Here is a 144,179-nt window from a genome sequence, read left to right on the forward strand (position 1 = left end):
CACGTGGGAAAGAAAAACTGTATCATTGCTGGGATAAATCCTCACCTTACAGGCTGGGAGTGGTGTGGCTGGCGACCATCTCTGCTGAAAAGGCCCTAGGGGTTATGATGGGCAGCATGAGCCTGCAGTATGCCCTGATAGCAAAAGAGGCCAGCAGCATCCTGGGCTGTATGAACAGAAGCACAGTCAGTACATTGAAGGAAGTGATTATCCCACTGTACTTAGCATTCATTAAACCAGTGAGTCCAGTTTTGGCTCCCCAGTACAAGAAAGAAGCTGACAAACTGAAGAAAGTTCATTGGAGGCCACCAAGATTGTGGGGTTGGAGCACTTGCCCTGTGAGGAGAGGCTGAGGGACTCCAGGCTTGTTCAGCTTAGAGAAGAAATAGATGGGGGGAACCAGCACCTATATGGAGGTTATCAACCAGACAAAACCAGGCTTTTCACCAGGTGGTGTATGTCTGGAGGATGAGAAACAACAGGAATAAAAGAAAAGAAGAGACGTTCTGACTCAATTTGAGGAAAAACTTTTTTCACCATGAGAACAGTCAAGCAGTGGAGCAGGTTACCCAAAGATCTTGTGCAGGCTCCATCTTTGGAGATTTTCAAGACCCGAATGGACAAAGCCCTGAAAAACTTGGTCTGGCCTCGTAGCTGACCCTGTTTTGAGCAGTAGGTTGGACTAGAGAGCTCCTGAGGTCCCTTCCAACCTGAATTATCCTATGATGGTCTATCTTCAAAACTCTGCTTTAAGAGGTCTCCAGACCTCTCTGTGGCTTACTCAGACATATATCTGAAAGAACAAGTCTATTATTGTTTACCATATAAGTTTTCAGAAATTGATTGTGAGAATAAATCTGGAAAGTAGTAAATCTGTTCTTCTTCAGGATGGCTTGCTCTGAGCAACTCTCGAAATCTGCATTTTCCAGCTTCTTTTATAGAAACTCTTCCAGGAAATGAATTTTCCTTCTTTTCTTTTTGTCCTTCATTGCTTGCTTGTTTCCTTTCTTCCTGCATTTTCTTATTGGATTTCTTTTTTTTTTTTTAAATATCCTTCCTGGTTCTTGTTCCAAGAGTAAAATAAGTTTTGGACTTTCACCAATCATGATAAGAATGATTCTGTTTTTCCAGCTCAAGTCCTCCTGGATGTGAAAACAGATAAAATAATAAGTATAGATTTTAATTATTTTTTTTTTTTTTAGGTAAGAGGGCAAATTAATGACTTTTTTTCCTAATTATAGTAGTAATTAGATAGAGGATCAGAATTTCTTCAGTCATAAACACTTGGGCAGACATAAACATTCTGTAAAAGACTTTAATTTACACAAAGGAAGGAAATAAATTCCGGATTAAGGCATTGTTGTGGTTTAACCCCAGGCAGCAACTAAGCACCATGCAGCCGCTCACTCACTTCTCCCCCACCCAGTGGGTTGGGGGAGAGAATCGGAAAAAAAGAGTAAAACTCATGCATTGAGATAAGAACAGTTTAATAGAACAGAAAGGAAGACAGTAATAATGATTATAGTAACAATAATAAAATGTTAATAACAATAGAAGGATTGGAATATACAAAACAAGTGATGCACAATGCAATTGCTCACCACTCGCCAAACAATGCCCAGTCAGTTCCCAAGCAGCAATCCCTCCCAGGCCAAGTCCCCCCAGTTTATATACTGGGCATGATGTCATCTGGTATGGAATACCCCTTTGGCCAGTTTGGGTCAGCTTTCCTGGCTGTGTCCCCTCCCAACTTCTTGTGCCCCTCCAGCCTTCTTGCTGGCTGGGCATAAGAAGCTGAAAAAAATCCTTGACTTAGTCTAAACACTACTTAGCAACAACTGGAAACATCAGTGTTATCAACATTATTTCATACTGAATCCAAAACTTAACACTGTACCAGCTACTAGAAAGAAAATTAACTCTATTCCAGCTGAAACAATGACAAGCATCTCAGTGTAGGTGTCTAGAGGAGATTTAGGTGTCTAGGCTCCCGTTACAATCAATACATTCAGTGGAGTCTGGAGAGCTGTTTGGTTAACCAGTACTAGATATCTGTTTTAGAATAAGCTGAGGCACTTAGATGCTATTGACTGTATTGTCTAGATATTCCCAGACCATAAGTGGTGCTGAGATGCCTACGTCACATGTGGACACCTGCACTGAATCTCACCTGAACCGACCCACTTCTGAAGACATTACAGTAACAGGAAACCTGGTTCTTCCCTGGAAGATAAGGTAATGATATCAGTACAATTTTATAGTTAACTCACTGATTTTACTTCTAAATTATTAACCTATTGTCTATCTGCTCCATCATATATAAGATGACATATCTGCATAGATATGGCCAGTTACCATCCAAAGGAATATAATTTCATTTTATGTACTCCTATTTTACACATTTCCTTATACACTGTTTTACACTATTTTCTTACGAATAAGATACATGTACTTGTACGAACTTTTGTTTTCTTATGTAGGTGCTTGATCACTGCACACTAGTGTTATCAAAGGGTATTTTGCACATGAACTTTATATAATTTGGCACTTTAAATTCATTACAACCCGTTCGAATAGAGATCTCTGAACTAGGACAGACTATAGACTTTCTGGAAAGGAATAGTGTTAAGCAGTATTAATATGTGTGCTTAAGAGGTGTGGTTGTGTGGACAGCAGCTTCATGGAGGTGATTCAGCTAGTTTTGGTATTACTTACAATTAAGGGATGATTTAAATTAGGAAACATGCAGCAATGTAAACATGGGTTAAGTATATCATTACCTGGAGCACTTACAGCTGTCTGTGGCATCTCAGACAGAAAATGGAATCTAAGTAAGCCAAAACTACTGACCTAAAGATGATATATAAGATAATTTAAGAAAGGGACACAGTCCTATTAGATTATAAATTAGCTGTGGGAGGGAAGAGGTATCATCTTTTAATGATACCATAAACAAAGGATTTCATTCCTTGAGTGCTGTGCAGTAAGGTTCCAACCTTACGATCAATTTTAGAAGGATCTACTGTTTAGCCTTAGAAATTATTTTTCATAAAAGCTGAAAAGATATAAATTGTCCGTCAGGGGGAGAAAATCATGCAATGATGACAGAGAGGACAAAGGGAGTGAAGGATAGGCTTTATTATTTATATATAGCATGCCATTTTAAAATATTAATTAGGATTCCTATACTTTTCTGAAGTAAAAGAGAGGTTTGGGAATTTTTTTAAATAGGTGAAGTGACTGAGGAAGAGTCAGTATTTGACCTTTTACTTAGGGCTATAAAAGTTCTTTATATTTATGTTTCTCTGTTGAGCTCTGTGTTAGGCTTTCTCAAAACCTTTAAGAGTTACATAATTTATTTATCCTACCAATTTATTGACTTAGCTATTAACAAAAAAATCTTTTGCGAAAAGGTATGCTAGTTAGATGTTGCCCTATCATTAGATTGTAGGTATTCCAAGATTCCAAGGTAAGTAAAGTGCTTAGTAAACTTATTTACTATTACCTGCAGTAATTTTAATTTAATATTACCTGCAAAAAGGGTAGATTCAGACTAGATACAAGGAATAAATTTTTTTATTATGAGGGTGGTGAAACACTGGAACAGGTTGCCCAGAGAGGCTGCAGATGCCCCATCCCTGGAAACATTCAAGGTTATGTTGGACAGGGCTCTGAGTAACCTGATCTAGTTGAAGATGTTGCAAGGCGGTTGGACTAGATGACCTTTAAAGGTCCCTACCAACACAAACCATTCTATGATTCTGTGAGTTGTTGCAAAATTGTGCTTTATTGACTGATTGATCTTACCTCTTCTAGTTTTTTCTTTAAACTTACATGTTAATTTGATATGAAGAAAAGCATCTCCTTCTATCACTGAAGTGTATATGAGATTTGCAATGTAATAAAATAGGCAGTCGTCTTAAAAACTGTATATCTCTGGTTAAAACAGTACTTAATGGGTGCATGTCCAACTTCTCAGGCCAAGTGACTTCAAATTCATTATCTTCTAAAACTGCCTGATGGAAGCCATGAAAAGTGAGGCTTGATAAAGTCATCAAGAGTCACGGATGGCTGTCTGCTATCATCTTGACTGATCGACAAACTACACTCTCTAATGTGACAAACAGTCAAGTAATAACTAAACTGATACTAAGCTTATGTACTAAACCGTTATAGTTTTGAAGCATATCTGTAAATGAAAGACTGCTGCCTGTTTCAAATTCATAAACTACTATATATGGCTAGCATGTATGTCTGCAGACATGTTTTGTCCTTAGTATATCTCTTTGCATTAATGAACTGTTTTTTCCAGGACAAGCTTTCTAGTTAACTGAAAATTCTTTAGTGTCAGAAGTAAAACATTAACTTCTACGTAGAAAACAAATCCTGACTGTTATACGTATTATGATTTAAACTTCAAATAAGAATTGTTGTTATTCTTAGAACTGACAAAAAATAAAGAGACAAAACTCTACAGTGTCTTAAGCGATTAATATAGAAATAGACTTCATCTAAACCCATCAGGATGTTAAGGAGATGGTTACAGAAAGCAAGGAAACAAAGAAACTCTGATAGTTAACACTGATCTTGGTGGAGAGAATAATGATTTGGGTTGTATCTCACAGTGTGAGGTAGGATTTGTTCTAGTCAGCACAAGAGCAGATTCTCTGGGAGTGCAAATTGCAAATTGAATTTGAATTTATCAAAGGAAAATATTAACTAAAACCAGGTGGATGGGTGCAGGAATGAGGGTTAGGGTTGTTTTTCTTCCTTTCAGTATGCAACCTATGAAACTGTGGCTCTGTGTCCAAAGGCATGCCCAAAAGCATCACTTGAGACATTTAAGAGAGCGCTATAGCAATTCCTTCAGAACATGGTGGAAAGACAAGACAAATGAGAGGGCTTTTACCTCTCACAGCCCTGAAAGCAAACTGTAAATTAAAAAAAAACCCTACAAAATTACTAGCACAGTGTGGTGACAAAATATGATCTTCCAATTAACCAGCCTGTTTTTGTCCCTTGTCCTTGATAATTTGCCAGAACCCCTACCTGCTCTATAACTAAATGCATTTAACCATAATAGCACTGGTCTTCATCTTACCTGCACAGGGTAAACAAGGTCCATTAATGAAGGTGGGTTTTTTAGCATATGTAACCTGGAACCTAAACCTAACTAATTTTAATGCTAGCCTGATGAGTCCTATTGTCCATAGGGTAATCATGAACCATTCATTCCCGCTTTCTTCCTACCTTTTGTCTTTATAGACCACTAATAAACAATTTTTTTTCCAGAAAATTGTCTTTAATCTCCACTTAAATTATTTCCAGCCAGTCACTGTGCCCACTGAAGTAAACAGATTCCATATAACCCCTCCATTACATGAATCCTCACCCTACCCTGTAGATATTCTAACAGTAAATCAAACACTTTGTCACCAAGATTGCCTAACATAGCCTGCAATCAGAAAATACATTAACCTGTAATCCTTGCTTTATCACATATCAATATTTTTTACCTCAGATGCCGTTCTTCTCTACTAACCGCAAAATATAAGATCCAGTAATGAATTTATCTTCCTGCTGTCTGAAATCCTGCAAGAATGACTGTGAAACATTAAAGACTACCAAACATATGTTTTCCTAAACCATTTTAAATTAGATCACTTTATGCACAGGTATTTTAATTGTAATATACCTTTCATTTCTATAACTACCTAGTCATATAATATTTTTCCATAGGTGTTTTGGTTCATTTAGTGCAAAAGATAAACCTGTTCTGGAGATTAATAAGGTTTGTGTAGTAAAAGAGATTGTTGTCTATCAGTTTACTAACTCATTCATTACAGAAGTTAAAAACTGAGGGAAATTAAGGAGGAACTGATTTCAGGAAAATGAAATTAGGAGCATCCAATTAACACCTCTAATCTGAGCAATTGAAAAGCATCCTGGAAAGCTACTTTCTATTTCTTTGGTTGGCATGGATCACTGAAATGGAACCTTTCCTTGGTGTTTTTTACCAGAATTGGGTTCCTCATTTCTGCAGTAGAGCACTTGGAGGTCTGATTTGCTGCAGAGACAAGCTGTTCATGCCACAGTTGAAAAACACTGTGCTCTGGACACTTTGTATGCTGTAAATTGTTAAGTACACAGGCACGGAATGTCTAAACATCTCTACCTAAACTTTTGTTGACTACAATCTCTCTGTGCATCAAATTCTTTTTCAGAAAATAAACAACATTTTTTCTCTATTGTTTCACATGCATAATAAATGCATAAGGTAAAAAGAAATATTGAAGGACTACAGGGTTCTATAAAGGAAACTATAGCCCCATAGAAAACTTAATAAAGAAATTAAGAGGGCTGTAATGAGTAAAGCATTGAATAGCGTGCAGTAAATGAGACATAAGGCCTTATACCAACAAAATCTAAATGGCTTTGAATCAGTTAAAGGTTGTGTATACTGTGCATAGAGGAAGTCTTAGGCACTTTGAATCAGAAATTCTGTTGTACTGTGCATACACAAGGAAAACAGAATAAGGTGTTACAATCAATCTTAATTATTGTACTTTCCAGTTCTGGGGTGCCTGAAATATTGTATTCTTTATCACATAGACTTACTTATGCTGTAGTTCAAAAGTAATCGATAGTTGTCAAGTCCCTGTTTGTAATTCCTGTTACAAATACAAGAACCTAAGCCTACATCAAAGTCTTAATTCAGAAAGAAAAGAATAAAACCCCCACCTTTGTTCAGAAAATGGTGCCCACTGATTTGCAATCAAAGCTATTAAGTATAAACATGTCAGTACTTATGTTAAATGGCACATGTAAGTGACACCTGGGAAGTAGAGTATATAGTCCCTAGGTATCTATGCTAAACTTTTGTCTAAAGATCAAACTAATTTTTTTTTCAGTACTCAAAGTCCTTCTGAATGCTTCTATTCACATTTGTGTGATACATTTAAACTAGCATATAGTAAGCAGTGTGGAACTGGCTTTTCCAAGTCCAAAAATCTGTGACAATATCTAAACTGCCAGTGCTAGAGCTGTTGACTTTCATTTTGAGTCTGCTTTCCCTCATCTATTTTAGAAACAACAGACACATATTTTAATAGAATTTATTCATTTCAGCTTTTAATGGATACCAGATTTGTCACCTTTCAAGAACAGGGACCCCAGTAATTCTCAAATTAGAATGTCATAGAATAAATATCATGTACGACTAAGACATGATTGCAGAAGGTTTGGATATTTTGCTTTCTATCTTCAGCACACAAGAGGGACATATTAGTCAGACACTGATATGATAAATCTCACAACAGAATGAAAATTGAAGGGTTTATCCCTCATGCAATCTCCTGTACCAGTAGGAATAATTTTGAACTTTAGGAAAGGAAAAAAATATTTAAGATTATAAGGATGAGGAACACAAATAACATCTGATTAGGGTAGTGGCGAACAGTCCATTTTATTTTAAGGTTTTGATAAATGATTTTTATTAAGAGCAGGCATAGTTCATGCAAAGGTTTTAAACAGTTGAAGGGTTCCAGGCGAATACAATGGTATCCATTTATCTGCAATGTAGGCTTCTACAATACTCTTCTATAAAGAGTATCTGGAATACTATTGTTTTTTATGAGGAAAACAGAAAACTTAATTAAATTGTTTGCAAACTGACATCTCTGGGAATTAAATAATGTAAATTTGGATTAACAGTACCTCAAGTCTACTGAGATATGTTAGGTTAGTTCTTGCCATATTTCTGGTTTATGCATTGTAACATACCTGCAGTTGTGGAGACCTTCAAATTTGTCAAGAAAGAGAAAACTGGGATTCTCCAGCAGTCAAACCAAAAGCTTTTAAACTTGGGATAAATTAGATATTCCACTGTCTCTTGATAATATGGATTTATGGAACAATTGAAAAGCAGTAATTCCATTTAGTAAAGGTCAGCTAGATACCTATGTCCTAACCAGTACATTACAATATTTCTAAGGAGCATCACTAGCAGAACTAAGAATCTTTGATTCTCATTTTGAAGGTTGTCAGGTGATATATGTTTACCCTTTTACAATGCTGAGCAAATCCCTCTAAAGGTTGGCATATGTACTTTTTTTATCTTAACATTAGTAGATTCTTTTAAATGTAGGAGAAAAAAAGGGAGAAAAAGGTCTTATGTCTCAGAAAAAGAATCTTTTTTTTTTCCCCTTGCATTTCCTGCTTCTGTAACTTTTATATTTCCTAAATAGAAGGCTGCCTTGTAGGAGGGCCTATCCACAGCTTGGAATTAATCAGCCTATGCAGAGAGCAGGCATTGAAGTACTTTGAAATGCATAGTGGCATGTGTTTTATATTTATATTGAGGCAATTTTCATTATTTCTGTTCATCTTCTTAAACTCTGCTACTTCATTAAAATCTGTGTATTCATTCCCTAAGCAGCCTAAAATGTAGGCCCTAGACAGTATTCATGAACTTTTCAAGAGCAGCAATGTAACTGATATATCAAGGCCAGCCAGATGGTATACATTAACTATTGTTCCATAGACTCCCTCCAGATTAAGAAACATGTGCACACCTCACTCTGTTCCTGGTCTCCCCCATGCTGATCCTGGTGATGGATGTGAACACTTTGTGATTCTCTTCTAGCTTGCAACTTATATCTTCTTCATGTAGAAACACATGACTCGATGGATGGGAGGGTGATGAGAGGAGTTAAGTGCATATTTGGGTGAATAGTCAGGTCTCATCACAATGTGGGTTCATGATGCAATTGGGATATAGGTTAATGCTGGGAAATCCAGAATTGCTCCAGGTACACAATTTTAGAAAGAACAAGGACGGCTTGAACGATATTGGTAGACTTTCTGAGAAGGCAAAGTCAGGTTCTGTGAGGTCTGTGACTTACCTACCTTTCTTTCTTTCTTTTTCTTTCTCTTCATTTCTTTCTCTGTCTTTCTATCTTTCCTTCTTTCTATCAATCAGAACTGTTGGGATCTCTCTTGTTCCTCCCAAGTCTATGTTTCCATCTGAAGAGAAATGTCTGAATCAATTCAGAAGAGAGCTGGGGGTTATTTAGTATTATGGACAACCAGTGAACTAGGGCACAGGAGAAAAGCAAAGTAAGCCATTACAGAGAAATTAATTGAAGGCCTTACAGGATAATGTTTCTGCAGCATCCTGCTGTCGGACATGCAGGTATGAGTGTGTTTTCATGCAGAAACCCATTTTATTTTCACAAGCACAAGAGTTTTCCTTCACTAAATTGAAGCCAATGGTATTAAATCTTTGGAAGTTTATCCATGACTAACAAAGTCTCAGTTAGTAACAGTGGTTCATAAGTGAACAATTTAAGTTACCACTCCAAACTTCATCACTGTATCAAACTCTATCCTTTCCCCACATCTTAGATCAGCTAATACAGGTTCTTTATCTCCATTTTGAATTCTCTGTGTCTTGCCTCTGCCTCTAGTTATCTCCGCGTCACCATAGTTGATGATATTCTCTGGCTTCTGGTATCAGCAATCATTTAAGGTTCAAGAATATATAATGGGAAGTGCCAAGGAACCTTAATAGTACACTATGCTGTTGGCTTATAATGCAATTTAAGGTTGCCCAGTCTTCTACGCTCTGAATTATATATCATGTTTAAGTCTGAAATTTAGTTCTTATGCTATCCCTACTACTACTCAGATTGTATGGACCAATATAGAAGGTGTGTCTGGCCTGTTTATAAGCTGAAGGAAACAGAAGGACCATATTATAACTCCTCTGGTATAATATTTTCTGCCTTTGGTTTGCTTGGAGCAGATCACGACACTTTTTTAAAAGCTCTCTTGACTTCCATACATTTTATGGTGTTTTTCTTGCCACACTTTCAGAATTTTTGATTTCATCTCACTTACACAGCTCCTTTGTTCTACCAGTCCCTTTGATTTTACATTGCATTTCTCATTCCTAGCTTTGTTTTATATCCAGTGGTTGGTTGGTTGGTTTTTTTTTCTTAACACCTACTTTAAACTATCTCTGTGCTCAGTGTTGATGAGAATTTGCCAGTTCAATTAAAACCAAGAGGAGACACAGCTCAGCCCTGCCTGAAATTCTACTCTATATTCTTCAAACTGAGTACTGAAGAACTAACTAAAAAAATTCCCTGAAACCCACAACGCCCTCCAAACATGGCCAAATTATGAAAAGTCAGGTCTTGGTTATTCCTATATTGAACATCTAGCTAAAGTTTGGAGATAAAGGTCATATTAAAGGATTTTTTTTTTTAAATGAATGGTAATATTTAAATAAAACCTTCATAATTGGGATTATTATTGAACTTCTATCAGAAAGCCAGACTCAGCAACACTCTTGATCTGTGGGCATTATCCATACAGTGATTTTTGTATGTGCTTTGACTTTTGGACAGAAGTGAGTTGAGGCTTGTACCCTTACAAGTACACTGAAATCATTGTATCTGGTCAAGAACTGAGATGCTATCTCCAAAACTAACGAAGGTTGTTTCTGATTTTGTATAAGCATACAAAAGTGTTTGCTCTTAAAAGAACATGCTGACAATAAAAATAAACTTTCTGTCTTTCTTTGGGATTTATACAAGAACAGGAAATATTAGGGTGATAGAGTTAGTATGTGTTAAATATGATGTGTCATGTGCTTAGAAAAACTTTTTCCTTCTTTGGAATTGCTGCTAAGATGACAGCTATGTACAAACGTCCATGCTGACTTTCACATTGAATTGGAACAAAAAGAAAGGGGAAAAAAAAAAAAATCTGCTTGCATACCTGTTCTGTTCTAGTCTAGTTTAGTTTGAATGGCCTCTAGCCTTTTCCACACTTCTGAGAGTCTTATCCTTTATAAAGTCACCCTAAATCATGCTTTATTTGAGCTGAAGAAGAACAGAACTATCTGAATGGTCGAATGGGAAAATTGTTGAACAGTTTATTTTCAAAATGGTTATATTATTAGCAGTAGTGGTAGTATTAGACAGTGTGGTCATTTAGTGCCACTTGTCAAAATATACCTTAAGACTGTAGAAATGTGTAAACCACCAAGAGGCTAGAGTCAAAACAGCCTGTTCAACTGAAATTACCTAAATTAAACTTGTTGCATTCCAGGAAGACACAGAACTCTTCACATGTAGCTCCAATTAGACAGTCTGAATGACATTGGTTTGTGCCAAGTCATTCAAACTTACCTTGCTTAACACCAAAAAAGTATATTTATTTTAGTATGGTAGTATTTGGCAAGTGTGAAATATGTTTGCACCTAGCCTAAGGATCAACAGTCCTTGTGTTTTGTGAGTATATTTACAAAGTCTATGCTGCATTTATGCATTTCTCTACTGACAACAAGAAGAGTTTTCTATATTTAAAGAAGTTTGTGCTGTGTGCATTTGAGGCTATGATAGTGTCGTGGTTTAACCCTGGTCAGCAACTAAGCACCACACAGCTGCTTGCTCACTCCTCCCCCACCCAGTGGGATGGAGGACAGAATGGCAAAAAAAAGTAAAACTTGTGGGTTGCGATAAAGACAGTTTAGTAGGACAGAAAAGGAATAAAATAATAATATTGGTAATAATAGTAATAGTAGTAGTAGTAATTATTAATATTATTAATATTAATATTAATATTCATAATAGTAAAAAATTAAATTATACAAAACAAGTGATGCACAATGCAATTGCTCACCACTCGCCAAACAATGCCCAGTCAGTTCCTGAACAGCATCGCCCAACCAGCTTTCCCTCCAGTTTATATACTGGGCATGATGTCATATGGTATGGAATACCCCTTTGGCCAGTTTGGGTCAGCTGTCCTGGCTCTGGCTGTGTCCCCTCCCAACTTCTTGTGCCCCTCCAGCCTTCTTGCTGCCTGGGCATGAGAAGCTGAAAAATCCCTGACTTAGTATAAACACTACTCAGCAACAACTGAAAACATCAGTCTATTATCAACATTCTTCTCATGCTCAATCCAAAACATAACACTATACCAGCTACTAGGAAGAAAATTAACTCTATCCCAGCTGAAACCAGGACAGTATACCCACCCCTTATTCTATATCATTTACATCATGCCCAGGTCCCACACTTTCCAATACATCCCAGTTAATCACCATCACCTTTCCTGTCTTTTGATATATACACACAGATATCATTCCCTTAGTCTATGGGCCATCCCTATAAAATGTCCATAGAGTTCATTTAGTCCATGACTTTGGGCTCCATCTGTCATAACAGTCTTTCAGGGCAGGAAAGATGGTGTATGGTGTTGGATTGTTGCATGCTGAAGGCAGTTCTGGTTCCATCACCTCTGTGCTTGTCTGGTTCTATCATTGCTGCACTTTGCTTGGTTTCATCAAAGTTCATTCTTCTATAATCTGGGTGACTTTTACTGTAAAACCCTTGATATGGCATACAGCCACCATAGAAGCGATGATATACAGTGTTATATAGCAATTAACATCATACAATTTAATTAATTGGCTATTCTCACCCAAAATCAAATCCCTTTGAGGTACACATTAGTCTTCTCCATGCTCCTGTGTTACCCACCAAGCGCGCCCAGGTCCCTGAGCAAAACCCATGAATGGGTTTGCCTTTGCCTGAGGCCGGAATAACCCAGACTGTTTTCCCTAGCATAATTTTTATGTGCACAGTGGGGACTTTATGCCTTCCTACAGAACGTAAAAGTTCTGACTGGGCAGGGCCAGCCCGATTGGCAGATCCTCTAGTGTTGACTAACCAGGGGGCTTCTGCTAAACATGTATCCCAATGTTTGAATGTTCCACCCCCCATTGCTCTCAATGTAGTCTTTAACAGTCCATTGTATCATTTTATTTTCCCGGAGGCTGGTGCATGATAGGGGATGTGGTATATCCATTCAATACCATGCTCTTTGGCCCAGATGTCTATGAAGTTGTGTCAGAAATGAGTCTCGTTGTCCGACTCAATTCTTTCTGCAGTGCCATGTCACCATAAGACTTGTTTTTCAAGGCCCAGGATAGTGTTCTGGGCCATGGCATGGGGCACAGGATATGTTTCCAGCCATCCAGTGGTTGCTTCCACCATTGTAAGCGCATGGCACTTGCCTTGGTGGGTTTGTGGGAGTGTGATATAGTCAATCTGCCAGGCCTCCCCATATTCATATTTCAGCCATCGTCCTCCATACCACAGAGGCTTTAACTTCTTAGCTTGCTCAATTGCAGCACGTTTCACATTCATGGATAACTTGGTGACAGTATCTATGGTCAAGTCCACCCCTCAATCACAAGCCCATCTATATGTTGCATCTCTTCCCTGATGGCTGAGGTGTTATGGGCCCACCGAGCCATAAATAATTCACCCTTATGTTGCCAATACAGATCCACCTGAACAACTTCAATCTTAGCAGCCTGATCTACCTGTTGGTTGTTCTGATGTTCTTCAGTGGCCTGACTCTTAGGTATATGAGTATCTACGAGATGTACTTTCACAACCAGGTTCTCTATCCAGGCAGCAAGATCTTGCCACAGTGCAGCAGCCCAGATGGGTTTATCTCTGCGCTGCCAGTTGTTCTGCTTCCATTGCTGCAACCACAACCACAGGGCATTTACCACCATCCAGGAGTCAGTACAGAGATAAAGTGTTGGCCATTTTTCTCATTCAGCAATATCTAAAGCTAGCTAGATGCCTTTCACCTCTGCAAACTGACTCAATTCTCCTTCAGCAGTTTCTGAAACTTGCCATAGGGGACTCTATATAGCTGCCTTCTACCTCTGATGCTTTCCTAAAACAGGGTAGGACCTATCAGTAAACAGGGCATATTGCTTCTCATTTTCTGGTAATTTATTATACAGTGGGGCCTCTTCAGCATGTGTCACCTCCTCCTTTGGTGACATTCTGAAATCTTTGCCTTCTGGCTAGTCCATGCTTACTTCAACCTCCAATATAGATAGCTGTTGAGATCTCCCTATCACTCCAGAAATACAAATGGGTTCTGGCCCTTTATAGTTTGATGGCAGTACGGTACACTCTGCACTGGTACCTACCAGAGCCTTATACTCCTGTGGGTCTGATGTGCCAGGCCGTCAGATCTACACAGTCCAATAAACCCAGTTGTCCCTTTCCTACACCTGGCTGGAGGCAGGGCCCCTCTAGCAGTGGTCATAGGATTCTCTATTAACTTCTTGTAAAAATGGAATAGAATGTCTTTCCATAGGATCAGGAGTAAGTAAGATCAGCCCTTCCACTCTGTCTGGGGAACTGTCCACTGGAAAGTGGAGCAGCAATTTTCCTGGAAGAAGCTCCATTTGCGATTGGTTTTCCTTGCAATTCATGTACCCGTTCCTCTAAGGTCGAGGCAGATTTTCCATCCCACTTCCTCATGTCCTCTCTGTGGTCCACAGGTAAAACCACAGGATGGCTTGTGGCATGTACCCTCTATATCCTCTCTCTCGTGCAGAACTTTTACTCTTAATAGCCGAGTTACTGGTCCATACAGGTGGGGAGTAGGACCTATCCTCTTTGAGTTGCTGGAACTCCTGGAGGTTTTTTAAATAGGTTTTCATTCTTTCCAATCAGTTTTTCAGACTTTTCAGACAGTTTTTCCACAGCCGAGACGCAGGCCTGTAGGGAGGAAGAGAGATTTTCTTCATATTGCCAGAGTTGACAAGCCATTTCATGCACCTTCGGTGCCTCTTCATCTTTCCAGACCAGTACTGCCAATGAGTTGGCATACAGTGATGGTGTGCTCCATACAAATTTCCACCACATGGGTTGTGTGCGTTGGACTTCATCTAGTTCTGTGGGTAATTGTGTGTTGTCCGGGTCATAATAAATCATATCTAGTACAGCTGATTCCTTCAGGTACTGGATACCTCTCACCATGGTGGTCCACTTGCCTCGGTGACATATAATGTCTTCCTTGAAAGGACACCTTTCCTTCGTGCTTGACAGAAGTTGCCTCCAGAAACTGAGGGCTTGTGTCCCTTTTCCAATTGCCTTATCAATGCCCCCTTCCCTAGAAAGTGTTCCCAGCTGCTTGGCTTCCCTTCCCTTTAATTCCAGGCTACTAACCCCATTATCCCAGCATTGGAGCAGCCAGGTGATAATTTGCTCACCTGGATGATGGCTGAAATCTTTTCGCTTGTACCGCAGCTCACTCAGGAATAAGGATCGAGTGGTTACCTCTTGTTCTGCCTCCTCATCCTGTTCTTGTGATGGCCCTGCTTCATCCTCTTTTACTAAATGAGCTGACTTTCGTGTCCATTTCTTCTTGTGTATAGGGGTGACTGACACTGGCACTGGTTGATTCTCTGGTTCAGCTGCAGTGCCTGTCGCCAGGATTGAAGTAACTGCAGTGCCTGTTGCGGGGTTTGGAGTAGCCGCAGTGTCAAGCTTTATGTTATTTACACTTTTTGAAAGTAGAACATATTAGAATTTTGAATTTTTTTTTTTAATTTAAAACTCAAATTCTAATTAATAACAATTTTTTAAAATCTCTATTTAAAATCATTAGAAATCTTTAATTTTGCATGTAGCTATGAATGTTAAAAAGTTGCAATAAAAACATGACAAAATCACACACTTTCATCCAATTAAAATCAAACCAATTAAAAGATAATAAAGTCAGAAATATCTCATTTTTAGGCAGAAAGTTGAAAAATATCTAAAAAGCTTTGATATACTTATCTATGAGGTGACAAGTGAATTACGAAAAGAGGTTTAGGTTTTTTTTGTTTTCTCTGTCTAAAACAAAGATTATGATTGACAGTGACTAAGAACCTTTCTCTGTGTGTTTTCTGTTTTTTAGTTCATACCTTGTGTGGAAAGAGATTAGGACTGAAAACAGGTTTTTATTTTCCCATATAATAGCTTTGAGTAAGAGACCACATAAACATTTAACCTATGCACTTTCATCATATTCTCTAAGCAAATACTCATAATTGTGCATTACACCCTGAAATATTTTTTAATAGCTATTTATCTCTATATTGTTTCTTTGCCATGTTTAGTTATCACCAATGGTATTATTTTATTGGCCGTGGTCATTTTAAGTTCTTCTCTCCTTTTTTAAACCTTCTTTGGTTTTGCCTTTTCTATTGCTAACTCCCTCTCACCTTCCTTCCCCCCCTCGAGTACAATTCCTCCCTATCATCCCCCTGTCTTTTTGCTGCCATCGATAATGAACCTGTACTCCCGTCTGTTCAGAAAGAACAGAGGCCAGACCAGATGTGACCTGTGATTTACCAAATGGGACGCAAACACAAGGAATGCTGTCTGCCATCTGTTGATGCAGAAACCAGTAGAGCTGGACTAGCATTTCGGCAGAGCTCTCCCACTGGGAAACTGCAAAGGAAACTCATCTGTTTCATTTTTTTTCTCCTCTTCTGACCTGACAGTTCCTCTGCACAAAGAGTGTCTTGCAATGAAGCTGTAAGAGTTTACATCTAAATGGCTGTGCTCTAGGGAATATAAAGGAAGGCTTTTTACAGCTTATACTTTATATTACTGCCAGAAACAGCAGTACAGAGATGATACTTCTCTCTACAGCAAACTGATACATGAAGCTGTTCTCTGAAATGGATAGGGCAAACAAAGCCTTTGGTTTTCCTCCCTCTCCTCTCCCCTTCTTTTCAGTGTACATGAAAGGGTCCTGAGAGTGCTGAAGGAAATGAAGCAGGTGTTAGTAACAGTTACAAAAAAAGATCCTTGTCTCCGTTCTACTTCCAAATTACCCCACCAAGGAACATCTGGTTTCTATTCTAAAAGAGGAAATGCATAACATAGGGAGTGACCCTGGTGTGTGATCGAAGAGGATCTTTGGTATATTCTTATGCACTGATGCAATCTTTTAACATAAGAGTTGAAAACACAAGCATGGTTTGAAATGATAGTTCAAGGCCCAGCGATTCAAAATGTACTTGATGGTAAATTGGGATGCAGAGCCATTCATATCTAGGGACTTTTTTTTTATTATTTTTTAATTTAGTCAGCATACTCATGACTTCAACTGGATAGCACCTTAAAACATTTTGAAGGCCAATAGCACTTTCAGTGCTTTTGAGATCTCTTTTCTGTGTTTTATGTAAACTGAAACACTATAGAACCAGAAGAGATCTCTGTCCACTTCTTTTCACATAGCTTGAGCACAGGAACAGTGGAGTGAGTAATCTACTTCCAGAAACCAGTTTTCCACTTCCAAGAATTGTATACAGGCAGTTTTATTACAATGGCATGGATTCCAAATAAGACATTCTCCGCCTGTGCTGCTACCTGCTATTTTTGGCTTAATATCTATTTTTTTAAATGCTGCAGCCAGAGGAGTCTTAGACTTTAAGTTCCTTGAAGATATCTTTTTAAACCTGTGTGCAGACTAAATGTAGCATTTCACCCTGATATGGCTATTCCTTTATCACTATATTAGCAATTTTATAGATAGCAACTCCTGAACATTGCATTTGTTTAAATTAACAAGAGAAAGCATATTCAGAACAGACAGAAAGATCTGTGGTAACCATGTTTACAGCTTGCTTTTCTTTTTTTTTTTTTTCATGTTACTTCAATGTCCTAAATGATTAGGAGGTCTACAGTAAGTTCAGATTTGATACTCAATTATTCATCCACCCTGTTCAGGAGACATGCATCAAAATGACTGAGTCCCTCTTTGTACAGTGTAGAAGGAGATGTCAGGTGGGTGTGAGGGGGAAGCTAAGCAGCTTTCCTCAAAAGTGACGAGCCAATTTCTAAGTACATAAAAAGATGCCGTTTTAAACTACTCACCTGCACAATCTCCAGGGATCTGTCTTGTGGCTTCTTTTGGATCTCTTTGGTTTCTCTTTTTTTTTTCCCTCTCAGACACTGAGAGCAGAATACGTGAAATGCTGTGTCAGAGAGGGATACTTTTGCCAAAAGATAAATCTACTTGTTTCTGCCCTACTTCTGTGTTGAAAGGCAGTGATCAGTCATTAGCAAGCAGACTGCCAAAGCAACTTTAGCAAAAGCAAAAGCCTTTCCAAATGGGAATGGGGAAAAGAAAATGATCTTTTCATATTCTCAGCTCTCATAATGTATGGCAATCTGTCTCTAGGAGGGGTTGGGAATCAATTAAGCATGAATGATGTATAGGAAGGTGGAATGTGACCTTAACAAGTTGTCTTGTCTCCTGTCTTGATGTTTCCATCTGTTTTGTGCAAAGAATGTTCTGATAATGTGGTAAGGAGGTAGATATGATTTCCGAGGGAACAGTCATTATGGGCCACTATCTTCCCAGGCTTGATAAGTTTAATCCAAGTTGCCTGGGAGGTAAGAAGTCATAAAATATTTTATCTGAGGCAAGTGCAAAAATACTCATAAACTCAAAGGTTAATCACTGCACCAAAAGAACAGATGAAGGAGACAGGGCAGTTTTATGTGTCTCAGTGTGATGTTCTTATTAATCATGATGCCCGTTTGCTTTAAGTATGCCTCATGTATTTTCTTTTGAAAGCCAAATGGATAGACAGAGAAAGAAATAGAAGACTAGTACTATCATACGCTAAACAGTTCTGCCTTTCTTGTATCTTATGTTCAGGGGATTGCATTACAGCAAGGATGTATTCTAATTCATTCAGTGACTGACCAACTATTCCTTTCAGACACAACCCCAAACTTCCTCCTGTGCAAGTTGTCATGGATAAGAAAAGAAATTTGAAAGATTACAGGTTAAGAGACACAGGTGTGCCTAAACTGAAGAGGCATGGTCTGGATGGTTAGACTATAAGTTGGGGGGGAAATGTCTGGACCATAACACTCAAAGGATAGGGGTTAAGGGTTCAAATTTGGACAGGTGGCCAGTTACAAGGACATTTCTCATGGGGGTGATGGCGGTGCCAATACTATTTAAAATCAACATTAGCAGCCTGGACAGTGGGATAGACTACATCCTCAGCAAGTTCATGGTTGACATTAAAATGCCATTCAGGAGACAGCCTGGAGAAATGGGCTAACAGAAACCTCACAGAGCTCAGCAAAAACAAATGCATTGTTTCACCAGAGGCAGAGTAACTCCACACAGCAGTACAGGCTTGGGGTTGACTGGCAGGAAAGTAGCTTTACATGAAAGACATAGCAGTCCTGGTGGACAAAAATTGTGCATAGATCAGCAATGCACCCTTGCACCAGTGAAAGCTAACCTCAAGAGTGCAGCCAGTAGATCAAGAGGAGTGATTATTTCTCCTTCTTTGGCACTTAGAGACCAAATTTGGAGTATTGTATAAAATTTTAGGGTTGTCAGTATGAGTAAGACATTGACAGCCTGGAACAAGTCAGTGGAAGGCCATCAAGGTGTTAAGTGGGCCAGAGCACCTGATATATAAGCTGAGTTTGTTCAGGCTGAAGAAGAGAGGATTAAGAGGAGATCTAATGTCTGTCTTTACCTGACTAATTGAAGGATAAAGAAAAGACTATCCTTTGTGATGCACATCAAAAAGACAAGAAGCAATAACCACATGATGTAATAAAGGAAACTCAGATTTGATAAAAGGAAACATTTCTTCCTTGTGAGAGCGGTAAAGCACTGGAACAGGTTGCTTAGAGAGACTTTGAAGTCTCCGTGCTTGGAGGTCTTCAGAACTTTACTTGAAAAGGCCCCATGCAGCCTGATCTAACTTCAAATGAATATTCAACTCAGCAGATAGTCCTGCTCTGAACAGGTAGTAGACTGGATGATTTCCAAAGGTCCAACCTAAACTGGGCCAGAATTCCATTATTCAAGGACCCCTTTCCATTCCCATTCTTCCTGTAAGATCACCTTCACAGCAGATGATTAAATCCCTCTTCTACTGAAGTGCAAGACTTATTCTTTCTGATGATAATAATAAATTTAATAAAAACAGCATTTTATGCTGTCATGCTAATAGTAGATTGTGCAATGTCAAAGGCTACCTGCACGTCTAAGGTCAATGTAAATAAAATACAGGAAAAAACAAAACAAAGGATTATTTGGTCTTACAGTGCTCTGAATTTTTCAAGAAGCAGATAGTATTTTCAATACAAATTAAAACAACAACTACTGTGTTAAATATCATTCTTAAATATAGCTCTGAATTGCAAGACTATTCCTGAATTTGAGACCTATTCTGCTTCACCTTGAAATGGGGACTTTGCTTGGATGTATCTTAACAATAAGATCTAACTAAAAAGTTGTGTCATGATTCTGAATTTCTACTTTTTGGTGTACGGTTAAAAAAAAGGTCCAACTACCTGTTTTTGCTCTTTTGCATCTCAGTGGAAATAATTCTGAAAAAAATTCAGTATCCATACTCTGTAGCATTCATGATGTATCTAACCTAAGTTTGGGCTGTTTTCTGTGAAAGAGCACAATTTGCACTTTTGTGTGATGCAGTTACTGTGAACAGCCATAGGCCATTTCAAAGGAAAGACATTCAGGATGATTTTGTATTTTAATATAACCATTACAAATAGCTCTATTCTTTTTTTTTTTTCTCTTCTTTTGAATTTAGTAATATTTTGCTCATGTGCTAGAAAACAATTTCATTTATTTCCCCCAATATAAGGAAAACGTGAGACTAGGTCTCATTTTCAGCACTGGCCTGGAACAGGATTTGAGTTACAGCAGTTCATAAATGACTTCATTTATATTTTATGCTGCTACATTGAATGGATCCAGCAACCTCTTTGGGGAAAGACTAGAAAACAGTCTCAGATGCATTACCTAGCTTATTACATTATTGACTTTGTGGTTCAATATCGTAACAAGAAATTGAAAATACCCAATCAGAATGCTTTCATTTGCTTTATTTTTAAAGAAATAATCTGCATTGTAGATTTCAAGAGTCCAAGAATTATTTCTGGAGCTAAGAATGTGTAGAAAATGGTTCTCATAGAAACAGAAATTGGAAAATGAATTGAATGAAATGGAATTTGAGAGGTTTACTGAATATAACTGCCTGTTCCCATATTCTGTGGATTGAAAAGAAACTGCTTCTTGGCACTTTCAACGTGCGAGCCTATGCAGTTCTGATACTGTTAGAAAGTACAGATCTTCTTTTCATATTAACAGTAAATATCAGAAAACAAATTTGAATAATTGTACAATTTTTTCTCTAAAAATAATAACAAAAATTTTATTTTAACTTACTTAAGGATAGAAACCTTCGAGGAATAAGAGCACCCTTTTCCAGATTTGATTAAAAGGGGGAAAAAAATTATATAATTCCTTCTTTGGGAGGAAAAAAAAGCAAGAATTACTAAGCCAAGTCTAAGGAGAGATGGAAAATATACTTAATCTCATATTCCAAATTGATTATTTATAACAATATATGAAGTACAGTTAGACAGTGTAGTAGTGGGTTCTCATCAGGAACCATCTAAAAGTGGATTTGCAAAGGAAATCATCAAATATGTTTCTGTTCTAAACTAACCACATCAAGTAAGTGCCTTTCTAGTAAACTGAGGGTGTCTCCAAGGGGCAATTACTCTGGTCAGTCTTGGAATTCATTCAAGATAATCCTAACCCATACTTCAGACTTGACTGAATTTCCCTTTTGAGATTCATTTCTGTTTTTCTCTCTGTTGACTGTAAAGTAACCTGGGTGACTGTATCAGGCTGGACAGCCTAAATTAGGTGAATGGGAACATATCTCAAGTGCTGTTTGCTGTGTTTTTAATTTACTTCCATTTCTATTTAAACTTCTTGCGTGATCCAATCAGGAAACAATTTTGAGGTAGTATGACCTTATCCATACTCTGGGATAATGTGGATATTTAATGTGCATTAATGGTGCTACCAACAATTTTTGAACTGTTCTAGCCCTTAAGAGGAGTTTGTTCTTAAGTTTAAGGCACTAAATTCAGACTCAGAAGATCTGAGTGTAAATTGTCAGCTATGCAATATCTTGGTTTTAAACCTTCAAAAGCCTGTTTACCTTCAATTCAAGGATATGACCTTTGAGATAGGAATATTACCCATCCATCTCCTTAAAATTTAGACTCTGAGTTCAACAGTATATGAGTATCCAGATCCTATGAACCTAGTGTTCTTGATTCTGATTTTGGTTGAAACTTCTTGTTGCTAACAGAATACAGATAATGCAGTCATTATAAATACAAAAATACAAATACTGCAAACAATAACACTTTTTAATAAAAAACTATGACCACTTTAAATAAACAGATAAGTGAAAATTACTATGTAACATAAGAATTATAAATTTCTGAGCCAGGGAGGTTTTCTAGATTTTATTTTTCCTTTTTTTTTTTTTTCCTTGCCAAAGATATTTCCTTTTATTCTAAAACATCACTCTGTCCTTATTATCCTCAAGCAAGGAAACATGGAGTTGTAAATTCTTGTCTCAAAAATTTGCCCTGCAAATGTCAACGATGTTTATCCATAGAATGAAGAATTGATAATGTAATCATATTTTGTTTTACACAGATACACAGACCATTAATGCAACCCTGCAGCTGAAGTTCAGTTCAGTAAACAGTGTTTTCTTTTAGTAATGATATTATTTGTGAGTTTTTCATTTAATTGTTCATCAGTTCCCTCCTTTTTCCTTTTTTTTTTTTTTTTAATTTGTTGGGCAATACTTATCTGTTAGTGCAAACTTCCAGTTAATCTCTTCCTGCTATCTAATCACAAAGATTATTAAATTACTGCCCTGCTGCCTGTCACAAATATCTGTCTCATGCATGCCATTAATACTGTATAAACCTGTCTCTAACCTCCCTGGCTTTTAGAAGTAAAAAAAGATAGAGGAAGCCTGGGCCTACATTGGCAGTGTGGGGTACTACTATGTCTTCATTCCTTTTAATTTTTATTTAATATTAACTCTTAAATTACAGACTAAATCACAGAATCATAGAAAGGTTTGCTTTGGAAGGGACCTTTAAAGGTCATCTAGTCCAACCCACCCTGCAATGAACAGGGACGTCTTCAACCAGATTAGGTTGCTCAGAGCCCCATCCAACCTGACCTTGAATGTTTCCAGGGATGGGGCATCTACCACCTCTCTGGGAAACCTCTTCCAGTGTTTCACCACCCTCGTAAAAAAATTCTTCCTTATATCTAGTCTGAATCTACCCTCTTTTAGTTCAAAACCATTACTCCTTGTCCTGTCACTACAGGCCTTGGTAAAAAGTCTCTCTCTTACAAGTCTTTCTTATAAGCCCCTTTTATACATGGAAAGGATGCAATAAGGTCTCCCCGGAACCTTCTCTTCTCCAGGCTGAACAACCCCAACTCTCTCAGCCTTTCTTCACAGGAGAGGTGTTCCAGCTCTTTGATCATTTTCATGGCCCTCCTCTGGAGCTGCTCCAACAGGTCCATATCTTTCCTGTATTGGGAACCCTTGGGCTGCATGCAGTACTGCAGGTGGGATCTTAGTATTTATGACAACCATCTTATGGACATATGGTGAGACACTTACTGGCAGTAATATATGCTATTATTCCAGCTCTAACAACAGTATTATCCAGTGAGAAACTGAGTTATGGCTGGCTGCCTCTGTGGACAGGTGATATTCCTACAGCCTCACATTTTACTTCTGCACCCATTATAAACATGATTTTCATAACGCTAGCCCTGTCTGAAGTGACTAAAACCCAGACTACTTGCCAAAACTGTCACCTCAAATTTCAGCAATTCTCAAGCAAGTCACTGAGGCAGCTGTCACTGCTCTGCCAAAGGGAGCTTTCTTTTATTTCAAATGGGAATGGCAGTTCTCTTGATAAATGATGATATGGCCAATATACTTTGGGGGTCCATCCCGATGAATATACATATCTCACCTACCACCTCATTCCACCTCTTTTCTACACCCTCTATTCTTCCGTTCCTGGCTGTTTCATTTGCAGCCTTCACACAGTCCAGATTTTGCACCTTCTATCATGACACAGATGATGTTTGGAACAATTGTTGAGTTAATTTCCATAAAACTCCAGCTTCTCCATCATTTCAAAATCTCCAGAATACCCATCTGCTCAATGAAACATCCAGCCATAAGGTGGATTTTCTGGGTTTTTTTCCTACCTTACAACACCATTCTTTTTTTTTGTACAAGTTTGATTTGCACTAGTTGATAATCAAATCTATGATATTAAAGCCTTTAAAGTAAGACCTGTTGCTTGCATTCAATAAGAACATTGAATTGTTGATAATGGGACAGAATTTCAGACACTGGACATTAACAGTCTTAAATTACAGGCGTCAGAAGTCATGTTTGCAATTTACAACATTGGTGTTTGCTCCCATTTAAGCAGCAAAATGAGGAATGGAGACAAGAACCAACTATGTCTGAAATTCTTTGCATGTGTAGTTTCTAATATTCGGGACACAAAATTCATAACCTAAATAAGTTTCATATCGAAATATAATATAGCACTCATATCAGCTATTTCAAAGTTCAGCTGAATTAGTAAGTCACACTTTTAATAATGATAAACCAAATAAAGGTCTTCTATTAGTTGCCTTTAAGATTTTGAAGCAATGTACAGCAGACCACATAACACCTGGACTTAATTCTCAAGTACTGGGATGCCGAGTGATGCTTCCTACATCTTTCAAGCTGTAGTCACCCTACTTCCCATATCCCAACACCTTGTTACCACATTTCTCTTAACATAGAATTGATCACAACTTGAGATGTTAAACAGACATTCTTTTTGACCTCTGACCAGAAATACAAAACTACCTACAGGGAGTTAGAGTACTTTATTTCTCCACAGCACACTACCCAAGGCTTTCCAGGATTTAGATATTTGCAAGGCTTGTCAGCAATAAAACCACCTCCAGTGCTACATTTCATTTCATAAGAAATAATATTTTCAAAATGTCTGCAAGTTGAAGATCTAAGTGCTCACTCATACACATTAGGTGGTAAATTCTTTTAGTGTGTTTTGTTGTCTTTGTCTTGAAAGTCCATTTGCCTGGTGGTAAAGAATGTGAACTGGTTATAGAGCAACATAGGTGTGAACTGTGACCATGACTGTGAATGATGCCAAGTACCACAGCTATTCTTTTTTTCAATGAATTAAAAGCAGTCATTTTTTGTGGCCCACTCCATAATCCTCAAGGATGTCAAGCAAAGGCAGATGCTGAAGAAATATGGATTTAAGGGCTATCTGTAGCTTACTTTCAAAGTGTTACTGTAACTCTTTCTTTAGGCTCTGTTGTGCCATTAACCAAAATGGCTTGGTGATCAAGCAGCTATGAAAGTTTTGTTCTTGTGTTCTGGCTAGCCCATAACTATTTATACATGCACCTACAGTACAGAAGACTGAAGTACATATAAAATCTACAGAGTTGTTTTCCTCAATCACTCATGACTTTATACATCATTTAGAAGAATTTCTTAGGTTTCATGCTTCTCAAGTACTCTTTCTTGTCCATTTCTTCTATAAAAAATTTTTTCTTATTCAACTTTCCTACCCAGGCAGTACTGTTTTATTCCTATATTAGAGATGAATTATCAGCAATGAACTGAAGCAAGGCATTGTGATTCCTCAGACAGATAGTCAAATCCTCCTTCTTACTCCTTGGGAGATGTCTCTACTGAGTGCAATCCAGACAGAACATATCTTGCTTGAAAGCATGAGACAGATCTCGTCTTTGGATTGGATTAAGAACATGGAAGCCTTATTTGGCATCCCCCTTTATTTTCCTTTCTGAATGTACAGTTTAATGTGCAAGCATTAATTTATGGTATACTCTAGGTATCAAATAAGGAATATTATTTTCCTATATTGCTCATAATAAACCACATCTCCTTCTTATCCTTCCAAGACATGGAGTTCTAACAATTTAGAATTTTCTATCACAGCTGAGAATTTGTCTGTCACAACACATCCACATTTCTAAAACCACTAGTTCAGGCTTTATAACATTTCTATGCAACAAACACCAGTCCTGGCGTATTTTCCATACTAAAATTTCCTAAGTAAGATATCTTTAAATATCTTTAATTGCATGAAAGTCTAATATACATGTGTGGACACACACACACACAGAGGTTCATTTTCATGTGTGTATTTCAGGTTTTATAGGGTGTATTTTTTTCTTGGAAATAACCAATGCCCATATCTGGAGTGGTGAAATCGAGTCTACCACCATTTATAATTCATAAATATTTGTACTTAAAGTCTGGAGTAGTTTTAAGACAGTGTTATTTTATCAGAATATAATGTGGGGCAAATCATGGCTTCTGCTTTAGTTTAGGCTTTTACTTTCCAGTGAAGACAGCAGCTAAATCACTGAAATGCAGACATCTCTGTAACAACTTCCACAAGTGATGGAAGTATTTCCTTGCAGTTGAAACCAATGACAGTAAAGTCTCCTAAAAAATCCTGCCCAGAGAATCACAGGATAAGCCCCTGCGCAGACAGAAAGGAGGACAGCAACAAAAAGGACAAAAGGATTCAGGTAGGACTTTTTTGTTGTAATATTCACGCATTAGGCTGGCTGTTCTAGTTCATGCATATGTATTAATAATCTACAATAGCAGGGTGTTTTGGGTTTGTGTGGCAGAGTTTTTGGTAGCGGGGGAGGGGCTACAGGGGTGGCTCCTGTGAGAAGCTGCTAGAAGCTCCCCTGGCTCCAAGTCAGACCCGCCTCTGGCCAAGGCTGAGCCCATCAGCAATGGTGGTAGCACTTCTGGGAGAACAGATTTAAGAAGTGGAAACTGCAGCGGAGAGGGGAGTGGGATGTGAGAGGAACCCCTCTGCAGATACCGAGGTCAGTGAAGAAGGAGGGGAGGAGGAGCGGGGGAGGAGGGGATGCCCCTGCAGCCCGTGGTGAGACAGCAGGCTGTCCCCCCCCAGCCCATGGAGGGACCGGGGGAGCAGATGCCCACCTGCAGCCCAGGGAGGAGCCCACGCAGGAGCAGGGGGATGCCCCCGAAGATGGCCGTGACTCTGTGGGAAAGCCCGCGCTGGAGCAGTCTGTGCCTGAAGGACTGCAGCCTGTGGAAAGGACCCATACCAGAGCAGTTCATGAAGAACTGCAGCCTGTGGGAAGGACTTGCGTTGGAGAACTTCGTGAAGGACTGTCTCCTGTGGGAGGGACCCCACGGTGGAGCAGGGGATGAGTGAGGAGTCCTCCCCCTGAGGAGGAAGGAGTGTCAGAGACAACGTGTGGTGAGCTGACCCCAACTCCCATCCCCTGTTCCTCTGCGCGCCACCGGGGGGAGGAGGGAGAGAGAACCGGGAGTAGAGTTGAGCCGAGAAGGAAGGAGGGGTGGGAGGAAGGTGTTCTAAGGTTTGGTTTTACTTCTCATTATCCTTGTTTTGTTTTGATTTGTAGTAAACTAAATTGATTTTGTTTCTTCCCCAAGTTGAGTCTGGTTTTTGCCCATGACCATAAGTGGTGAGTGATCCCTCCCTGTCCTTGTCTCGACCCACGAGCTTTTCTTTATATTTTCTCCTCATCCACGAGGGCCGGGGGGGAGGAGTGAGTGAGCTGCTTTGTGGTGCTTTCTTGCCGGCTGGGCTTAAACCACGACACAGGGCAACAAATTCCAACATGCAGTCTCAGTTTCAGCAATCTAAGGCAGCTGAATAAAGCTACAAGATAAACTGCCTGTGAAACAGTAAAATTTTATGCAGTGTAGAGATGTTATACAGGCAGATTCTTGTGAAAAGAAAAAGATGATTTTGGGGTCTGGCTTTGTTTCTTTTAGTTTGGGGGTTGTTTCTATCGTGAAATTCAAATGTGTTAGGAGCCATTGCAAGTACATTTAAACCTCCATATCAAGCAGATTTAGGTATTTAGTTTTCCAAGGAAGCTCTGGTTAGGGCATATTGCATCCAAGAACACTGTGTAATGTAGGTATACAACAGCAATGGAAACAGCCAGAATATCTGCCTCAGTAGTGAAATTCTTCCAAAATAACACACCCAACACTGTGAAAGCCTGCATAAATAAAATGTCACTAGCTATATTTCCTGTTATCTGTAACAATGTTCTTGCTCATTCTGTCAATGTGCAAAAACACTTGATACACCCACAAATACTACCAAGTCCTTGCTCACATTGTACTATTCATTTTTTCTCACAACAGTGTCATTGCTGCAAAACATGTAGGAAGTGGAAAGCATTCACCTTCCAGCAAGCATTGCCCTCCTGTCCCAGAACTCTTTTAAATTACATGGTATAGCTCACACCTTGGGAACTATGGATAAGGTAGTCCTGTGCTCACTAAAATGGTCACAGGTTTCTGATCTATAAATTGTGACATCAGATTCCCACCTCATGAGAGTATGTTAGGCTGTCAGTAAACAGCTTAACTGTGGTGGCTATTTTATGAACATTGGAATGGTGCTAATTGGTAACTTTCTTAGCAGCCTCACTGAGGAAGCCAAGGGAAAGGAACTCACCATTCAGATGCAGGATGAGATCTAGGGTTACACCAAGGGAAATATACTGAGAAATCCTTGGAATTGTACTTTAATAGGAATTATGCTATTTTAGAGTTTAGCCTTTATTTTACAATTTAAAGCCTACCCGTGTTAGAAATAAGACTTTCTAGATAAAGCTGCATAAAACACTTTAAAAAGTGGTAAGTATATTGATAACAAGACTCCTAAAAAGCTTTAAATACTTACCACTATATGACTTTTGTTAATGTTACTGCTGTAGATGTATATATCTTCCTTTTAATCTTGTCAGCAAAAAAAGTCTATGGGTTTTAGTACATGCAACTTTCTAAAAGGAAAATGTAGGAATGACATTTTCAAACCCCTTGTCCTATTGTTTAGATATGATCATGATCATGATCTTCATATGTGTTGAGCACTCAAATATTTCATCAACATGTATCACAAATGCTCTGCTACTTTCAAATCTAATCATTCATTCAGCATTCCACCTAATAATTTGCAAACCAACATTAAAAATTTGGAAGTCTTTTTTTTTTTTTCTGCTACCTATAGATAACATTTTGATAAGAGGCAAAACTAACAACAGCATTACACTGTCATGAAAACAACAGTAAAGTGTTCTATGGAGACACTGGGAATCCTCTGAACAAGAGCAAAGAGTGTGGCAATACACAAAACTAAACACCTGAAACCTCTTTCCTTACCTATAGAGTTGGAGACCTCCATCTCCCCACCAGAAACCAGTGAAGGTTTAGAGATAAAATCCTTTTTTTGAAGAAAGTTTTTTAAGAATAAAACCTATTTCCTAATCAACTATTGTTTTAAACATAATTTCTCTGAAAATATTTCTTTGCTATTATATACAAATATTACATGAAAATGCTAATAACTTCTAAAACTTGAGGAATGAAATTATAGGAGTAAGTAGATTCATGATACAATAGTTCTGATCTCCCTGCATACCATCATGGCACATGCTAGTTACAGAAGCATGTGCCCTTATTTTTCCTGGGCCCGCCCTTTGTCCACTCTGTAAAGTGGAAGCTGGAGAAATACATGTACATATTTGACATTTTCTAATTTTCAAGTGCTTGTTTTACAGCCTAGGATTTTTTTTAGGTAATAAATGTATATAAATGAAAACCCCAGTGTTTTTACAAAATGCGGTAATGTATTTGCTAAGAAAAATAAAGCTGGAAAATTGCCACTTTCCTGAGTAGTAAGTAGATGCTTAATATCCTTCAGAATCAGGATCGTACGACTCTGCAGCAAAATCTTGTAATTCACTGAAATTATTTAAACATGACCAACATATGATGACTGTTTTAGTGACCCTTACCAGTTCCCCCAAATCCTAAAATATCCCCCACACCTTACTGTAAAGAGTGGTTTTGTCCTAAAAAATTGTTTTCTTCTCTAGAAGAACTTTAGGAAGAATGCAAAATTCCTCCCAGTTATGTAAAATATTTGTAAATTTTACTTACCTTAATGTGTTATCTTCTCCTTTAATTGGAAGAAATAACAGTACAGATATTTTAATGTACTTTTTCCCTATTCAGTCATATTACCCTGAATTTTCACAATCCCCTTGGTAGTTTTACTGCAAAAGTCCCTTTTTAGTAGACTTATTTCTGTATTAATTAGCTTCAGCACAGTTTGACTGTGAAACAGTTTGCCTTTTGCTTCATCTAGGCAAAGTCACAAATAGTACATTCGCAACTCTTTTCCCCTTGTTTTTTTGCCTTGAAAATATAAATATTGACGTTCACTAATAATTTTTTCCTATCTATTTTTTCGTATTTTAGAATAACTTTTTTTTTTCTATTAAGGCTGATAACTAGGCTTCTATTTATTGGTCACACAGGGAGGAAAATCAGGGAACTACATGACTGCTTCAAAGAGAAAGATGTGAAATCCGAGTTTTTATAATGCTAGTCGATCTAAAAGATATTCCAGGTAGTACTCTGACAATTTTAATATCTTTGTGTTCCCCTCCCAGAATTACTTTTTTAAAAATCCCTTCCCCTCTTAGAAATGCTTTAATCAGCGAGATATAGAAACATACTTCTTTTTCTTTCTTTCTTCTGTTAAGTAAATCTCATCCTTTTTATTTCCAAACAGTTTAAGGGAGGGATTTTCTCATAGAAGGCAAGGTAGCTAGTAAGAAGGACTGTGGAAGGAAATTAAAATCAACAGGAACAAGGGAATATCAGAAGACAGTGGCAAAAGAAAATATGGTGTTTCCAGATCTAAATAACCAAACACTAATCAGAAAATCAAGAAACACCAATTTTAATGGTATCTCCAGCATTGACAAAGCTGGGATTATTTTGCTCAGTCTGTCAGTTTTTCCAATATTTTGATTCTTATCAACATGTAGAAAGTTCTCCAGATGAATGCTGTAAGAATCTAATAGAGGTAATTGCCAAAAAGCATATAAAAGCATGAAATTTGCCTATAATCAAAATTTTAAATGAAGAGCAAACATATTTCCTAAAGATACTGGTGGATGGTGGTTTCAATGTGTATTGTTTGTGTATTGTTTCCATAGCAAGCAAATCTTACTTGAATCTTTGTGGATGAGCCTAGGACACAAAGAGTACTACTAGCCAGAGAGTGTAATAGTTTTGTTTATAGCTGAAGTGTATCTTTCTTGGGATAATTTTGTTTTAAAGCATCCTTTCCCATAGTGAGCCCACCTTACCTAGAGAGGAGGTAAAGTCCTCTTCTACTGCTCAAAATTTAAACTGGTTTTCTAGAGAACTTTATAACAAACATTGTTGAAGATTTCTGATGTTCTATGGTGTTCACAGATAACTTAGATTTTGGGATTGTGAAGCTTCGGCTTTTGCTTGAAGAGTTATACAGTTAAAAATCTCCAGTCCACCCGAGATCAAGGGACTGTTTATTTTTCTATTAAGACTTCATTATTGAAACCACTTTTCATAAATGCCTAGCATGAGGTCCTAAAATGATTTCGAAAACATCATGTATACTTCTTTAGACAAAAGGAGAAAAATTATTTTCTTTGTTTAAATGGCCCAAACACTGTGTACTTGTGATACATTTTTTTAAGGAGAGTGGAAAAGCAGTTAAAAAATATTAGTAAAGCATTCTGAAGTACTAGAGGGATACATAAGTGTTAAGTATTTTATACAGCATTCAAGTGCTAAACTAGCCATGTGTAGATCACTGTGTAGATTGTCCAGCTTTTTCCAGCTTGTTAGATTACAAAGGAAAACTAATGCCATCCAAGGTTCTGGGGCAAAACAGTACTGGACAGAACAGAAAAAATTGCAGTCAAACTTAGAGGTAGCAGTGGCAGCCTGTTGGGCAGTACACTGCAATTAGCATGTTTCATCTGAAAACTTGTTCAAGAAGGAAATGTTTTAAGCTACCTAATAGGCATGTAGGAAAAAAGTATCAATTTTCCTTTTGACTAAAATAAAACACATGAAAGCTAAGACCAGCATTCTGTAATGTCAACACAGACTCCTTCAGTTTCCTATTCTAAGTTAGCTGGAGATTCTGATGGATGGATACCGGTAGCATTAAGAAGCTTTTTGGAATTTGTAAACAGTAAAACTGCCAGTGTATCTATAGCCGCTGTTGCACATTTTGCTCCGTCCATACTAAAATCTAGCTACAAAGAACTTATAGCTAGCTATTGTAAAATTTTCACTGTGTCAGTCTTGGATAGGTCACTTTTTGGTTGCACCATGCTAGGGAGCTTTTGAAGCAGCAACAGAACCAAGCTTTGGTCCCAGCTGAATGTCTGGAGACTTCAGAAGGGCCAGGGTACTTTTTTCTGAGTAACAGCTTTTCTTATTTCAGTTGCTTATTGCCAAAATACTAGTGATACTGACCTTGCTATATTCCTTATCTGGTCAGGGATCAAGAAATACCATACACCTCACAAGAAACTATGATGAGCTTTCAGACAGGAGATTAATGTAAGCAACAAAAAGTTGATTTTACCCCAAACTAAATTTGAAGTTCATCCCATAGCAGTGTAAGTCTGGTGTACAGCAGTGACAGTGAGCAAAGGATCCTTGTAATCATTGAGAAGAAGCTAGGCTTCAAAAATATGGGACATAGAGACTGAGATAAATGGAGCCTGCCAGTTATGATATATTTTCCAGGCTCTGAGCAATTTAGCAGTAGCATCTATAAAATGTTGTTCAATCTTCTAATTATTTTTTAAGGGATGACTGGTATCAGCTTAGCTTGTGTAGAAACTATGGCCAGAGGGAGATTGTTAGGATTATTATTATACATGAAACTAGTCTTCTACACACTATGATGTTTTGTTCTTTCTGCTTTCTTATTTGATTCATTATCGTTTGATTATTTTGGGAGCAGAGATATATTAACTATCAGACATAATAATGTTTAATTATAAAATATAATTAGCCTTCTGCTAACTTGAAGATTGAAAAATGTATAACTTTTTTGCCTGTCATAATCACGTATTTAAAAACAAGAGCCTTGCCCCCCTCCAAAAAACATGGCCTATTACTTGAGCACAGTCTCTAACTGTAACAATATGAGGCCTGTGACAGGTTGTGTGATGTTTTATCTTTTACTGAAGTCGCTTCAGATGGGGGAAAAACATACTGTTCAAAGGAATTTTTATTCAAATTACTGCTGGATTTCATTGCTTTGTGACCTTTAAATAGGTTTTCTTCCAATTAGGCTTTCATTACATTACAATTTTACAACTGCACGGTGAAGAATGCTACCAGATCAATATTTTCCTGTTTCATGATGGAGCTTGTGTTGCATGGGTCCAAACTGAACATCCTGTGCAGCTGCTTAGCTCTCCTGAATCATGTTTTCAGACTAAACGACTTGAGTCTTACTAATTCCACCTCAGCTATATAATTCCCACTCAGGTCGACAGTCTTTCCAATAAAGAAAAATTGAAAACGATTGTCTTGGGAAGTGTACAAAGCATATGTTTACAGTATTCTTGCCTGTTTACTCAAATTAAGAGACCCAAAGGGCACAGAAAGCTGAAATTGAAGAAAAATTGTTTTAGCTATGCAAGGTTAGAAGCCGAGTACCCAGTTCGTCAATTTACTAACTGGAGTATGCAAAATTCATTTCAATCATACCTTTAATGCCAGGAGAACTCTGTGTCACTTGCCTCTTGCTTCATTTACTGCTGCAATGCTATTGTTAATCTGCCCTATGCCAAGGAAGTTTATTTTAATAATTTGTGCAGGCTCCATAATATGGATTTTATAGGTAAGCAAAATTTGGACTGGATGATGGAGATGACAATGTATTTTTATTACAAATATAAATTCTGTTAGAGGTTGCTGGATCTAGTGGACTTCAGGACACGAGAGATTTTTCCTCCCCAGTCTGCTCTCACTGACTGGTAGGCTCTAAGACCCAGTGATGCCTCAGTCCCACAGATGGGAAGCTGCTTCAGTTCTGTGTCCCCAGCTCTACCCAGTAGCAACGGTGAGAAGCTACTCTCCATACACGCACACTGACACACACACATGCGCACAAGCAATCATGCACACGCCCATGCGCGCGCACACACACACACACACACACAGAGTATTCGCAGCCAGCCACACAGATCCACCCAGATGAAGATTGGTGCATGTCCCACATGAACACAAACAGCACTCACATAAAAGTGCACAACACAGATGGCCCAATCCTGCTCTTCATCTCCAGCTGGTCAGGATTAAGAATAAATGGAATAAGCGGAATATACACACATAAACAACACCGGTGCCTTTGGTAGCTGGTTCCCTCAACCTTGGTTTCCTCCAGTTGCTGGTCCACAGACCTTTATGCCCCTCATAATAATGGTCTCACTCTAGTAGCTGGCATGCAGACCACTTGTTGTACAAGGGCTGTTGAGGCAAGTTCATATTCACAAAGATTTATTAGAAGAATCTGTATAGCTGGTGGCATACATCAACTCTAATAGTGAAAGTTATGTTTGTGAAAGAACAAAATAAAGATGAGAGAAGAGAAGGAGACAGAAAGACGGAAGGAAGGAGGAAAAGGGAAAATTCTACAAGTGGCTAGACAGGAGTCCCAGACATGTCCTCCTCGGGGGGCGGTTTTCTACAGTGTAACAGGTGGTGGTGGTGAAGAAGATGATCGTCAGTTTTTCCATGATTTTCCAGTGGTACTATATAGTTCTCACTGGAACCTGCTCAAATTCCCTATTGGTTGGTCCTGCTTCTGGCACTAGTTGCAACATGCTAACCGGTGTTGCACATTGATTGGCAGTTAAGTGTCTGCACAGGTGTATTATTGGATATTATTTATCAGTCATTTAAATTACTATCATCTACTTTGTTGTGCATGAGACTTGATTTTTCCTACTGTAAAACTAAATTTGGCAGAACAAGAAACAAAGGAAAGGTGGAAAGAGATGTGATTCTGATGCCAGTGGTAGTCATGAAACCATGAGAACCTACCGTAACCACAATTTCAGGGTTTTGCAGGTGCAAGGCCCTGAGACTAACAGCCCCAGAATAGCAGCAAGGGAATGCAAGGGAAAACTTCCACAGCAGCTTGGATGAAAGGTTACAGAGCAGCAAATAACTTGCCCTTAATATTATTGAGGCTTAGGCACTAAGGCACCTCAGCTACTATGAGCTGGGACTCTGCTGGCACACACACATACACAATGTGTCTCTCCAGTAGCTGGTTATAGAGCAGAGCCAGAGCAAACAGAACCCAAACTGGCCTGAAATTCTCTAGCAGATCATTAAAGACACACTTATGTGGAGCAGAGAAGGCACTGATATGGAAAATTGTCAGTAATAGAGTTTAATAAGAAGGTAGGACAGATTGAGGTGATCAGGCCCAGGGATCAGTCAGACAAACATAATGACCAGCAACCTGCCTACACACCACTGTCCATTTTTAGCCCCTTTTCCCTCTGTTTTCCCACACTTGTTCCTCCCTGATCTACCTTGATGTCTTCCTGCCCTGCCCTCAGTCCTTCCCCTAAACTTACTGTAAGTTTTATACAGTACTAAAATTCTCTTCCTCCTGGATCTCATAATAAATCCTATACACATTCAAGCAATAAACTTGCTTTGGTTTGCATGGCCTTTTGACTCAAGTTTATCTCATTGACACTTCTTGGTGGATTTTACACTAGGGACAATTGGTCTCTTTTGACGACCATCTTTGAGTAGCTGGTTCAGCCTTCTCTGTTTCACTGATTCCTGCACCTATCATTGTTTTTTTTCTGATTCTCACAAAGCTCTGTGAGTTTAATGTGGTTACCTTTTAGTCAGATAACCTACCAAATTCTAAGGAAGATTTGATCAAAAGTTAGTCACAAAAGTTCATACGCACGATAATAAATTATTTGTGTGGGCACGCTATAATATGTGGAATAAAAGAAGAAAAAAAAAAGGTATATTTGGAAGTAAATATCTCTTGCAGAGAACACCAAGTTTGTAGAAGTGCTAGTGCTTATATATTCTTTATATTCAGGAGCAGCCTCACTGCAAAAACTTGCTGACAATACAAATTATTGATCTACCAGATGTGTGATAATCCAGCTTGGTGAAATGATTGTTGGAAGCTTGAGCACCAAGGCAGAGTTGAAAGCAACCGCGTATGGGCGTTGAATGGGCCCTGGCTCTTTGTTAGACCAGATGTCTCCTTTTATGTCATCTCCTGTTCACCCTTTCATCCATGTCATATGATCCATACGGGAAAGAAAACCACTCAGAATCCTCCTTAAAAGTTCATCTTGTGCATGAATTCAGTGTCACTACCAGTGACAGCCTGTTTAATGCACCTCTGTGGTTCCACCACCTTCCTATACTGTTTTTCCAATAATATCGTATAAGTAGCAACAGAAGAGAGGAAAAGTTCTAGAAAATTGACAGGTATACATATGTGCAGAACTAAAACATAGAAGAGCATGTGTGGGCTTCAGCAAGTACTAAACTTGACAACTGCTATGGTAAATATAAATTCAAAGCATTAAAAGTGAAAATATTACCTAAAAAATCCCAAGATTTTAAAAGCAGAATTTGATTTCACTTCTGTTTTCACATAATTTAGGATTAATATTATCAGCCTTTTTCTCTGAAAACATTTTTCTTTTGAGAATAAATGAATAAGCAAACAAATGAAATATGAGCTTTTCACTTAATTTGAAAACCTCAGTTAAAGTGCTAGAGCAGATATTAATGTATTTCCAATTGACTCATAGTGATTGGGAATATCGTGGAGAAATAAATATTTAATGTCATCCCTTTCACAAACAGTCTGTTTCATGGACACTGTTGAAATGGGCAGGTAACACATGAACAACACTGCTTTTGGATTTGTAGATTAGGTCTTCAGAAATCAACAGAGTGGGTCCACGTAATACTGAAAATGTTGTAATTTCCATTTCTTTGCTTTTTTTGTCTAGAAACACCATTCATAACAAAGGGTATTTTCTTCACCTGCACTTATAAATATGGTTTAAGCTCCAGTGAAAACCTACATGGTCAGACTTAAACACAGTGTTTGAAAGCTCCACAACATACAGTACACCACTGTGAAGTTGTGTGCAGCAAGAATCCTCTGGCTGCTGTGACTAGAGAAAAGCAAACTCCTGAGACCTACTGGTAATGGCAGAGGTTCTAATTCTGAGAAGTAGTCTGAGAAAATGTTTTACACCTAAAACTTTATTTGGCTAATTTTACTCAGGCGTTTCTTTCTTTTTTTTTTTGCTTTTTTTGCTTTTTTTCTTTCAGTTCCTGCTGCTTTGAAGGTCATGATGTCCAATAATCTAAAATTCATCAAAGTTCTACACTAGATCAACAGTGTGGACATTACTAGTGGTAAAGATATATGTGTATGTGTATATATATAATTTTTAAAAAAAAAAAATATATATATATATACTCAGTTCGGTGATTACTTTCCAATGCAATAATTAGGCAATTTGTAAGATATTGTGCTTCCAAAGCAATTTCAACCACTCTGGAGAGCTGAATAAATTAAACTAGATCTTCTAGTATTTAGCAACTGCATCATAGTACAGAAACAGCTTTCAAAGAGTCTCTAACTGTAGTCTTATGTTCCATGAAATGCAGCCAAAGTTGTACCCCTTAGCATAGCAAGGTTTAGGAACATTACTGGTGGTAACATTAAGGTTAAATATCATAATCCAGAATGTTACATTCTGGACACCTACATGTTATCATGCAGTTTATATAACTACTGTCTATGCAGTCTGAATTTGAGCACAATGATGTCACTTCTTAGATACCTGACTCACCATTATATTCATCACTGCAAACTCTGTGGCAAGTTCATCTGCATCCCATCACAAATGATATAATAATGGAAATAAGGGACTAATACAGAGGAGGGAGTTAGAATCTGGAATGAAGATGAATAAACCTTTTCATCCAATCAAGAAATGTATTTCTTATTTGTACTCAGAAAAGAAAGGAGGATCTCGTGCTATTTCAGACACCTTTGTCATTGAGTTGATCAATATAGTTTATTATTCTAAACAATTTTTTTATGTCTACCCACAATCATAAAGATATCATTATGTATTAAATTTATGAAAGTCTGGATTCCTTTCTAAGCTCTATATTGTTTCCATGTGCAGTGAAAGAGAGGATAAATGTTTCTGTAGCCAAGCCATGAGATTGTTAAATATTGTTTCATTGTTAGATAGTTTCATTATACAAGTTGTAAAAATGTGTGCCATCAGTTTTGCAAACACTATCCTATTAAAGTGAAAGTTTGTAGAGGAATAGAAGACTAGAAGAGATTCGGTGTGTATTCAAATAAGTTGAAAAGTCTGTTTTGTGAGAAGTTTTTCTTTAAGTGTCTTATCTTTATTCTTTTCTGAAACAGTGACAAAATTGTTCAGTTACATGTTTAAATCTCCCTTGGTTGTCAAGCCCTGGTTCTACCATCAGTTCTGAACCTTATAGATATTTTGCAAAGAACCATTAAAAACAATCCACAATATAAGAAAGTTTAACTGTGCTTGAGCAACAGATTTCATTAACAAAAGTAATATTGCAGATGTTCAGTCACTGAGTACTTAGATGATTCATTTCATCTGACAGTTAAGAGGGGACTCTTAAACATTTAACCAGTATTACATTTTCCTCCTTTCTGAAATAGTTAATTAACTCACAAACATGTAATAAGGGCTACAAGTGTTCTTTCTGATGTACTGGATTTCATCTATACATTCTGGCCTATTATTGGATATAACAGGAACAACTGAGTAAGAGGTTTGAATAAAAAAAAAATCACAAAGTAATTTTTGGTAGATTTTATTTTTTAAAATCTCATCTTAAGCATCCCAACAAAATCTATGACATTGACAATTTCTTTCCTGTGTCTGCTCAGCTGGAATCAGATGAGAGAGAGCTCAAAAGCTCACAAAAAATGTGTTCTAATAAGGCTTTCAACCTTGTAGTTCAGAGCTAGGTTTGGCTAAGCTTCCAGTGGAGCACAAAGTGTAAACCTTTTAATGTTTATAATTTTAATCTACACTACTTACAAGTTGTGTCCCCTCTTTGAATTTGCCATCCCAAGGGGATGCCATAATTCTATCCCTATTTAAAACCATCTTATGTTGTAAAACTCTCTCAGTAGGCCATGCGTTTCTTCATTAGCTATTAATTTGAGTGTGCTTACAAACTGATACTGAGATAAACTGGCATTGGCAGGTATTCCTGTTTTGTGACAGGTATATGAGGATCAGGCTTACTCACTGCACAGGTTAGATAATAATTATATTTTATCTTTTGGCAATCTGGGTCTGCAGATATTCAACACTATTGTACTTTTTTCATCAGGTTAGTCTACGAACTGTGCCTTTTCCTGACCTAACTGATCCATTGAGGTTTGTATATTTCTACACCAAAACCAAATGAAGTTGCAAACGTGCCTTGTCTCCCATCAGACATTAATTCTAAAGGATTTCAAAGATTTGGAGTGGATTTGTATAAATCAGATATCGACAAATGTTAGTTCATTTAGAAGATTTATTCCCTCAGCTGGCCTGTTAGTTTGGTTTCAGCTTTAACCTCCTTGGTGTCTTGTATAAGGAAATCTGATTGGTGACATAAAGCATGCAGAAGGCAGTGACAACCCAGCCTGAAGGGAGCAGGGATGCTCCCACAGGACTCTGCACTGTGCTTGGCATGGAAACAAAAAGGAATTACAGAAGTCATAGCACTTCAGTGCTTTTCCACATGGTTAAATATACGTGCTCTATTAATCTTTAGGGAAGTGCTTGATAGTCTTAAAACACACATTAGTGGCTCTTAAACGTCCCAGAAAATGTTACCTTTTGAACCCCAGGAGACTACTAGGGCTCTACAGTAGCTCAGCTGTCGATTCTCTGCTGCTGAACTCTGTTGAGTCTCAAGTTTTTCCAAGACTCTGCACATGTATGTTGTTCAACACTGGATTGTGGGGGGCAGGCAGGAGGGACACAAATATCCCTGTGAATCTATGAAGTGCTAGCTCTAGGGTTTTGTTTTGTTTTTTCTTTTCAGACACTCAGCCATATGCAGCAACTCTGCTTTGTTAAAACTGCCATGCCATTGCATTGAGATTTAACTTTTGATGGTAGAACCCAAAGTGTGGTCTCAAGAATGATATCCTATCCAGAGTAAAATTGAAAATGTGCTGTACTTATCATACCTGTGAAAGTGTCACAGTAAAAAACTCCAGAACTGATCACTGGCAAGAGAAGTGCATATAATTAGAGAAACTGTATTTTAAGGATCATATTTATATTTAGTTATTAAATGTTTAGTGGCAGCAGATTTATATTTTTGAGTTGTACTTTTTGGTGTTGAGCTTACTAGATGTCTCAGACTATACCAAGTTTCAGATTTTACTGCAGAGTAAATAATGGTAATGATGCTGATAGCAACAACACTGAACAAAACCTAGAGTTTCAATTTCTAGTCTGTAGGAAAATCTTCTAGTTCAAAATTCCCTTTATATAAAGTGAGAGAAAAAGGTCAGCATTTTAGGACTGAAAGTAAATTTTTGAGTTTCAAAATGTTTTGAAAAAACACCATGGTCAAGATCAAAATAAGTTAACATTATAAGAGCTGAAACGACAACACTAGGAAACTTGTCTACAAAAAATATTTTAGCAATCCATATATTCTCATTACCTCTTTCAGTTTTGTTAAAGTAATATTTTCAGGAAATCATAGTTTTATCACTCCTGTTTATTTACTCTTAACTTCTCTCTTAACTGCTCTTAAGGACCAATTCCTTATCATTATTTCCATGCCAGTCAACTAGACTCCTGTTACTAATAGTAATTTTATTATAATACTGAACATGCTTTGAAAACCTTGAATGAGGTGTGTTATTGAAATAATGTGGTTCCACCATTTGTAGTACATTAAATGACAACTTACGTATAGCCCCTGCTGGAGCATCTCTTTATGTAAAAAGCTCAAACATGATTTAGTGTGTAAAGAAGTAATGTTACATTATATTCAACGAGACATACACCGTGTTATATTTTCTACTGATAGCAGAGTACATAAAAATGAAAGACCACACATTAACTCATAATTGCAATGGGACTCACATACCTTGGCTACATACTTAAGTGTACTTACTTTTATAACTGTCTTAACTTTCTGTGTATTGTATTTTTAAATCTCTTATGAATCTGCACAGATGAAAATTGGTTTGAGTTCACTGCAGATTATTAGAGGAGAAAAAGCGTTATTGTGTGCATTTTTACAGAGATGTTATTTTTGTTCTCAAATATTGGTACCTTTCCTAACCTAAAAACACTGAGATTGGATGTATACTATATTTGCATTTGGAGGGAAAATGTGAAATCTATGTCATAGGACTCCTTTATACAGAATGTGTGGAAAGACATGTAACCAATCCACAAGTGCAAACCAATCCTACTCTAGCTGGTCTACAAAGTATAGCAGTTGTTTCAGGCTGTAACTACAATCTTGGATTTGTGGCTGACAAATAATCTCTCTAAAAACTATTCAACAACTATTGTGAATAAGAGTTTGCCAACACAGGCTCTGTGGAGTCACTTTGGAAAGTCTTTCTTAAATGAGTGGCTCCACTGAATATTTTGAGAAATTAGTAATACTAAACTGTGCTTGACATTCTCGCAATACTGTGAGCTATACAAGTTTTTGTACTTCTGACTCGTGATGGAAAATATTTTTATTTCAGCTTTTCTGTTTTGCACACAAATTACATAAAATTGATATCCTGTACAGGTACTTTCAAGTTCAGTGGCCTTTGGATCTGGCCTGCTTGTTTTAGCAGGTATTTTACTAAAATTTTTCTTTCTTTTTTTGGATCTGGGAGGGCCATGGTTTTGTTCTGGTTCTCTTGATTTTCTATCAAAAGTGTACCAGGTAGTTCAGGCTCCATTATGCATCTCCAGTAACAGACTGAGGCAAAAAAAAATGGTGTAAGGTATTTTATGTTCTATTCATCCTGTTGTGAACAATAATTTAGTCTCCAGCTGTATCCAGTAAAGAAATTGTATTAAAAGGGAAAATATATAGTGCCCACTTCTTTAGAGACTGCTAAATGTCCTTAAAATAATGTAGTATTATTAAACTGGCATATACTCAAGAAGGTGTAGTCTGCAGAAGTGGAGAACAACATTATACACAGCTGTGGTGATTTGTGTTCTGACTTTCACCATCTGTAGAATGGTGCTTCATATTTAAAATCTTTTTTTTATTGCAATGGAAATAAAATTCACTTATATGTTTATATTCTTGTACTTGACTGAGAAATGTTGTGTTATTTCTTTTTTCTTTAAAAAAAAAACAACAAACAAGCCAAAACAAAACAAAAACCCCACAAAACCCAATGAATTCTGAAGTCTTTTTTTATTGAAGGTCTAACAATGGGGATGATAAGAAGTTAGCAGCCAGGTGTTGACCAGCACGAGAATAAATTAGTCAGGAATGAACTAACTATATTATATATAGTGGTATAAAATGGAGAACTATTGCATTCAAAATAAAATGAGTGGTGAAGAGATAGATATATTTGCACAATCATCTGGAAAAAGTTAACAAATTCAAATATTTAATTTTCTCGCACTCTTAAATATGTGTTAAGATTTTTGCATATGCAGTATACTTGGTGAAATGTTACTGAAGTATAAATACCAGTCTCATTTTCTCAGCTGTGACCATTTTTAAAACATTTTTTAATTTTAGTGCCTCATTGTGAGATGGATTCTTCTGAAATTAGTTGATGGTGCAGGCATCTGAAAAACTGGCTCCAAAGGCGCAAAATATGTTATCACTTAAATTAGAGCTGTTTTAAATTAGTATGATTTGCCAGCTCCACAGCTAATGTTTTAGCTCTTCTGGCAATTGTGTGAAAGTGGACATGCTCCAATGTTCAAAAACCTTCATCAGTGTCAATATGTTAGTTTAAGCAATACCGGCACAGTTACAGTCACAGCAGATCCATTGCACAGTAACAGATATTGAATCCCAACAAATTTTTTACAAAATTAACTATTTTATTTCAATGCTTCACTGGATACAATGCAAGTGGCTTCATGTTGATACATGGTGACAACTTGAGCTTCTGAAAGAAAACTTTTTTTTGGCCTCACAGTTGGCTTGAGGCAACCGGAAGTTAAGTATCAGTGTTTACCAGAAATTCCTCCCTTTGTCTAAACTGCTCCCATTTCACCATTTTTCTTTAGGAGAAGATAGTACTTTTCAAGCAGTTACCCCCTCTTTGCATATAAATGAACAGCTGTCTGGGGAATACCTATAATTAATTTTAATGGAAGGAAGCATCCTGCTAAACCTTGTGACTTCTAGATGAAATACCTCATTTTATGTCATTAACCACATTTACTGTTAGCCCAACTTCTAGACAAAATCTAGAGTTTCAGTGTTGAAATCCTCAAATCCCAAAAAGCAAATATTCAGAGTAGAAAAAAAATCTACCAACTGCAAAGAAGTGATCTGTGTTGGATTGAGGAAGTCAGGAATACAATTTTATTTAAGTATGACTTTAAAAGGATATGTTCAAAAAAACTAGGCTACATATCCTGTCACTGAGATTAATATTCCATAGTATTTCAGTTCAAGTGCTGTCTTAAAAGAAAGAGCTTTTCAGCATTCTTAACGCATTTTCTTCTGAGCTCTCAAGTTAAAAGATCATGCTTTTAGACTTCTATGCTTTTTGCCAATACCCATCTTTCCCATGAGATCTCTACTTGATAAAGAATTTCCCCCAAACCCATAGAAAACATTAGTTCTAACAACAGAGTTGCTTCTACAAGAAATACTTGCTATTGCCTTTGTTTGCATTTGGGGGGTGGTGGTGGCGGCAGTGTTTATGTGTTTAGAAAAAACCCACAAACTACACATACCTCTTTGGAGAGAGGTGATTTCTGACGAAAGGGTTTTGGTTTGGGTTTTTGTTTTGTTGTTCTTGGGGGGGGGTTTGTGAGTTTTGCTGTTTTTTTTTTTTAACTGATGCCCTGCGTTTTGGAAAAAAAAGTCACTCAATATCAAGTTTACTTGGGGTAAGTTTCTATTAAGGTCATTCCTTTAGTACAGTAATTAATAGAAATACTGTTTTATATAACAGTACATATAACATCTTGGTCCTCATTTTCTTCATCAACATATCATCCTTAGAGAAGGAAAAATAACTCCTATATATCACTAAAAAATGAATTAGAGATACAAAATTTCAGAAGATTCAGAGCCCCAAACTAGAAAAATATTCTACAGTTTTGATGCTCCTCTGAGTGAATCCTTCAGTCTGAAATAGCAGTGTTGAAATACACACCTGAAGTGATAATTGAATAACAAAGCAAGTATACAAGCTAGTTTAAGTTCGGACTGCCTTTTTTTTTTTTTTTTTTTCTGTTTTTTAAACAAAACTTCTTAAATCTAGGGGACAGTGTTGATTTTTCGGGGCGGGGGGGGGGGGGCTGTACAAAGAGACCTTTGTGAATTGTCTTCCAGTGGTGATAGAGAAGATGGTGTGGAGAGAATTGACTGAGTAGCCAACTATTATTTTTAATCTAAATACTTGATGATTAAAACCATCTCAATATACATAATCTGCCTAGGTTACACTCACCTGAATCTATGTGAGGAATGAGATGACAGTGGAATATTGAACCAAATATACCTAGAGCATAGAAGCACCTTATTCCTAGTAACTTAAAATAAAAATGAAAACAGTTTACTTTTGATCGGTTTTTTCTTCTTCTGATATATCTGAATATCTCTGAACAGGTTTTTTTCATTTAGAGCAATTGTTTAGAGAGAGGGATCAGCTGAATATTGTTTGTTGACAGTATGCAGGAGGCAGCTAGAGATGCTGTTCTGCATTTAACAATATCTTGCATACAGCTGTGAATAATTGTACCCATGCCAAGCAGGCCGTGGAGTTACCATTTGAGGAGGAAAATATTAGCCAGCTTATATTTAGAACCATAAATCTTGAAAATAGCAACAGGAAAAATGCAAAATGCTCTTCTGGGTTTTTATGTGATGGACTTGATCTTTCTATTTTACCCATCTTGGTCCCAGAAGTTGGAAAAAAAATATTATAAAAGGAATACTGCATTTTCTCAAAAAAAGGATAATGCTTTCCCTAATACATTAACTTCCTTCCATCCCTATACCATCTGTTTTAATTGCCACGATGCAGTCAGTGAGCATTTGCATGAGACTGAAACAGTCCCCTGTTGTTAAAAGGGTGGAATACCCATTATTCATGCAGAATGCAAATTTGTTATCAACTGTAAATTGAATGCCTTCAGTTTACACAGAAAATATAACCATTTCCCCTTTAGGTGTTCTGTCTGCCACTTACATATATACTGGTGATATGCATAACTTGTATATATTTTCTTCTTACAGTTCAAGTGTTAGAGTTTACTCACATAGAACCAGTCTTTCACCCATCTGTCATGAAGGATCCCTAATATACCACCCCTACTATTACAAAATCAGCCCAGTTACTTTTTCCAGAGGTTTGACAAACATGACCTTGTTCTTGCAGACCAGTATGTATAGATGAAGCAGCTATTCTTTCAAAAAGTAGCTAGTTTGGGAAGACTACCAAACTCGTAGCAGAAACACTGTAACGTACTACTTGAATGGTCTCCATCAATTTCAGTGATGAACATTTTGTTTACCTTACAAGACCATTTTGTATCAATACAAAATCATTAGCAGTTATATATAAAAAAAAACTTCAAGAAACAAAAACATTTCAGAAGATAATAGCTTGAAAAGATGCTTGTCAAGGTTTAAGTTCTTAGTGCTGTAAACAAACTATTGCTGACAATTATAGTTATTGCATATGTTAAAAAAAAATGTTTTATATCATACCTTGGCATAAAAAAACCTTTTTAATTGATGCAAGAGGAGTCTGCCCATAAGTCAGCTGAATTTCATGAATGCTTGAGAGAAAAAAAAGTCACAAAAATTGCCACCAAGAGCCCTTGTTCGTTCTGCTACTGAATAACAGGGTTTTTTTTCCTTAGGACTTCCAGCACAATCATATCCAGTGGAAGTTAAGATATACATCATGCTGATGTTTCTTACTAAAGAATCTCAGAAAAGGTGAAGACAGATTGAAAACTCAAAAAAATATAAACCTAATTAGAGTTGGATGAGGTTGCTTCTGACTTCATTTGTAAGAAAACTCTGCTTAAGTCCATGGCACCTTCTTAATCTATTAAAGAGGAAAAGCATAAAAAAAAGTAATCCTACCTGTGGTTCAAGACTAATTTTCAGAATTCAACTTGGGGCAACAACTCAGTTATCTCCTGCCCCGGGGGTAAATGGTGCCTTTTATTAAATTGATTAAGAAGGAAAAATGATTTAATTTTAGTTTTCATGTGGTTTTGTTTTAACTGCTAATTATGTTAGATGACTGATGACTTCATCATGGATATGTTGTTGGTTTTTTCCTAAGGCAGCAGTCCTTTCCAACTATAAGACTAATTATTATTGCTTATGTATACAGAAGATGTGGTTAGTAGGTCATTATCTATTTGCCATTGAGCATTTTGAGGATTTTCAGGGCTGCTTACTCCGCTCTCACTGAGCACATGTTTTTAGTTCTAAAGCTTTATTTTCATAACAGAAGTATTAACACATTTTTGTTATTAAATATTTGTTATTTCATGCATTAATTAATATCTATGTAGTGTTGTATCAAAAATATTGTCTGTGATGCTGTCATGGTTTAAGCCCAGCCAGCAAGAAAGCACCACGAAGCCGCTCGCTTTCTCCTCCCACCCAGTGGGATGGGGAGGAGAAAATATAAAGAAAAGCTCGTGGGTTGAGACAAGGACAGGGAGGGATTACTCACCACTTATGGTCATGGGAAAAAAACAGACTCAACTTGGGGAAGAAACAAAATCAATTTAATTTATTACCAATCAAATCAAAACAAGGATAAAGGGAAGTGAAACCAAATCTTAAAACACCTTCCCCCTACCCCTCCCTCCTTCTTGGCTCAACTCCACTCCTGATTTCTCTACCTCCTCCCCCCAGCAGCACAGGGGGACAGGAATGGGGGCTGTGGTCAGTTCATCACACATTGTCTCTGCCGCTCCTTCCTCCTCAGGGGGAGGACCCAAGGGAGACAGTTCTCCATTGACTTCTCCAACATGAGTCCTTCCTACGGGCTGCAGTCCTTCATGAACTGCTCCAGCGGAGGTCCTTTCCACGGGCTGCAGTCCTTCAGGCACAGACTGCTCCAGCGCGGGCTTTCCCACAGAGTCACGGCCATCTTCGGGGGCATCCCCCTGCTCCGGCGTGGGCTCCTCCCCGGGCTGCAGGTGGGCATCTGCTGCCCCGCTCCCCTCCACGCGATGGGGGGGGACAGCCTGCCGTCTCACCACGGGCTGCAGGGGCATCCCCTCCTCCCCCGCTCCTCCTCCCCTCCTTCTTCACTGACCTCGGTGTCTGCAGAGGGGTTCCTCTCACATCCCACTCCCCTCCTCTGCTGCAGGTTTCCCTTCTTAAATCTGTTCTCCCAGAAGTGCTACCACCGTTGCTGATGGGCTCAGCCTTGGCCAGAGGCGGGTCCGACTTGGAGCCAGGGGAGCTTCTAGCAGCTTCTCACAGGAGCCACCCCTGTAGCCTCTCCCTCGCTACCAAAACCCCACCACACAAACCCAAACCAGATGCATTTCACCTAATTTTGTGTCTATGGGGTCTACAGCTAAAGCTGATCATGCTACCCAAGGCTGCTTTTATAATTATTGTAGAGAAGTTTCCAAATCAGCTAGCTACCAGTACTTTTCTTCAGGGCAGAAGTGGCACATTGTTGAATTAATAGACTATTTCATGCTGCAAAAGAGCCAGTGCTTGATTCTAGGTGCTGCTTGGAAGGGAGTTTTGTGGTACGTTGGGTAAGATGTTGACAAAGGTTGGTTTGGATATCCCGTCATTCTTCTTGTGCCTTCCTTACTTCCATTATCCTCTTGGAACTGAAATGCAGAGACTTTCCTATGAAGTCCGGAGCAAGGATGGAAGAAAGCAGTTGGCTGACTTCCCCATCTAAAAGCTTCTGTCTCTAGGGGGAAAGATTTTCCTCATTGTATTTGACTTACTAACTCACACGTTAGCATGGAGCTAACAAGCCTCTTTCTTTGATTGTTGTTAATAAAAAAAAATAGTAAAAAAAAGAAGACATTATTAATGAAAACAATGCTCCCTCAATAGAAATCATTGGTTTTAGCACTGGAATTCACACTGGCAGTATCAAATGAAAATCTTAAAGGAGAGAATAGGAGGTAACTTCTGAATTTCCATATTTTTTATTATAATTTTTGAAGTTTTGCTATAGCTACACAATGCCCATTACAGAAAAAAGTCCATTTGGAGCTTTGTCCTTCACTTAACCTCTGTACTTAAGATTTTTTGTTTTAGGACAGAAGCAATAATAATATGTAGTTCCGGGGCCTTCTGATATGTTGTAGGTTAATGTTAGCAAAGAATGTTGAAGACCGCAAGCATTAAACATTATGTCAGTTACAGAGAGGTCTGACTGAGAGGTCTTCATTGGTGATATAATTGCTATAGGACACTGATATCTCTGTGGCAACTCTGAGAAATTTTGGCAGGAAACCCAAGGGTATTGACTACAGGAGAGGCAAAATAATTCAGGAATTGGAAGTTCAGCATCAAAGCTTACATAAAAGTAAGTCCAATGATTACCATTACACTGGATACAAGCTAATATACCATCTGTATGCAGAAATTTGCTGCTTCTGCACCATTACTTTTTCATTCAAACTGAGATAATGAGATTGTTTAATGATGATCTTCATGCCACAGAAACGTTAATGTGCAGGCTACAAAAAAAGAAGAAAAAGCCAAAGAATACACCCTCTCTCATCACTTAAGGGAGAATGGACAATTTCCTCAAATATGACAAAATGAGTATTTGCAGCATGAATATGCCTATTAAATGTATCACAGAGTCTATTGGCGATTATCTTATGAAGAGTTTATGTTTAATTTTTTTATTGAAAGACTGTCAAACTCTTGTTTTATAAATTACAAAATAATCTAATTTGCATGGGCCACCCATAAAACAGATTGTGAGTATTTTATTTTAATTAAAAGGATCATAGCTGAATTGGGCAAGCCTGGAGAGAACTGGTCTTCTCAAATGGAATTCACCAGGCTTGTAAAGATAGGTACCTGGAGAGAGACAATCAGAAATCTGAAGTATCTATTTACTCTGAGGCTTGAACACATCAACAGCCTAAAATGTCTAATTATTCTGATAGGGTCTGGTTTTCAGCAGATTGGAGCCTAAGAGATATTCAAAAGCCCCTTTCTTTTTATCATATCTAATTGAAATTCATCAATAAGAGTCCTAGAAATATGTTGGCCCAAATAAATATAAATATATGTGGATTTTTATTTAAACACCTTTAAATATGCTGTAGTATCTACTGCTAAGAATGGGTAGTGATCACATTACTGAACAGAAAAAATATACACTTAACATTCTTCCCCCAACTCTTAGGCCAGATTTGTCATGAATAACATGTGCTTGGGGTTAATATGAGACACTTGAGTGACAGTTTAGTTCACAGATGATACAACTCTCTACAACCATGAGCAGTGCATGACATAGCAAAAATTAAAGGACAATTTGATTGGATTCATCTGATCTTTCTTTTGAACCTTGAGAAGGTTCCCTGAGCTATTCTCAACCTCTATTTACTGGTCATATCCTCTTTTTCCATTTAAAAAGGCAATCCAGGAAATCCATGAACACTTCTGACAATTGTTTGGAAATCCAAAATACCAGTCAAGTCTATCAAGCAGCAGGTCTGCAATACACATCCCAGAACCTGGAAATCCTGACCAATTTTTGACAGTGTGAGTGGATTAACACCATGTTATGTATAGAGAATATACTACTTCTCGGAAGCAGTGATTAATAAACCTAAGCTGCATAGTTGCTGTGTGCCTGTACAGCATGCCTGACAGCTGGGGAAGTATCAGGTAGATTTTTGTGCATCTGTGACACCCTGGTACATCACATACCTGATGAACTCAGTGTGTTGTAAAGAGACTGGGTTTATGGCACAGGCATAGACCAGCTGCGATGCACGTGTACAGCATGTCTGGTGCTTTCAGGCATCAGGGAACATGCTGCACATGAGTAACTCTGTGCAATCATCTTAGTTTCTAGGATTGTCTGTAAGGAAGTTTATATTGCCACTGTCTGTGTTCGACTCATCCAACACAGTCCTGACCTAAACATCCATTTCAAAGTGGTCATTTGTGAATAGATTTCAGTGTCTGGCAAATACCACTATTTATCATACATAATTTAGAAACAAACACAATGCAATCTTCATAGTCCCATCTTCTCATTTTACTCTTCAGAGTAGTTCTGAAATTGAAGAGGAGCTGTTTGGTTTTTTTTAATTTCAATTTTGTACTAAAAATCATTGCTGTTTTTCCCCCCAAGACTGATGTCTTTTGAAATTTGCTTTTCCTTCAAGTCAAGGATGATGGCAAAAATGAAGGTCACTTACTGTTAACCATAATGTCAATAATTAGTCTTGAATAGATATTTATACAACTGTTTCTCAGTAATAAATAAATTCATTCAGAATCTATACTGCTAAAATACTATTCACAATAAGAAAGGCAATTCAACTACCTTAGTACCATTTGGGATTTTTACCTTTTTGTGTCTATAGTTAGGCAGACCTTGCAGCAAGTGAAAATTGGGAAACAGATATCTGATTTGAATTCCACACCCATTTTATTAATTTTTTGTGTGTGTCTCAGCAAAAAAAAAATGAATCAATTTTTGTGTTGTTTTTATCTTTCATTTGTCTAAGATTAACCCTACAATTTTCAAAACAATGCATTAAGAGCTGCCCTGGCACTACATTTCTGACATGTGAATTTAGCTTTCTCAGTATGTGTAACTTTCATTCCAATTAAGAGGCAAATGGTAAAACCCCAATCTCAGTTACATTTATTTGATGAAATGAAAGACTAAGCTGCTTATTAGAAACCAAAGCACTTCAAATTAGTTGTTGCCTCCAGCATAAATCTGGAATTTTTTTTTCATATATTTTTCCAGAACTTCTTTCTTGTTGATGATGATGATCATAGAAGAAAATATCCTAAAAAGATTTACAGCATGACTATTTATCTTCTTTTGTAGGGATGAAAAAATAGAGTAAATGTACCCACAAGTGTGAGGATTTAAAAAAAAAAAAAGGGTTTCTAGCATAAATTAACTAGTCTTGTGGTTAAAGAAATACTTCATTCAGAAATGCAGAATTGGATGCTATAGTTTTAATAGTTTGTGTAAGGACATATTCATGTATGCTTCCTAATTTCTTTAACGTCCTGTCTACTTTGCATTTTAGTTTGACATGTTCTATAACACTTTCATCATAATTTATGCTTTTTACTTACTCTCCTGTGGTGGGTTGACCCTGGTTGAACGCCAGGTGACCACCTAAGCTGTTCTATCACTCCCCCTCCTCAGCTGGACAGGGGAGAGAAAATATAACAAAGAGCTTGTGGGTCGAGATAAGGACAGGAGAGATCACTCACCAATTACTGTAATAGGATAAACAGACTCAACTTGGGGAAAATTAACTCAATTTATTACCAATCAAACAGAGTAGGGTAATGAGAAATAAAAGCAAATCTCAGAACACCTTCCCTCCACCCCTCCCTTCTTCCCGGGCACAACTTCACTCCCGGATTCTCTACCTACCCTCCCAGTGGTGCAGGGGGATGGGGAATGGGGTTTACGGTCAGTTCATCACACATTATATTCTGCCGCTTCATCCTCCTCAGGGGGAGGACTCATCACACTCTTCCCCTGCTCCAGCATAGGGTCCCTGCCACGGGAGACAGTCCTCCATGAACTTCTCCAACGTGGGTGCTTCCCACGGGCTGCAGTTCTTCACAAAGTGCTCCAGCGTGGGTCCCCCACGGGGTCACAAGTCCTGCCAGAAAACCTGCTCTGTGGGCTCCTCTCCACAGATCCACAGGTCCTGCCAGGAGCCTGCTCCAGCGCGGGGTTCCCATGGGGTCACAGCCTCCTTCGGGCACCCACCTGCTCCAGCGTGAGGTCCTCCATGGGCTGCAGGTGGATATCTGCTCCTCTGTGGCCTTCCATGGACTGCAGGGGGACAACATGCCTCACCATGGTCTTCGCCACAGGCCGCAGGGGAATCTCTGCTCCTGTGCCTGGAGCATCTCCTCCCCCTCCTTCTTCACTGACCTTGGGGTCTGCAGGGTTGTTTCTCTTACATGTTCTCACTCCTCTCTCTGGCTGCCATTTTGCCATCCCAGCAACTTTTTTCCTTCTCAGAAATGTTATCACAGAGGCGTTACCACTATCGCTGATTGGCTCGGCCTTGGCCAGCGGCGGGTCCGTCTTAGAGCTGGCTGGTATGGGCTCTCTCAAACACAGGGGAAGCTTCCAGGAACTTCTTACAGAAGCCACCCCTGTAATCCCCCCCGCTACCAAAACCTTGTCACACAAAGCCAATACATCTCCATATTCTTTCTTTACCTTCAACTTGATGCAACTTCTCCTGGTTGTCTTGCTTTGCTGCGAAGATTTTACTTCTCCTGGAAGAGATATCATGGACCAGCTGAAAAGACAGTAATTTTTTATATACAATTCTAACCCTCAAAAAGTATTTCCAAACTATGCTCACCAGCTACTATAGAACATCAATTTTTTTTTTTTTTGTAACAGGCAGTGAAATAAATGATATAGTTCAAAGTTTGACAATGGACTTTGCCCTAAGGCTTTGGGAATCATTGGCCTGGAAGCTGGCATTTCTGAGGTTCCGAAGAATATGGCACTTACAGAAAGGATAGTCAGATTAAAAATAGACTGTCCTTTGGGCAGCTTTGTGTTAGTCCCCAGGAAAGTTTTGTAATTGAGGAGTAAATTAAATTGGATTAGTTTTGAATTTATCTTGACATGCAATGAAGATCAGGCAAAGGAAGTGGAGCACGGGGTAGTCAGTCATACTTTAAGTGAAAAGAGAATATCTCCATTTAGTATATATTATATCCCTATTGGCTTCCATTACCCTGCATCAGTTGATTAGTTGAAGATCTGAGTGTCTAAATTTTGACTGGAGCCAACCTGAGAATGTCAAATAAAGTGCCAAATAAAATGAAGAAATTTATTGTGCTTGAAATATAAAAATACTAGGGTATTCCAAAGTAATATCTCAAAATATAACATCATCACCACTGTAAGCACTAGTGCTATTTACAGTCACTATAAGACAGTAAAGAGGACATTAGTCCTTTTTAATTAATATTATAAATATTTGAAAATTCAGGATCATATTGACCAGTAAAAAGGTCTGAGAAATTTTAGTCATGTATGTTCTATTTTATTCCGTTAAAAACAATAATAATAAAAAAATTACATACATCATCACAGTTGATGAAATAAGTATGAAAGCTTATTCACTCCCGTGGTTTCCTCCATTTCTGAACACAACAAGCAAAATGTTATAGAAGCCATTTTAAAGGCATCCCAAGTACTCAGCTGAGACTCTCACAGCATCCTACTCTGGGTAATAATAAAGGCTCTTGATTTAAACTTTTCCTTGTGTTTTATTCTTTTAGACACATATGAATAGAAATTTTTCTGTTCACTGGCCAGGAATGATGGATGACCATTTAGTCACAAGCCATTACCACCCTTCCATTCATAGGACAGATGGTATACTAACCAGATTGAGTCACCCTGACTACAAGTGTCATTCTAGTAACACATTCCAGTACTACTAGAGAGTTAACATATTATGGACAGAAAGCATTTACTCAAAGGAGTAGGAGGGAAAGTTTCATTTCTTAAACGCATTTAATCTCTTCTGGTTGCAACCAAGGCAGGAACGAGATATTTGTTTCTCTAAGCTGGACATCGAAAATTATAGCCTACAGCTTCACAGCAGCAAGACAGACTCAGCCAAAAATTATTCTCCTTTCTTTCTTTTTTTCAACATTCAATAGCAAAGTGTTTCTTTTTGAGCAATTAAACTGCATATTCAATGCAGAAACCAAAATAGAATAATCACTGCATAATTTGACTAGGAATCATGCCATGGGAGGAGAAGCTATTGTGATACCCCTGGAACTAAATGTGCTGGAAAATTCATTTTTCTTTTATGCAGGAACATTTTCTTGGGTCTACTGAGTTGATGAGTGCTCTCCTTTCTAATTGAAGTTAATAGGAGATGGAGGTGCTCAATCTCTCTCATGTTGCTTAGTTTTGTACGTTATCAAAGCTTTGAATAGAAAGGATGTTCTTACACTGTGTAGTGGAAGTTCTTATCAAACAAATTCGGAGCCTCTTTAAAAACATCTTTAGTGTTGGAAAGCTGGAGCCTGATGAGAGGAACAGTTTTCATTTGGTTGATTATGAATGGCTAAAAAACTACATACATAGCGCTGAAGAACGGAGAACTGTTTTAGGAGAACAGACTTATGTAAAACATTACACTCATTCCATTCTAAATATTTTTACTTTTTCTCAACATTTTGCCTCCTGCTTACCTGTAGGGAGCTGGACTCATATTCAAGAACTTAGATAGCTTTTCTTTAGCTACTCTGTACATATCTTCATTATTCATGAGAATAAATTTTTATCTGATTCTTGGTTACCTGAAGGTTGCTTCTGCATTGCACCATGTTGCTTGTGCTGGGAGTTTTCTGTGAACCAGATGGTATATTTAAATGTCACAGTACAAAAATACCAGATGATGTTTTGAAAATAAGTGTTAAATTAATTCTGTGCCACCCCTGCCTAAACTGGACTGCTCATCACCATCAGGGCAGTGCCAATAGGTGCCAAACTACCAACTCCTTAGAATTAGCATTCTTCAAAGTATAATCATATTAGCTGTGGCTGTGATAAACCCAAGAAGGAAATGACATGTTGCTGAGGAGTAGTTTGGAGAACCCAAGATTAGAATAACATGCAGTGAAAAAGAGGCACCTGTGGTTCTTCTCCCCCTAAGAAAAGAATATCAAATCTAAGATGATAAGATGAAGCGGGACAAAATCCTACCTGAACTGTATTTCAGTATTTCAGAGATTACTACTCATTCTTAGCTGGATAACTGTGAACTTCATATGGAAATATTTAAAACATTTTTTAATGGTTTGTTTACATTTAAATAGTTCCACCAAGGCAGTGGCTTAGGTAGATACCTGAGTGGTTAGGATTTGGTAAAAGTACATGTATCCAAAATAGAGATCGTCAAGCCTTCAATTTTTGCAACTTCAACTTTTAATTACTTTACATCCCTGAGGAAACAAGGTTCAGGTAACATATGCTACTACTATGACATAAACATATTTCATATTCCTGCCTTGGAAAGAAACTAAAGGAAATGACAACTGCGTTATTAAGTAGGCTCCATTTTTAATTTTTCTCTCCCCTTTTTTAAAGTATCTTCAGTGTCTCATGAACCTTACCCACTTCACTTTTACTGGCAACTTGAATAGTCATCGCCTTTAGTTTTTCTGAATTTATTTTTTTTTATTTTGTGATGTTTGTTTCCACTCTCACTGTTCCTGTTGATAGAAGAACAGGGAAGGCATACAGTGAAGGCATACAGTCAGCCAACATAAGCACTCACAACACTTTGCTAACAAAAAAATAAGTAGTTTCCAATCTGAGTTTCTTCACCTTCTAAACAAAACAAAACTGTGCTTTTGTTACTTTTTTCTCTTCAGAATATATGAATCTTGGTGCCTGATGTCTTTGAAAGACTTTAGCACAAAGAACATCTACATCTTTTAAGAGCTATATCTTTTAAAATGTCACATATCAAAGATTAAAGTTATTGCTCTGTAGAGGAAGATTAGAAGAAAAAAAAACAAAACAAAAAAACCCATCGAAAAACTCCAACAAACCACATCTCAGAACAGCCCTCTGATGGCAAGACACAGGCTGATGAAATGACAACCTCAAAAGAAACCATTTTTTCCAACAAGTATGTTCTCAGTATACTCCTTGTTATCTGGGCATTCAAAGCAAGTCAGGATCAGATGCTTCTTTCTCATGGAAGTGATGTGACAAACATGCAAAAAATTTATCAATCACTATGAAGTATTTTATCATGTACTTTCTAATCTGCAGTGGTTTCAGTGGAGAATCATTGTACTTATTATAGTTAGCAGTGAGTATTTTGTATAGTTCCCTGAAAGGACAATGCTATTGAATCACCTATCCACTGGTTGGTATGGATTTCACATTTAAGATATATTCATTGTCTCTGGTTTCAAATAGGACATCTACAGTGAAGGTTGTGGTGAACTGGATAATTGCTGAGTATTTTGTTTTCTTACATGGTGAAGTTGAGATGAACCTGAATATGATGTTCTAGGATAGATGCTTAAATTACTTTTACTTTGGGGAACCGTATGATATCTGTGATTGAATACATAATAAATTCTATGTTTACAAACTATTTTATCCATGGTAAAATGAGAATTGAACACACCCTTCACAGGGAGAAAAAATATCAATCACATCAGATTTAAGTCTTTATAAGACAAAGAGTTTGTCTCATAGTGTCAAGTCAAGATACTTCAGCTATTAAAGGAGGAAGTAACTCTGTTCATATATTTTGTGCTGAGCCTTGGAAGACCAGAGGTATCAACTCATTCTTGTGCCATTACATCCTAGATAGTGGCAATGATGAGTTCACTTAACTTTAACATCAGCTATTTATTTTTAACAACATTAGATTGTGTGTATTTTAGGCTCAACTATAATTTATAATATAACTAAAAGACTTATTAGTTACTGAGCCACCTTTTCTCTTTTTTGGGAGTAGACTGTTCTCTTATTTATGAAAAGTAATCCTAAGTGCTAGAACAGCCAATGACAGCTATGTATTTTTGACATCTTTATATGGTCCTGTCATTTTCTTTAATTGATGGTAGAAGACAAACTCTATAAAAAGAGCCCAGTAATTGTGTCAGGGAGGACTGACCTTTTATGCTGGTTTGCATAATCAGTAATAAAAAAGTGAGAGCAAGAGAGAGAGAGAATGAAAGTCAAAACATTCTCATGAACTTTCCTCAGGTTGGCTGGCCACAATCTGTGCTCTTTGTATGGATCACTATAATATAATGCTAATGCAACTGGTCAACATAGAAAGTGCTTGCTTTTTAAAGGGATATGCTCCTAGCAACAGGCAATGACAACTTAAATAGGTTGTGGCCTTCAAACCAAATCATAACTACATGTCTCTTTCCAAAGTCCCTAATGGAGTTGGATGAAAGAGACCCAAAAGTTTTCCCAAGCCATGATTTTATATAAATATAATGTATATTAAAAATTATATAATTTTATTTTAAAACTATAAAATTTCATCACACTTTTTGAAAATACACAATTACAATTCAGTATCCTTGATATTCAACTATCACTGGAGTTACCTTGCTGTTTGTAACATGGCATCAATTAACATTGTAGGACTTGTTAATTAGAAATTAAAGAAACAAATATAAGGTAACTGAAATTCATCTTATGTTTATAAAATTCTTTTTAATAGCGAAAAATAATGAAGAGTGGTTTTGTTTCATGTGAAAAATTAGTTGGTGAGCTTCAGACCTGTCAGCAGCATAGCAAGAGTCCAAGGGAAGAGTCCAATAGCTTTAAAGTTCATATGTACTTAAGCTGTTTTCCTTGAAAATTTGCTGTCCTTTACAAAGGACAATGTACAAACTGAAGTACTTTTTGCTTGTTGGAAACTGGATATTTTTTCCTTCACTATAAGGCTGTAGAAAAAACATGGACCAGTGACTACCATATCAGCAGTTTCCATAATTTCAGCAATTCCCTTTTCAAGTTTCTGCTCAATATCCAATTGCTAGCTTGAGAGTGGAAGAAAACAGAAAACACCAAGTATACTGCTAATAAAGAAACAATGTGAATACTGGCTGATAATATTTCATAATAACAATTTTGATATTTAGTGTTCACAGTAGCCAGTCACCTAGGATAGTTCCAAACAATGTTATAATGTTGAAAATCCCAGGTAGCTTGAAAAGGTTTAGAGTAAATAATCCCAGGCAAGAGGAAAAACATGTAGGAAAACAAAAGAAAAACTGTGTTACATTTCAAAATTGCTCTCTACTGAGTCTGATTTTGTAAGATTTATACTGTAAAATGAAAAGTTAAAAAGGTTGTAGAGAGAATTTAACAGCCTAGAAAAGGATGAAAGTAAATTAATAAACCCTTTCAAATGACTGTTTTGGGACCTAAGTTTACACCTTCATCTTCAGGAGTGTATGGTTTAATAAGGCTGTGTATTAAGGGACAAGATTTACTATAATCAGCTGATAGTTGAAGCTGTTACATTCACCACATAGTATAAAGGCTGAAAAATGGAATGGCTAAGGCCAAACTCTGGTTTGTCATCTTACAAACCATTCTTTTGGGGGTTGAGGAGAGGAGAAGCACACTGATATGGTGAGAATATTTGTTGCAATGATAGCTGTTGCATATTTCATTCCTAAACTTGTCAGTGTGGTATCTTTTTTCATTCATGGAAGACCAAATATAGGTTAAATACTGGAGCAGGACCATAAAAAATTATGGCCAGAATCAGGAATAAAAATCCACAAATATGAAATTGTAGGTCATATGTTCTGTCTCAGAAAATTTTTTACTTGAACTGGAAAGTGCACCAAAGACATGTCTCCTGAAATATCCCACCACCAGTGTTCATTTGCCTGGTTGATTGGCCTGTCTATCATTCCTGTTCATGAGTGTCCTAGTTCATAGGAATAGGAAAGAGGTTATTTTATTCTCTATTACCCAAGAGTATTTCAGCCATATGTGCAAGTAGGCAGGTGGGCTGAGAAGTTCAATCCCAACCCATCTCTTCTATTTATATGGTTTATTAAACAGCTGAAAGGTTTGGAATCTCTCATTTCATTGTAAAATCCATTTCTCTGCATGAACAATTCACCATAAATTAAATACAGGCTTCAGACCCTGTAATATAATTTCTCTTGTTCCCTGAAATTAACTTTTTCTATTTTACGAGCAAAGACTGGCATTACGTACAATGAGCTGCCCATCAAAAGTGGCAATGAATGAATCCTGTTTTTTTTTTTTTTCATAAATGATAGACAATGCTGGCACTGTACTATTACAAAGCATAAATCTACAGAATTTCCAAAGATCAAGAACCTTTCCGAAGAAGCTAGATTAAATTCTCAAGACAAAACATATTTCATCATTGTTTAATGTTTCAAGGGATAATTAGACCAAGAACTGAGGAAAAGTTTTGAAATGCTGGGATGGTCTGACACCAGAAGATAAGTGTCTATATTTGTAATGATTGTTGACTTATTGTCTATCTCTCAAGTTCTACTTGAAGCCAGACCAATGCAGATCTTCTCTGTGTTTTGATTTGCAGTCTGTGACACAAAATTGAAGACAGCAGAGGAGGCAATGCAACTTCACCTAATTGGCTGTGGCAAAGAATATAAGGTTAGGGAAATCTTTGACTCTGGCAATGCATACAAAGAAGGCTACTCAATGAACTGAAAAGGGGGAAAAAAAACCTGAGACAGAAAGCAAAGAACAGACACAACATAAAGATTAAGTGATAATATTTTTTTTCATCAGTGAATACTGTATGCTAAAGTATATGTGAAATTTGTCCAATCTTTTGAGGGGCATGATCATCTTTTATGCAGAAAAGATTCCTCATTTGATCTGATACAGGTTTTTCTGATGCTAGATAAACCCATTTTAAGGTTAAGAATTACCAAAGGAAAGAATTTGCTAATTTGTTGCTCCCCACCTCCCAAAGATGATCACTGTCTAAAAACGTATGCATCTCTGCTTCCCACTGCTTTCCCCATATTTCCATACTGTAACTTCATATAGTTATAAAAACAGATAATTGTAGTTGCAGCTGTTAGGAGATAAAACTAAAATTTAAGAAAATGGAACATAAAATTCCACTAGAAGATAAAATGAAAGAAAGTCAAAGTATTGGTCAAGAGAATTGCTCAGTACTCCTGTCTTTATTATGCTGAGTAATTAAAATAAAGGCAATTTGCCAAGCAGCTTTTGTGAATTTTATGATACTGTTTTGATCAATGTCCTGTTGTTTCACAGCTCAAGCAGGGGCTAAAAATAAACAGAATAACTATCCAAACTATACAAATTAATTTTAGGCTGGTTCTTCTGCTTTAAAATTTTGCTATTAAGTCATAATAACATCACAGAATAGGTTCATAAGGCTCTCAAGGACACCTCTTCTTTTGCAAGATGAAAGCAAATATTTGAATCTACTTTTGCCATGCATATGTAGAAATTTTGCCTCTACTACTATTGAAAATCACATCCTCTCAAAGAGACTCAAAAGCATGAGAAATTAAATAAACTGGACTCCTATCTAGTTCTGCGGAGTGGGATTGATTTACCTCAGTCACAATTTTTTAATTTATCCAGAAATGTTAGTTAATAAGGGTGGGTAATTTCCAGATGATAGGAATAGATTTGTGTAATAGATGAACTGGGGACATAATGGTGCTGTAAATAATGGACTCTTTTTATACATAATTGACTTCAGCCTCAAAGATCCTGGCTCCCTAATTCATCCAAGATTAATGAGAGATATTAATAACCACTCAGATTACAAAACGCTTCAAAGAGTGACAGGAACAAGACAAAAATATGTTTTCAAGTTATTTTTACAAAAAATTAGTATTCCTAGGTAAAAATTAGCCAAACTCTGGCATTTAGAAAGCTCATATATTTGTTTTCAGAATTGCTTTCTGATTTTTTTATGCAATGAAACATGCTGAATTAAATCTCCCATGTAATAGAAAACATTATAAAAAAGAAAAAAAGAAAAACCTTATTCCTGAATTGTAAGAGGATGATCAATTCTTTAATTTTCAACTCACTTTACAAATAGAAGTTTGTATCTACAAATAACTACCTCTACAGTTTTTAACACTCTTTCAAAAACTTTTTGGGAGCATAAAGGAGTGTATTTTGTATTTTCTATTAAAAATTGCTAATAGTTGTTTACAACATAAATTGTCTAATTTTTAGATTTGGATTGGTTTTGTTCTTTCCTCTTCTGAAGCATTGATGAGAAACCACAAAGCAGTCTCCTTTGCATAGAACAGAAAATAACTCATTACCTATTTCAGAAAGGTGAAGAATCTTGAAATACTTTGTACATAAAGTCTGCCTAAGCATACCATGCTCATTACAGAGTTCTGAGAAGAGTCAGATACAAATGTTTACATTTGTGTTTGCAATTGAGTTTAGCCTATTTGGACACAGAGCTCAGATTTATGACTGAAGTAGCTCATGATGGTATCTGTTTTAGGACAATGGGTCAAATTTCAGTGCAATAGAAATCACACAGCACAAGGCTTTTTAAATGTATTTGTTTCTGGTGATTTCTCATGCAGTGTTTCATACCTGGAAGGTTTGCTTATTACCCTTTCCTTTTGGATCAGATTCCCAATATTTTCTCTGATTGCCTCTGTTATTCCTACTATTTCTTGGTAGACTTTTCAGGCATTTCTGTCACAATTCTTTATAGATGCATAATTTTGTTAAGACACCACCTAAACTTTTATTGCATTCACCCTGTAGGTAAACTGATCTGGACACACACAGCTCAGATTTACAAGTGGCACACAATGACGCAATGGAGCATGTTTTGGGTCAGTGGGTCAAACTTCTGCCCTGCCTTGTCTTGCCTTTTCATTGACCCCTTTAAATCTAGCTAATATACAATTGTATTTACATTTGGCATTTACTGAAAAGCAAAACCAGGAATATTCCATCAATGGGTGTTTGCCTCACAGAAATTTAGGAGATTTTGCTGATTAACTTGATTCTTTTGTGGCAACATTTTTAATCTCATGGTGTGGCATATGCCTATGGGCTATTTGCAAGAGTGGTCTGCTTCCCCCTAGACATACAACTCATCAAATCTGATGTGTCACTGACTGCCAGCCAAATTTTCAAAGTCTGCACCTGTACGAAATGATTACACTTGTTGAATTAATCACATCTGCATTAGTTTGTGCTAATGAATTGCGAAATAATTGCATGCATTTTGTGACCATGCAACTGCTTGATTCTAATAACATTCAACTGTATATTTGCTAACTGAAATCCAAGCATGGCATGATAGCAGGTAGTCACCCATATTTCTGTATTTTTATTTTTTTAAAAAATTGATGTTAGAATATATTTGTATACAACCTGATTGGCATTTTTATAATCCAGTCATAGACTCTGTTTAGTAATAGTGGTTGAATTAATTTTGAAAAGGCATATGCTTTAAGACATTTAATAGGAGAGAGAACTATTGGAAAGATAAACCTGGATATGTGTTTTCTGAATCTCCATTTTCTTCTGAAGTAAGAGTAAACTCATTCATCAGTGGCATAACTTTATAGCATCCTACAGAAATCATCTGAGGAGTAAAAACTAACTCACTTGCCACATGCTTAGACCTTAGCTTTCACAGTGGAGGTTTTTATTTTCCCCTTTATGTGACAGAACTACTGGAATGACTACTGGACAAAGACCTCTGTCACTGTTCGCATATGGGCTGTTAAACTGCCATTGGGTAGTGATGACTTTCACTCACCACCAGCCAAAGTGGGATTTGAGCCAGGTGACCTAGAGTTTAAAGTCTCTATATTTGTCAATTCCCTGAGTCATCATATTAGAAATCTAAGTGTGTTTTTATGGACTTATTTGAAATAATGCTGGAGTTCCATATCTACATGACAGGATGCAGTCTACACACAATTCACTCAAGAGCTAAAGCTATCAGAAAAAAATACTGAGATTTTTCTTGCTTTATTTCCTACTCTATGCTCAGTAAATTATAACATGTTAAATACACTCTATGATGTAAAATGTACTGAAGTCGGTGTTGCACACTTTATCCAAAGAGCAGGCAAAGCATATGATCCTTGCTAAGTTTAATGTGATAATGTTGCATTGTAAGTGAAGACAATTGACTGTGCTTAAGCGCATTAAACAAATCCGCTGTGGTGAACCATTTATTATATTTAATCAAGTTTGAGGGAGATCTGGAATTCTCTCACATTTAAATCAGTGAATTAGCACTGTTGTAGACAAATGGAAGAAAATTAAGGAAAGAGAAGAAAGAAGTTTACACACTACATGAACAAAAATACTGACTTGGAAAACATTATATTTTTACCTTGACATCCACAAAAAATTCAATAAAGGTCCACAGAAGGTGTCAATTTCTTTAGTGTTTGTTTTCTAGAGTTCTTTCATCCTTATAAAACCTTTTTCCTTGCTTTCCCAAGAATTTAATTTACAGCTATTTTGACTGCTCAGCTTAGAAATAGTATGTACAATAGAACCAGTATTAAATTATGGGTCTGCCCTGAGCACTTGGAATTGTATCATCTTCTTTGTCTTTATTGGACCCTTGGAGTCTCTATTGTCTGTGCCCTCCCCAACACTGCAAACATAGTTTGCATTATATTTCAATTTCGCTTAAATTGTATTAAGCAGCAAACAAAGAAAGAAAAATATTGGGTGGGGGAGTTTTGGTTTTGTTTTTCCTAAATCTCTAACTGGCAGACCTAAGAGGTATCCAAATCCCCAGTTACAACCATGCTGTGCCATTTTATGTTGACAAAAAGGCACTTCATTAGAGGACAAGGTACTCCATTAGATCTCCATGCCCCTTTGTTTCTCTGGCTAGAAGGCCTAACTGTCGCCATGCAGAAAGTATCTTATTTGATAGCCTATAGTACTAGAATCTGCTATAAGAACATGAAATTGTGTAAAAATAATGCTTGGGGAAACAGAAAAACTGAATTAGGACTTGAACTCTAGTCCACTAGCTGTCAAAGCACAGCCCCTGGGTGAGGCTTCCCACAGTAGATTTATATCTCTACTCATTTAAATAATTAAAGAAAAGAAGCATGACTAGAAGCATAAAAGGACAAAAAATGTAAAGTTACATACATTGGTATAATGGCACTATTTTATTAACATAAATCCAGATTCTGTTAAAATATTTACTGATTCTTGATATGTTTATTTTGTTTGGATATCAAAGTGAATGAAGCTCAATGGCTGAAGACAATTTTAACAGTCTGGAGCAAATGCATATACCGTGGACTGTGGGTGGGAGTGCAAATGAGAAATCATCTTACTTAAATGTATTTAGAAACGTGGTCAAAGGATCCTGATAAAATAGTAACCAGAATGTTCTCAGTATGTGGTCTACAGGGCAGGAAAGGATGCCTTTCTGCTGTTATTGCTCTCAGAAAAATGTGTCTTTCAGTATTCATTTATTTCTAGAAGCTGTTTTAATTCTGAGTGAAAAATAATCTGTATTATTTTATTCCCTATATAGTTCCTCTCAGTCCATAATTTATTTGTTCTCTTTTATTCTAATATTTGCCTTCATAGTTGTTACTTCTTCTGCAATAATCCCTATCAGGGGATAAAATTAAAGGATACTTGATTTGGGCAGCACTGGAACTTAACCTTGAGAATTCTTGAAAACAAAAGACCCCTACACTTCATTTTCTCCAGTAATAAAACAGAAATATGCAGCATTTGTCTGTTTCAGTTATCCTAAAGACTAAGCAGAAAGATGCAAAATGGGCATCTCACCTCTGTTTATTTTCGTTTATGAGGTAATAGTTAAGTAGAAGGGTATGAGGCATAGATTTTAAGTCAGGTGCTTTCAGATTAGCTGGATAAAGAGAGATGGCAGAGCCAAGTCCAAGTCCGGTAAAAATATTCCATCAACCTGAAGGTTGAGGTGATATCCCTCTTTTCTTATGGATCCTACCACTTCTCAGAATATGGATAAATAATCTCTGATGAAAGAGAACTTTCAGAATGTAAATCCCATGACAACTCACTGAAATGATGTGCACTTGCTGAGGATTTTCCACAAGGCTTCAAAACTTTATTTCCGACAATTTTTAAATCGTTGCCAGATTGTCAGGTTATATTGCCAGCCCAGTTCCACTGACATCAAACTGAATATATTCAGCATAATGCAATGTTTGCATTTTCTTTGGGCAATAGAAAGATTTTTAATAATAGTTTATTCTACATAACAGATTTTTTTTCTACTGTCATTTAGATGTAAGCCTATATGTGAGGTAAAATGGCTGCTGCATATTCAATCTTATACATTTAAAAGATATTTTTTAAAGTGGGTTGAAACATGAGAAAAGATGGATAAGATGTTGAAACATCACTTCCATTCAATTTGTTGTAAAATTAAACTTTTTTTAAATGTCCCAATGTTTTCAGATTAAAGGATTTCAGGTACTTTTTTAAGCTGAAAAAGACCCATGTAGGGGTAAATTAAAAATGTATATAAATTGAGTTGAAAATATTTGCAATTTTTTTTTAATTTAAAATTCTTGGAAAATGTAATACAAGAATAAGCTTCTGACAGAGTAGCACCTTCCTTGAGAAAGATGCTTTACAGGCCTCCTCATGTTAACTTTCACCTTGTGTTATATCTTAAAAGTGTATACAGTACTCAGGACTTGGATATTAAGTCCAAATAGCTTGAAATCAACCAGATGTCATCAAACTAAAAATAAAACTCACAGGGAAAATAAACAACACATTATTTATTTATTTTAAATTAAAATCTGTTAACATTCCAAGGAGCTTAGGTTTGTTATGACCTTGCACAGCCTTTATAGCCTCTGCTTTGCCTGCAAATTACAGACATTAAATACTTAGCTCTCCTGCATATGCTTAGGGCACAGCCAGACATGCTCTGATGATTGAGTTCAGGCAGGTTATGAAGTTACTGCCACCTAGTCAGATGCTAGTATCCTGCAAGCTAAGATGCAAGGGTTGACTATCTGTGGATTCCCAGACCATTTCTACACAAAGTCAAAGGTTTTGATATACATCAGGGGTAAAGAGGGCAACATTTTGAATTTTGCTGGGTGTGCTTTGACATTTATTCTTCTAGAAGATGAGTTTAAAATTACCTTAGCTCTGCATAAAAAAAGTTTGATTCTTTTAGGCTTATGTGAAAAGCTTTTTAGCTCTATATTCTTTACAAACATTGCCTGCACAGAGAGTACATGACTGGCAGGTCATTACAGACACTAAAATTTTTAACCTACAGGGTCATTTATCTATAATTTCAGAGTCTTTTGACTTCTGTTTTACTTCACTGTACTTGCAGTTATAAATCCGAAGAACTTTGTCATATAAGCACAGAAAACTAATTTCAGAAACAGAAAGAGGAGAAGTTGGGGGAGGGTTTGAATACGACAGATGCAATGTTAAAGAATCAGTCAGAAATATTCTGACCAGACAGAAATAGTGAGAATAAGACACTGAGCTGCAAAGGTAGGAAAGAAGAAAACCACAAAGAAGAAAATCATAAATATATTATATAAATACTTAGTACTTTAAAGACAAGGAGACAGGAATGAAGATCACAAGCTTTTTTAGGGGACAAGATGGTAAAATCACAGGTGCTTGTCACCTCAGTTTTCTGATACATTATAGTACTTGTCTATCAAAAGTATATACATTTGAGCAACATGCTTCTAAGATAAGGAACAGAAAACCCAAGAGATAACACAGTTTAAATCTGCATCTGTTGGGCCTTATTTCAGCTTTCTGTGAGATAGCTGTACATAATGCTTCATGAAGTCACTAGTGCTTTGGTTCTGCTGGAGAGGCCAACTTGGTTCTGGAGTTCAGCTGGCCCACAGATTCTGTCCAACTTTACGTTAAATGTGGTAGGGCTTTCCTGTGATGGACTTTGCAGTCATATATCCTGGCAAGGCATTGAGTTCTAATTTCATTTGCACTGCATGTCAACTGGTGATCACTCGCACTGCAGGTAGCACAAACCTAAGTTGTTTCCTCCTGACATTCCTTGGAGGTGACTGAAACCCGTAACAAGTAGGTGTTCATGTCATCAGCATTATGAGATGAGTTTGGACTTAAGGATGGGCTCATCTAGGGTGACTGTAGATGTCTTTATAAGCCTGTCCCCAAAATGTTTGCAGACCCAGTGTGTCACAAATTATTAGGCTGTAACAACCACAGACGATGGTGTCATCCTCTACTAGTGTGATATGAACCCAAAGTGAAAAATATTTTTATAAAATGTTAAGAACTGATCTTCTTTGTGACACAATGTAGACATATACCATTTGAGAATCTGATTACGCATAACTTCTACTGCATATTTGGAGGGAGAGATTGCAAAAAAAAGAAACTCAGTTTTTAGCAATGATTCAAATTTCTAGATGACAGCTTTAAAACAAGATATTTGGCTAATTGTCTTCAGGAATTTAAATGCATTCTTTGTATCTTGTTCTCTCTACTCTATTTTTAACACCCACTCATTATTTTGTGACTTTTAATGTCCTTTATGAACACACAAATTATATATTTGGAGGAGGGGACAACAAAAGCCACACCATAATTCATATTAGAATATTTTTAGGAAAGCTGTTTGTTTATGAGCTTGTTTTATCCTCCTCTGTGCAGTTCAAATTTGCTTTTACTTTTGAATCTTGTGTACCATAATTAGTAATTGCTTCCAACATTGTAATATCCTGGCTGATGTGATCATCATGCACTCACTAAATAAACTTTACACAGCAGCCTCCCATTTTAGATGACACTTCCTCTAGTCAACATAACATTCTATGCCTTTTTGCAGTCACCCATTGAAATGATTTGTAGATGTATTGAGTTCATTTGAGTCATCATTTGCCCAAGAATTAAAAGAAATGTTGTTTAACAGGAATGTACATCAGCAAGGACTGAATGTACACTGGGTGGATTGATGCTATTGCTAAAATACAGAAGCCAGATGCACCCTGCTTTGCTATAAGAAAGAATATGTTTCATTATAGATGATGCAGCAGCATGCCTCATTTATGAAGTCTGATTATACATCTCCAGTCATTAGAAGGTGCTGATAGAATATGCAGTGCAGGAGGGGTTGATTGCACAAAAGTATTAGGAGGAATATCACATGTCCCCTATTTATCCAGCACTCAGAAATAGAGTTGAAGAGGATACTTACGAACTGTATTTTATCCAAAGAGACTGACACATTTTATAGAAACAGAGATCATTTCACTTGCTGGGCTGTGAATAGAGAACCTTTTTTGTGGCAGCACTGTGTACCAAAATGCTTCACATGTGTGAACCACAGGAGGCTTGGAAAGATAGAAGGTAGTACTAAATATGATAGTAACCCAGGACACCTGAGCTAACCCCTCCAAGACCCCACTATTACGGTCTTACAGGTGGAGATGTATCCTTTTCTATAAAGACAGTAGCTAGAAGTTCAGTCCTTATATCTCGTGTCGTGGTTTAACCCCAGCCAGCAACTAAACACCACGCAGCCGCTCACTCACTCCCCTCCACCCAGTGGGATGGGGGAGAAAATCGGGAAAAGAAGCAAAACCCGTGGGTTGAGATAAGAACGGTTTAATAGAACAGAAAAGAAGAAACTAATAATGATAATGATAACACTAATAAAATGACAACAACAATAATGAAAGGATTGGAATGTACAAATGATGCGCAGTGCAATTGCTCACCACCCGCCGACCGACACCCAGCCAGTCCCCGAGCGGCGAATCCCTGCCCCCCACTTCCCCGTTCCTATACTGGATGGGACGTCACATGGTATGGAATACCCCGTTGGCCAGTTTGGGTCAGCTGCCCTGGCTGTGTCCTGTGCCAACTTCTTGTGCCCCTCCAGCTTTCTCACTGGCTGGGCATGAGAAGCTGAAAAATCCTTGACATTAGTCTAAACACTACTGAGCAACAACTGAAAACATCAGTGTTATCAACATTCTTTGTTCTGAACTCAAAACATAGCACTGTACCAGCTACTAGGAAGACAGTTAACTCTATCCCAGCTGAAACCAGGACACTCGTAAGACACAAGAGACAGTGTCATTCCAGCCCTGGGGCTTAACATCATGCAAGGACATTAATTTGCCTGTGATTCAGATTAAGTGTATTTACCATGGCCGCTTCCTAGAATAGGTATGATTTTCCCTGGTTATAATCAGCCTATATGGAATATGAATAGTGTCTGGTTTTGTTTGTGAAATCCAAAGGGAAACAAGTCAAAGAGACAGATTCTTGAAATGACTTTTAAATATCATCTTAATGATTGCCTTGAGGAAGAAATGTCATGTTCAATGACTGCAGAGAGGAGATCAAAGAGTGAGCAGCAAAGACGCTCTACATGCATTGATCACTGTGCTAAACTTTTCAGGATATCTTTAATTGTTAAAGCTATATTAGATCTCGTTAAAACCCAGACATTCTGGACAGCTGGGACTCTGTCGTGGTTTAACCCCAGCCAGCAACTAAACACCACGCAGCCGCTCACTCACTCCCCCCCACCCAGTGGGATGGGGGAGAAAATCGGGAAAAGAAGCAAAACCCGTGGGTTGAGATAAGAACGGTTTAATAGAACAGAAAAGAAGAAACTAATAATGATAATGATAACACTAATAAAATGACAACAACAATAATGAAAGGATTGGAATGTACAAATGATGCACAGTGCAATTGCTCACCACCCGCTGACCGACACCCAGCCAGTCCCCGAGCGGCGAATCCCTGCCCCCCACTTCCCCGTTCCTATACTGGATGGGACGTCACATGGTATGGAATACCCCGTTGGCCAGTTTGGGTCAGCTGCCCTGGCTGTGTCCTGTGCCAACTTCTTGTGCCCCTCCAGCTTTCTCACTGGCTGGGCATGAGAAGCTGAAAAATCCTTGACATTAGTCTAAACACTACTGAGCAACAACTGAAAACATCAGTGTTATCAACATTCTTCGCTCTGAACTCTAAACATAGCACTGTACCAGCTACTAGGAAGACAGTTAACTCTATCCCAGCTGAAACCAGGACAGACTCCCACTGGTTTTAATGAGAAATTTGTAACTAAAATCATGGGATCACTCACACGTTAAGAAGCTAGTGGTGCTAAAATACTCCATCCCAATCTTTGCCATCCTTTTGGGGCTGGGAGGGGTGATGATGGAGCAAAATTAAGTTGTAACTAAGACAGCTTCTATGCACAAAGGAGGAACAGCATGTGAAGAGGACTCAATTCTTCTTAAAGTATATGAAACTATGGCCTATTACTGTAAGAAACAGATGTACACATATTGTAAGCTGCAGATGTACACAGAGATCAACAGCACTGATCATGTTCTGAGTTGATATATTTTATCAGAACTCAAAGACTGTTTTCGTGTAACACAGTGTAGCTTAGGGTCCTTGTTAACAATAATGGCAATGTATTTTATAATGTGAAAACCACTGTAGTTACTCCCTAAAAATCAACAGCAAAGAAACCCCAAAGCAGCAAAGTGATTCTATAAGATTCAAAACTGACTGGATTTGAAGCAAGGAATCTTCTTTACGCCTGGTTATTTTTGTAATATTTTACGTGGGGAGTGTGCCGGGTGGGTGTTTACCAGGAGTAGGATGACCTAAAATTAAAGACAGTTCCACTAAAAGATGTTACACAAAATCAAACAGAAACTCAACTCTGGGGTTTAATTTGTATCTTTTTAGCATTGTTCTAGCAGTACTACTAGTTTGATCAAGGTTTGAGAGCATGACTTCTGGGATCCCCCCCCCACCCCGTTTTAAATATTAGCTTCACTCAGTGATTTAACATTTCTCTGTCTTAGAACATAGAGTTCCAAGGTGAGTGTAATTTATTCCTTTGTCTCTTGGAAGCATTTGAGGTTTAATTTAGTCATGTATATATTATGAAATATTTAGAAGTGTTATGTAAATGTGAAGCACTGTAATGATCACTAATCTAGTGCTGCTGTTAGCTTACTTATCTTGCCTGGTTTTAGGAATGACTTCAAAATCATGCTTTTAGCAATGTTTTTTCAGGGGTAGTTTTGTTCTTATTACTTTACATGAACCATTTATGCAATGTGACTTTTTTCAGGTGGTAGGGATAAGTGATTAACTGATTTAATCAGTGTCGCAAATAAGAGTCTTATATTAATATGAAATTCCGTGATTGGGACAGGAAGGAGTAACAGAGTAAATATCAGGAACTGGGCCAAAAGTAGTTGCAAAAACTGTAATGATATAATTGTATGAATTTGTAAATTTAATGTATAATTAACTATAAGTATATGATTATTCTATCAGTCATACAATTCTAACATAGCTGGACTTAATCATTAGCAAAACAGAATTAGTTAAAATTCTCAGGGAAAAAAAACAACCTAATATTCACAGAGACTGTGGAAAGGAAACTCATATATGACTAGGTTTTCCCAATGACTGGATCCCTAATGAAAGTTTTCTGAGAAGAACGTTTGTGCTTTGAATAATTAAAGCATGCATCATAACTTAAATTACAGTGCTACTGATTAAATTAAATCAAGCTTCTCCCATGTTGCAGTGTTTCTAAAGATAATTACTATCCTTTCCTAAAGTAGTTTGTCAATTTGAACAGAGTAATTTGGCAAAGGAAGATGCACCTGGGGCTGCTGTCATGTCTTCTAAGGCTTGTGGCGTTTGCTATTTATGAGAATTGGAATGCTGCAAGTAGCCATTGACAAAACCAACTGATGCCTTGTCTGTATAGACAATCTTTTTAGTCCCCTGGCATTGAATTTGGTGGGTTTGAGGCATTTTCCAGGAAAAATAGAACCCATTAGAAATAAAGGTATCTCAGTTTGGCCTGTTACACGTAGTATGTTTTCCATAACTTCAGACTAGTAACAAAACCAGATTATGATTCTTGATTATCTTTTGACACAAACCATAGTTTATAACTGGAAAAAAAAAATCCTGAAGTTGTTTTGTCAGTGAAATGAGATTGCTTCTGGTTGTCGTTCTTTAACTCCAGCCAGCAACTAAGCACCACACAGCTGCTCACTCACTCCCCCCAACCAGTGGGATGGGGGAGAGAATCAGAAAAAAAGCAAAACTCATGGGTTGAGATAAGGACAGTTTAATAGGACAGAAAAGGAAGAAAATAATAATAATGCTAATAATAATAATGCTAATAATAATGCTAATAATAATAATAAAAAATGACAATAAAAATAATAAAAGAATTGGAATATACAAAACAAGTGATGTACAATGCAATTGCTCACCACTTGCCAACCGATGCCCAGTTAGTCCCCCCAGTTTATATACTGGGCATGACATCATAGAATCATAGAATCATAGAATCATAGAATCATTTCAGTTGGAAAAGACCTTCAAGATCATCGAGTCCAACCATTAACCATGCCCCCTAAACCATGCCCTGGAGTACCCTGTCCACTTGCTTTTTGAATATCTCCAAGGATGGTGACTCAACCACTTCCCTGGGCAGCCCATTCCAATGTTTGACAACCCTCTCAGTAAAAAAATTTTTCCTAATATCTAACCTAAATCTCCCTTGCCTCAACTTGAGGCCATTTCCTCTTGTCCTATCTCCAGACACCTGACAGAAGAGACCAACACCCACCTCACTACAACCCCCTTTCAGATAGTTGTAGAGAGCGGTAAGATCTCCCCTCAGCCTCCTCTTTTCTAGACTGAACAACCCCAGATCCCTCAGCCGCTCCTCATAAGACTTGTGCTCAAGGCCCCTCACCAACTTGGTTGCTCTCCTCTGGACACGCTCTAGCAGCTCAATGTCTTTCCTGTAGTGAGGGGCCCAAAACTGAACACAGTACTCCAGGTGTGGCCTCACCAGTGCCGAGTACAGGGGAACAATCTCCCTGTTCCTGCTGGCCACACTGTTTCTGATACAGGCTAGGATGCGATCACATGTATGGAACACCCCTTTGGCCACTTTGGGTCAGCTGTCCTGGCTGTGTCCCCTCCCAACTTCTGTGCCCCTCCAGCCTTCTTGCTGGCTGGGCATGAGAAGCAGCAAAATCCTTGACTTTAGACTAAACACTACTTAGCAACAACTGAAAACATCAGTGCGTTATCAATATTCTTCTCATACTGAACCCAAAACACAGCACTATACCAGCTACTAGAAAGAAAATTAACTCTATCCCAGCTGAAACAAGGACACTGGTGTTAGGGAACCATAACTTCAAGAAAATTAGCCATTAAGAATACATTCCCAGAGAGCAAGAACTGAAAGGAACCCAAAGCTTTAAATCAGCCTGTGAACCTAACCAACTATATGATATGAATTTAGAATGTACAAGTTGTCTGCAAGACAAACAGCAGCATCTCATGAAAAATGGGGAAATTCTAGCATACCCTCATTCATCTCACAAGTGCCTATGGAAGATGGAAGAGCTTCAGAGGAATACTTTGGGGTTAAAGGCCTGCAGAATACCTTGTAGTGAATCAGATGTTCACCTGCAAGATGAGATATCCATGGTCACATCCATTCTCTGCATGATTTAGGTACGGAATTTGAAAAAAGCTTCTGAATTATACACACGTGTGATTACTGGGCTGATGCAATACACTTAGGTCACTTTCAACCCCTATAGGCAGAGCTGTTTGTATAAAACTCTTTTTTTGTCCTTTCTTAATCACTTTCTAATGAACTTTCTAGTGAAAGTTCAACTACTCATATAAAATGAAGCATCTCATCAGGATAGAATAAGACCATGTATTTTTTTATGCCCAATGCTTTATCACAATGCGACAGCAGCACACACTTCAGAGAGGTGAGAAGTGTGTGCGAATTTACTCCAGTGGGGGAATAAACCAGTACAGCTGAGGGCATGCTGTCAGCCTTGGCATAGTGCATGATGGCAGAATATCTATCAGTTTTCTGAACTGAGTCCTCCCTGGCTTCTTTTCTGAGAACAGAGGGAAGGACAACTGTTGGCAGAATTCAACCTAAATTTGCAAGTAGTGTGAAATAACAACCCTAATAATAAAATTTCCTTATGACTTTTTCTACTGTGACTCAAAAACAATACAATGTGTTCCTATTACCTTTAAGACCCTTGCATACATTACAAACTTAAGTTTTCCAACACCTTTCTGAAACCGGACAATGTTAATGTTCTCAGATTACTACTGATCTATATGTAACATAGATTTGTTTACATTAACCTGCAGAAAGGTTATGGCAGATAACAAGAGAAACTAAAGTTCCCGTTCAGTATCTATATGATCATTTTTCGTGCCCTTAACGTGCACAGAAATTAAATACATTTCAAACTGTTTGATTACTGAGCTAAGAATCTAGGTATAGATTATATAATTATATAGATTAGTAATGAGTGTTATTTGTAGGCTAAGCTGCTATTTTCATTAAGTAATGGCAACAGAGGCTTATTCGACAATGATGAACATGAACATGCTGCATATCAGGATGTAGTGGCAGAGAAGCAGAGGCAAGACACCCAAAAATGAAGTGTTGGGTTTTCATAGATTCAAGAGTAGGAATCCCTGTTATTAAAGTAGAGTTTTCCATACAATTTGGTGTTCTTGTATGCCTCTTTGTGTCATGAATAGGAAGTTTGGGAGAAAAGATTAACTCACTGTAGGAGATCTCTTTAAATGACTAATCTGCACTGTATTCACAGTGAAATGACAGTGATTTTTTTCTGATAGCTTTGAAACACACTAAATCAGTTGCACAGTGCCTTCAGTGCCCTAACATTTGTAGCAGAATCACAGAGTAGCTGAGATGGGAAAGGGCCTCTGGACATGATCTAGTCCAACCTCCTGCTCAAAGCAGGATCAGCTCCAGCAGACTGCTCAGGATCGTGGCCTGTTGAGTTTTGAGTATCTCCAAACATGGAGACTTCACAACCTCTTCGGGCAACTTGTTCTTGTGTTCAATCATCTTTCCACCATGAGGAGGAAGTTTGTGTGGAGATCCCATCACTACTCTTCCTAGCTGCCTATTTTTTCTTCTTTTCTCTTGCTCCCTCCTTTTGGTTTTGTTTTCATGTGGGCTTTTTTTTTTTTTTTTTCCCATCAGAAGTAACTTTCATCATTGGAGTTAATGTACAGCTACAGATCCCTGCAAAAAAAGCTTGGTGTCAAAACCTTTGGTGCAATAGCTTCTCTTCCTCATTTATCCTATCACATAAGAATTTGTTCTTGCACTAAGAACAGTGCTGGAAGTCCAAAGTCTGAGCTGCATTTGCAAGTGTGCCACTGACTTACTAAGTAAGAGGAAAGATGTCAATTTTGCCTATGCTACTTCATTAGGAATTGATAAGAATGGCTTGGTGAAATCTCCTGCAATGTATTATGTGGGATGCCAGACATGATCACAGTGAAAACTTCTGGCTTATATTATTATTTTATGATTTTTACTACTTTGGAAAAGTGCTTTGGGATCTCTGTATTTAACTAAGTGATTAATATTGTTTGTAATAAAAAATGTGATACTGAAATTCAGCGATCTCACCTAATGTCATTATCTGACCTATTCACAGTTCTGCTAACTTCTATGTTCCTTGGAACTGTTTGCAATAACGAATTTTCCAGATTTTTGACAGGTATCTTATGATCAGCTAGGTGGAAACAAAAATGACAGCCAGAAGGGACTGATGGGCTATTTGGGGGGATGGCTGTGTGCATTGTTACTGCTGTTATTTCTTGCAAGGCACTGTGATGTTATTGAATGCAGAATGCCTCCTGAACTGCATTATACCAGGGAATTTCCAGAGCTTAAACTGATCAAAATCAAGCAGATATATTCATAATAATTTTAAGAGATCACCATAAGTGTAAGTGTGGTAGGAGTAGTCAGCAGTCGCCTCCTCTATTCCATTATTTGAGTGTAATTAGCATTCCACTTAGGAGTAGTTAACAAAAAAAATTGCAGAAAAGCTTCCTGTTCACTCTTTTTAGCTCATGATGTAAAGACATGGTGTACACTGACGTTCTTTATAGCTAGGTACATGTGCTATGCAGTTGTAGAAGAGTATGCTTATCTGATTAAAGACTGTGGATTACAAAAATGCTGATCAGTGTGGGGTAGCGAAGTAAATTGCTATCACTAATCCAAATTTCCAGAATACAGAAAATTATTTTTAAAACCTGTGAAAGACACAATTTTTCATTTGAAATTGTGCACATTAATTGGATAATTGTATGTGCAAATGGCTAATTGTCATTAGCAAATTCAATTACCCTATCAGCATATGTAATCATTGTAATTATAGACTCAAATCAAGTACATGCTTGCTAAATCATTTAAATCTTATATCTGACAAGGCCAAAGATGTATTTAAGGTAGTACCTTCCTTGTATTACAGGTCTCAACTTTTACTTTGCATTAATTATTTATAACCAAGCTTCATTCTTTATCTCACAAGATAGTGAGAAAATTCTGCTACCAGCCTTTGTTCTAATTTCTTCAAATGATTTATTGCTCAGTACTCAAAGACAATCTTTTTTTCTGACCTTATCATTTGACCACATCCTATCACAGTGTCACTTAATCTAAAAAAGAAAATAGAAGTGAGCTAAACATGAAGAGAAAATCATAGAAGAACACTAGAAACTCCAACACATTCTCATAAGGAGACTTGATAATACTGGACATACACAGACACCATTCATTGCAACACAATGTATGGATGTTCATTTGGGCTGCTTATAAATGTGTGAATGTCATCACTGGCCTGGCATTCCAGCATATCATGCTGTTTCCAATTGATTTTGGCTGTCAAGATTCACAGTGGAAGCTTTCCCTAAACTCACATCATGGTTAGCATGATGAAAATGTGTAAATCACATATATCTTTTTTTTGCCCTATTGTATGAAGCTGGTGGTTTGGCTTCACTGCCCCTTTTGCCTCCACTATACATTTTCCATCTTTATAACAGTGACTGACTGTTTGTTTCTCAGTGCGGAGCCAAAGAATTTCTTCCCATTCTTTCTAGTTCGTTTAGCTTTTGTATCTTACTGAAAGCTATAGGTATTCTGAATATATTGGAAATAAAGAGTGAACATACCTCTGAATCTGGGAGAATTTATGCTACCGCCTAAATTAGTGCTAGAATCTAATCCCTCAGGCAAAAATTATTTCTGAATCATTTTGTTCCTGACAGTGTATGAGGCGGGGGGGGGGGGTAGAGGAGTGGGGTGTTCAGTCATGATGTCTTTATACAGCCAAAACTCAGCCTTGCATTTATCTGGAATGCAATGCATTCTGTGAAATATCTTAGTTCCTGGTTTATGCGCAGTAATGAAGATTCAATATGTAGTCTTCAATGTATTCAGGAGAAAACATTGTTTTCTGTTCAGATGAAATATATCTTTCTGGTGAAGAGTTTCATTGTGGCAAAATAGCAGAACTCTTGGCCTCAGTCTTCTTCCCATGATGGCAGACAATCTTTTAAACATTCTGGATTCAGGCCACAATTAGTTTGAATTTCTTATAAGAAACCTGTGTGGAGCATGGAAAGTTAGTTCAATACAGACGGTTTGTTTACAGCACGCATTGCTGAGATGCATGCATTGCTTAGACAACTTAGAGAATTCTGTAATTCTTGAAGCTTTGGATTTATTAGAGTTGAGATGCAGGGATATTTTAATATTGCAGTTCAGTAAAGTACTTAAGCAAAATGACTCCAAATTATTGTCTGTGTAAATGAGACAGAGCTGTGGTCAACTATATAATTTTTAAGCTTGCTGTGAGGCACTAGCTATGTGCTGTACAAGGGCTTATTCTGTGAACAATAGATTGACTACATCTCAGATACTGAACGGAGCAGGTGTCTGTAAGATATCTTCGATTTTTGAACCATGTGTAGAGTAAATGTTTCCATTAAATCAATCATGACAAGTTGATTAAAAACTTTTATGACAGAAGTTTGAAAAGTACTGCATTGAACATAAGGACACAATATAAGTAAACTTTTATTAAAAGGTGCATGAAAAGCAGAAAGGAACAGACGTATCTAAGATTGAAGAACTCTCCTTGAAATTTTGTGGAACTGAATCTGTGATAGTAGACCAGATCATCACAATCTTGTTGTCCACATCTAGTTCAAAAGGAAGCATGGTAACTAACTATGCAAGCACATAAGAAAATACAAAAGATTTTTTTTCTGTAATTTAACTCAAGTACTTGGCTTTATCCATGTCATACCAGCATTGTATCTACAAGACACCACAGACACGGCTTAGAGGAAGCTCTTCAGCTGTCAGGAGAACACAGAATAGAGTTGAAAGGAATGCTCTGTCTCATAGATCGTGCTCCAAAAAGAGTTAGTATCTATTTTAGGCTGGAGGTAGAAGGGGAGCTGGACAGGCTTAGAGAAATGTTCGTTGACCTACAATAACAATAAGGACAGCTACCAATAGAATGGAAAAGAAATGAAATCTATATCTTTTGTAGTGATCACAAGAAAGAGTTAAATATGGAAAGACAGAACATTTTGAACAATAATTAAGGAGAGATGTTTTGGACAAGATTGTCAATGTCCTTGCTTAACTGAGGCATGGATACAGTTTTAGATCAAATGTCCTTCTAGATTAGCACTCCTTCTTTTGTCAGTGGTTGATGGATACCTGGAGAAAATACTGGAAAAAGCACACAGGTAGTGATATTTCCTCTGAATATTCTTTCAGCAGGTAATTCATTTCCTGAACCAAATGTGGTGCTTCAAACATCAGTGGGGATTCTGGCGACTGCCGTACAACATCCGTTCATATTCAAAACCTTTTTCAGAGAGACTCTTTCTTCAACCCAGATTTGGTTGTTCTTGACTTCCAGATATCTCACAGGAAAATACAAGCAAGTTATCTCAGCCCAGGTAGTTCTAGGATTCATATTTGCAATTTGGTCGGAGGTGAAGGGAAAACTACAAAGTAGCATGACTGGAGCTTGAAGAATGAGAACAACCACAAAGTAAATAATAATTTAAAGAAATATATTTCATATAACAAAATTAGCGCATCTGAAAAAATGTTTATATACTGAGATGGATAGTTAAGTTGTAATCAAGTTAGAACAACCACCAGTGAATCCATCTAATTAACATCAAATGCAGAGGCTTTTTGTAATTGAGAATTGTTCAAAGAAAATAAAATCAATTTATTTCACAAAAACTGAGATCCATGAGTTCCGTATGAGATACACACTTGCAAAGATGTTCCACGGATATGGTTTAAATCTTAATAATGAATCTGAAAAAATGAAGGTGTCAAATGGGATGAATACAGTCATGACAATCTAGTAAGCACAAAACTCAGTTTCCACAATCTTCCAATGATCATTTTAATATGGGCAGAATGAATGGTCTTACTGAAGTCAAATGCCTGTAGTTTGTTGTGTTAAAGACACAAGTGGGCCCCCTGACAGCACAGAAAATATCTAAGACAAACTAAATAGTCTTAAATTGTTTCCATAATGGGTTAACTATAATAATTTAAAATCTTAATTTATTGTATAAATTTGTATAAATTTACTTTTTGGTGCTGGTGTATTTGACAGAGAAAGAAATGTGTGGAGCTGTGCTTTTAGTGTGTTCTCCCACAGCTGTCTGTAACAGTCTCTAACTCACTGGTGTTGAGCAGCTAGTATTAAGGCTTAGGCTCTGGGTCAGTCAGACTGCTGTTGTGTTGCTGGGTCTGGGTGGTTTCTGAAGAACACAAGAATCTCCTAAAGAAACAGGGAGAACATCTGTTGTCAGCAATGAAAGAGGAATCTCCAAGATACACTGACAGTTTACCTGAATTAGTATGATGCTGCTGTTACTATTAATATCACTGTTAACATTGGTATTAATATTACTATAGATGTAGCTATAAGATCATGGAAGCAAGTGAAAAACTTACTGTTCATACTAGGTTTTGACTTAAACTATTAAGACTTGTGTTGTTCAGCCTGAAGAGATGATGGTTTTACTTCTGGCATTCTCCCTGCTTGTTTGATTTACAGCCTAATTGCATCTGATGTCTGTGGTGCATGGCTTTATTGCATAAGGACCGATGGCTACAGGGACAAGTTCAGTGCCTTTAGCACAGGAGTGTGACTTCAAGGGAAGAATAAGCAGCAGGAACAGATGAAGTGCTAAGCAGCCAACTGCTAAGACCATTTTCTTGTAATAGTTTTAGCCATAAAAAAGAGTGGAGAGAATGAAAACAGTAAAATAATAGAAGTCCTTCTAATTAGAATGAGCTTCAAAGATTTCTGTGAGACAAGACTGACTTTCTTCTCTCAAAAAGATACCAAATAAACTGCATCGAGAATAAGAGCCTCTCTACAGCAGTGGTACACATTGCTTGGGTAGATTCAGGGGGGCGGTGCTTTGAAGACTCTGGAGTTCAAAAGAATATTCCTGTACTATGATGTATAGGATTTTTATAATATTTAATAAGCTTTACTTTGAGATACACTGCTTTTCTTGCCATCAAATATTTTTCTCTCTATAGAAAATAGCATTTCATAGTGGAAATAAGAAAGAAAAAAATACCAAAAGTAAAATTGGAAGCAGCATGTTTACCTGTAGAATCCGAGGCTAAGAGGCAGAACTTTGGGTTGGGTTTCGACTCTGTCATCTTACTGCTCAAAGATTTACTGTTTATATGGGGCAAATTGTTTCACCTTTCCAAGCCTGAAGATTTCTTTATGAGGCTAACAATATTTACTTTGAAATGTACTTGTTGTAGTATTTCCCAAAAAACATTTTTATAAAAGCTGCAGTGCAATAGTTGACTGGGTTTGCTGTATAATTTGAATAATATATAGTAGATAAACTAGAATATGGTGTCCACTTATCAATACTACCAGTATTCATACCTTCATGAAATATCAACAGGTGTACTTTGCAACCTCTTTGAAACCTCTTTATTTGGTATACTTATACCTCATTTTTATAAACTACTTTCCTGCACAACATTTTTTTCTTCTTGGCAGCAATATGGAGAGGACAATATGAAGCAGAAAGGTCAGGGTTGGTCTTTACCACTCTTTATCACATGTTGGAGAACTCCACCATGTCCCACCTTGCTCTGCTGAGAGCAATTTGGGTAACCAAGAATCATGTGCCAGGGACAAAGAACAGCAAACTCACAATATCAATCCTGTGATGATAAGGACATCACTCTGCACTCCACCTTTCTTGAAACAAAACAGTCAAATAAAAACCCAGAAGTTATTTTGAAAATTCATTATAGAGAGACTTGTAAATATATGTGAGCAATACTGCAGACTTTCCAAAGGCCAGAAGCACATTCTATATGGAAACAAGTTAGTGTAGACATAAGACTAATTTCCTTTGAGCATCCTTTTTTTCCCTTAAGAAAATAAAACAATGTGATTGATATTGATTCAAAAGCATGTTCTCTTTCAAATAACATTTTAAAGTTAGAGCTACAAAGGCATGTATAATTAATTAGCAGAATAAAGTGAAATTTTGAATGGAGGACTTTCATGCAGCTGGGAAGAAACAGCAAAGACATTTTTTATATGGAACAATGTTTTATAAAAGGCTTGGTTTAATGAACAGACCCGAGCAAGTGAGTCACAGCATATAATTTATTTGACAAGTTCATTTTCTTTCCTTTCTCATGGTGAACCAAGACAGAGGCATATTTTTTTGTTTTGAAAAAGTAATTATTTATTTTTTATTATTTTATTTTTTTACTGTACAAGGTGATTACAAGTTTTCAGGGACTGCAAAAACTGTATTTGGCATTCTGATATTTCTGTATTGTTAAATTATGATTGTGTCTTATAAATTGCATCATATTCCTTCTGTTTCCTGACTTTTCTAACAGAGCTCTTGAGACATCTGTAGTCCTGTATTTTGAGCAATGTCCCATGCCGACTTAATATAGTCAATCTGGGTGCAACTGCTCCCATGTGCAAGTATTTAATGTTTGATGTGTGAGATTACAGTGTAAAACTTGAAGTGTGTGGTTTGGGCCTTCTCCAATGGAAATCAGCGAGAGCCTTTTTCCATTGACTTCAGTGGCAGTGGATCACTGTTCCTGTGAGCATCTTGATGAGTGAAAACTCAAATGTGTGAATATGCATGGGTCATGAAGGCAGACTGGATGTGAAGAGAGTTGAACAAATACTTAACAGAAATTTTCTTAGCAAGCAGATTGATTAATTGCCTAGAATGACCCGAAGTTTCAGTTCGTTAAGAGTTTTTGCTTAAGCCCTTCTTAAACTTGATGTATGTTATTCTATGCCATCACTCTTGTTTCATTTTGCTTCAGAAGTGGATGTAACTGTGAAATAAGAATAATATTCTTCAGCATGTGACCAGGACAGTCCTGATTTCAGGGCATTTGTCAGTTTGTCTTACCACCCCATACAATGAAGTGCCTGGGTATGAGGGCACTTGCAAAGGAAGAAGCATCTTTGTTTTCACACATGATTATATCTGTCCAAATTTTACAATATCCCTGGAAATAGGCAGTCCAATCATAAGCTTTCTGGAAGTGCCAGCAAGGCCTTGCTCTTCCCATATCCCTGGGCGGTGCTGGTACTGTTCATGTAACATATCTTTTTCTGGGCTTGGATGGTAGTCTGGGGTAATGTCTCAGCCCAGAGTACTGTGCACTGGCTGGCTGGATATCAGTGGGTTTGCTTCCATGCAGATTTGGCAAGTCCTAGCAGGAAAGCTCTTTGTTATGTGCAATTTTAATATACATTTTAGTCTTTTGGAAAACATGAAATTCTGAGTTATATTTTTGCATACAGTTTAAAAAGAAAAAAAAAGAGGTACAAAATTAAATACTACTTATCATCATGAAGTATCTTCTTAAGCATGACTTTATCCTGTCCATTTTGTTTGCAGAGAGTTAAGTGCAACTGTCTGATCACAGCTTGTTTTGTGACATTTTTAAGAGGCCTTCAGTAACACATATCTGAAACAACAAAGGTCAGAACTGAAGTGCGCTGGCATCACACCATGAAGTAACCTACATTGCACCTATCTGCATTACACCTAACAAACCAGTGTTTTTTTATCACTGTCATAGCCATTCTCATTGCTTGCAAAGTTTAAAAGAAAGAGAATCAAAAGTGTGGATCAACCATTTAAAATTAAAGGGCTGGTGTAAACCCCAGAGTTCTACTTACGCTGCTTGAATGTGAGCAGAAAGTCTGATACAGAACATGGTTGGTTTTATAAAATCATGGTTCTTGGTGACTTTTTCAGAAAGTGTGACTTGAACTCAGCCACTGAAAAAGACTATGTGTGGCTGACTCATATCATGTCCCAGGAGACTTAATTTGCTAGTATTTAAAGAACATGCTCTTTAGATAAACCAAAACTATTGTAAAGTCACAAAAGAGGCTACTCTAACATCAGCTGTGGGCAAACCTCCGTTTACTCTCCATTTTTCAGGAAAGGCACGTATCTGCTGTATGATATAGGTCAGCTGGACTGTCTTCAATTGCACTGCATTCTTGTCTTAGGGATGAAGTTCTAAAGAGTCTTGGTGGAGAACAGGCAGTGGTCTAGTAGAGACCAATCCCAGAATCCAGGAGAGGACCATTTCCTTTTGTTTCCATTCCACCTCACGTATGCCTCAGACTAGTACCAAGACCCACAGTTTTAAGCACACTTTTTGTCAGTTAGGTGAAGTCAAAACATGAGTCATAGACTACATTGAATCACCTGAATAAATGCTCAGGGAAGAGCATTTTCTCTAAATACTGTTATGATAGCAAGAGTTATGACTAAAACATAGGAGAATGGAATAAAAAGAACCCTAAGACATAATTTTGTCCAACTCTTTCTAAGAGAAAAAAAGAATTTAAAATTTTTTAATTGTCCTTGGGAAATGGTTACTTGAGTCTTTATCAAAAAATAATGATGTATTATGACTCTTTTTCTAGGTAGCACTTTGTAGGACTTCTCTCTCCTCAACATTAGAAGTGCATTCCTAATATCTTTTCAAAAGTTTTGCTGCAAATTAGATTAGTCTCTTCATTGTCAACAAAGATTTCAGACTGAGAAATCAGTCCCTACTATCTGAGAAAGATTATGGACGCTCTCATCTTGATCCTTGAGTGCTAGCAGATCCAGCTACAATGTTACAAGAGGTTGACCCTGTCCCTCCAGTAGCAGAAGTACCTTGGTCCCAGCATAACCTCAGACCCTCATCTTTGTTCCATGTGGATCCTAAACTCACTTTTTCCTACACTGCTAAGAAGCCCATCTTGTACATCTGGCTGGATATAGAGTCAACTGTGAATGTTTTTATCTTGATTTGCAGTTCAAACTGCCGCTGCAATTCTCATTCCTGCTTCAGTAATGAAAACTGAATCTGGGTTTGAAATGCAAGTACCCTTAATCTAATTGCAAAGCAGAAACTATTATTATATCATCTCTCTTGATCATACATATTAACAATTGGCATCTTCAGTTTACTGGACCAATGTTATAATCTGTTTCTGGTCTATTTTCAGGCAGGTAGTTTTTAATAGTAAGTCTGAAATTTCCAATAATGGTACTTTTTGTTGTTGTTATCTCCCGACACTAAAAAAACCCTAAGAGCCTACAGGAGAGAAAAAAATACTGCAAATGTTTTTCTTCAGCCAAAATAATATCAAGATCCCATTTTCAGCATAGTTTTCTGAACAGCACTTCACTCCCTACTTTGCAGAAGTGGTACTTCCAATTACTTCCATAAATTATTACTATGACTTTTAAGCATAAGGGATATTTATTGTTAATTGAGCTGTGGTGTGCACAATTATAATATTTCACACTTTTTAAAAGACATAAAGATTCTTTAAACACACCTATGCTAGATGTGTACTTCAATTAAGGCTTAATGGAATTTAACAGGGCAGCATTTAGTAGCTTTCATTGGTATACAATTGTCCTGAAAACTTTTAAATCAAGTTACTTCAGTGTTAAGTAGTTTTAAGAAAGAAATTTGCCTGCTAGCTACAACAGGGAATTGTAAGTCAACAGTATTCCTAGATTTCATTCTCAGTGGCAAGTGCTCTGTTTGCAGCCTAATTTCGCCTTCATGTCTCAGGCGTTGCCTGTGTGTGAAATCAGTATAATAAAAACTTGCTTAAGTCTCGAGTGTATCATGAGAATTAATGTTTGCAAAGGAGATTTTCTCCATTGGCTGATCAGCACATGTTTATCCACTCAGTTGCAAACACATGGCTAATGAAAGTGGAGCACTGCTGAGCTCCTGAGGGGATCCTGTCCTGGGGCCAGACAGAGCAGGAGCCTTGCCACTGGTGTCCACATGTGCAGCAGATCATACCCTGGGGGCAGGAGAATCCCAGTGACAGCTCAAAGGAAAGTGTTCTGCATCCTTACTAAATACCATGATGAAAAGCAGTATAAACTGAAAGGCTTGTTTATGGTATTTCTTTTGCTTCAGATATGGAAAATGCCAAGTACAATCTATTTTGATCAAGCTGTCAAGAATTTATGCCATAGTATTTGACCATGAGAACTATATGCAGAAATCCTGAGGAGATGTATCTCTTCTTAAAATGCTGTTAGCAACTTTCTCATTTCAAATAGCTGACAGGGTGCTTCACAATCATTTGTTTTTATCTGCTTATAAACTTTACCTCTCTGTATGTGTTACCTCTTTTAGTCTTAGGTGCCAAAAGAACCAGCTTGACTGATAAAATTAAAGATTTAAAATATATAGATTGAACGCTTTTCAGCAAAATTATTTGGTTTCTTTTCATGTGACTTTCTTCACAAGGAAAACTTTGACTAAAAACAGGTCAAGCATCTCTATGTTCTAATTTGAATGGCTGATCACACTCTTTCTTTGTAAAGCTTTATTTTAGCACTTTCTTTCCTTCTTCCTTTCCGAAATTATTGTGCCATACTGTTGAAGCACCTGCCATGCTGATTTCATTTCAGTGTTGGGTGAAAATAGTTCTAGTTCTGTGAAATGATTCATACGTGCATGCAGTTTGTCAAGCAGAAAAAGTTTCTTAGAAACGAACGGTTTTATATAACTGTAATCTCTCATTGCAATGAAATGTAACCCTACAAAGAAGAAAACAAATCTATCTTTCTTCTTGATATTTTTCTCAGAGTTCACATTGCTGGCACAACTGTACTTACAGATAAGCAACCCATAGACTGAGTCCAAATTCTTATCTGAAATCAAGTAATGAGATCCTTTCATAACATATGCAGCAAATAAGTGTATGTCAAAACAAATGCCTGGGATGACTTCAGTGCTAATAATTTTGTTTGTATATTTGTATGAATTCCTCCATATAAAACAAACAAACAAAAATTTACAACATCTGTTCCAAGGAAAGTATTTATTTTCTTTTTCTGTTTCTTTTTTGTCCTTCAGTATTATTCTATCTGGAGAAAACTTATGCTTTCTATTAAAGTAAACCTAAGAGTTCGTTGCAGATGTTTTAAGAAAAAATTAAACCTACTGAGTCTAGTGACCTTGAACAAAACTGTTTTATACCTACCTCCCACCTAATCATTTAAGCAGGGCCCAGATTTGGAGCACAATTTGTCTTCAAATCTAATCCTGCATGTCCGAGCCGCTATCTTGAAATCAGGCTAAGCTGAGACATGTTTTTCCTCCCAGTGAGCTGCTTATCTTCAAGCCAGTAATTTCATGAATGTCTGTGTGTTCTGCTTGGAATAACATTCACATCTTAGAGAAATTTATTTTAACAAAGCTTCTAGCACACAGTGGGGGACTTTGCTGTGTTGTAGTGTATGACAGTTTGTAACAGCAAGCCAAAACAAAAGATTGTTTTCTTGTCTAGGTATTTGTTCCTAGGAGATCTTTAGTTTCATTGATTAACTCGTATTAGAGTTGCAAGGCAGGCTGTGAAATGACAGACCTGGCAGAAAACAGCCAGAGGCACCAGGAACACCTTGAATAACAAGGGCCACTTCAAAGCTAACATCATCTTACAAATAAACTTAATGAGATGATGTGCCTAAGGAGCCAGGGAGTTTAAAATACTTGATTGACACTTCCTTGAAAGTAATTTATTTTATAGATCTCAGCCATCTGCAAGTTTTTACTTTTTAGTTTCCCTTCCTCTGATTTTGCTCAGATTTAAAATTACCGACAAGCTTTCTGAGCCATTAGCACACATATATCCAAATGCAGTTTGCTGATTAAAAAGAATTTTAAGAAATCAATGCTTATACAGTACAGCTGCTTGACATACAGCTGGTTTAAACATGCTCAAAGAAAACTAGCAGCTCCTCCTGACTTTCAAGTGATAAAATACATTGAACCTTTGAGAAAACCCAGTTTGCATGAGGAAGGACTTTGGAGAAGACTGCAAAACACAAAGTGTTTTGAATTCAGTTTCAGTGTAATATCTTTGTAAATACTTGTCTTAATAAAGGATAAATTTTTTTTACAAGACATAAGTAAGTGTGCATTCATCATAGAGTTATTCAGTACCAACACTTCCATTTTACATAGGATTTGCCCTATATGCACAGAATAATTGAGGAGAATATGTGAAATAATTTTCACAGCTCTTGAAAGGAGGTGGGCAGGAGAAGCACATCTGCTACTTCCAGGAGGTGTCAGAAAGCACCCAGAAAATACACACAGCATGGTACTTCTGTTTATTCCTCAATAATATTGAATTTACTGTGTGTAGGCATGCAGTACAGGGTACATAAACTGTGGCTTTTACCAGACAGCCGTAAGCACAAGATTTCTGAATGTCCAATATCTGGGTAGGAGGTTCCCAACCTGCTAGGGCAAATGGACATAGAGAAACTATAATCCACCTGAAAAAACAAGATAGGTCTGGGGAAACATGGATGTTTGGTTTATGGCTGTGAGAGCCAAAGTTACATGCAAAGCATGACTGAAAACAAAATGGTCAGCACGAACACAAACCATGACTACTACGTTTCCAGATAAAAACCTAGCAGTGTGAAGCAAAAACTGATCCTGTGTGGAAAGGTGACCATTAAAACATAAAGAAAAATTAAAAGAAATTCCTTAAACAGCTCATTGGGCAGGGAAAAAAATGAGTACAGTGAGATACTGTAACTAAGAATACTGCCTGAAACACTGGAACAGTGGATAAAGGTGCCTGAGGATTATGACCTACAAATGAATGAAACTGGAATATGATAACATGTTTTTACATCCAAAACTAAAACTAACATTACACAGCTGAGAACTCTGGCATCCACACGCAGCACTGGACTCATAAGAGACTTGCTAACTAGAGCCAGGCTCATTTGTGGGACGTGATTAAAGCCTTCAAGAGAGATTGTTGAGAGACAGATCTAGCTCCACAGAAATGTCTTTAAACAGCAAATATGGCTGAAATGTGCAGAAAAATGCTCAAAGCAGTGTTCAGAGAAAGTACATATGATTAAATTAAGAAAGTCCAGACCACAAGACATAACAGATTTAGAAAAAGAAAAGAACACTTACCAGTTTCTATACATAGTATACACCATCGGGAAACTACAGGAAAGGAAAAACAATGTGCACCTAGTTCACAGGCAGTTTTATAAATTATATGGAGAATATAATCAAATCCTACTTTGAAGGTGGGAAATGAAAACAAGCATCAATACACAGGGTATTAGGACCCAGAGACTTCTAACTAAGAAACGGGATATCAGGAATAATGCTGAAAACTTATGAAGAAGAAAACATTTTTAGTAAAGCTGAATCTCTTTAAAATGCTGTGCTGTAGAAGTGAGCTGCCAGTCATGCAATGCCCTATTTGCAACTATTACATCAATGGCTAATTTAACTCCAGCTGGATGGTGAAGCTAGTTGCAATGCAATCCAGACACAGTTACAAAGAGCAAAGCTTGCCTGGAGTAATCTGACCAGGTGCTAGGGATGTACAACAAAACTATTCTGAGGTCAGTGAGTGAAAACCTATTGTTGACAAGAAACCTTGAAAAAACAAAATACTATGATTAAGACATCTTATTAGGCAAAGCAGAGGTAAACCACAGCAGCAGATGTTCAGCAAAAATGTGGACTTCATTTCAGCACAGTGCCAAGACAGAATAGGAAGAGTAGTCACAGTTCAGTTCAACCTTCTAACACAGTATGAAAGGTGCATTTCAAAGAGCTGAACACACCGAGGATGAACCAGAACTGAAAAATGCTATAAATTTATTGGAAAGAGGAGGTAAAACAGTTTTTATCATCCCTTTCACTGTTAGTCTTAGGTCCTACTTTTCTCTGATGGCATGTCTTTATAGTGAGGAATTTCACATCTTTCCTCATGAGAGACAAGGAGCTAAAGAGTGTATTGTTCTCTTGAATTGTAAGCTTATGGGAGGAACAAAGGCAGACCCTTGGCAAGACCCAGCTGGGAAGGGATGAATTCAGGATTACTGCTTCTTTTGTCAAATTTTCCTCTTCTCCCAAGAAAATTCATCTGTGTATGTTTATATTTATGTATAGATAACATACCTATATGCTATTAAGACACACAACCACATTAAAATGGCAGTTTTACTTCTTCCTCCAGCTGCCCGAAGTTACACCTGTTATAAAAGATTCCATAAATTTATTCTTAACACACAGTCTAAATATTTCCATCTCTTATTATGGATAACAGTAAAGAGAAGGATTGCAAAACTCTTTGACATATCTCAGCAGCTGTTACTAGTTCATTTCTTTTAATATCTCTTTTCTAGGGGGTATTTATTTTCACAGCCATTTAGACATCTGTCTACATAGCTTTGGTAAATTGTACATTTCAGAAGTATACAATAAGGTGGAATTAGGATTTGACGAAGAAAGGTGAAGGTCTTGAAGTTCTTACTTTGATGCATAGATTTTACTTAAACTGGTTAATATTAACTTTCCAACTTTCACATTTTACTTCTTTCTGTACATTCTTATTGGCATAAGCGTTATTGTCAAAGTGCGAGAATTCACCTGCTTCATATATACGGGATTTTTTTCCTAATTTAATGTTTGAATTTGGAACTGTGAAATTTTGTTAGATTTCTCCTTTATTATCAGCTTTCTGTCTTGTTATGCAGGCTGTTGTGTAATTTTTTTGTTTTCCTGAGCTCTTATTTTGAGCTCTATTGCTAGAAAAATGTACCTAAATACATTAGTTTATTGTTGATAAGCCATATGGTGCCTATATTGTAGCTTTCTAACCAAATCAACAAGAAAGAAACAGAAGGGGTAAAAAGCTATTTCATTCCAGTGTGGTTTTGTATAGGGGTGCTACAAGGTCAGTTCTGGGTCCAGTTGTATTCACTATTTTCAGTGAAGAATTAAATGATGAAATAGAGGCTAAGTTTATTGCCTTAGCAGATAAGAAATTGTGAGGGAATGTAAGAGCAACAAAGACTGGGATTAAAATTCAATCTATATATACTGAAATAGTTTGAAAATGGTTGGAAAAAAATAATAAAATTCATAGACAATGGTTTGGGAGGAATAGCCAACTATAAAATGAAGGAGGATGTTCTTCTGCTTGTTACATTATGAACTACATTATGAACTGAAGAAGAATCACAAAGTCCATGCTGTTGTGAAGCAGGTAAACTTCACACTGGAATATACAGAAAGGAGAATAGAGGCAAAACCCTGCATAACAAGAAAAGTAGGGGTAAACCCCATATTGTTCAACATTGTTATCATGTCCACTTCTGGGCACTGCATTGCAAGAAAGATATACATCAACCTGAGTTAATATAGAGGCAAACAACAGAAACTGAGACACTTAGCAAACATGGCAGTTGTTGAAAGATTGGAAAAATATTTTCATTTGTCTCAAGAAGAACAGTTAATAATAAAAATCTTCAAGGACATAAAAGTGTAAACAAAAATTAATAGTACATTCTTTACCTGTGCCACAAATTAGTAAATTAAATGAAGCATTGACCTGATTATATATGGATGTTGTTAATACCACATCATTAAAGGTCTTTAAGAAAAAATAACTTAGTAGGTCAAAAAAATTGTTGATACAGTTTGATCCCATCCTGGGCAATAAGGAAGGAAAAGAATAATTTTTTTTTCACAACACTTACACAGAGCTCCTCCATATTTGAGCAAAGGATGGGACCGAGCACAAAGGTGTTTTCTTCAATTGTCTCACACAGGCAAGAGAGACAGACTGTGGAAATATCAGTGAACAGTCACCTACTCTACAGATAAAAAGTCAGAAACAAGAGGAGGTTAGGCTGTGAACAAAGCTTTGAAAGTGAAGAAACTTGGACTTCATATAAAAAAGAAGAGGAAGCTTAGAAAATCAAGTACACAGATGGATGACATGGTAAACTGTCTTTGCGGTCTTTCTCTGTTTTTTACTAATACAACCTTTAGCTAATGGAAATTTGCCACTTAGAATCTTGTTGAGTTGGTAAAGTGTTTTACTATCACTTCTCACAGCAGCTGTTTCTGTCTCTTTGGTGCTATTATTCACAAATTCCTTCTTGTCTCTTATCATGCAGCTTTTTACTTTTTTGTCCTTTTTTTTAAACAGATTTATTGCTCCTTTTTCTGAGGGTGTTGTTGAGGAACTGATGTTTACTTTGGCTTTCTTAGTGCAGCTCTACGTATTTTCATTATCCAAATTTCACATTTGTATGCCTAGAAACTGGCAAGTTATTCTTGCCAGGAGATGTTAGCATTTAGTATTGATAGTGGCTTTCAGATCGTGCAGCACCTGGAAAGTGTTCCACTATCTTACTACTCTCAAATGCTGCTATGGTCTATTTGGGTCTATTTGTTTATCTTCTGAGCACACGGTTGAGCATCTGTTTTCATATATTTTGTTTTTTATTTTGCTTTACATACATTTTTTGATTTGATACCGACTTTTCTTTATGTGCTGAATTCTATATTATAGACCATAACATTGATCATCACGTGGAAAATATCAAGATATTTTGGACATGTCTTTATATGGAAATAAGTTTCATTAATTATGGAAGCATAGTTCTACCACTTTTTCACTATTTCTTTTGGCAATGAAAGGCTTGGTAGAGTACAGACAGCAAAGTCTTCTGGTGCTATGCAGACATGATTCAGGATATTGCCAAAGTCTCTAGATGACTGTAGGGTTGTTCTCTTATCATTCCAGTTATAGGTTAGGTGCAGACACAGCTTTTTCTATTTGAAACCTCTGAATAATCAGTTAAGTGGCTTTTAATGTATTAACTGGTTTTCTGCTTTTTAAAACTCAATGCTATTCTTTCCAAGGGACAGCTGCCAGACCTCAGTGAATTAGTACAATCTTTTTTTATTAATTTTGAACTTTTTCTAAAGAATTACTGGCCAGAAACATTTAAGAGTTCTAAGAGGACTGACACACACACACACACATTTATTGACAGACACATCTACCTTTTGAAACTGTAGATATTGTTTAATGAATTAGAGACTTAAGTCCACAGTTTTTCTTCTATAAATTAAGATCTCTGAATCTTGGTATCATGCACGTTGTAATAGAATGTTGTTATTTTCCATAGACTATTTATTAGAATGTCTACCTTCCTGCGTTTCCTTAAATTTACTCTAAGAAATGAAGGAAGGTTTTTGGTTTCTGTTTTTCACCTAGTTCTTCTCCTTTGGTCCCCAGTCTTTGGTCCAGCTTGATTAGCACAAAGAGTAGTTAAACTTCTTCCATAGAAAGTGATGAAAAAAAAGGAGTGCATATTAAATGAAAGAGAAAACAAGAAGTTTTAAAATGACTGTTCTAATTACTATTAAAGCTAAATGTTAAGTACTTCATGAGTGAGCTTATAATTGAGGTCTGTTGTTATCTTAGAACTAGGGATTGTTAAATGACTTCTTAAGTTATAAGTTATGAATGATCCACAATATTAAACTGAAATTAATATATCTAGTTGAAAAATGTCTTCATAACTCTCCCCACCCCTCTATCAGTGTCTTTCATGCTGCTGTCATTAATGCAATCCTTGGTTGTGCCTACAAATGGGAAGCCATCACAAATCCTGAGGGAAGGTACATGTTAGTATATGTGAAATAAAAGAATAGGACTGAGTCTTGTCTTGTCCATACTGCCTCAAGATGTGTAAGCTTAGAGTCAAGGTCAATATTAGCACGGACAAAGTAGAGAGTAACATAGGATGGCAAAGTTGTGGGGCAGGCTGTATTGGGTTTGCGTGGCAAGGTTTTGGTAGTGGGGGGGTTACAGGGGTGGCTTCTGTGAGAAGCTGCTAGAAGCTTCGCCCGTGTCCAACAGAGCCAATACTAGCTGGCTCCAAGATGGACTGCCGCTGGCCAAGGCCGAGCCCATCAGCAACAGTGGTAGCGCCTCTGTGATAACATATTTAAGAAAGGGAAAATAAACCCTGCACAACAGAAACTGCAGCCAGACAGAGGAGTGAGAATGTGTGAGAGCACTAACTCTGCAGACCCCAAGGTCAGTGAAGAAGGAGGGGGAGGAGGTGCTCCAGGTGCCGGAGCAGAGATTCCCAGGCGGCCTGTGGTGAAGACCATGGTGAGGCAGGCTGTCCACCACGGTGGAGCAGATATCCACCTGCAGCCCATGGAGGACCCCACGCTGGAGCAGGTGGGTGCCTGAAGGAGGCTGTGACCCCGTGGGAAGCCCACGCTGGAGCAGGCTCCTGGCAGGCCCTGCGGAGAGAGGAGCCCACGCTGGAGCAGGTTTTCTGGCAGGACTTGTGACCCTGTGGGGGACTCACGCTGGAGCAGTCTGTTCCTCAAGGACTGCATGCCATGGAAAGGACCCACGCTAGAGCAGTTAATGAAGAACTGCAGCCCATGGGAGGGACCCCATGCTGGAGCAGGGGAAGAGTGTGATGAGTCCTGCCCCTGAAGAGGAAGTAGCAGCAGAGACAATGTGTGATGAACTGACCGTAACCCCCATTCTCCGTCCCCCTGCGCCACTGGGGGGGGTAGGTAGAGAATCCAGGAGTGAAGCTGTGCCTGGGAAGAAGGAAGGGGTGGCAGAAGGTGTTTTAGGATTTGATTTTATTTCTCATTACCCTACTCTGGCTTGATTGGCAATGAATTAAGTTATTTTTCCCCAAGTCAAGTCTGTTCTGCCTGTAACAGTAATTGGGTGAGTGATGTCTCCCTGTCCTTGTCTTGACCCACAAGCCTTTCATTATATTTTCTCTCCCCTGTCTAGCTGAGGGGGGGAGCGACAGAGTGGCTTTGGTGGGCACCTGGTGTCCAGCCAGGGTCAACCCACCACACAGGCAAATATCTTCCTCAGAGATAAAAAGGTCTTTTTCTGGAATCCCCTCCAGGTACTGATGGAATTTTTGTCTGACACAGCAGCAGTGGCAGATTTGTTCCTCCAGGAACAAATTATTTCATCTAGTTTGAGGGACTGAGACTTCATTAGATCCTTGGACCTAGTTACCTCCTCCACACCTGTACTTACCTCTTGCTTCTGTCCACTTCTTTTACTGTGGCTCGAGAGAGAGAGACACTCCAGTTAGCCAGCTGCTGCAGTAAAGGGTAGTCATCACAGTGTGGTCTTTAGGGCTGCTTCGCTTTAGTCCTGCCATGACAGAAGGGTTTTCCATGAGAACAAGCAAAGGGGCAGGGTATGACAGAAGGCCAAAGGTGTAGTCAATCTTCAAGCAAGAATATTGATTATGACACCGATTTATTTTTTCTGTCCTGAGTTCCTTGGAAAAACAGACTAAGTTCTTCTCACTACCATAGCCTCAGTAATGTGATATCTCATCTTCTGTTTAAATTCCAAAATCATAACAAAGAAGTATACATATAAACTGCACAAAGGTCTGCTTAGGGCTGACGGATGCTTTACCAATGTTTTAAGTGGGGAGTCAGGCTGGGTCAGGGACTAAATAAGATTAGCCAAAAGAGCAGAATCCTGACTCAGTTTACAGGCTTTTACAAGCAAAATTACCAAAATTACTCAGTTTTCAGGCTTTTACAAGCAACATTGCGGTTTTGTCAGTTATTAATGCAACCATCCAGAGGAAAAATGGAAAAAATACTTCTCCCTCACCCAGCCTTCCCATTGAAAGGTTATTAACTGGAATGACATGTTCAATGACAGTATTTTTTACCCCTCATGTGATTTCACACATTTTTGAAAACAAAGTGGAATCACAAAAACAGTGCAACTCATATTGAACAAGACATTAATTAGATGCTTTAAAGGTGAAGAAGAAAAAGGAGGGAAGAAAGGACTTGGAAACATGCTAGGCAGAATAGTTATTTTCACTGTGTTACTTATTTTTGAGGTATGACAATTAAATGATAGAATATTTATTTTCTTTACGTACATATTAAAGAAAGTATCACTAAGAACACAGAAGAGACAACAGAATTATCCTTTCTATTTTCTCTCAGCTTCTGAATATTCAGAGTTTCAAAAAAATTTCTATTTCTTTTTTTCCCCTTAGCTTTGTAGTATTCACAGCGAAGCATCTGTGGTCAAGGCTTCAGGCTGTTGTTATACTTGGATTTCATCTTATTACCAGGTGTTTTATACTTTATAGTAGATGCTATATCAACAAATTCTTGCTTTGGGGAATTTGGTTGACTAGCCCACCATTCAAAAATAAAACATTTCATCTACTCAGCTTCTTTTCCTGGTTCATTATGCTGTATTTGGAGTGATATCTCTCAACATAGTGAAATTTCAGAACTTCCTTGTTGGTTCTTACTTCCATTAAGCATGTCTTTTCCTTAAATCTGGAAGGTGGCACAATCTGTCTTCAAAATATGAAGGCATCATCTGGATCTCTTAACTTCTTCAAAATAAATCATGCTTTTTTGCCTTGTGATTGTATAAAAATAGTCTAAGGTGGTGGCTTTAGAACTTACCAAAGTAAGTGTATATAAAAGAAGTGTAGACAAAAAAAAATGAATAGGGAAAATGAATCTCTTATGCCATCTTAAAAGGTTGGTGTTAGCTAATAGATTTAGTATATGAAGCTACCTTTTCCTAAAAATACAAGAGGTATACATGTATTGGTTAATCTGGGAAATGATAGGTCTGGTGAATCAGTTAAGTCAGGTAATCTCAGTACATATGAATCTGTCTTTTACTGACAAAAAATAATTATGCAAAATATGTTTAGTGCGGAAGGAATGGTCTTATTTGGTAAAGAAGTATTATTTGAACTTTGTTTAAGTGACATGGAAAGAAATTCAGCCATCTTTTAAGCACATACACTTTTGAGCATGTTGTTCCTGATTATAAATAACCAAAATTTAGTGGAATAAATTTATCTTATCTATACAAAGCAGATCTGTGCTGTATGGGCCAGATATTTCAGTTGTAGAAACCTTTGCCAAGCACACACATCTCTATCCTAATCACTATTCAACGGCTGTTTTCACATTTCAGAAACAAGCAAGGTGAAAATACAGTTGAATGCCAGATGTGAAATACATCTATGAGGCATCAGCCGGAACAACAGCAACATCTGTCCATTAGGTAACTCTCCAGATTTGTTATGTTGTTTTTTAGTTTTCAGTTGCTCTTTACGTTATCACAGCAGTTAGTTTTGCCTATCCCTACTCAAATCTACTAGTTTTTAAGAACTCTGACCACAGTTTCCAGGAAATAAATTGTTAAAATGCCCTCAAGTTTTAATGGCTTGTCAGCCCATTAAATCCATTTTTTTTCTCAAACAACGAGCATTGAGAACACAACTCTGTACATTTAAGGGGATGTCATGTAATTATGTTTCCTGTGATTTCTTGTTACTATAATGTTATGAACATTAAACCAGAAAGACAGTTAAGACATGTGTTTGTCATATTTACAACTGTATAGTTTTGCAAGATTTTTTTCAGAGAGAGAATTAATGACTAACATACTGAATAAATCCAGAGGGAAAAATATGCAAAGACAAGACACCATTGAATGAATGAAGTTAAACCAGAAGAAACTAAGTAATCTAAGTTACCAAGTCTTTAACTAATATTACATTTACTACATTAAGAGTGTAGAGATTAATGGGAACAGCAAACATTTATACATGTGGTGAATATATTCCTACTTAATTAACGGCACAAACCATTCTCCACCATTGAACAAACATACTAGAAGTTGTGCACTTTTTACCTCTACTCTGACTTGTTATACTACTCTCAAAATCTTTTCAGTGTATCACCATCTAGGCCACAGTCAGCATAGACTGCCTGGATACATGAAAATGGAAAAGTATTATCTCTATTTGGTTAGTAAGTTTGAATACTCCATTGCCCACTGACATACTAGCACCTCTCCTCCCTGTAATATTTTTCAAAGAGGTCAAAGTTCACAGGAAACATAAACTAGTAACTGTCCAATATGTCCAAGTGGACAGTACATTACATAATTTAGGTTCATTGTCCTGTTCTACTTATAATGTCAGTTACAAAATACAACATATCAATACAGAGCAGAAAATGACAAAATAAGTCACTAGTGGACAGAATTGGCTTATTTTCAAGTAAAAATAGTTTTCACTGAAAGTTATTTTGTAGATGGAAAGCATAATTGTGAATTTGCACTGAATTAATCTTTTTGTTTTCAATTTAAAATAAGTTAAGTAAGCGCTTTAATGACAGGATGAAGATAGGGTGTGTTTTGTCAAAAGTTAAGTTTTCCCTGGACAATTAACTGGGAGACAGATATTCTTAATTAAAAAGGAATCAAGTAGATAGTAGACTGTATTGGCTTTGTGTGGCAAGGGTTTGGCAGCTGGGGGGGGTGGTTACAGAGGTGGCTTCTGTGAGAAGCTGCTGGAAGCTTCCCCCATGTCCAACAGAGCCAATACTAGCTAGCTCTAAGATGGATCCGCCGCCGGCCAAGGCCGAGCCAATCAGCGATAGTGGTAGCACCTCTGTGATAACATATTTAAGAAGGAAAAAAAGTTGCTGGGACACAGAAACAGCAGCCGGAGAGAGGAGTGAGAACATGTAAGAAAGAGCAACAACCCTGCAGACCCCAAGGTCAGTGAAGAAGGAGGGGAAGGAGGTGCTCCAGGTGCCGGAGCAGAGATTCCCCTGCAGCCTGTGGTGAAGACCACGGTGAGGCAGGCTGTCCCCCTGCAGCCCATGGAGCTCCACGGTGGAGCAGATATCCACCTGCAGCCCATGGAGGACCCCACGCTGGAGCAGGTGGGTGCCTGAAGGAGGCTGTGACCCTGTGGAAAGCCCATGCCGGAGCAGGGTCCTGGCAGGACCTGCAGACCCGTGGAGAGAGGAGCCCACACTGGAGCAGGTTTTCTGGCAGGACTTGTGACCCTGTGGAAGGGACCCCTGCTGGAGCACTTTGTGAAGAACTGTAGCCCATGGGAAGAACCCACATTGGAGAACTTCGTGGAGGACTGTCTCCTGTGGGAGGGACCCTATGCTAGAGTAGGGGAAGAGAGTGATGAGTCCTGCCCCTGAGGAGGATCAAGCGGCAGAATATAACGTGTGATGAACTGACCATAAACCCCATTCCCCATCCCCCTGTGCCACTGGAGGGGTATAGGTAGAGAATCCAGGAGTGAGGTTGTGCCCGGCAAGAAGGGAGGGGTGGAGGGAAGGTGTTCTGAGATTTGGTTTTATTTCTCATTACCTTACTCTGGTTGATTGGTAATAAATTGAGTTAATTTTCCCCAAGCTGAGTCTGTTTTGCCCGTGACATTAATTGGTGGGTGATCTCTCCTGTCCTTATCTTGACCACAAGCCCTTTGTTATATTTTCTCTCCCCTGTCTAGCTGAGGAGGGGGGAGTGATAGAATGGCTTTGGTGGGCACCTGGTGTCCTGCCAGGGTCAATCCACCACATAGAGATAACAGACTTGAGTTAGACCTAGCTAAAGATAACAATAATGAAAAAAAAAAAATTAAAAAAAAAAATTGCAGCTCCTTAACCTTATTTGCTTCTTAAGAATTCTCAGCAAAGCTCAGCAGAAATGTTTCTAAGAAACAATTTAATGCCTCTGCAAAACTTATCATGGTAAGTGGACACAGGGAAAAAACAGTAATTGGGTACCGCTCTGTATTTCATGATAAAGAATTCTTTAATAAGATAAACATAAACACCATTTTTATATTAATCCATAAATACTGCTTTATACTTTTACTTTGTCTGAGACTTGTATTTTTTAGCTTTTAAATATTATTTTTATTGATTTTAATAATACATACAATGTTATTTATTCCAGCTGAAACACAATAATTGTCCTCCCCTCCCCACAGCCACTTGTTTGACGTTAGTACATACAAGTCAGTGAAGGAATTTATATTTCATTTGGCAACTCTGCAGTAGAACAGCAATGTTTAGTATTAGGAAAATATGATGTGGGTATCCTAGACTTGTACTATTTTAACAATGTCTCTAACCGCATTTTTCCAGAGTACAGCCACCAATCCTTAAATTGTTCATGATTCTTTTTAAATTATGAACTGAACAATTACTAAACCAAATTAACCCATACCATAATTCAGATGGCTTCTAAGAAGAGACATCAATGGAAATTTGATACATTTTTAAGAAAAGAAATAGCACATGTATTTGGCTTTGCAATCATCTTGCTTGACATTCACGAACACTTGTATTTCCTAATATTCTCTTCTGCAGAGAAAAACTGCATTGCACTGTAGCAGATAGACTTGCTGTTGTGAGCTTTCAGGAAAGCTCCTGAAGAAATGCAGAAGGTGGCAGCTACTCTCAGGGTCAGTTGCCCTCCCAGCCTGACATTACTGGCAACCAGTTACTATCAGCTCTACTCTCAGAGGCCACTTAGGTGTCCTAAGCTACTCGTGTAATGTAAATGACTCTGTTTTCATGCTTGAATGAATCAAGTTTGCATAAAAAGTCCTTAATGCTTACCAAAATAGCCAGATAAGACAACCTTTAATTTTCCATTTGAGGGGTCTTGCTCATCCTCCCTTGGATTTGCCAAATCACCAACAACATGACTGCCAGTTCCCATTATACTTGGGACTTGGCTACCAACAGTGGTTTTCACAGATCATTACAACACATCTTTTTTATTCAAACAAACTATATGTCCTGAAACTGTCATTCTAAAACAATGGCTTCCACTGAGCCAAAAATCCTGCAGCAATCTTACATTTATTAATAAGTTAGCTTACTTAGTGTTTATTTAGAAGTGGAGATTTACTTTAACATTGCACTTCATGAATTAATAATTATATTAAGATAAATATCTTAAAGACAGAAAGCTGTTTGTATCAGCTGATTGGAAAGGAGATACTAAGCCATAAATAACAATGACTTCAAACTCTACAAATTTGATTGAAAGTGAGAAGGAACAAAAGGTGTAGAATCAGTTTTCTTAAATATATACTTTGCAATTACAACTTCAAGTGTTCAAAAATTTTCTAATCCCAAAAGGCTGGCTAAAAATTAATGTCCTTAGGGTTTCCTTCACTTATTTGCCTTATTTTTCTTTTACATAGATGGAGGTGGTCTGGTTGAGGTTTTTTTAATTAAAACTGATCTTTCCCAAATAATCACCTGATTCTAGGAGCCTACACTTCAAGAAAAAAGAAAAACAATACATTAGGTCTTCTGTTACCTTAAATGTGTTGGTAGAATAGCAATGATCTTTTTTGTCTTTCACCTGACCTCAATGTGTGTTGGAACAGGATGTAAATGATGGGCAAATTAACCACAGCTTTCTTTACCAGCTGGTGCAAACAAGCATATTCAGAATACATGAAGCAAGGAGAGTAATTTGTTGTAGTTGCCACTCATTCTTGTATCTCCTACAGTAATTTCAGATTTCTAATTGCATTATGAAGCACAAACCAGATCAGTAGAAATGTCAAAACAAAGTAGCAAAAGACACACATTTCACATCAACCGTACCTTTTCATGGAACACTGACGCTTGTGTCAACAAGCACCAGAGATGAGGCCCAAGATGCTCATTGCACTAATTCAGAAGTAGCAGAAAAAGTAAACAGATTCTTGTAGCAATTGGCACATGAATTTGTCCAACTATCAATCACAGGTTCAAATGTATTGGCAAGTTCTTCTCATCTTTACTGTACCTTGCAATAATGTTTCCGTAGTAACTTCTTCCTATATAAAGGCTTTTAATAACTCCCATATGTCTTATGTCATCTCTGATTAAGTTAATTTCATGGCACAAATACCGTATTTAATTTATTAATATTTGTTGCAGTGTGAATTTTTATCTAACCAAAAAAAGATATTTTGTCTTGGATGAAGCCATAGCGAAAGATGAATTAATAGAGTTTGAAATAATAATTATGGTAATAAATCTGGTATATGCTTTCTCTTTGACACTTCAACTTATTTATCAGTAGACTGAGGAGAAGCATTGCCAAATTCTAAACATAAAGTTATCAGCCATGCTCACCTAAGAATTCTTTTCACATTTGGCTATTAGTCATACCCTTGAGATTCATGAATTCATGAAACAAGAATGACTCTAAGGATGTGATGTTTCCCATAGTTGTTTATCATATTGCTACCTTCAAAGCAGATTGTAAGCGGTCTATTTAGGAATTTACTTGAAAACTTGGGTAAGTCATTAGATGAAAACCCACCTACTCAGTACTTTCTTCCTCAAGAAACATTCTGCTTTAACCCTGGATAACTTTCCAAGTTTGCTGAAAGGATACTTATTTTGAAGATGCAGATGGACAAGGGGGAAGTTTGCTGCTAAATCTTGAGTTCAGTCTTTCTTGCTTAATAGTGCTGATTTTTCTCAGCTGAAAGAGTTATTTCATTTTTAGGTAATTATTTGAATGTTTTAATAAAATATATATTTAGAGACTAAAAGACTCTGGTGACTGTACCTTGAAGTGGTGGGGACTCTCTCCTCAAGGCTCCTACCTTCCTGCATGGTTATTTATTCAAGGGTAAATTGAAATGATAAACTATAATCAAAATCCATCTATATAAGACATGGAGTGGTTTTCTGAATACTGATGCACTTAGAATAGACCTATATTTTTAGAAAAAAAACAGTTTATAAAAATATTCCTGGTGCCTTGGTTTACCACAATTTTTTAATTATTGTTTTTTATTTTTTAACACTACAGGGTATGGTGCATTATAATTACCACAGGTCATCTATCTTTCCTCTGGAAAATTCTTCTTTGGACTGCAGGAGAAAGCACTGTGGTTGCTGTCGTGTACATTTTTGCACTTGGCTGAAATTACTGTAATAATGTAGCTGGAAAATAGTACTGGAAGAGACCAAAAGAAACCCAGAATTTATACACACAAAATATTCACTTAGAAAGTCTTTAGGCTATGAGTTTACAAAACAAAACAAAATAAGGCCCTGGTTTTAGGACATTTGGTACTGGGTAGGAAGTGGTCTTTCCATGTGACAGAATATTAACTGGTGCAAACTGGCTCTATTGATTGCATTTCAAATATTTTAAAGGACATTTTTCTCTTACAGCCTGTATGGGATTAGGTACCAAGTGGCCTCTCCCAGCTGTTAGAAATCTGGCATAAAATCAGAAATCTAGCATAAACTCTGTTCAACGTGCTCTTAGTAATTTGCTAGAAATGCCCTGATGATCTGGACCAAATTTGTATCACATAGGCTATGTCTATGTCTATGTTGGCATGAGCTAAAACCATGCAAAAGAGTATGCGAACAAACAGCAAGACATATGTACCAATGTCTGAACCTGTGATTTGGCCCTTTGTTTGGATTAGTAGAGTAGAGAGCCTAGGATTGTCCAGTAACACTGAGATCTTCACATCATGATTGCAAAAACATAGTCTCAGGTCCAGGATGAAAATTCTGGTCTGAGACCAAGTCCAGACCATATCTGGTACACATTTGGGACATAAAAGTCTCACGTCCCTCTTTCAGCCAATTTGTGGTACTTCTTGAGTGGCTTCACCACCAGTACTTGTTGGCTGGAGATTAATACTTCTTTTCCTCACAAGAATTCTCTACAGGCAGTTGTTTTAATTCACATTGTTGGAGTGAAAATCTGAAGTTGGGTTAATTATGAACACTCTAAGAACTGTATCTAAATTTCAGATACAACATTATTGTGTGATAGAACACTAACAACCATTATCAATTTTTAATATGCAATACTTTACATTTTAAGATATCAGAAATTTGCAATGAAACCTGGAACAATGAGAAACTACACTGATTTGGGATTTCATTCCAAAATTGAAATTAAACTCATTATCTGAATGTTTAATAAGTTGGACAATTAATTTAGAGAACATTTTCAGAGTTTTGGCTGTGGGTTTTTTTGTTGTTGTTTAATTTGAGGACAGAGGAAATAAAGCTTGTTAGATTCTGTGCTTTGAAAATAGAACATAAAAGTAAAAGGGAGGCTGCATGCACATTTTAGCAAACAATAATGCTAAGCTAAAGGGGGTGGATTCATGTTAATTTTACTTAGCTCTAATCATTAAAACAATTATTATTATGGATGTTGAAAGTTTGCTAATATATTATTATAAGCTTAAAGAAGTGTTAAATTTTTTACAACTATCATTCATTATTTTTCTGCTTAGAAGCAACATAATATGGAACAACAACAACAAATCAGTCATATTAGAAATAAAATGAGAGTATTTCACCTCAGTGCATTTCACCAAATAAGAATTGGCTAGTGAGGCATTTAAAAACAAATAAAGAGACAATCAAGTTATATCTCTATGATGTAATTATTATTCTTAGAGAGATTTCTAAAGCTACAGATGTTTACCACAAATTATTCTCCTTAATGAATGAGTATTTAACATACTTTGATGAGCTCTACATATGACAAAGAGTGATAAAACTAACAGAAGACACATGGATTCTATAAAATTCAATTTTAATCCTTCAAGGTGATGCAAAATTGAGGCTGGATGCCCACTCATTCCTGTTTAAAACTTGCAGTTTTTAACTATTTCAATCAGCTATTATTATTATTTATTTAATTTAATAATATAAAAAGACAAGCTCTCTGCTCTCAGAATTTTCAGAGAGAATGACATACAAAGGATGAAGGAGAAAGATATGATAGGATATCAGGTTACAATTATACATTTTATGAAAGAAATATACCAGTCTCAGGGAGCCTGTTGTTCTTACAAATTAAGTACAGCCATCTATCTATATCCAATTCTCAAAACATCTTTGCTTGCCTAATTTTTACAGACCCACAATTTGTATATTGGACCCTGTAGCACCTATAAATGCCCTAATGTTGCTGCCTTTCCTCCTCACTGTATTTCTTTTGAGCATGTATTTGTTGTAAATTCCCCTGCCTCCTAAGGGATTGGAAGGGAAAGGAGGAACAGATCACAGCCAATATTTCTTTAGAACACCTTTTATTCATTAAGCTGTTATTAATAATGGAATCAAGCTGTTACTCTTAACAGCAGATAACACAGCGTGCTTATGTACTCACATAGTTCACTTGCACCCTCACATGCTCATTCCTAGCTACCAGACTGAGGAAGCAGCAGGGAGGGCAGCCCCCGTGGGGTGATCCCCAGTGGGGAGCTCCCCCAAAGCAGTGAAGCTGGCTGTGATGTGCCAGGGGCTTCTAGGGAGGTGTTAGGAGAGGCCTCAGGGGCACATAATCACCAGGCACATAATCAGTCCTGTAGTCTTCATCTGCATACAGCAGGCACTAGCCATATAGTACAGAGCCACTGTGGGTGCCCACCTGTTCTTGTGACCTCATACGGATGCATCAGGTTCTTCATGTCCTGACTTTATCAGTTCTTCTGGGTTCAGCACAAGAAATCATCTCTACAGTTTTATCACTCATCAGGAAGCTCTCACACACTACCTTCCCAGTCCACACTTCACCACTCTTTGGCCTGTTGTTTTCTGGTAGCTGTTTCTCCATCCAAACCTATGGAACCCACTCACATCAGCTGGCACAGATGGGGCATTTATGATGTATCCACTTTGTAAAAAAACATTATTAGATTATCATTAGAGAAATATTTTTTTCCATTGAGTAACTCTTTAAATTTTTGTCTTCCCCTTTTTTCTCTCTCCCTGCAAGCTACACATTGCAAAATATGAAATATTTACCAAATATTACTTAGATGTCTTTTCTATCAAATTCTTTGACTTTACAAAATAGATTGTTTACAACTGTGCTGCCCTTCTGCCTAATGGGCACCCTGGGGGAATGTTGTTGGCTTTGAGACTCAGCTACATATTTTCAATAAACAACTCCTGAAGCCAGCAAATGCTGAGAGCCGTGAACATTAATCAGTGCTCTATCTGAATGGAATACTTGCTTCTTCTCTCTTCAGGGGATGGAAAAAAAAAAGGACAGACATCATGATGCACTAACCACAGTCACACATAATCAAATAAGCCCCCCAAAATATTTTAACATTCCCTTTTATTACAAGTTTCTTGGTTAGTTTGAAACTGTGATAGCAAAGCTGTCTTCCTTATCAACAGATTTTGCCAACTAGAAAAGGAGACAAAACTGCCCCAGGACATGTAGCAGCTTCCAACTATTAAAAGGGTTTAGACTGCTGGTAGATTACATTTGGAGTTATCGCATTTGCCTTGTCCTTTTGTCCTTGAGTCACATGGCTAAGAGGATGTCTATCTGCCTCAGAGGAAAAGCTGCCTGCTCAAGTATTCCCTGAATGGCATTGCATCTGGCAGGCTGATTTACATGTAGCCGTTGACATCTGCCTTAGAGGAAATCCCAACTCTTTTTTTTTAAACACAAGTCGAAGGTCCAGTTTGGCAACTGAGGGGCTTGTGGTACTGGTGAAGAGAGGGGAGTTAAAAGGGAAAGATTAACTTGAGACAATCCACAACTGTTTTTAAAGCCAAATCAGCCATTCCTTGTTGGGAGGGCCCCTCAAACTCACACACTGATTTACAAAAAATAATTAAAATACAATGGAGTCTCATGCCAGTTTTACACTAGGAAGCTGTGAATTCTAAATGACCATAGTCCAGCTGGATATATCTAAAGCCCAAACCTCTATAATAAAATAACAACACTGTCTGATGGATCTTGGCAGTTTTAGTCATTAGGCATTTACAAGCCTAACTACAGCACTGAATTTCAACTTTGCATGAACTCAGACTTTAACTGAGACTGTGTTGTATGTAATTCAAGTTTCTCCTCTTACTTTTGCCACTGTGATTGTTAGGTAAAGTTGTTACACTCATTGTGGCCTTGCCTCCCACTCATTTGAGAAATCTCTGTACCCTAACGGCATGGCATAAAGAACTTTCTCTGGTCCCAACTATTCTACAGGTCACAATTTCTGCTGAAGTGGTCTGAAGAGGGTGACCTAGGATTAAATTATGTGCCCACTACATAGAATTTCACATCTAGAGAAATTCCCCACATTAGTTGAGGAGGAAAAAATTTTAGTCCCTTTCTCCAAATTAGAATAGTTCTAGTGCAGAGGGCTGAGTGGAAGGATACTGCTACACTGGCTTCCCACGCCATGAAGAGAGGCTGGAATAAAACTAAGAGATAACAATTAGATGTTATGAACCCACTAGGGTTTTAAAGGACTGAACAGCAATTCCAGGGAGCAAGTATAATGAAGAGCATGATATCAGAAGCTTATGAAAGTAAACTTTTGTAGCACTTTCAGTTACTTCTACGTATTGTTCAAAGATCTAGCACTTCCCTGGTGTACAAGTGAGGCCCACTGTTAAAATCAGCACGCCATGTAAAGCGTTTCACCTTTAGAAGGCAGTCTGAGTCAGTTCCAGGTCAGTAACTATGAAACATTTGGAAATGGGGATTCTAAGATCAGGCTTCATGTTCACTTTAAAGCAATAAAAGAGCAGAGGAGATGAAGTAGAAGAGTAGATCTTAATAATGAAAAGACCAGAATGATTATTTTGGCTGACCTCGTGCATAAAGTAAGGCATAAAGGTATCTAACTCATCCATAGTGTTGTAGTTGCTAGATAATTGCTCTAAGCATACTGTGCTTTATTTCAGCCTGATTGTCTTGCAATTTCCATCTGTAAGGCAAATCCAAGTCACTGCTTTTTGAAGACAACTTTGTAAAAAAAAAAAATCAGAATAAATTCAGGAAAGGAGTTAGACATTTTGTGGTGCCTGGTCTATCGGAAAATGCTGAAAGTCTTAAAAGAGCTGGCTATCGTGAGGTCTCTAGTTCATTTTGTTCTTGTGTGGATTGGCAGTTTTTGATAAGGGTAAAAATATGGTGAGTGAATAACAAAAACTCCCAGGATATACCCTTCACTTCTTATTGCATCTAATATTTGAAAGACATCTCCAGAAGATCTGCAGATATATTTTACTCATGGTTTGCTCCTTCTTTTAGCTGCCAAAAAATCAGAAGAGGTTGCTCCTTTCAATTTTCTCTTTTGGATGTCTTTTGCTGACTGTTTTTTCCTTACATACTACAGTGCCTACAAAGCATAAACTCTAATGCTTTACAGCAGTAAACGGGTACAGATGCTTGAATCCTTGACAGTTCTGTACATGTTCACAAAATCTGATACTGGGTACTTTGATAATCTGATGTTCAGTATTTCAGAAGAAACATTCTGTTTCTAGCCCCCCTTTTCCTCACTTTCTCCTTCCTTCCGTGATTTCCATATACCCTTCAAAGATCTAATATCCAGTACTTCAGTGGTATGAGTTCTCATTCTGAAAGATTTTGAACTAAATATAACCACAGCAGTCTCAGTCTATTAAAGGACTCGTTCCCTTTTGATATTTTGTTGTAGCTTTTGCTATTAATAGTATTGTCTCCTTCCTGACAGTCTGCCAAATGGACAAGAATAATACAAACCTCATAATGACAGAAGTCTCAAAATTGATGAATAAAGGAAAGAAAATCTTTGGATGGTTTTCCTTCTGGCCAAGAAATATTTTCACACAGCGTGACAAGCTTTTTGCAATGTCTGTCACTAAGGCATTACAAACTGATACTTATGTACAGAGTATTTTAGTATTTGCTGTTTCTTATAGCTTCAGAGAAACATTCATTAGTTGTAATTGATCACTATAAATTTGTTTTCTTGAAGGAGAGGGGATTGTATATATTTATAAAAATAAATAAATTTAAATAGGGGTTTTGTCCTAGGGGATGCCTGAGAAAATCACGTGTTAATAAAGAGATATGTAGTGTACATTACAGGTAAAATCCTTAGATGGCATCAGTTTTTAAAGGGTGTTTCTAGATATCTTGTCTCAGAAGAACTTTTTCAATTTATGTCATTGTATACATCAAGGGATAAGTAATTGATCTTTAAAATCTGCTTTGATAAGCCAGCATTAAGCAGGGTGGTTGGACTAGATGATCTCCAGAGGTCCCTTCCAACCTCAACTATTCCATGATTCTGTAAACACATGGGATTATATGTCTGAATTTTGGGTTTGCTCAAAAATAAGCATAGATGTAAGATCCCAGTAACCTCTTTAGTTGCTTCACTCAAATAAAGCCACAATTTAACGCAACTTCTTTTAAGATCAGTGGGAATATTTAACTTAATTCAACATAAGGTGGGTCAGGTCTTGAATAGCAGCTAAGTTGCTTTTTCAGGAAAATGTCTACAAACTTTAAACCTTAAACTTTAATAAAATTTCTACATAATCATACTGAGACAAAAAGGAACTAAGATGTTTTAAAACTCTCTAGGGACACTGGATTTTCAGGGATAACGCTTAGTTTTCTTTGAAAGCTTCCTGTCTAAGAAACTAAACTATTCTTCTGCTTAGTTTTTATGTTTCTATCATGATATCCCTTTAGATGACACAAATTCAGACTGTCCTTGATTTTGTTTGTCCTATTACATTACAATATTCTACATTACAATACATTACATTACATAATATAATATAACATAATGAAGAAATATAATATACAATTTTCTCTAGAATCTTAAAGGTTAAAGCTGTAAGGTGGAAGTCAAAGATCAGCATAAATTCCTGGCCATGGTAAAGTCCATGGGACAGACTGGTGGCCCTGGCATGAAGAATTCTAATTTTACATCATTAATATTTATTGTCATAATGTCCAAAACAATGAGCTGGGTGAGGCTTTTCCTGACTTCAGTGGCACAGCAGCTGCTTTGGGATTCATGAAACAATGCAAAACAGGAAATGTGCATGGCAGGTTTCTGACGTGCGCCATCGTTGGGCCAGAGTTCAGCAGCCTGTTCAGCTGCCTGAGTAGTATAACAGATTCCCTTTTGCCTTCCTGTTCATTCTGTTTTCCTGAGTTGCTGGATCTTCCTCATTACTGTTCCTTTTCTTCTTTTTCTTTTTCCTTTTTCTTTTTCCTTTTCTTTTTCCTTTTCTTTTTCCTTTTCTTTTTCTTTTTCTTTTTCTTTTTCTTTTCCTTTTTCTTTTCCTTTTTCTTTTTCTTTTTCTTTTTCTTTTTCTTTTTCTTTTTCTTTTTCATTTTTCTTTTTCTTTTTCCTTTTCTTTTTCTTTTTCTTTTCCTTTTTCTTTTCCTTTTTCTTTTTCTTTTTCTTTTTCTTTTTCTTTTTCATTTTTCTTTTTCTTTTTCTTTTCCTTTTCCTTTTCCTTTTACTTTTTCTTTTTCATTTTTCTTTTTCTTTTTCCTTTTCTTTTCCTTTTTCTTTTCCTTTTACTTTTTCTTTTTCATTTTTCTTTTTCTTTTTCCTTTTCTTTTCCTTTTTCTTTTTCTTTTTCTTTTTCTTTTTCTTTTTCTTTTTCATTCTTCTTTTTCTTTTTCTTTTTCTTTTTCTTTTCCTTTTCCTTTTCCTTTTCCTTTTTCTTTTTTCCTTTTTATTTTAACAGAGGTCTTCACTTTCAATTTCAATAAATTGAACAGCAAAGGTTAGTGTTGTGGTGAATCACTTCTACAGACCTCACAGACTTTCAGTGTAGGCTCCTATGGCCCTCTGAAATGTAGCTGTAGTGAAAAACTTGAAAAAAACTTTGAACTCGATAACACCTTCTTGCCTCTGCCTCATAGATGTTCTTTATTTCACTTTTATTTTATTACTGACATCTGCTTAGAAACAAGATCTTTTGCAGATGTCATTTTCTTCCTTCCCCAAAACTACAGTTTTTCTGTTGGCAACATTGTGAAATTATGCCTTGCAAACACAATGCTTAAGGCTGGTTTCACAAGTGTAAAAGTTCAGAGATTGTGTTTGGTGTTTTATTTTAATATAGCATCCTTTAACAATGTCAGGGTTTTTTATAAATCAGAGTCCATATGCCTTCTTTATTTATGAGTGCAGCTACCCTTGTGGCTAATTACAAATAATATTTGTTCGTTGGAGCTGCACACAGATATTAACCCCACAGTAGTACAGAGGCAGTGGAACAGAAGGAAGGTCACGTCTTAGAATTGGTTGGACTAGTCATCCTCCCAAATTTTCTCATCCAGTCTTTTCTTCCCATTACATTCCTTTTTCTTTCACCTCATCTATTTGTATTGTTATGAATTAGGAATGGATTGGATATGGATTTCAGCTTTGGTGCAATAAATTCTCTAAAGTTGGTGACGAGCTCTTCCTTACGTTTCTTCATACTCATATTTCCAAACACACACTTCTGCTGAGCAACTGTCATTGCATTTATTATATATCATATTCTGCTGTGTAATATATAACTGAGGTTCAGTGACAGCCCAAAAAATTAGTCTATGCTACAAGCAGGTGTGTTCAACAATGTCCCCTGTACTCTTAGTGCCTGTATGCCTATGTAGCCATAACTCATTTGTGCATATTATGTGAGACCTGAGTGTGCATCCATGTACCATGGTTTCCTTTGGAGGGGAACCTAGATGCTAAGTTGCGGATGGACCCATGATCTAATTCTAAAGGCAAATCTACTTCCAAGTGGTCCTGCTTTGAGAAATGGTATGGACCACAGCTACTGCAAGAGGTCCCTTACTATCTAAGTCACTGAGTCTATGAGGCACTCCAAGGAGATCCAGCACAATGGACAACTGGGTGACCAACCAGCTGAGTAGGGTTTGCATGAAAAACACCTGCTCTACAGTTGAGTCACAATCACTGCGTTCAGCTAGATAAAGTGCATCCAGGAGAAGCACCTTGCTACAAGGGGAACATTTCAGAGAGCTTTCTGTTATTATAAACACAGTGAATGGTATTAAAGAGGTGCCCACTATGCCCTTTTATAAAGTAAAGAGCAAAATAATAAACATTCTCTAAAATGTTCAAAGAATTTTTACCATTTGATACATTTAGAAATTAATTCCTACCTGCACTAATGTGGCAAAAGCTTAGTGGAAGATAAGCCAAATATATCCTTAAATTGCAAGGTAAATGGCCACTGATACTGCAACCCTAAACAAGGTGTAAAACTTAAAGAAAAATACCAATTCCTCTTTCTTCCACCTTCCTCAGTCATAATATGTGTCTAATGTAAGTCTAACATATAACATATCCATACACCATGAAGTATGCTGAAGTGACCAGAATGATTTCCAAAGCAGATGATTCAGTAGCCATTACCTTGACTCACTCTACTACATCAACCGAGACAGGCATAGACTATAAATACATAAACATGGTCATTTAGAGTGATTATGAATGCAGTTCTTACAGAGTTTCCACATAATGTACATATGAATTCACATAGTAATGATTATATTAAATATTCTGTGAATTCAAATAAATATATAAAAGACAGAGCACTTAGTGGTTTATTTGAAGCCTTTTCAAGTTTAACTTGCAGTCTTTTGCTTAGATTATAAACGTTGCTGGATAATTTAAAACAGTCCTACAAAGTTTTCTTGAAACACAGATAAGCAGTTCCTTGACGCTTCTTTCTATCTTTTTGTCTTTAAAATAACTTACATTTATGAATCATACTCTTGACAATTACAGTTGCAAACCACTGCCACTTAAGAAATATTGTAGTGCAGAAGTAATGAATGACATAGTGATGAAATTTCTTTTGAAAATCAATTATATACACAAAGCCTTGAAAAGTGCAGATGCCCTTTTATTATACTGATGCTTCCATTGATGAGTCAAATATTTCCTTGATTTAAAGAAAAAATATGCCTATTAGTGACATTTGTAAAATAAACATCTCCTTGATCTCTGCCCTCATATATGATTCATCTTCTTCAGCTTTAATTTTGTTACACTTACTGAACAAGTGGCACTTAATGAAACAATATGCTGTGCTGATACAGGATGTCAAAAGGAAAGCACATACTGTTTCTGCATGACACAGAAAATTGTCACACGGAGCTGCAAAGACAAGCATGTTCTTTGCAAAAACAACAAAAAAAGTAATGCATAGTATCTATGCAGTGTAAATGCTTCAAAGAGCTATTTATAAACGAATAAATCTTTACACACACACACAAAGAGGTATTTAGAGAGACTTCTTATCAGCTTTACAGATGGGGAAACTAAGAAACAAAATGAGGTAATTTAGTGCTGACTGCACATCAAGTCACTAAAAAAATGGAAGAAATAATGAAATGTCTCTTTTAGATGCCTCCATCTACCTTTATTTTAATCCAGTTTCCTATAGGACCTGCTGCTTGATCACAGGAGACATGTGACTGAAAGCCCTCAAGTTCATCTGAATTCTGAAGATTCAGATGAGATTTCACATGGTTCCTATCTAAACTTGCTGAATTTAGCATTCATCTTCACCATTACTAGGGAAAAAAAAAATTAATTACAGGCTGTATATCTGTAAAAAACCTCTGGATAATTGCAGCATTGTCTCTTTAGGATTTAACAAACAAACAAACAAACAAAACAAACAAACAAAAAAACCCCAAAACCCCTTATATAAGAAAAAAAAGTCAGACAAACTCTTCTGAAATTTGGTAAAACATTCTTGTTGAATTCAGACAGAGTTGAGTAAAGCCTTAAGTGTATGATTATAATCCAGCACTACTATAGCAATGCCATCCTTCTCCCCAATTCCATCCTTGTATTTATTGCACTTCCTCTCTTGAAACTCTTGGCTTTTGAATCTGATTAAACCTGCAATACATGAAGGTGTCACAATCACATTGGAGTCACCAGAAGGGAAGGAATAGGGATGAGGTTGAGGAGGCCAAAAGAAGGGGCGAGACGCCCTCTCAGTCCACCTTCCACTCTCTCAGTGGAAAGCCCCATACACTGCGAAAGTCCCTCTGGCACAGTGCTGTGCTATATAGCATGCACCCTTCTGTGCAGAACTAAACCATATTTTTACTCCTGGGATGTAGACAGAAGTAGTCCATGAGCTCTTTAATCCAAGCACTGTTTGAGTTTTATATCCTCTATCAGCTGATTAGCTGCATGGGAAGAAGAGAATTTGGCCTTCAACAAACCTGTCAAATTGCTTAAACATCAAGTTCCTGAGATTACATTCAGTTAGCCAAGGGATTATCCAACACTAAGAGAAAGCCAAGAGGAACTCTTACTAAATATCCACTCACTAAGCCTTCTATATCTCAGAGTTAGTAGCAATATTCCAGGGACATCCACTTTATCATTATTTTCTCATTTAGCCAAAATTAGTAGTTAGTTAGTTGAAACCATTATCTTTGAATCATAGAATCATTTAGGTTGGAAAAGACCTTCAAGATCATCGAGTCCAACCATCATCCATACCCACTAAACCATGTTCTGGAGTGCCTTGTCTACGCACTTTTTGAATACCTCCAGAGATGGTGACTCCACCACTTCCGTGGGCAGCCTGGTTCCAATGTCTGACAACCCTCTCAGTACAGAATTTTTTCCTAATATCCAACCTAAACCTCCCCTGCTGCAACTTGAGGCCATTTCCTCTCGTCCTATCTCTAGCCACCTGACAGAAGAGACCAACACCCACCTCACTACAACTCCCTTTCAGGTAGTTGTAGAGAGCGATAAGGTGTCCCCTCAGGCTCCTTTTCTCCAGACTGAACAGCCCCAGCTCCCTCAGCCGCTTCTCATAAGACTTATGCTCCAGGACCCTCACCAACTTGGTTGCCCTTCTCTGGACATGTTCCAGCACCTCAGTGTCTTTCCTGTAGTGAGGGGCCCAAAACTGAACACAGTACTCGAGGTGCGGCCTCACCAGTGCCGAGTACAGGGGAACAACCACCTCCCTGTTCCTGCTGGCCACACCATTTCTGATACAGGCCAGGATGCCATTGGCCTTCTTGGCCACCTGGGCACACTGCTGGCTCACATTCAGCGGGCTGTCAACCAGCACCCCCAGGTTTTTTTCTGCCGGGCAGCTTTCCAGCCACTCTTCCCCAAGCCTGAAGCGCTGCATGGGGTTGCTGTGACCGAAGTGCAGGACCCGGCACTTGGCTTTATTGAACTTCATATGATTGGCCTCGGTCCATAGATCCAGCCCCTCCAGATCCCTCTGTAGAGCCTTCCTACCCTCAAGCAGATCAACCCTGCCTCCCAACTTGGTGTCGTCTGCGAACTTGCTGAGGGTGCACTCAATCCCCTCATCCAAATCATTGTTAAAGATATTAAACAGAACCGGGCCCAACACCAAGCCCTGGGGAACACCACTTGTGACCCTCCACCAGCTGGATTTAACCCCATTCACCACAACCCTCTGGGCTCATCCAGCCAGCCAGTTTTTCACCCAGTGAAGAGTACACTTGTCTAAGTCATGAGACGCTAGCTTCTCAAGGAGTATGCCATGAGAGACAGTGTCAAAGGCCTTGATGAAGTCAAGGTAGGAAACATCCACAGCCTTTCCCTCATCCCCTATGTGGGTCACTTGGTCATAGAAGATCAGATTGGTCAAGCAGGACCTGTCTTTTGTAAACCCATGCTGACTGGGCCTGATCCCTTGTTTGTCCTGGACATGCCATGTGAGCACTCTCAAGACGAACAGTTCCATAATCTTCCCCAGTACCAAGGTCAAGCTGACAGGCCTGTAGTTCCCTGGATCCTCCCTCTGACCCTTCTTGCAAATGGGCATCACATTGGCAAGCCTCCAGTCATCTGGGACCTCCCCTGTTGATGAGGATTGCTGATAGATGATGGAGAGTGGCTTGGCAAGCACCTCCGCCAGTTCCCTCAGTACTCTTGGACGGATCCCGTCTGGTCCCATAGATTTGTGAGTGTCCAGATGGCGTAGTAGGTCCCTAACTATTTCCTCCTGGATTAAGGGGGGGTATATTCCGCTCTGTGTCCTTGCCTTCCAGCTCAGGGGGCAGAGTATCCTGAGGATAACTGGTCTTCCTATTAAAGACTGAGGCAAAGAAGGCATTAAGTACCTCAGCCTTTTCCTCATCTCTGGCAGCAACGTTCCCTTCTGTATCCATTAAAGGATAGATATTCTCCTTGGGTTTCTTTTTACTGTTAACATATTTGTAAAAACATTTTTTGTTGTCCCTTACAATAGTGGCCAGATTGAGTTCTAGCTGAGCTTTTGCCTTTCTAATTTCCTCAAATGATTACCTCAAAATGACTTAGTTGGCTAAATTTGTGAAAACATCAACACAGATGACATGAATCAGTATCACTATTACTATGACCCCAAGAGATAGAACTGGTCAAAGATACTTCATTTCCTTCTCATCATATATAGTAGTCTCTCTGGAGGCATGTTTTTTGATTGTTCAGTATTTTTACACGAATTTTTAAATACAATTTTGGGCTTACACTGTATATTTTAGGAGAAGTTGACACTTGTGCTGTCTGATCCTCACTTTGTTTGTGATTAATAGCCCTGGTTTCCATGCCAACCCACACAGTACTTTTAAGCATGCTTTCTGTTTGATCTTTTTCATCAAATCAAAATGTTCTAAGCATTATATCTTCAAGTGTCTCCTGAAGTCACAGTGAGTTTGGTCCATAAAAGAACTGAAGATCAGAATTATTGTTTGAGAAAAGCCAAACTGCATGTTCACATGTATAGTTACTTAACAATTCTTAAAATTTACTGATTGCTACCCTGGAAGTTTATTTCCTGTCTGTTATATACTTCCTGGTTTTACCTCACAGTAAAAGCTTTAATATATTAACAATAGATATTCTCGATATAATGGAAAATAATTAGCCATTGATTTCCCAATCATAGTATTTTTAGAAAGCTAATATGGAATACTAACCTTATTTGCCAAGTTTTAGGCCACATTTTAGAAAGAAACCCTCCAGAAAAATAACCTTTGGAACATTTTGAGTAGAAAAGAAACAGAAGGGAAAACATACAGTGCACATGGTTAGGGAACAGCATTTCTAGACTAATCAACTTGTTATTTTTTATTCTGTTGTTTTGTTGGTTTTTTTCAAACACCATTGAAGTCCTTATCCCGGCCAGTGAAAGAGTCCTGTACCCCAGGAACCTTCATCTTGTCAGCTAACTCACCGTGCTATGTATTTGCTACTTGAAAACTAGAAAGAAAGAGGATGATATAGTGATTTCAGAGAGCAGTGTTTCTGTAAAAAACACATTACCGTCCTTTCGTATCTGCTTCAACTAGTACATCTCAGTTTTAAGATCAGGGGACCATGACTGGGGGACCAGTTGATAACACGTGAATGAAAGGCTGCCATCCAGGGGGACCTACACCAACTCAAGAAATAAGCTGAGAGGAACCTTATGGAATTCAACAAGCACAAAGGCAAAATCATGCCCATGGAAAGGAAGAACAATGACACAGGCTGAGGCTTGACTGACTGAGGACTGACACAGGCTTGGCTAAAAAAGATGAGTAAGTCCTTTTGGTAGACAGTGAACTGAATGTGAGCCAGCAGTATACCCTGGCAGCAAAGATGGCCAACAACATTCTTGGCCTATAGCATAACCAGCTGACTGAGAGAAGGGATTATCCCCATCTACTCAGCACTTATTAAACCATGCTGAGAATACTGCATACATTTTTGGGTCCCCCAGATGGAAGGAAGTCATTGATAAACCTCAGGAAAAGCAGCACAGGTCGCCAAGATGGTCAGACAGCAGAGGACTTGTTCTGTGAGAAGAGGCTGATGGTCCAGGGCTCAGCCTGGAAGGAAAGCTTGCTTTGGTGGGACCTATAAGCAGACTCCCAGTATCCATGAGGAGTGTATCAAGAAGATGGAGACACACAATGGTGTGAGGCAGGAAGATGCAACACAGCATAAATTGAAACAGGAGAGCTTGTGCCTGGATAGACATGTAAGGATATGTGGAATACAAAGACATTCAGTTTGGGACTAGAGACAGAGGAAGTAATACATTAAACATCCAGACACATATCCTAAGGAACAGTAGATATCAGAAACAACAGCAAGGCCCAGAGCTCTCAAGACACTGAAGGAACTGCTGAAAGCCCTGAGGAGGTTCATACAGAACTTTACAACTGGTAAAAAGGGGAAACAAGATAATCATGGCTCTCATGAGAAATTACAAACTTCTCAGGGAATATTTGAGGGGGCTTGTTGAATGTTTACAGGAAGGGCCAAGAGCAGAAAAATGGTGGGATCAAGATGGATCAGAAAGGAAAAAGAGTGGGTAAATGAAAAGGGGTGAGGGTGGGGGGGAAGGGACGATCACATGTAAACAGGCTGCTGATGAGTACCCTTGTTTGGCCGAGCCCTGTGCATGATCACCACAATCTGTCCCATCTTCTCACCAATCTCTGTTCCTAAGTATTTTCCTGGGTGAGGGTTCTGTGTGCGTGTGTGCTGGTCTTATTTACGTGTGTACACTCTGTGCTGGCCATGTGTACACTTCGTGGGGTTTTCTGTGTGTGTCTGTGGTTGCGCGTGCATTTTGGAAACACGCTGAGCCTTGCTACTGAATAGACCTACAAGTGGGAACAACAGCAAACAGACTGTAGAGAAGAAATCCTCTGAGTCTTAATATCCAATGGATTCAGTTCCCTTACCAGTAGAGAAAGTCTGTTTCACCATGAGGACTGTCAGGCTCTGGAGCAGGTTGCCTAGGGAGGCTGTCTGATCTCCCTCCTCAGAAGTTTTCAAGACCCTACTGGACAAAGCCCTGGCAACTTGCTCTGGCCTTATAACTGAGCCACCTCTGAGCAGAAGGTTGGACTAGAGATGTCCTGAAGGCTCTTCTGACCTGAATTGTCCTATGATTTAGGCGTAATGATCCTACTATTATTATTCTGAGGGGAAGGCCAGGAGGAATTAAAATCCTGTCAGGTTAGCTTTACGTGTAGGGTTAAAACTCCATTTTCCTGAAGTATTATCTGAACAAAAAGATGTATACAGGCTGAAGAATATGCTGACTAGTTCAGGCAATCCATTTTGATTCATTACTAGTCTTTTTATATACTATTAAAATATTTTTGATAAACATCCTTCCTTCTGCTAGTCTCAGCAATCCCCAACTCAAAAAAGTGGAAGTGAAAAAGGGAAAGGCTCTACACTTTTACACTTAAGCTTAAAAAAGTCCATTCATTTTTATTCATACTTTAATTAAATGGATGTGTTTCATGGTTGTTGTCTGAACTGATGGGAGTATGCACAAGTTTACAAGATGTATCTCAGCCTGACTGCTGCTAGCCATTAGGCATATTAACACAATGAACAAAGACAAACATTAGCGTGAATTGGAGGTGAACATCCATTTTATTTTACATGTAAAGAAGTTAAAAGGAATAAAAGGCTAGAAGCCAAGGCATCTGCAATGAAGTGGTGAAGAAGGAAACTTAGACTGCTATAGATTACAGATTGAAAAGAGAGAGGATCTACTGACTTGTACCTCCTGCTTAAAAAAGTTAGGGAGTTGGGATTTTCTTAGTATTGTGTTTTCCTCCTAGAGCCTAATATTTATAATCTAACTCTGCAATAAACAGGAGAAAGCCTAACTCTCAATTAAAGTACAGAAAGCATCTTCACACTTTCTATGGAATAAAACTGTGTCTGAGATCAATTTCACAGAAGCAGCTCACTCCAGCTTACAGCAACTTTTTTGCAAGCACACCTGTCTCATTCTCCTGCCTAAATACAGAGGGCCAAGTACGCTAGGAGTATTCAGACATATCCTACGTATAATCATGATATCAGGCTTCCTACGAATACATTTGTGACTTTTACCTACTTATTATACATTGATAATAATGTGGGGTTTTTTATATAATACCCCACTAGTTAGAGCACCAGTCCTTGAGATATCGATTGAAAAATTCAGTGTTGTTGTGGTTTAACCCCAACCAGCAACTAAGCACCACACAGCCGCTTGCTCACTCCTCCCCGCCGGTGGGATGGGGAGGAGAATTGGAAAAAAAAAAAGTAAAACTCGTGGGTTGAGGTAAGAAGAGTTTAATAATGGAAATAAAATATTGTAATAATGATGATGATAATACCACCACCACCACCACCACCACCACTAATAATAATAATAATAATAATAATAATAATAATGAAAAGGAAGATAACAAAAAGAGATGGCAATAAAACCTGAGAAAAACAAGTGATACGCAATGCAATTTCTCGTCACCTGCTTACCAATGCCCAGCCAGCCCCCAAGCCACGATTCAGGCCTCTTGGCCAACTCCCCCCAGTTTATATACTGAGCATGATGTCCTATGGTATGGAATATCCCTTTGGCTAGTTTGGGTCAGCTGCCCTGGCCATGGTCCCTCCCAGCTTCTTGTGCACCTGGCAGAGCACGCGAAACTGAAAAATCCTTGACTTAGGATAAGGACTACTTAGCAACAACTAAAACATCAGTGTGTTATCAACATTATACTCATACTAAATCAAAAAAACAGCACTGTACCAGCTACTAGAGAGAAAATTAACTCTATCCCAGCTGAAACCAGGACAAGTGTTCATGCTGTGCTTCCAAGTGTCCATGACAAGTAAACATGAATTTGACTTGAGCTAGATAATTTGGACTAAAAGACTACTATTCCAATTGTCAAATATACAACTTTGTTCTCCAATGATAAATTAGTATTCCTACTGTAACAACAGAAAACTCCATTTGTCTTGAGTGAATTCAGAAATTAATTGCAGTGATTCAAGTGTGTTGAACATGGACAAAGTTTTTGGCACCTATCCTGTAAATGTACAGAGTTAAACCAATGGAACATTCTTATTTGTTAATAATAAACTATGCAACACTAATCATTCTAGAATGATTGTTAAAGGACAAATTATCAGACAGACTTATTACAGAATATGTTTCCCAGGTAAGAATGTCTTTGTAACAATGTCTGTAGTTCTTAATCTAGAAACAAAATGAATATGAAATTTTCCTCAATTTTGAGACTACAGATTTGCAGTGACAATTGCTTCCTTTCACTATAAGGGTCCAGGCACCCAGCTGGAGTAATTTGGCACTGCTCTGGTAAAGTCAGTGGAGCAATACAAAATTGCTTGAGCTGGGGATATGATTCCTGAGAACAATAGGGAAAACCCAGCTGCATCATAGACTTTTGAATACAGTTAAGAATAAAATCCTTCACACATGCACAAAAAATAGCCACCCACTGGAAAAACACATTTTCAAGACTGAATTGATTTGTGACTACCATGTGTTACCAATCATAATAATTACATATGTTAGGTAAACTTAATGAGAAATCTCAGGCAATTTTTTTTTATTCATTTGACAAAATATACACCATTTCCTTCCAAAAAGCAATTTATTCTCTCTTGTGATTATTTGTAATTATATTGTTTACAGGTTTTTTAATTTCCAAGGTTTCCTGCTGTTTTGCCCAGGTGGAAAAAGGGGACATTTGTTTACTATAAAGCAGCAGAGAAAGTAAAAAGCAAATAAACCATGAAATAAACAACATAAAACCTTATTTTTTTAATGTTTCTCACACTTTATTTTAGGGCATTAAGCAAAAAATTGACTGCAGGTTCTACTCCTGATCCTGACAGACACTTGAAGAACTCCTAAGTTATTTAATTCATGATAGTAATGTGCTTTGAGATAATCAGATTGGAAAAGTTGTTTAAGTGCAAAGTATTATTATTGTTCCTGTACATGGAAAGGTTTGTTCATATCTGTTACACTGTAGTGATAGCAGTATAAAAGATTGATTTCCTTTCTACTAAAACTTTATATTACAGCCATGACCCAAGGGACTTAACACAATATTTTTAGTAATCATCATAATAATAATAAATTCTAATTTATAGGTGTCCAGACCTCAGAGCCTTTTGGCATCTTAGCAGAAATAAGAAAACATGAAGTTTCAATAAAAAACTCAAGCATTTGTAAACAAAACCCCTAATCCCACCCAGTCACAAACCATATCTATAAAATATTAATGTACCCAAGAAATTAAATTTAAATGCATAGAAAAGAGTATTGGAAAGTGTATTGGGACCTAAACAGTACACAGAAGTGGCCCAAGATGCAATCGGTTTTCATCCAAACATCTCCTTTTATTATGTTTTATTTAATTTTTTTTCTTGTTCACTTTAATAATTAATTTTTATATGGTAATGTGACTCTGAGCAAGGAACCTGATCAATAACATTTAAAGAGATTTGTATCTTGAGCTCTGGCTGGAACCAAAAGTCTATATAATTTTCCAATATAATTTCAAATAACCAATGGCTGAAAGATGACTGAAGTATGAACCGTCATATAGAGAGAAGTCCTCCATGTTCCTCAGTACCACAGTTAGAATTAATAGACTTGCATTATTCTGCTTGTGTTACATTTGCTGGACAGGGAGAATGGGCACACCATAAAGCAACACTGCCATTGCACACGATTTTATTAGCAGCATAGGTATTGTAGTGGAAGAGCAGTAACTCAGGTTGGGCATCCCTCTCTTTAAGAAGCATGACTGTCCATAAAAATAAGTCATCAGTGCTAGGCCACACTTATTAACTCACTATTTAAGCTTAAACCATGGCTTTGTGCCAGATGACTGTGTGTGAATATTTGCGAAGAGCAAAATTTGAAGTAATTTCAAGTTCAGCAATAAAACCCAAAATATAAGACTTTCAGATGTCTCTCTGTTTGTTACTGTACAAATATTTTGTAGCCAGTTTGGGTAACTGTCCTGAAGTTTGCATGAGGTAACATAAAATGAGGATGTGGAAGATAATAGTTTAAGCTGTTTGAGGCCCAAGGCTGGAGATCATATGGTGTAGGTTAGCCCAGAGAGGAAAATGCTGCCGTAATAGTCATGTAATGGAAAATACTGAAGTGAAGAAATTAAGATTTGAGTAGGTACTACGAAAAGGTAGTAACCTGTAGTAGAAGTAGATAAAATCCATTTCTGTATGTTTAATCTCACCATACTTCTAGGTTAGTGTTTGCCTGTACCCATGTGCAGTAATTGACCGTGAGTTTTGATTTAATTCAGTTTGTAGTGATGTTTAGACAAATGTGTTGATGAAATGAGAAAGCATTTATAAGCAACATATATGTTTTGATAGCAGCCATCTGCCCTACAATTTGCAAAATACACTGCTTCACTTTTTCTGAGGGAAAAAAAGAAATAATGCAAATTACTGAAGCTTATGGAAAGAATCATTCTTCCTTTCCTTTTATGTGTCTTCTCTTTTCCATTCTGAACTTTTCATAGCCAAACTAGCCTCCCTCTGTGTATCTCTAAAGGCTGAAGCACAACAGCAACTGAAACTGTGAGGCTTTTGACCATTACTGTAATAATGTTACTATGTAAAAACGGATTTGCTTGGTTACACATGTAACAGTCACTCAGCAAAACCAGTACTAGCATTTTTTATTGTATTGATTATTTATTTATTTATTTATTTATTTCCAGGTAGGTAGGAAAAAGTTTTTGAAGCAAGATCTTCCATACAGAAGTATACCATGGAAAGTAATTTGAGGGAAACACCATCAAAAACCACAAGACATTTGTCACTGACCCCACAATGAAGTGTCTCAGTGGCTGCACCATTGCTTGGGGAACATCTGTGCTTGAAGTTTTGCCACCTAGATATAATGCCATTTGCACCTTTTTTCTTTGCTGACATTATGTTTCTTTGATACTAAAACAAAACTAAAATCTACTTTGTCCTGTCTATGCCTTTTGAAATCACAAAAGGCTCAAAGTAAAAGCTAAAAAATGCTCAAGGCTTCAAATGAAATAAAGAAAATTTGGCAAATAATTATTTGTTTCCTCAAGATAATGTCATAAACTAGATTAGGGCATGAATAATGGATCATTTAAGAGTACATTTTGGTGCTGTTGTTTTCCTTATTTTTTTCTTTTCTCTTTTCAGGAAGACGTTTCAATTCTCATCTACTGATTTTGTAGGAAAGCTTTGTTTCTGTAGTCAGATATTCTGACTATAGTTATGCCATTTCATGCTAAGCTTCTTCATATCAAATCAGTTAAGATGCTTTACATTTATGATTACTCCAAATTTTCCTATTACAGACAGAGAGTACATTGCATGCTTCACATACCACTGACAGAATCATAACTAGGAAAGCATAACAGCAACACTCACAAATCATGAGAGAGAACTACAGACTAAAGGTTAGATGCTGCTTGTAGGATATTACTGTGCAGAGACAGTAGGGTTGATTAGCTGTTTCCTTGTTTCTTTTCTTGCCTAGAAATATATGTTTAGTATTCATGGGAGAAGATTAAGATGTGGGACAAAAATGCATGGGATGCAAAAGAATCTGTTCAGCTCTGATTCTGTCCTGCTCATCAAAGCAAAAAGGGCTGCCAGGAAAAAAAGGAGAAAGTTTATGCACAGATTAGGTATCCATTGGCAAATAGAGAGCAATAAGAAAAACAAGATGGTGACTCTTGTAACATAAATTAATTCCCTTTTGGCGCTCCTAGGGTAGTGCATTTATCTAGGGGGGACAGCTTTGTTCAAAACAGGTAAAATCAGTTAACAATCCCACCGCTGGAAGGGATGGGTTTGATCCTCTCTTCTTTTGTGTCCCCCTTAAGAAAAAAAAAATCATTTCTCTACACCATGCAAATCTTCCCTTATGAAACAATTCCGTGACAGACAAATGAAACCTTGCATCAAAATGAAAGAATCTGTGTATCAAAACAAAACTGAATCTACAGCACTAAATGTTTACTAGACTCCCACCTAGATGTATGAGCTGTTAAAATTAAAGATGAAGTAAACAAAGGCATCTGGTGTCTTTCCCTGAATTGACAACACTCAGACCGTCCCACTTTAAGGTATTCAGTCATTAAATTGTACAGTGACAGTATACAGAGAGTATTCCTAGAAATAGGACTGATAGCTGTCTCTGTGGTAATATTAGTTGAATCCCTTCTCCCATAAAGATCCCCATTGAAAGTGGGGAGGGAGGATATGAAATGGGCGGAAATACTTCAGATTTCCCTGGAGACGTTTTCTTCAATAAGTTTTTTGTAGGTAATGCTTTATTGCATTATTGGAAGTATTGAATTCTGAAACGTGTTCTATTTTCCGTCTCTTAACAATCATAACTTCCAAATAACAAGTGTGCAGACTTACTCTTCTGGTCTTTATTCCCTCACTAAAAGTCAGTGATCCCTGAAGCTACTAACAGTTGAATGTCTTTCAAGATGCAGATCTCACTCTTGAGAGCAACAGTATCTTTGAGAATTCATGGAGAAAAATATCAGATTTATAAGATGCTTAAGTAACAGTTAATAATAAGACATCTTCAAGTTCATTACAGTCTTGCAACAACACCCTTTGACCTCCTTCAGCCTGCTGACTATCAGTCTTTCTTATGTCCGGGGAAGTCTCCCGTGATCACTCACTTCTCAATGAAAAGGCTTTCTGAAAATGCCATCAAGCAATTAGGGAAAACAAATGCATCTGACTGGCCAGATCCTGCGAGGATTGTGAGGGTGGTGGTAGGAAATTAAGCAACGGGTGCTCCTGCCAGACAGGACATGCTGTGAACATGTGGCTACTTTGGATGGTTAACAATGGGGAGAAACAAATGCAAAAGTGTGAGCTTTTATAGCAATTCATACATTATATATTTATTTTACTGGAAAATGAAACCTTATAAAAGAGGGGAAAAAAGAAAATAGAACTAGCTGGCATGGAACTACAACAGCATTAGAGGAGAAAGAAAATAAATAAGAGGCTGAAATCTTTCAGTTACAAATGAAAGGAGGAAAAATACTGAAATTTGCCAACTGAACCTGCTGGTAATAATTAGATTGAGGTTGCTGAGAAAATGAAACACTATTTTTTTACTTCAAATTTTAATTCATAAAACAGGTACTAATCTTGTTCATTAGACCTGCCGGCTGGAGCCACGTGCCTGGCTGTTGGTTGGGAGTGCTGTGCTGTCTACATTATGTCTGGGGACTTTTAAAAGTGTCTTCTGGTTTGTGTTCTTAACAAAGGTGGAACTTGATCTCAAATCATGGGCCAGGCCCTCTAACTTTGAAAAACTATGGGTATGGTTCTCTCTCCAAGTATTGTAATTAGGTCCACTCCTTAGGATAGGTTTTATTTGTTTAGGTTTTAGTTGGTTTTTAATGGTGTGACAGCTTCAAAACCCAAATATTAGAAGAACAGCACAAAGTGCCACAGAGTAGAACTCTGCCAAAGCAGTGGTGCAAATCATCCATGGGTTTTATTTATGGGTTTTATTTGTATCTGCTGATACAAATCAGGAGAGTTGAGGAGTTCAGACTACTAATCTGGCAGATTAAAACCCACTGAGATACATTTAGTCCCTCTTTCAGATGGAGTCCTGTTTCTAGTTGCCAAATTTGCTACTACATACTACTAGTAAGGCAGTGGAGGGTAGGAACTACTGGTCAGATTCCCTTTGTAGTGCATCGTCAATGCTGTGGCAGTTTATGGCCACAGAAATAGAATCAAGGTTCGTGCTTGGAGAGGCCAGTAATTTACATTTCAACAATATAAAGAATGAGATGATCAGTTAACCTCAAAGTAATAGAGTTTTGTATTGGGACATTTCTTTTGGTATAGGAATATATTGCCAACAAAAGTCTTAAAATTCTAATCACTCATGCTATCTAGAGGACTGATTTTTCATTTAAGTCAAGATTATGTATTTGAACCTTAATTTTGCCCAACATGTTTTCTAGAGTCATTAAACAGACATTTGGACATATTAAAATGCTTTAGACTAAGAACTTCCAGAAAACAACTGCTTGCCCTAAAATAAGTATAATTTAAAAGGCAGTGACATTCACACAGAAAAAATAGAGTGCAAACTATCCTTCTATTATACCTTAAGCATGAGTGGAAGGGATACCCCCAGTGCAAACTCCTTAACCTTTTATGTATTTTCCAAGTTCAAGGAAGATATATAGATATATAAAGATACATATAGGTTGCCCAGAGAGGTGGTAGATGCCCCATCCCTGGAAACATTCAAAGTCAGGTTGGACGGGGCTCTGAGCAACATGATCTAGTTGAAGATGTCCTTGATCATTGCAGGGGGATTGGACTAGATGACCTTTAAAGGTCCCGTCCAACCCAAACTATTCTATGATTCTATATATGAGAAGTCAGCTTCTACTGTAGACTTTTGTCTCCTGTTCTGTTTTAAGGTACAAAATCTTTACTTCTGATTTGACTGATATTTACTGAAGAGTCATTAGTAGTCATTAGGACTGGGATTAGTCTTTCCTAAATTTAGCCATGTAAAGGTATAAGCTATTTACCAAGACTCTATTTATAGTCACTGAATAAAGGTAGACACCCCCAGACTCTGACTCTTCTTTCTTAATGTCCTGACTAACCTAAGAGAAATTAATCACCTTCATCAGGAGCCTGTCTCTCTTCTTCAGTATTTAGAGACCCAGAGCAGGTAGCTTAGGTCAGATGCTTAATGCATAGATGGTTACAGGAAAGCAAGAAGATTTGTATCTGAGAGTCCAAAGGATCTTCCCCGGATATCTATATTGGGTCTCTTACATATTAGAGGTTTGTAATTTGCAAAGGCTGTACTAAATCCAAATCAATACCATGATAGCTAAATAAAGATGTAGATAGCTAACATTATACAGTCAATGTGGAAAATGGCTGCAAATTAGTACCATCATGGGCTGGTTTCAAACTAATGATTAAAAATCAAGTGGGTGAATTGCAGTTTAGATGTTCCAAATCAATCTGGCCATGCCAAGATTTTGACATTTATTATTGCAAAAATCCTGCAGGAGCTAAGACTTGAGATATTTTCTAATACTTCTTATTGAGGAGTAAGAAATCCAATGCACTCCGTGACCTTGCTTTACACAGCATAAATTAGCAAATACTTAGATGCTCAATGTGCCGGGAATTTTGCCTTCATAGAACAAAGAACAGTTATTTGAGGACTTGTTTGCTAATAAAATCAATAAAATCCATCATCATTAATCACCTTGTACTTTTGGCTTTCAGCTTTCCAGAAAGGACTTTTGGCTGTTTTACATTGGTGACAGTTTCAGGTATTGATTGAATATACAATACCTATGCATATGCATGTGTGTGTGGTGTGTGTCTGCATCTCTCTATATATGAATCTCACCATTTATTTGCTCTATCATGAATCAATAAGATTCTTAAAGGTATACACCATAACATCAGCTGCTAAACAGTTTACTCTGTGTTTAGAGTATGTATAAATTTGATGATATTGTGATTAAAGCTCTAAGGCCAAGGAAACTGGAGTTATCTAACATAAATTCATCCTTTAAGACACCTCTTTTATCAATGGACAGAAAAAGGTAACTCCAGGGGATGAGTAATCCTTACTGTTTCTATAATGTCAGGGAAGAGAGGGACCATCTTCTGCAGCCACCTGTCTCTCTCCACTGACTGAAGGGGGAAGCTAGACAGCTCCTGAAGTTAGATTAGCTGAGGTTGTACTAGATTCTTAACTACCACAGAAACTATTCCAACTCTAAATCTCTTTGTTGTGATTTTCTCTTTGAGCTGTCTTCTTCTAACTCCTCAGCCTATTTACTCAGAATGGAAGCATGGGCAGTCTCATCACATACATCTTTGTTCTTCTGACAGAATAGGATCTAACTTTTGCAAGTGCCCCTGGCATTTCAGGAGAAGAAATAACGTTTGTAGGTGTGGATCAAAAACCCTTGACCCTGCAGTCACCAGTTGGTCACAAGATAATTCTGCTGCTGGCTGGTTTTGAAATTCTGGGGCAATGGTTCACTGTTGGCTCAAAGGGATTAGTGAGACCTACAGAATGACTAACACCTGGTGTTTTGCTTGGGAACGTGCCATGTAAGCATTCAAGCAGAGGCCAAACCTCATCCCGATTAGCTCCTCTGAGGTGGCACTATAGTGACGCCATAGGCAAAAAACAATACCTTTGCCAGCTACAGCTTGAACATGTGTACTGCTAGGTAAGACTTCCAATGCTAAAAACAAAGAGCTCTATTGCTGGACCCAAAGTAGACTCTTTGTGATAGTGGGTCTGTCAGACTACAGCCAGTCATTAGAAAACAATCTAGTTGTATGCAGACAGAGTAATCATTCTGGATAGGGTTTCAAACAGGTCTAAGGAAGTGAGTCACTCAGCCCCCTTGAAAAGTGAATGGAAGCTGGAGACCTGTTTCCTGAGACACCTCTGAAATCCTAGCTTATGTTACAGTATGGCTATTATCCAACCTTAACTTGGGACATTGAAAGGGTTTTCTTTCTCTTTTTTTCTTTCCTTTATTATGCCAAATTAAAAGTATGAGGGCCTAAAGTGCATTTACACCAAAGCAACTTTCCACTGACTTAGCCATATAAAGAGGCCTTGTAGTAGGTATAAATATGATTTATACTCACTTTAAGCCTCCTTTCCACCACCTGAGTGGTGTGAAGCAACCTTTGTGGCAATCAGATTGAGGTCTACATTTTCCAGAAAGCAGCCAGGTTGTGTTGTGCAGACCTGCTGCTGCAGAAGCAGAAACTGTTCTGCTCTGGGCAACAGGGTTGCCTCACTACCCAAACAAACTGTTCAGTCTCTCTGCATCTTTCCAACCTCCATTCTATCTGAGAACATTATGTCACTATCCAGGAAGAACTTTTCAGTCTTTGAGAGAGCTCTTTTTATTTTGATGAATAGAAAGACAGAGACAGAAAAAGAGAGAGGGGACCACAGGAGGTACTTGGGTACTCTTTCTCAAGAAATCATACAAATTGTAGGAAAGTATAACTCAGCTAACAGTTCCTTAATTTTCTTAATACAGAGTTTAAAATTGGGAGTAGACCTCTTTAGGAAATATCCTTAATTTCCATATAGTAATTTTTTTTAGGAATGAAGAGTGTTTTAGGAAGCATAAGAGATCCAAGCTGGATATGTTACCTCTTCTGAAAGAATACCATCTGGGTTAAGGGAGCAAAGTGAGGGTTTAGTTTTGTTTTTAAAGGGAAATTACTTTATGTTATGACTCATCAGAACAAGTTAATTTTCCTATTATCATGTTTTACCTTTAAGCAATAATTTTATTTTAAAAACTATAACAATACATCTGGGTTGCATTCTGGAAATTAAGCTGATCTAAAAATATGACCTGAGGCATTTGAACGACAAAAAAACCCTTTCCCTTGTATTTGAAAGTAATGAACATCAATGCACTACTTTGGCCTGCAGTAGTATTATAGAGTGCCTATAAGCGATTTCAATAACATTATCTAATTAATTTTCCTGAATTTCCAAGACGTAGGTAGAGAGTTATTTATTTAACTTCTTTTACAATTGAATGACAATTAGAAACAGCTTGAGCAACTTTCCCAAAATGTTGCAAAGCGTCATTTGCAGAGGCAGACTTAAAAAAATCTTTTCTCAGGTTCTAATATAATCACAAGTTCCTCTTGTCGCTCTTACAATTATGAAGGAACGTGTCCTTTCAATTGACCTTCTTTCATGCATAAAAATAAGCTCTGCAACCTCCTCATGTCTCTGCATTGTGCAGCTCTTGAAAGTTCTGTGAAGATTGCTGTTTCTCCCCAAAGTTTTGAAAAGATCTCAGCTTGTCATGAGGGTGCTTGACCTTTGCCAGTAACCCAGGTACTCAATGCATCACCTCACTGCCTTCCCGACATGCATATAAACCAGTGTGACTTTATATTTCCTTTTCCAATTACTCACAAACTAATTTAAGCTGTGTTTTGCAAACACTTTTTTATTTTCCCAAATGACAAGTGTATTAGCTAAGACTGTCAGCCTAGCTGCCAGCTCCCCAAAGCAAACCCAGCACACTGTGACCTCATGCACGCAGCACGCAGGACTGACTATGAGCAGGGGGCTCCTAGGAAATAGATGTGAAGCCTGGGCCGTGTCTCAGCTGCCTTGGTAAGCAAGTTTTATGATAAACTTTATCTCATTAGGAGAGGGAAAGGGGAAATCTTGGTCAAAGTCCAACTCTAGAGCTTATGTTGAGACTGAACTTTTCTGCTCTCCAAGTCTGCCATATCAAATTAGGGAGAATAAAGCCGGCTGCTTGCCCGATTATTTATAACATCACAGGAAACTTGGAATGACTTATTAAGGATGGAAATAGTTCTCTTTCCTCAGAAATGGATCCTGCTTTGCCAAGATACACAGTGACTGACTGTGTGTAAGAGCGGTGCACAAATACCTTCCACATCAAAGGTTATTAAAATATACCTGGCCTAGTTTATCAGCACTTACATGATATGCATGCACCCACACTGTGATACCTAAAAAAAGCTCCAGGAAGCCCTGCTCAGTGTTTTGAGGGGCAGGAACAGATCTAGAAATGCAAAAACAAAAACAAAATGAAAACACAGATCAGCATGCTTGTTGTATCTTTGACAGTGTCAATGAGCCTTTAGCATGGACCTTGACAAACATTTTAGTACAAGTTAATACCCACTGACCACACAGAGTTTTCATTAAAAATAAAGCAGTTAAGTCTGTCCCCTTGAGCATTACAAGAAGAGATCTTGGAAAAGTGGGACAGCTTTGGGAGGGAGAAAGTGTAGTCTGATGGCCATAGCAAGAAAGTTCATGTTGGATTTAAATTCTAACTCACTCAGTGACCATAAGGTTATTTATCCCACCTTTCTGTTCCAGCATCCTTAAGACAAGGCTAACAAAACTGACCTATACATGCTGTGAACCAATCTTTGTCAAGGGTTTTGATTCAGAAAACTTGAATATCTCATTTCTGAAGGGGACTTAAAATGGGAAAATACCACATAGTATTTGAAAGGGAGCTGTGTAGGATGAGTGGGGTGGACTAGAACCTGTGTTTTCATAGCTCAGTAATTCTGGCTGTGGTATTACCTGACAGATAATTCACAGGGAAGATCTGAGAGAGAGGGATGGAAGAATCTAAATTTCATGGGTGAAATTTAATTCATTCATGCCTTTCCAAAAATTTCCCAATACTACAGCTACTTGTATTTCAAAAACAGTATTCCAAAGAGCACGGATTTGGACTTCTGCGTGACTGTGATTGTCCACATTAGACTGTAATAGCAGTTGCAAGATGATTGCAAGCCCATAGGGTTGCAAGGAAGATAGAGAAAGCAGACACTGACTTGACTATCAGGAAAATTATATTAACTAAGGATTTAATTTTCTCTTATAACATGTAACTGCTCTTTTCTGAACTGTCTGTACAAATAAAATGACCATTCTTGGTTTGTCTTGTCACTGCATCCCTCGCTTCATTTGCAGGTAGCTTTGTGAAACAGAAATCTTGCACAGAGATGTCAAGTTCACTGTAATCTTCGTGAATAAAATGAACAAACCAAACTATCTGTGCTGCTTTGACTTTCCTGTTCCTGCTGAAGCTGGTAGAGGCAGGGAGGGCTCACACAGTTTAGAGTAGAAGAGGACTGATCCTCTATTTTTACATTTCATCTGCTAAATAGAACTTTTTCTGGGCCTACCAATGTCCTTTAATTTCTGGCACTGACTGGGAACTCTTTGGAATAACTGTGGGAATTTCAGTTTCTTCAGTTTTCAAGTTATTAGGTGCCCATTTGACAACACTAAGACCTAACTTCTTTCATTTAGATATTCAGAAGAGAAAGGCACTGGACACAGACATCCATGGGGCAAGGTTCAATAGGCTTTAGCTTGAACTTTCAAAAATCTGGTGAAAGGCCCAAATCAGAAAAAAAAAGTACTGGAAGACTGCTCACTGACTGCAAAATTAGATGCAAGTCTGAGGAGTGGAATTCATGGCGCAGCGTGGGACATCTAAACTTTCCAGTACAGCCCTCAAACATGATTCATATCAGCCAATATATTTGGATGGTGGATGTCTAAGCTACACATTTGAAAATGTCAAAGAGAAGGAAGCATCTAAAATTTTGTCTTTCTCTTGAATTTAGGCACTAATCCATAGTCCAAATTAGGTTCTGTGGAACTAAGATTTACAACCAAAACGCTTCGCCTGCACTTCTCTATGTAAGTAAGTCATATGAAGTGTCAGCAAAGACAACTGTCTCCTGCTTCTCTTTCAGAAGATAGCCAGCGAGAAGGGGGAGGAGGAGGAGGTGATATTACTAAACACATTTTGCATAACAGTCTTGCTATGAAACTACTTGCCGCCTTCTCCTGACCTACTTTCAAATGAAAGTGACTGTGGGAGCTATGCAATGTGCTGAAGTTGATGCTGTCATTATGCATGAAGTGAGCTTAGAGCATACCCACTGAAATGGGCCTCTGGGCGGACATAGCGCAAGGACACACTGTTTTGCAGCCCAGATGGACTGAGTGGGGAGGATGTGCATTTAGGTATTTCATTCAGCTGAGAGGGTGACATAACTGGATGTGTGCAGTGACACACTAAGTTAGAAAACTTAGATGCCTATGAACTCTCAGACATGTAAGTGAGTACATCATTGAGTATTTTAGATCACTCTTCTGGATATACGTGTTTAAATTACACTATGATTCTATGGTAGGTTCCTAAGTGCTGCTTTGGATCTCACCTTGGATTGTTTTGGACCTTGCCCCTGCATAAGAGTTTTTATAATTTTACTTTTCAAGCTTCTAACTGGCATTGAGGTGTAACAGAGGAGTAATAAAAAGCCTGATCTGAGGAAATTATTTTTATTCTGTGTTGTGGAAGCTGATAAAAATTTAAATAAGCCTAGATTTTACCCCAAATAACAAGATATACAGAAAAGGTAGGGGAAAAAACCCATACTTTTTCTAGACCTTCAGCTTTAACAGTTGTACCTCTTTAATTTTGAGATGTTTCTGTACATCCTACTGGGGGGGGTTGATTTGTGGTTTGTTGTTTCATTGTTTGTTTTTCTTTCAGGTGCTGTACATCATTCTTTGTGGTTGTCACTGTCTAAGCAGGTAAACAGTAGAATTGTATTGTTCTGAGGTATATCATGAAAGCATATTGACAAGAAGGAAGCCTGTAAGAAAGAAAACAGTGTACAGAAAAATGTAGAAACTTTACTGGCTTTCCCCGTGGCTTAAGAATGGCCTTACATATGCCGGAGACTCTTACAAATATCTTTATAACTTTTACAAAGGCTATAAGCACAAAGGGTAAATCCTTAAAGGCTAACAAGATGGCTACCGGGGTAGTAAAAAAGAGGCAGACATACCTGTAAACTTCCTTCCCAGGAAAAGAAATGACTAATTCTCTCCACTGCCAGGTTTTCTCAGTGTAATTGCTTCTGAATAAAGTTGAACATCTTCATTCAACACATAAAATCTCAGTCCATTTTTTTTTCTGATTTTCTTTTGTCTATTTTTGAAGACTAAGCTGAAGACATGCAGTGTCATTAAGTGCAATTAGAGTACCTTGAATTGTTTGCCATGTGGAACTCTCGTGTTCAGATCTCAAAAACCTCAAACCTCTCAGCTGGTCCCTTGGTTCACAGGGATGGTGTCCAGCGGACAGAATACAGCAGATGCTGAAACAAATAAGGGCAAGAATATGTGATTGCAAGCAATTGAGTTATCCCAGTTCAATAAGTTCCCACATGCAGTAATCACTTGTGATTTTCTACCTCTATCATAAGGGAGATGAATATTAACAATGTAGAAGCACGAAGATTATAAGAGGCTGCTGACTAGCAGCTCTTTCCTCCTTGTTCACTGTTTTTGATAAGACATGACACATCATAAGCACAAGGATCAACCCTGACCCTTTTTAAGGTGTGGTTCTTTGTACCTCTATTGATGTCTGGTGAAATTTGTGGATTATGGGCAATAATCAGTTAATCTACAGAGATGGGTGGGGTAGACGGACTCCTGATAAAAAAAAGAACTTATTTAAATTTCTTCAAATCTGAAGTGAAGCCAGTTCCAAATTTTCCTGGAGTTTTTAAGACAGTGTTTAACTGTTAGAAATTATATAGAGAGAGATTTATATGCATATGTATAAATACATATTCATATCCACTTTTAGTTTTGCATTTTTTAATTCCAACTGGCCTTTCTCTTGGTATATCTTATCCAAACAGAAGAAGGAAGTTTCAAAAAGTTTTCAGAAAAGTCTGCTGTCACTGCATTTCCTGAGTATTTCCACTGTGATCCTCTGGGTCTCTGGAGTACTGCTTGGGTCAGAGGAGGGCATTCCTCACAGTGCACCGGTCTTTTTGCAGAAATTATTAGTAGTCTTTACATTGACTGTGGTTGAGAGATCTTTTTAGATATCCAGCAGATTAAAAGATGGGAGTGAACTAGTTTTTGGTTTTCTTTTGTATTATGTATTATCCATTTCTGTAGCCTGAAACTAGAAGTCAGTAGCTAAACTGAGGAAAGCTGAAGGAAGCAGTATAAAGTTTAATGTTAATGAATACAGTGACTCTTCTAAGAGGATTTTATCTATGATTGTGTTCTCATATTTCTTCAAAAAATAACAGACATGATTTTCTATCCACAAAATATTCATTGCTAACAAAAATATATGTTTAAAATAATATATTTAATCACTCCCATCCATTGCTTCCCAATTTTTTCCACCTTCTGTTGCAGTCATCACTCTTAGGCTACTTCTAGAGAAAGCCAAAGTGAAGATAAACAAGAAGAGCTAGAGATCTGTTGATGCTGTATGACGACACATTCACACTTATATAAGTGTCACAGAACTTCTTTCTTACCATGACATTTTTCTTAATAAAGGCAGTGGTTTTGTTGGGAACTGTGTGCATGCTTATACCAGGGCTAAATTTGTTTCTAATTATCTGGCAAAATTGCCATAGCAGAGCATGTTGTGTATGCCAGCACTACAAAGATAGGGAGTTTGTGAGAAGAGACACATTCTGGATTTAGAATGTGAAAAGCAGCTGCGGAGCTCACCACGAGGCAGGGGTGTGAAAACTTTACTTACAAGTTATTTTTTCCCACTGTGTCCTCCCTGCAGCTGATGGAATAATAGAGTTGTAATGGTTTGCTTACAGGCAGTCAATTAGGCACCTACAGTTACTCCACAGGGTGTAGATTTTACATGAGTGGCTTATTCATAAATAAAAAGAATTACTGCAAATTTTGCTCTAATGTTCTCCATTCCTAAACATCACTACATTATTTATTCCACATCTTGTCACACTCACACGCAAGGTCTTTGCTTCCTTTTCTGTCCTCTTTACTGCCAGGATGGATTGACACAGACCCATTTGTGATATCCCATTCTGTATCACAAAACACATTTTTTTCCTGCCTTAGCGGTACTAGAATTCCCATGCTCAAGGGTCAGTTTTGAATGGAGGAACTTAAAGAAAGACCCTGAATCTGAAAGAATTAGTCATGTTGAATTGGTATTGGTATTATGAATCCTGAAGCTGGTATTGCACTATGTGTTTTTGAAGGGATGGTGCCACTGGAGATACTTTTAAAGAGAGATCAATGTAAGCTTCTGACAGTTCATGAGAACTGAAAGTCAAATACTATGTTACAACCTTTGCATATATACAAGGAATAAAATGTATGATGCATATGTACAAATTATTCCAAAACAAGAAATGACAGTCAGTATCCCTACTTTCCCTGAGCAGCTGAACTGAATTTGTTTAGTTAGATGTAGTGAGAAAGAAGATACATGACTTATGCTGGAAACACAATTTTAACTGTTTTCTGGTCTATGTACATGTAGATACATACATGTACGTAAATGCAAAGAGATAGCAGTATAGAGATAAAGAATAGATAATATATTTACAATATTTTAATTATTAAAATGTGAAATAACTAAGAATCATAGGTAAAATCAGGACTTCTCCATAAATCATGTCTTAACTCTTCTTAAGCAGTTCTGTCTTTGCTGTTTCCTCCTGCTCCTCTAAAGAAGCCTCTTCACAGAACAAACGTTAATGCCCCCCCCCCCCGCCAATTCATACATTCCAGTCACAGTACTCTCTTATCAACACTTTTCCCTCTTCTCCCCACCCCCATGTTCTTCCCCTCCTTTCTCTTGTCCCTCTTCCACGGTGGACTTTAAGTGGAATGTGGGTAGGATTGAGTTTAAGTGGCAGGCAGGCAGACATACAGCAGGAAAAGGCTATATATACAAATATGTCCCAGCTGTCCTGACATGTCCTTGCCCTGCAAATGGTCACACTTGCTGTTGACAGGATAGTGAACTTAAGCCCAGAATCAGCGCCCATAATAAGCCAATGATGACACTGGCTCAGTCCCACTACAGACTGTGGTGGACGAGAGAGTGCAGCTATGATGTGAATATAAACAACTGTAAGAAGTATTCTATTTTGTAGGAAGATCTTTTCATGTAAGAGAGATTTTCTCTGCCTTTTCTCTCTCTTTTTCAATATTTATTATAGCTTCTTCACACTGTTACTTTATTGACAAACAGTGTCATTCAATTCCATAGGACTAGATAAATAAATATAAATACAATGCATCTGTTAATAGCCATTGGGGGATCTTTGTAAAGAGTAATACGTACCTCCAGGTCATAAAAGATTAAATGTCTGGCCAGAAAACTCTGGATGTTGACATTTGGATGTTGACACGTCTATTGTTACTACACCTATGTTTGCCAGGTTTCATAAAACACTGCCAGTCTCTGCATACTCGTCCTGCAGTTGGCTCTCCCTCCAAGGAGAAGTGGGATTTTATAGCATCCAGTAGATAGCAAGGGATACATATGAGAACTTTGATAGACAGATATATAAAAATATATGTTTATACACACACACATAAAATATATTTCACTCATTTATTCATGCAAAAGAAAAATGACTACACAAAAAGAGCAATATAGAAAATATGCTTCCTAGACTAGTTTTCATTTTGGGGTACATTATTTAATGGATCTGTTTCTTTCAGAATGGAGCATATCTACAGAGGTATAGCTGTTATTTAGCTTGAACATTACTTCATATAGTAAATTTTTTTTAGACTGATAGCCACTCATTAACTGATTACCTATGAATGCTGCAACAAGGGAGTTCAGAAAGAGACATGAAGGGGAGAAAGCTAATAGTGCCATACACCAGTCCAGAAAGACTGTGTTGGATGTGGGAGTTAACATGTGCTACACATTATTAATGGCCTCCAGGGTGCTTTTGTCTGAGTAAGCTCAAAGCAGGAGCTGCGTTTCATAGCTACTGTATAGGGTACATAGCACATACCTCTAATGCACACACCTATGATATAGCGGCTTGGACTGAATCCCCACATCATGGCTGTCTGGAATAGTGGGATTGCATTTCCACAGACTTAGCTGCCAAGAATATTCTCATTCTCTTACAAACATACTTTCAGGCTTTGATTCCTAAGATAGGTCAACACTCCTCAGGTCCCTGTAGAGTGCTGCCAGTCACATGGCCACCTGATTCAGGGTAGCCTAGATAAAGATGGAATTTCTGCGGCACTTTAAGCCTTTTCCAGGGAGAGGCTTGCTGTGTGTATTGGTAGCTTAGGAGTGGCATTTAAATAAGTGCAGACGTAGCTGGAGTCTGGCAGAGTAAACAGTACTAGCAGAAAGAGGGAACTGTATGGAAAAATAAAGTGATTCACTAATCTACAGAACAGCAGCATGTAGGGAGATTGTCTGAGCACAGCTCTAAATGCAGTTACTTAAAGCTCAGTCTCTCAGCTGTCAGAGTGATGGGTTTAGACCTGATACATGAAGAATTTACATCTTGAAGGTCACCTTCATCTTAAAGGTGAAGAAGATGGTGATTGGGGCATGCTGGAAGTATCTTTGTCCCAGAAGAAATAATAAAAATAAACCCCACCTTTTTCTTCCTGACAGTGTATACTCTTTAAATTCCTAACACATGTAACTTTAATATGTAACAATTTTCTTCTACAACGGCTTTATGACTCTGTACTTGAAGATGACTCCTTGTCTTGACAGCCTTCTGGACAACCCAGTCCAGCTTGCACAATCCACAAGAACAGATCCAGCTTCATTAAAGGGCTAAAGTCTTTCTGGTGTGTTTGAAATTATCTGCCAGAACTATCTCAGGGTATAAAACTAAAGTTAAGATCAACTTTGTTAACTGTTTTGAAAAACAGTCTCTGTTTTCTACAGAATATATTTTAGCCACTTTTAATAAGAATCTTTAGAGTCAAATATTCAAAATCCCCAGGTTTTAGCTGAAATCAGCAATGCCAGCTAAAATTTCTTGATTTGGATGAGAGGAGGGAATAAGGCTTACCAAAGTGTTTAGATTTTAAGTTTTTAACTGAACTGCAAAACATATGTGGAAAGTACCACCTAGACCACCTCTGTCTCCCAGAGACATCCTGTATTGCCATATACTAAAGAAATGATAAGGTAGCATACTCCCAATCTCAGTGGATAGCTCTGAATTCAAACTTTTTCCACACTTAGGATTTTCTGTTCAGTGCATAAGAGAAGTAGCTGGACAGCTGTGAATTTTAGATCCAGACACTCACTTACTCCATCTTCCCGTAAACGATTTTCATCTATTGTGTTCTGATACAGGGAATCAAAACAGATATCCTTTCTGGACAAAAGCCAATCAGAGTCAGGTTGGCTGACATAATTCACATGTTTCCAATGTACACGAGGTCTGTTACACACCAGTTTCACTAACAACTTGGCATGCATTCAGTGGTGGCATCATTTCAAGGGATGAAGAGTCATAGGAAAGTTTTTGTGCTAGATTCTGTCTCCTGAAACTGCTTTGCTTCAGGGATTAGTACACAGGCTTCCTGCAGTTTCCTTTAATTGTTTGTGGAGAGCTGTGTTGCAGCTACTGAACACATCAGGCCTCACTGTGACACAGATAATTTTAGTGGGCTTTGATTTATTTTGACATTTTATTTTATAATTTGTATGTATAGCCCAGCCATTATATTTAACTCTGCTGTGACTAGGCTGTGGGTAGTGACTGTTCCTAGGCCAAATACGATGGACTGTCACCATGGACTACTACCAGTGAAAGCTCTTGGCAGTTCAGCTAGTAGCAGTGGGCACTTCTGAAACTGTGTGATTGCAGACACAATAACTGCACTGCAGTCATGGGTGAACTCAGTTTTGTGCATAGTTTGGAGATAAAGTTATCAAGCTGTCTACATTGTAATCTAAATGTACAATATTAGTGTCAGCTAGATTAGGTGGGACTGATTTTTAGAAAGAGGTATCATCTTTGGAGAAGCCTAATTTACATAGTCAGTATGCCATCAGAAAGTCTAGAAGACAGTATAACAGGAGATGCTATTGCTGTATCCTTCTTCACGGTGTTTAGAAAACTACTTGCAACAGCTAAGTCATACTAAGCAATAGAGTGAAGAGAGCCAGGAAATCTTTCCTCCTTTCTTTTTGCTTAATCCCAGTCTTGGAGCAAGGGTTCTTCAGGCCTTGTGCACAGGGGCCCAAATCAATGCTAAATAGCAGTGTAGAAGCCAACAAATGGAGGAGGATTCTGAGTTAGCCAGACATAGGGAGAGATACAATACAAAGATTTATATAACTATTATTACCCACACATCTCCTCAGATGACCATTTCATTATTCTTCTGCCAAGGCTTTAAGCTGCTGACATTCAGCTGGCTACTTTATTGATTTATTTAAGTGTTTAAATGTTTGATATTATGTTTCAAACTGCAGCTTTGCAATCTTTCTGCAACATTTGTCAGCTGGCTTCTCTCAGTGCAATATCACTGGGGCAATAATTACATCATCCAGCTTTAAAACTGCTTAAAAAGAAAAGATAAAAAAGGCAACACAGAAAGGGGTAAACCTTTCACCTCTTCAAAGAGCAGGTATTGATAGGATCATTTCCCACTCATATCATGATATCCCACTAATAGTACCTCAATTTTTTGGAGAGGGCTTGGCCAACATTCTAAACAATGATAACCTACGTTTACCAGCATCCAGTAGGTCAGATGTGAACTGAAGTACCCACTAGAGATACAAGGCCCTAACCTTTCTTTTTTCCCCTTGGATGATCCACCATTAAAGCACTTCAGAATGGTTCTTGTCATCATAACTCACTGGCTTACTCTCAAGAGCCTGTCATCGGCCCTGTGTTTCCAACAAGCTTTCCTCCTGAAAGAGAAAAATGGAAGGAAATACCTGCTTGAAGTTTAAATTCAGTCTGAAAGAGGTGACAACAATAATTTTTGTTTTAAGCATTGTCGTCTTTAAGAAAAATGTAGTGTCTTACTTCATAACATGATTGCTAAATTAAACTGATAATAGACTCTTTAAAACTGTCAAGAAGGCAGAAGGTGAAATGATGCTATTTTGGCACTGCTAAATTTTTGGTTGTTCATGTGATTATTCATTGTTCAGCCTAATAAGCAGAGCTTAGCTAAAGTGGTATAATGGTGTGTGGCTGCTAAAGTCCATTAACAAAGTGGTCATCACCTAACTGTACAGGGCTATTTAGACTGCAGAGCAGGAAATCAGAGGAAATTTCCACCTTAGCGCACAAGACTGATCTGTTTCTAAAGGATGGCACAAGGGTAAACCTTAGAAAAGAAGAACGTCTAAGCTGCTATGGCTGCTATGACATATCAGTAACAGGCATTGTAGTGCTAATTCCTACTTTAGTATAGCACAGGTGATAACAGTATTTATCCTAAGTCATAGAGAGACTATCACAATGGAGTTTATGCTCCTATGTTGTTTACATCTTGGTACTCCCTTAGCCTCATTTGCTATTAGTGATTTGTGTTGGGTTTTTTCCACAGTTTTTCTGAGTTTTCCAAACAAAGAAAGAACTATTAAATCTCCCAAAGCAGCAAATCCTTTTCAGTGCTGTGTCCAATTATTTTTTTAAATAAGGAAAGCCTCCAGAGTTCCACACCTATGCAGGAAATTTAATACACAGACATTGGTGTTAAGAATATTTCTTCAAAGGTGTGCTAGGAATATTTCTTCCATAGTCTGCTTACATATTTATGCCCTTTTCAAGTAATCTTTATATGTCACTCTGTTGTCTTTGAACTCTTTAGCCTGACTCGGTGCTATTTGGCAAAGCACTTTGTTTGCCACTTAAGACTCCTCATCATTAGGATGATATTGTGATGGTTGGGGTCAGCAGGAGGAGCTCTTACATTGAGCTGACAACTGAAGCAATCAGGAGTTGGCCCGTCCTGTAACAGATGAGGGGGGGAAGCTCTCCAACCTAATGTGTCACCTTTTACAATACTGCTTTGTTAGTTTTAGTCACGCAGAGCGTTCTGGGTAGCAGGGTGGCTTTATTTCTGCTATGGCCTTTGCTAGGAGTTCCTCTTTGAGACAGATTCACTCTGGGGATCAGGCATGGACATTAACCAGAATATGATAGGAAAGGTGACAGCTTGCAACTTCATTCTACTCTGGGAATATGTGTACATGTGTGTAAAATGAAACATGTGGGGAGAACAATTAATGTAGAACTTATCTGGCTTATGGATCACTGACAATATTTTCTGTTTCATAGGTAAGGTGAAAATGTTTAGTCCTGCAAAAAAGATGAAACATTTATCTTGAGATAGTTTCTACCTTTTGACAACTTTCTTGTCAAGTTTCATCTCTTTTTTGTTTTCTAGATTTGATTAATTCTGGATGCAGTAGCTGTATGAAAGAAAAAGCTAAGCATCTGAACTATGCTTTGACATGAAGTGGAACAAGCGACAAATCTGTGTGAATTGTCATTATGTTGTATGTAAATTTGTCTGTAATTTGTTCAAAGAGGACTATGTATGTGTGTAGACCACACACCTTTGCAACTTGGACTTAATTTGGGAGCAAGCAACACCAATTACAAAGTCAGAGTTTGTGATGCAGGCCCATAACCATAAAAATCTGCATGGAAATTGTCAAGTCGTTTCACTTTAATCTACATATCATTTGGTGTAGGAGTTCATTAGCAGCCTGGTTTACATTCCAACTCAGATAAGCACTGAAAAGATTCTCTGTTCTGCTTTCAGTCTTGCTGTCTGATCTATGTTTGACATGTTTCCTTGCCTTCATGTTTCCAGTGGAGATTATAATTCTGTATCATCACTCAGCTGGTTCATGACAGATCATAAAATAGCCACTATTACCTCAAGTCCTATATCTCATTGTTTGTTAAGCAGTTTCCTTATTCTCCTTCTTAGATTTCTTGTTATGCACCTGTTAATATAACGGCTAGTGTTTTGAACTAGGGTCTGCATCCTTAATAGAAAAAAGGTGTCTCATGGCAACTTTTCTTACATAATGAAATGAATAACAGCACATACATGTATAACTACATATATATGCATCAAAAGTAAAACAGAAATATTCTGGAAGTTTTTTATTGGGATAATATTTTCTAAACTGTTTTGTTTTTTCTATTTGCATTTACTTTCTTTTACATACTTCAGCAAACTACTTGTTTCAAGTCTGTCTTACATCATAAACATAAAACATTTTCATGAGAAAAGGTATGGAATTAAAAGATACCTTGATTGACCAATTAGATATACAGACATCTGGGTTTATGTTTGCTTCTAAACAACCGAGGTGCACTATGATTTCAACGTGTCAGTCAATCTCTCTGTGCCTCAATTTTCCACTCTCTGAAAGGTAGATGATACTATTTACATACTATGTAGTATGTTGATATGAAAATTATTAATATTTGTAAAGGTATTTTCAGGTATTACAGAAATATATTAACAGTGTTATTGGCCACATTTTCATGTGTGTCATAGTTCTGTTTAAAAAACTAATAGACAAAAAACAATCTTGACCCTGAGCAGCAATGTAAATTCCATGTGTGTACAGGATCTCACAACACTCTTCACTGTTTACTTCACTGTTTACTTCCCTGCTTCTAATCCCATATAATGCCCATCTCTTTCTTAACATGCCCTTTATTTGATACACTGCTGTCAGATTTGTTTCTACCAACATGTGCCACTCCCTTTGATCTGTTTCTATTTTTATGCACCTTATCAGTAGCTGTGGGTTATCTATGGACTTATTTTCAAGAAACAGTTCTTTTAAAAGAGTGGAGGTTATCTGAAAGTGGATTATTCACATGAAAATATGGTAACTATTTCTCTCCTTGCCCCTTGTCTTTCAATACCTCTGTTAAAAGCCTTTGTATTATTGTCATCCAACGCCCCCAAAGAACACTACAATTGCCTTCCACTTTCCAACATCACTCTGAAATACGGCAGTAAAAATTGCTGCCTGTCAGTACTGGACTGTCTGTCATTATTTACATGACCTGCTCCAAGATTTGAGCATATTTACTATTGTTATTTATATTCAGGATCAGTTATGTAACATAATGCTCTCAGGAGAGCTACTGGATATGACTCCTTTTTAGCAGTTTTAATTATTTTCTCCCATCTCCTAGAAAAAAAGTTTAAATACAATGCTGATTTCTCCCTTTCTTTTCTCATCTGTTGTGATGGTTCTCCTGGTTTATGCCTACGAACAACCTTGCCATCATCTTTTAAACTGACTTGATAAAGATCAACCTCTGCTGGCCATATATCAATGCCTATGATGTTAAGGAATAATGTCTGTTTCATTACAGTCTCCTGAAAATATTCACACCTTGTCTTCACTGCTTCATAGATTAGAAACTATATGGTGACATAACTTTTTTTTTTTTTTCTCTTTGCATAGTGCTCCTGTGTTGTCATCATTAAAATTTTTAGGAATCCCAGTCTTAAAAATTAATTTCAAATTATTTTTAATTCAAATTGGTAATTTTATGTTTGGAAGAATATCCATCTTTTTCTTTTTCTCTAGCCTCTCAGCTGCAGCAAAATGTGTAAGTTACCTTCAGTTCTCTCACATGTCTTCACAACTTTTATATTTGCTGTTGAGATGGATTTGCAATTTCTTTCACATCTATGGTAAGAAGCCATCGCAAAGAATTAGGGCAGTCTCGATACAAGTGAAGAAAAGAATAGAGAGGTGACCTCCTTTAGAGCTCTTCCCTCTTTCCAAACAAGTTCCTTGTTCAGAGGCAGGTGAAAGTGAATCTCTGATACTCCTCCCTCACCTCAGGTCAGCCATCCCAAAGCATGGAAACAGACTGCAGACATAAAGTGCAAAAGATTCTCTCAGATTAGTATAAATCAGTGCTGTCAGGTACAATACAAGTAAAGGCTCTGCTTCTTTGACAAACAGGCAGGGAAAAATTGGGAAAGCTTTTAAAACCATCTTGAAGATTTTACTACATGTACTAAATCTGTGTCTTCTAAATTAGTTAGCCTTGTGCCAT

The sequence above is a fragment of the Harpia harpyja genome, chromosome 3 (genome assembly GCF_026419915.1).
Source record: "Harpia harpyja isolate bHarHar1 chromosome 3, bHarHar1 primary haplotype, whole genome shotgun sequence".
Taxonomy (NCBI): Eukaryota; Metazoa; Chordata; class Aves; order Accipitriformes; family Accipitridae; genus Harpia; species Harpia harpyja.